Consider the following 121896-nt stretch of genomic DNA (forward strand, 5'->3'; position numbering starts at 1 on the left):
AAGAACACTAAATAATGAATTTTTCGACTCCCAGGCGTGGACCGCTGGAAAGATTCGAGGCTCTAGCTTTTAAAGCAGGCCAGGACGACATCATTAAAACTGAGAGGGAAAAGTGTGCACCTTCACTACATTGCGTTGCTTTGAGCCATTGGCTAACAGGAAATAATTTTTCATTTCTTTACATTTGCTGTGTGACTTCATGTCGGCGGAACGCTATGGCTGACTTTCCAAGTAGAACGCAGTCATTTTGTGTTTGTGTGTGTGTGGCGCATGTCGCCTAGCGAGTGGCTGTGTGTGTTGTTGCCATTGTCATTGTCACTGTCACTGGTGCCACAGCCACTGAACCCCCATTCTGTCCTAAAAAATACACTTCATCACCCTTGTACATTCAGTTGGCAGCTGCCTGACTTCCCGCGCGCCTTAAGCATTTGTAATCAGTCAATCTAAAATAAAACTGTCTACCCTTTGTGAAGCCTTACTGTGGGCTAGATTCAAATCATTCACGTTTAATAGACTTTAGTCCCCAGTTTACCTGGACCCCATGCATGTTTTCACAAGACAACAACAACACGATGTGAAACTTGACAGACAGCAGCCCAGTCGGACAGCTGCTTTCATGCAGCTTGAGACTGCTCTGGTAATCAAACGGCAACGAAAAGCGACAGCCTCCTTAACTGCAGTTTGTTTTTAATACACACAATGACATGAGCTAACATGTTCAAAGATGCACTGCGCCTTGATAGGAAAAGTCCTTGCAGACTAGGACTGAGGCCTGAGCTGTTATCATCAGTCCCATTCATCAAAATGAATGCAGAATCCAAATGAACCCATTAAGGGGTTCTAAGACGCTTGTGTAACTCATTGCTAAACATACTTAATCTTCAAAATTGGCTGGCTGACTCGACCACCCTCAACTGTTACAGTGCATGATTGAAATTTGCAAGTGAAGTGAAAGGGCAAGATATGAAGTGGGAAATTGGACTTCGCTTTAAAATCCTTTCTTGATAAGACAAATTTAAGTGCCGTCTCCAACCCTGTGTCCTCTCTGTCGACCACAATTGATGATCAACTCTTCAATTCTATGGCTGGAAATTTAATACATGGTCATCATGTATGATAGTTGATGGTTCACTGTGCACAAACAGCTTGCAAAGTGCATTCAACTTTAAAGCCAAATTCTGCTCCTCCTGTGGAGAGTGAGGCATGAAATTGAAACAGGCTGTCGCTAAAACTGGAGCGGTATTTGTCATGCTCTGTGACTTTTTAGCGAAGAGCTTTAGGTTGAAAAGAAAATTTGCCATAATGGTGTTATGCTCTTAAACAGGATTACCACACCGAGAGAATCCTATCCCTTTTCTCATGTAAATCTTGGAGGCAGCTAAATGCTTGTCTGTCAGCTCGTTTATGCACCTTCATTTCCACTCATGCAATTAAGAGGGTGCAGTGCATGATGCATTGAGGACAAGTCTGTAAATTAGAGACTACGCAGTAAAAGTCTGGTAACTAGGTGCAAACACTTTTGAAAAACCTATGTATCTGCCCAGCCTGCACGTACACACATGCACTGTGTATTAAGACCCCCTGTTGTAAATAATTATATTTCACCTGTAATTCAAATGGATTCAATATATATAAAACAAATCATCCAATTGATTTTTTTATTGTACTGAAAGCTAAAGTATTAAGGCCACCAATTCAATTATTAAAGAAATAACTTGATATTTGCAAAACAAGCTTCTTTTTTTTCACACTGTGAGTTAGATAAGAAAATAGCAACCGTTACAGTCAGCAGCTGGTTAGCTTAGCCTGTCAGAACGGCCAGAACAGGGGAAAACCCATGGCTTAAAGTAACAACATCTGCCGAGCGGCACCTCTACGGCTCACTAATTAACACGTCGCATCTTTTTTGTTTAATCTGCTCAAAAACCAAAGTATGAAAAACGGCACCATCTGGGAAGTCGTCCATTGAAACTGTTTGGACAAGGGGGGAGGCACTTTCAAAAAAATACTCAGCAGGTGATTGGATGAGCCATCTGTCTGTCACTGTCTATCACAGGCTAACTTCAACCAATCAGATAAACGAACCATGTGATGGGGGACTGGACAAAGGCCTCCAGTGTCCTTCTTTGCTCTTTTTCCAATGAAGAAATACTCTCTAGTTCTGCTATAAGTGTTGCAGCAGCATCTACGCTAACCTCCAACATACAGTCGCTTCTCACATTATCGCCACACTTAATCACGCCTGTAACTGCCTGCCGTCTTCGTAGGATGACTGTGGTTTGACAAAAAGCGCATTCCTCGAAGCCTGGCGAGATGGATTCTCAGCTCGTGTGATCTGTGTGAGAGCATGATGACAAGATGAGTGACTTTCTGAAGTCATGTCATCACTGTAGGCGAAACTGTTTTTACAACACATGTTAATTAGTGAGCTTTGAAGGCGCTGCTAGGTGGATTTTTGTCACCTTTGGCCAGAGCCGTGCTAGCTTTCCCCCTCTCCAATGTGTTTATGCTTAGCTAAACTAACAGGCTGCTGGCTGTAGCTTTATGTCCAAAGACAAACTGCAGCTATCAATCTTCTCATCTAACTCTCACCAAGAAATGTAATGAACATATTTCAGAAGATATTGAACATAAAACATTTATTCTGAAATTATGTGCTCAATTTTTCCACTTGACTCTATTTCATATTTTCTGCATCTACAGCCAGACAAACTCTTGAGGCATAAGAAAGAACATAATTTATAACCTAATGTGTTGTGGTACATATTCTATGTGCATTTTCCCCCTCAGAGTCTTATTATCTTGACATTACATTTGTCAACCAGCTGGTGTTGAGCTTTGCCAGATGGAGCCATTATGGTCATCGTTCTTATACAAAGAACATAATTAAAATTGAGGGCATAACCTGATCTTTAGTTTGTGCATCGATCACGTCTACAAGCACAACAGAAGTACACAAAAGGAGTTCAAGGATGGGTAGAGGATTGTGTCATGTGAGAGTATTAGGCTCAGTAATAAGTTGGAGATATGCTGCAGCTTTTGAAGAAGAAGCTTGAGATCAAAGCCTGGTAATATCCTGTCCCCTGTCCTCCTGTCTGCCATTCCTTTTAAAGGAATTTACAAAATGAGCTAAATGTAAGACGCTGTTGAGAACTCACAGGTGAAGGAGACTTGTGCACACTAGCAACAGCATGTGTTGGAACATTTTATCATGAGCTGTCATTGAAGGTCAGTCAGCTAATAACTAATATATACTTCGCATACATGAATTTGTTCAGAGTAATTCTTTCACATATGTCATCCTATCAGACAAATTACTGCTTCGTGTTGGATAAAGAGCCGAGGTGGTGACAGGCAGCTTTAAGGCACGAGGAACTGAGCTCAGGATAGACGTAATTCACTGAAACGTTATGGTCCTCAAACTCCATACTTCCATCTATGAACATGTCTTTTTTTGGCAGACAGATTAATGCCAAATAAGACCCGAGGTTTAATTTGTACATATGGAGTAGTTTTAACTGAGGAAAGGCTCAGAGTTTCATTAATATGAAAGCCGACACTGAGTCCCCCAAACCAGTCAACCACCACAGCTTCCATACACGAGATAAAACAAAATGACGTGAATCAAAATTAAAAGTCATGTAATTTAAAGGTCTTGTGATAAGACACCACAACTTTAAAGGGTAGTGTGCTCTCAGCGTGGTTAATGTGAGTCAACGCTCCTTCTCCATTTTTATTCATTGTCAACGTCTTTAATTGTAATTCCAATTCTGATAATTTAATGATACAATATGCGATGCCATGATTTATTTTCAATCATTTTTTCCGTCATTTTGTACTTCCTTTGCCAACAACCTCCTGAATCAGAAAAACATACTTTCTTCTGAAGAGATTGTATATTTTTGCTGCCCACCCAAGAAGTAAGTAATGCACATTGCTACTGAGCATCAAACACCACTAAAATGAAATAGTGAAAAACAGTGAAATAGTGACATTTCCAAAATCACACTGCAGAAGGACACAAAATCTCTGCTTCACTGCTCTCTACTTTAACTTTAAGCATTTCGGGCGACACCCCAGTTGCTGATTTTGCCTATCTTTGGCAACTGATGGAAAGATATTTGTTTTCACCTCACTGGCTGAGCTTTAATGCATCATTCATGATGGTTTCAACACAAGGTGCCATACAGCTCAGGCTTCCACTTTCAACTGGCAACATTTTTGTTGACCTTTCTCCATCACGTCTTTGTTGCATCAGCTCCTTTTGAAACAACATCAAAACTGTGATTGGTCGACCCGCTTACTCACAGCTCTGACTCTGTACAGGATGCAGATATTATAAATAAATAACAAATCACAGCTAACCTGCACATGGTCTTTTCATAGGTTACCTTTGGGTAACTTCAAATAGGTGCAGTTTAAAGGACCAATACAGATACTGGTCTAACTAACATTTTCAGAGTCTTCAATAAAGAGGAAAATGTCTGCACCAGTATTACCTCCAGGCTTTTAGCATACTTACTCGCAGTTAACTGAACCCACAGAAAAGGCACAGCTTTGTTCTCCATCATCCATGTCATGGGAAACCATAGCCATTCTTTTCACTTCACCACAGGACCTCAAGCTGTTTCTAAATCTGCTGCTGGGGGTCTCTATGGAAACGGCTACCGCACGAAGAGTTTCATTAAAATGTGCATGGTCGTAGATCTCTCCCCTCATCTTATGCTCTCTTCCTTAATTTGTCAGGTAACAGCAGATCCCAGTCCCCTCCTGTCTCCTCCTGGGCTCCTGCAGAGGTTCTTAATAGAGAATGCTGCAAAAAAAAGGGCCCTCAAGTGGGCAGGACATTAAATTTGAGCTGTTGAATCCATGACTCATATTTGTGCGGCCAATGGACATTTGGGTCATGACTCCGTAAATCTTTTGGGAAATTTTAACACATTCTCATACCTGAACAAACAAATAGGATAATTACTCTCAAAACAACATACATGACCAGTGGAGAGTACCAGCAACACATTAACAGTACCATTAACGTTGTGACAGTAGCGGCTTGCTTCTATTTAAGCATGGTTAGGTTTAGGAAAATATCATGTTTAGGGTTAAAATATGCACTTTACTGTTATGTACATAATGTAACTTAAAGTATAATCTCACCGTAAAGTCTATTGAGTACCTGTTCTAGAACATTTGACAATCTTCATTCATGGCAACGTATCATTAGCTCACATGACAGAAAAAAAACATGTGAAGGATAATTTTCACTTTTATCAAAATGATAAAATTCTCAGTTCCATGACACTGGCAAGTCCATCTCCTGATGCAAATAAGATATAATATCCAGCTACTAAATGGACATGGTGGTCATTCTCAATGGTTACCTCCAAGCTCAAGAAGGAGGTTTGGAGGTTGATGTAGACGTTATAGCCTTTTTTGATACGCAGTGCCCCCATTTTTGGACAATGCACCCGGACAATGATCTAAAACACACAGTTTTTGGCATGTGCATGCATTTGCAGGATCACAGGCAAACAATGACAGCACTGAATGTGCACCATCACTGTTTCTTATCGTCAGCCGCGCTAACCAGCTTCACATGCCCAGGCCTGATTCTTGAAAGAAACAGATTTGAGTTGTGGTTTTAGGCTACATATTTTAAGCAGAGCTACTCTTTTCTCAGATAATATGAAAAGTCAGACTCTGCAGCCTCTAGGCCAGCTTTATTTCCAATCTGCTATGCAAGCTGTCACTGCATTACAGAGTAACAGCATTTCACTGCCAATGTTTTGTGCATTCAATTTGTTTCATTTGTAGTCCTAATGCATACTTGTACATATTGAAAGCTTTAGTTGGTATGGCATCGAGTGTTTGGATGAAATGTGAGGATCTCTGAGGTGATTTCCAGCAGTTCTTCTGATGCTTGAACTCATGTGTGAAGTGTGCACCAGTGGAATTATATGCTATCATGCATCATGATACAGCCATCTCCTGACGGTTCTTATCTGTCCAGACAGAGACAGACGGACAGAAGGCGAGAGCCAGAGTTTAATGCTCAGCAAACATTTTGTATTTAAAGAGCTCATATTATAGCTTGTGGTGACATTGAACAGCTACACTTGACAAAATGTGCACAGTCGTTCACATCAGCACCGTCTTGAGGTGTTAACCGCTTTATGAACTATGCAAATGTAATGCATTGTTACGACTTTGTGCTTCCTTGGGCTGACGTCAGACCTGCGACTTGGAGGACTTGCTTCATAGCTGAATTTAAAAGACAACATTCATCTTTTAATTTCCTGTTATGAGCAGCTTTTCATAATTTTAGTCTGAGTCATGCATGTATTGTGACCTATCTATCTAAAATATACATTAATAATCATAATACATAGAGATAATTATTCTTTAAATTGAATCACACTGTCAAACTTGACTGTAAGAACATATTTTCATATGAATTAATGTCTTCATTGCAGCACGTTTTGTAATTAAACCAGTAATGATTCGTCCTATGGCCAGGTATTGAAAGCTTTTGATTGTAAGCTCTGGGTATGTGTCAGGTTTTCCTGAGTGGGAAAAGATCAGAAAAACACAATGACAACACAATAACTGCAGTTACACAACCATATACTGTATGTTTTTCACATGTGTTTCTGTGTTGGCGCCCACATCATCCACACTCAGCAGTGAGCTGGAGTTCTTTTATCAAGCTGCATCCACTGTTCTTATCACTTTACTGCTGTGCTTTCTACTGATAAACAGCACACCTACAGTTCATAATCAAGAGAAAGCCAGCGGCTGCAACCAACATTCATAATGATATTACAAAATAGAATATAATAGAATAATAAGTCTTAATTCCCTTTATACTATTTTAACATTGTTAAAATCAAATTCCACACTGGGGGTATCATGCATATTCTCTCAACCTCTGCAAACATTTCAAACCCACAACTTGCAAACACAGATGCTTCCCAGGGCCAATTCCAAACCATTTATTACCATTAATGGCCCTTAGTATTAGCATGCATCAGACGAAGGCCACTTGCAGAGCAGAGTGAGAGTGGGTGTGGGTGGGGGGCATTTACTGCGCCTACCTAGGGATGTAATGATATATCGAATTTTGTGATATCATGATAGAAATATGGCTCAATGCTGTCGTGGGACTGTCACACTATCTACCGTCATGTCACATCACTATTTACTATATCTCTTTGTCAAAAATGGAATGAACCCAACGAGGAAATGACAAGTGAATGTGCCAATAATGACAGAGATTGATCATGCTCCATCGGCTTTTAGGGCTTATGTGTGGCAGCATTTCTGTTGTCCCCTTTCAAGAACTGACAATGATGAAAAGGAGGCTGACAAACCCAAAACAGTTTGCAAATACTATGAAAATACGATGGTCAACTACACTACGGGAAACACATCAAACATGAGAAGCCATTTGGCAGATCGCCACCCGGAAAAGCTCAAATCACAACAACAACAAAACTCCAGCCAGGCCAACAGCGCCTGAAAGAAGCATTTAGAGCAGTCTGAGAGCTGAAGAAATAACACGATGCATCTGTAAATATATAGCCAAACACTTACGGTCGTTTCCTGTGGTCGACAACAATGGATTTCGGCGGTTAGTTGCTGGAACCAAAGTATACAATTCACTTCTGTACCAAGAGACAAAGCTGAAGAGGCACAAAGCCTGAAAGAAGCAGAGTGCATCTCACTACCCGCAGATGAGTGGACTTCACCAGCTCCTCAGAGCTAAATTACTTAACTAATTAATAAAGGGTATTTTTCAAGTCATTTTTCTATCTTTCTTTTAAAAATCCCAATAAATATCATATTGTAGACTTTAAATTAGGAGAGTTTTTGGTATCGTTACATCCCGAGTGCCTTCACTTCACTTCAGACTTGCACTGCCTTTAAACGAGGTGCTTCTTCTCTTCTTCTGACCCTTGAATACAATAATGACATACACAATCACCTACTGTGTGGCCCACAGACACAACTATACTGTGGAATGGTGTGCAAAGCAGCATCATACAGTAAGACGCTACCTCTAAATGCAAATAACGGGGAATTGTAACATTCTGTTGAAGTAATTGCATGAAGTAAATTCCACCCTATGACAAACATGTCATCTCAACATGATTACTCCGATTATGTGATTATGTTGTGCAGACTGTTTTCTCAGACCTTGTTTGTGTTTGTTCCAAGCAAGACCAGACAGCAAGAAATGTAAAGAAACGCCAACGCACAGTGTTTGATCTGCAGAGCCGAATGGCCACTGTTAATGACCCTCAGCCCTCGAAGGAATGCAATGGAAATTCCATTTTCATGGAATGAGACTTGTCATAGGCGAGTTCAACAAGTGCATGTTGATGATTGCAGCTCAAGACAAGAATAACGAGAAGACATGTTCGCCTGTTGTTGCTGTCAGACACTGCTCCAACAACCTGACCGTCACATAAATTCTGAAATAGGTTTTAAAATTGACATTTTTGTATCTTGTGGAAAATTGAATTGGACACTCTGGCCCCTATTGGACTCTGTCGTCACTTGTTTTTCATATGGGTAGTGATGAAATTCTCACTCTATTCATTTATTTTATAGCTCTGCTCTCTGCGTCATGACTCCACCGAGACAGACATCTATACAGCACCACAGTTCACACTTAAACGATGCAAACATGAACATCATCACAGTACACTATGAAGGGTGTTTGTCCGAAACCGATGACACACATGGGTGTTTATCACAAGAAAAAGTGTGATTTGGTTGAGCAGCTGGACATCCTTGTTTGGGTATCCTAAAGTTATTTGGAAACTACCATCCAGGTCCAGGCATCCTTTCTGAACTGAGCTCTCCCATGTTTCTCCTCTCAGCCTGCTGCAGATGCAGTGCCACTCTCCTTAATGACGCCCATGCTCTACTCTTACATACGGGTGAAAATTTGAGTGGATCAATGTGAATGTATTTTTCAATGTATTTGAAACGCTGCAAAAATGGTGGATAAAACATGATAAAGTGCAGCACTTTAACTGAACAGTTTAAGTGCTGCCTGCAAGCTGCTGGTCTCAGACCTTTTGTGAGGAAAAGCCTTCACTCTGGAATGATGTCCCTGATGTTTTTTACTTCTTAATTCCTACAGCATGTCAGTCATGTTTGGCAGATGTGATCCCTCTTTCACCTGCTGGAATGTCCTTGATTAAAAGGCTCCTAGCTCTGGCACTCCTATAAAGCAGAGAGAAAGTTACCACTTTATGAGGTACAACAACAGTCCAATACAACAGCCCTGAGGTTGCAAGTATTTGGAGGTTATAGTTTGTGCTGTTGTTGAATTATTATATACTGAGAGGCATTTTTTTTCATTGGTATAAATGGGGTGGATGAAATATAAGACACATTTGTCAGCATAAAGGAATGTAAGTCGACAGCACCACAAACTACAGCGCTATCACGCTAACATTTAACACATTTATACTGCACTAGTTTTTTACCGAAGTACACCCCAAAAATGTTCTTCTGGCATGTTTACTTTGAAAACTACCCCTATTAGCACAAAAATGCAGTAGGGCCATGTTGTTATAGCAAAACAACTGCTGGGCAAACTTAGCATCAACATAGCCACCACAGTTATAAAATCACAGAGTACCTTCCAAGTATGTTATTACACTGTGCAGCAGCCAGATTACATTCATTCACACTGCACTGCTGAGCGTTCAAATTCAAGCAAACACATAAATTAAGGGTTGAATATGCAAACGCACACTAGCAGAAGTTCTTCCTTAGCGCCGAGTAAAGTGTGAGATTGGTTTATTACACAAGGAAAGCATTTGATTCCCTCAGCATGCAGCACAGTTTGAACAGTCTAATGAAATATTTTTATGCAGTTTCTGTTTTCTTATATTCAAAATGTGATATTTCACCTTGGTAGCAGTACTAGTAGCTGGTGCATTGAGCTCTTTTTATTCATCATTAAGAGCTGTCTCCTTTAACAGCCTATGGGTGAGCATCTGAAGAGCCACTGCAGAGGCTGAAAGGACTAGAATGCAGGGATCTTCCATGATTTATGCAGCAGGATTTTTAAGGACCCTCGTCTGCTCCAGGTTCTTTTGTTTCTGACATCTTTCCCCCATTGCTGTTGCCAAAGCCTCGCTGCATGTGTAATTTGGTTATTTGAATGTAAAAGATCCAATGTGTTTCAGCTTTAAAACTTCTCAGGGTAATTTCACACGTTGGTGACTTCAAAAGGCAAGGATGAAATGTCTGAATTTTGAAGACGACATTATCAAGAAATCTTTTAAAGCAAAACCATAAACTGTGCAGTCGTTGATGGCCTGCTGGTGTGGATGGAGCTGCTGTGAGTTTTCTATTTCACTCTCAAGATGCCCTTCATTGCCTGCTGTGCAACAAGTGGGTTCCTCATCAATGACCGCATGCAACAACAAATTTGGGTAGCATATGCTGCACATAAAGCAGGTCCATCACTTGAGATGGGATTCACAATACACATGCAATCCCAGTTTTATATCCACATACATCTGCAAATCATTTTTCTGCCCTCGTTTTTGAGCTGGCAGCCCAAAAATTATTGTGTGATGGTTACACATTTTTTCTCTGTCTGTGACATCAAAGTTTGGTATTGTCAGAAATACTGAAAGCTGAATATTTCTGTATTCTGCTGCTCTCATGGAAATGTCCAGCTATACAGTCAGTTCTTATGAGACCTAACTTTTGTCAAGTGGGGGAACCCTAAGATCCAGTGCAGCAGTGCAGCGGGGGAACATGGCCTTCTCCAAAATAACTCCCTAATTGGTTCATACTGAGAGCTCTGTGCTCGCACTATGGATTTGTTTTCTTCATGCTTTGTGTGCTATGTGATCAGCAGAACCCCTCCTAGACATGTTTTTTCTGTATCCCACTGGTCCTGCTGCAGTGGCTCTAAAGTTTACTGCTCTTTGAGGATTCAGCCAACATATTCTGCAATATATGAGCACATGTTACATGGGCTATCAAACTCTCATGGCTGCTTGCCAAACCCCGATCATGGTATTGAATGTCAACACGGATTTAAAAATAAGGTGAATTTTCGAGTGAGGCAGTATAAATGCAGTCACTGATGGAGCATGTTTCTGCCGTTCTTGGCCGTGCTTATACGTATGTAACATATGTCACTTTTCCCTCTGTGTGATACACTAAAATTAGTGTTGCATATTATACAAAAAGCATGACCGACGTTGCTCCTCATTAAGCATGGATAAGCCTTCGCCCATTTGGTGAGATACTTGCACAAACTTTTAGCCTTTTGGCTTCTGCTCCATCCTTCTCACGTTCATCCTTCTCCTTCTCCTTGTTTTAATGACTTGTCACTTCTATTATTCTACATACTGCCACCTGCTGTCCTGGAGGGGAATGTAGCAAACACATCAAATAGGGGGTTATGTCTCCCATCAACGTTGCTTCCAATTTTTTTTAAAGAAAGCTTAAAAATGCAGGACATAGCTGGAAAATATTTAAGGACAGCGGGAGAGACGGGTAAAAATATGGGAGAATCCTGGGAAAAAAACAGGAGGATTGACAGGTCCGATCCACTGTCTGAATAAAAATGAATACTAAAATGAAAAACACTACTTATGCAAGCTTTAAATGTCTTCCAGTTTATCAAATGTCATTTGCTGAGCAGTTTTTACCCTTGAAAATAATCTGTCATCTTCCTCTTCTTCAGCCAAAGTACCATATGGGCAGCTAACAAGACAGATAGCCGAGTTGCACATAAAAGCTTGTGTAATTGGTGATATTTGTTGAGCTCTGGTCCACTTTAACCCCAGTTTGTTCACATTTGGAGGTGAGTTATTTTCACAAAGACTGTGAAAGAAACGGAAACCAGCTGGCGTGATTTTTTATCATTGGTTTTTATTACTTAACCCTATAATGCCTGACCCAAGAAATAATGGACATTTTTTTTAATTTGAAGACTTTATTTGGCCCTTTAACAATTAAAAAAAAAAAATTATGATGATGATTTATGAATTGATGATGAGAAATGCATGTATCAAATATGATACCCACGGCATTATTTAAGCCTCTGCAAATCATGACTCTTGGATTAGCATTTGTAGCAACGTGTTTTGCTGAGTCTCAATGCCAACAAGATCCACTAACATCGAGCATCCATTTGACAGCGTGCACAGCAGCCTCAGTGAAAAGCTTCCCGACTCTGCGTTGTAGGTTTTCTTCAGTCCATCAGTAACTCCACTACAATGTCACTGACAGCTCTTTAATGAGACACAGGGCAAACTATTACCTGACACATCAGTCATTTCTATAGCCACTTAAAGGCAACTTTCTGTCCTGTAAGTGACAGAAAACCATTTAAATGTTCGGGCATGTTTATCAACCTGTTTATCATTTATATATACTGTATATCTGGCATATAGACATGAATATAGACATGAATGTAGACATTTCTCTTTTAGCTCTGGTGAAGGACAGGGGTTCAATCACATTCAACAAGTACAGTGATAGTACAAGTTTGTACAGTTCAGCATATTGTCATGACATGCTCATATCTAATTAAAAATTCTAAAGAACTGTTTCCACTTCTTCATCTTCTACACCGTAGTTTACAGTTTATGCAGGCTTATAATTCAATTGTTCATTATCCTCAATAGATAAATTTAAATGCCTCCTCAAATGCTGTGCTGGCCCTGAGCTGTACTGTTACCCATGTGTTCATTTATTAACCATCTGTTCAGTGGTTTTGACCTGAGTCCTCTCACTCACCGTGTATGAAAGCAGATGGAAAAATATTGAAAATTGTAAGATGTTTCTTAAGTGCAACATAACAACATTATATAACTACATTTTCCAGTGAAGCAGATGTTAACAGAAGAAATCTCAACTGGATATGACCAGAAATGTAAAATATTCTTCAAGTATTATCTGAGCCCTCCAGTGAAGGTCCATCAAAAGCTATGCTATGCGAAGCCAGATTCAAGGGAATATCTATAATATGAGCAAGTGTTTGCAGGCAGTCGCTGCATGTTGTTGACAGCATATATTTATTAAATAAATCATACATCCAATGCAAAGAGGTTGACAGCTACAGAGTGGAAGTAAACATTAACAGATAGAATTGGAGATGATGAAAATGGATGTGAAATTAAGAACTGAGAATCTCCATTCTACTGTCATGTCTTATTTGCTTCCCAAATAACATCAACACCATCTGAAACAAGCAGCTACATATTTCACACATTTTTCACCACTATGTTGACTCCTTGAACTTTATCCTCAACAAAGAGACGGCAAGTTCAACTTTAGTCCAAAATCCCAGCTCATCAAGGTTTTCTCATCGCGGGTGGACACAGGCGGCGAGGGATCAGATAAAGAGCAGCAAGAGAGAAATGGGTGGACCATCCAATCTAAATAATCACAGAGAAAAAGCTTGAAAGGATGGGCCTCGGTACAAGATGGAATAAGATCTGTCCACTTCAGTTTGAATAAATTTAATCCTCTGCGGACATGAAATAATCACTAACTGCTGTCAGCCCTGTGAAGAAAAGCTCAAAGGAGTTAGATTTGCATATTGAGTTCCAGAGGATTATCCTTTATACAAAAACATATACTCAATCAAAGAGGGAGGCGAGATACAGTAGACAGATGATCAGTTATTAATGCGCGTCACACGTGTTTGATGCATCTTATTTATAATACAACTAACTGAATGACATTTGGCCTGTGGTGAAACGCTGTGAGTTTAGAGCATCATGTGTGTTTATATTTATTATTTATCTGTTTTGTAACATTATTTTAATTTCCACTACATTTTTAATCAGCAGAACAGAGCTGTGAAGTCCAAATGAAGTTACCAATCATGTGCTTTTCAAACATCAATTGGAATTCTTAAAAAAAAAAATATGCATGTCACATGGCTTTATTATATATTGTTTATTACTATTATCATTAATTCACTTGCACTAGACCCCAGTGTTAAGCACCTTGTAAGATAATGAGCTTTTCATGTTGCTGACTGTAGCTCACTTGCTCAAAATGATAGATTGCACTCTACAGGTTGTGTGTGTGTGTGTGTGTGTGTGTGTGTGTGTGTGTGTGTGTCTCTGTCTGTGTCTGTGTGTGTGTGTGTGTGTTGGTAGCCACATTGTCTGACAACGCTCATGACACAACTGTCTGTCAGGTTTTAATCTGTTTTGACAGACACAAAGTTCAGCACATTTGAGCTTCTGCTGGGTGAAAAACTCGACACCAGGTGCTCAGAGCAATTCCTGACTTAATTTTAAAGCTGTGAACAAACAGGCAGTGCAGCTTAGCGGCGTTACCGGGGGACAACAAGAGGAGGCACAACTTTTATCATAAAATGAGTTTAAAAGATGTGGTTGACCAAATAGTTGGCATTGCAGTACTGGGTATCTTACTATATTTTAATGATATCGAACCTGAAAACAGCAAAAGCTGAACAATATGACAACTTTTTAAATCTCAAACTGAAATCAGCTCAAGAGATTCAAGATTCACATCTATTCTCATTTATCTCATGGAAGAATGAGTATAAAACTGGTCAAGTCTCGTGAAAAAGGAAATTACTGGAGATTCACACTAGAGTCTGGCTAATGTCAGCCGATAAATGACAAACAAAGACCGAGTGCATGTTTTAAAACAGTGTCACCATTTAACACTTTTGCCACCAAAGAGTTAGTGAGAAATAATGTATTTCAGGGATGACGTATCCATTCACTGTCTCTCTCACTCATCTGCTGCTGAATATTTCAATATTTTATACATGAAAATAGGCTGAAACAGTGAGAACAAAGTCCACATGTTCATGTGTAGACCTTGATGTGGTGACTCATGGCTCCGATATCAAACTTTTAAATTATGGCACAGCCTTACTGAGGCCTAATTTGGCAAATGGCAACGTAAGAAGATTATTTTTCCTCCAGGCGGGAAAAAGAAATGCTATCTGCTTTTTCTGGTTTGGCAAAATCGCAAAGAGGAAGTCATTTAAATGAATCTAATTAGAGAAAAAAAAGTTCTTCTTGATTGTTGTGACTCAAATTGACACACGAGAGAGTAGAAAGTCTGCAGCCAAGATTCTTCTGTAGTTTTCACTTGTAAAATGTTTTGGGGTTATTCTGTCTGCACCCAATGCATTTCTGGTAAACAACAACAAATTGAATTTAATGTATATAGCACTTTTCAAAACAAACAGCAAAAAACTGTTGGATTAACATCAAAAAAATGTTTTGCATATGTCAAAATCATAATTACTGAAAACGATGTATTCATGATCAAAACACTAAATTCTTCTTTGTTAAACTAACAGAAGAAGAAGATCTCACACTGTTCAGTCATAAAGCTCTGATGATGTACAAGAATTATAATTTATATCATCTGATTCCTGAAGTAACATTATTTACGCAGTTGAATGCAGTTAGGAGCTCTTAATAAAAAAGGCTGCAGTTTTATCAAAGGCACTTTGGGTGCAAGAGACACATAAAATGTGCCAAAAACTGTCACTAAAGCAGAACAAGATCACAACATATCACAAGAGCAAAATTAACATCCACCAAGTTAGAAGCTAAGTGTTAGAGTCTGCCATCATTCCTCCCTGTCTAGTGTGTCCTGTTAGTCTCTCTCTCTTGGTGTGTATGAGTGTGTCTGTTTCTTTCAGGGTGTGGTCACCTAGTCTCCTTGTCCCGCCTCCTCACCTGCACACCTGTTGCCAATCCACTCATCACCTACACCTGTAGTCGTTCACTCTGCTCTTCACCAGATCGATCTGTGTGTCATTGTGGATTTTCCTGCGACGCCCTGATCCTCATCAGCCTTCAGTGTTCTTCCTATAGATTGCAGCCACTGCCTGCCCTCCTCTGCCGTTCGCCTCTGATTCACAACACACAATCCGGCTCCGGATTTCCAGCGCTAACTAAAAGATGTTACTGATTCTGCAGCCTCAGATGTTCAGGCAGGAAGCTGCAGAGCAGACGGCCCTGAATATAAAGGCCTGGTCACCTTTTGTCTTGAGCTGCGACTTAAGAACAGCCAGCTGAGCCCTCAGATGAAAGGTCACTGTCGAATATGTATTATATTATAATTTCTGGCTGCAAGTCTGACATTCGTAGACAGGGAATCTAAAATTGGGAGAAAAATAACTATTTCAGATTTGTTTTCATTTTACTGGAGAAAGTTTTGACTCATCCAGCACTTTATTTCTGAGAGACAGTAACTGAAAATTGCCGTCTTCACTGGTTTTTAAATGGGCATAAATTTGCATGTCATCTGGAACAAAAATGGTTTTGAATAATGTGTTTAAGCATGATATGCATGTATATCAGCGTGTATGCACAGAACAGCAAGGGGCCGAGGATGGAGCCTTGGGTTTACTGGGCAGCTGGTGCACTGCTGTGCAGTCAAAGCTGGTGGGAACACAGTCAGTGGACAGAGAGTTATTTACAGTGGATAAAATAGCTGGAAAGTAGTGCAGACTGTGCACGTTTAAAATGTACTTATGAAAAACAAGTCGCATCACTGCTATTCACTGCTATTCACATCACTCTTTCTCGACACGACTCATGGCAGCACAACGCGAAATATGCTTAGAACGTATGCACAAACAAAGATTAAGATTCCCTTCATGCAATTTTTACATTCTCAGACACACCATCACAAAATGAAAGTGTCAGTGTCTTATGTTCAGCTATGAGATAATCTCATCGATGAGCCCTTTCACAGTGTTGTTCATTAATTAAAAAGCTCTGGGTACACATGTTGAAATTCCGAGCTCAAGTGAAGGACACATCTGTTCGATATGTATATAATATGTATAAGGTTTTTATTATTATTATTTCAATTTTACCTCATAAAAACATTATGTTAGAGAACTATTTCAGTTATATACTAGTCATTTCTCAGTCCAGACTTTTTTACTTTTTAATAGGGGAAATAAAGCAATGATAAAATTCAGTGGGCATTTTCCATTTTTGGTACCGGCATGCCACAGTACCTTTAAAAAGCAGCAAACAGCATTTTACATACCACAGAAAAATCTTTCAACAAATAATGTCTTTAGTATTCCCTCGCCGCTCCTCTGCTGGCTGTTCTGACCACAGCAGCCTCATTGAAGCCTCCTCGCTGGCTGCTGTTTACTCTCACGGAGCCTCGTACTGTCAGCTATCTTTTGAGACATCTTTTATCATCTCAGAGCAGAATCGTATGTAAGCAGATGAGGTGCATTTGTGATTTGTAGGGTTTTCCCTGCCTGTTGAAGTCTGTTGCCAGATGGGACTAAGCACCTTTTATCGTACGGTTTGTATTCAAAATGATTCTCTCATTTGCCGCAACTAATTCCGTGTCTCAGCTCCTTGAGTCCAAATGTGCTCTCCATGTGAGTTTAATTAAACTGCTGCTGTCTGCTGTGTTTACGGAGTATCACTGCAACCCACACTGACACTTCAAAAGGACTGAGTAGCTCTTGAGACACTGGTGATGTGGCTGGATGTTTAGACAATAGAGGCATATCAGATCATCTATTATTCGTCCATGTGTGTCCAATAACGGCATCTTTTCCTCAGAGGAAGAACATGGACGCTAAATCAGATGCTTGATTGCTGAGTGAAAGACAAAAGCAAAACACCAGAGAGACAAATTTTGATCAGCTGATTGTATCAGAGAATGTCATTACATAAAAGCTCATGATATGGCAGGGTTGCACAACCTCCATAAACTGCCAGCGTGACAGCTAATCCAAACCCGCGACCTCAACAGTAAGACATCCTTAAATCAGTATTTAGTATAAGAAAAGATAAGACTTTATTCATCCTCAGCAGGGGGAATTTGATTGTTGCAGCAGCACAAGAACAGAAATCAATGCAGATAAATAGAGAAAGCAAAGAATCTATAATGGGAGGTTCATACAGCTTAAATAAGAATAGCCTGTTTTTATGCAGCTTTGTACTAAAAACCTGAGTATAAACAGTGTGTAGTATTGATCTGACACACAGCGGCTGTGTTACTCCAGCGAAGTGCAGTGGGCAGTGATGCACCAGCGGACTCTGGCAGGTTTCTAGGCCAAACCGTTTTCAGCCATTTAGAGGAAGTAGTTGGACCTCTAAGGAAAATTTTATGAAACGTGTTACTGTGTGCCAGCAAAGCAAAGCATAATGTATGTGCGACCAGGGTCGGCTCGCTCCGTGGCGATCACCTCAATGCTGCCTCACAGGGGGAATAAAACAGAGTGCTGCAGGAGAACCGGGTTCATTAAAGACTATTTCCTTGCTTGCAAACAGTACTTACTTACTTCATAAAATACAGAAGGTAATAAGAAGGTGGTATAATTTAATCCCGTGTGAAATGAAATGTCTAAGATGGTTTTATATTGGGCTTTAGTTATTCATCCATCATTCAACATACATCCTGCTTCTTTTTTCTCTATGTGTAGATTTCTGTCATTATTGACCTTGTCTCCATTCAAATTACATATACAACTAAATTGTATTAGCAATCATGTTTTTTAGCAAATATAATGCAGATCAGATGTTCTCTGCCAACAAGTTGAATTTTTTCATATTTAGCCAAAAACAATTAACATTAATGAAGTGGTTTGGTCCCCATAAACCTAACACATGTGAGCTACGGGACTCCAACCTCAGGCTCCGGTGTCAAAATCAAACATCTATCTTTACTTCCACTTTGTGATTTCTCGATATTTCTTGGGTTGCCAGTGAATCTAATGTGAGCAACAATTAAGTTTTTCCTAAAGCGTGTCTGGCAAAGCAAATTAGAAGAATATAAACATATTTTGAAGGATTTCCTCGCAGCACAAATTGTCATTTGTTGAAAAACGAGTCAATCCTTGTAGAAATGTGTGCTTTCTTGAATTTGAATTTGAATTGGAAATATCCTGTTTGGTATAATTACCTATTTTCAAACAGCTGGTTCTACATGTTAACGGTTATGTTAACATAGAATAACACCACCAAGTATTATCATTTCCCTTTTGCAGTTTAATGGACGTCACACAGCAAACAGCTTTGATACAGCTGTAACTTCTGAATCAACGACAACATGATCGTACGTGAAATCCCGTTTCATGTTAGACCGTAGACCAGAGCACTTTGCTTCACACCGTGATGCATTTTGTCAAGTGTTGGTTCTGCAGGTGCATGTTGGCAGAAAAACTGTTACAGTCCGATTAAAAACATAATGCATGAAACTTTTATCCACTGTATCTATTTAAGTCCCTCAATTGTGATAAATCTGAAATGCTGACAGAGTTCTTTAAGCTGGTTTGGGAGGTGATTCATGATTCATGCTGAAAGAAAAAAATTCCATAATTCATCATCATCATCTGCCTCTTTGCACTTTTGAATGTGTCAAATGAACAGTGAAGATGCAGTGCATGTCAGGACTTTTTAGTCTCTTTATCTTTCTCTTTGCATAAATCACTTTTTCTCATTTATGCAACAGTTTTACTTGAATGTGAAAATCATTTGACATGATGTATTTATTTGAAAGGTTTTATTTCAAAATGCCATGTAGCAGAATTAATTAGCTCATTATCTCAGTAGTTGTTCCACAGCTGCAGTCTCCTCAAATACTGTATGACTAATTTTGGACAAAAACTCTTGATCTACATAATTTATATGCACGGATCCAGGATTTTCCCATTCTTTTATGTTGATATGTTTCATCTGAAATATCCACAATCACATAGTTGCAGCAAAGTTTGTCCCAGATCCAAAAAACTTCAGCAGTCCTGATAATAGACCACATTCTGTATCAGCCTTGATGAACTTTCGTAGCAAAAGAGCTTAATTCTATTAAAGTAATCTTGTCAGTCAGCCCTGCTTCGATACTACAGATCACTGCATAAGGATAATAGTACAACGGAAAAGGTTAAGGTTGTTTCACTAATCACGTGAAACAACCTTCAGTATCTCTGCAGCATTTGCAGAGAAACTGTTAAAACATTCACCTTCAAGCTTTGCTCGCGCTCCAGAGAGATCTGATTACATTTGTGTGTGCATAGAAATGAGCAGAGCACAACAACAGATGCAAAACCATCATGACTAAAACATGTAAGTTAGGCATCTGTGTTCTGGCCTTCAGGCATGTGATACATTTTGAAGAAGCCACAATACACCTACCATTTTAATTCACCCCAATACACACACTGAACACCTGCTTTCAAAAGAAAAATCTCATCTGCTGCTAATTACCAGTTACATTACATATGTATTAGCATTGTTTTCACCGGGTTCTCCGGCTTCCTCCCACAGTCCAAAAACATGCTGAGGTTAATTGATAATTCTAAATTGTCCTTAGGAGTGAATGAGTGGTGTGCGTGGTTGTCTGTCTATATGTGTAGCCCTGTGGTAGGTTGGCGACCTGCCCTGGGTGTCCCCTGCCTTCACCCGAGAGATGGCTTTGATAGGCTCCAGCCCCCCCCGTGACCCTGCAAAGGATTCAGCGGTGTATAGATAATGGATGGATGGATGGATGTATTGGCATTACTTAATAGGTCTACAGGTCATAATTATTACTGTAAAAAATTAAAGGGTGAATGAGAGAGGTCTAAACAGGACGATGGCAAAGCAAATTAATAAGTAGTTAACTCACAAATCTGATGAGGAGTAAACCTCGAGTAAGAGTGGGAACAAGATTAACTTGAAATATAATATTGCTCATTATGTTTCATGTTTCTGCCCATTCTAAATGCTCAATGTTCAATCTTGCATGGGTTTGGTTATCATTTTGACTCTGAGGCCTTTATAACCTTTGCATGAGTGGATTCACTCAGTTCTACAAATCTTGGTCCTTTGTTCTGCAAGATAATGAATCTCAAGACTTTTGCGAAAACATTTCAATGTGTTCTGTGAGCGGAAATTGTGTGAATGCGGTGAAGGTGAACAATTTTTTCCCGAACCCTGCATATGAGATAATACTGTTTTGTCAGACACGCTTTGTTCCACTGTTGTGAGTGAAGAAAAGTGGAATCAAACAGAAACAAGTTCTCCATATTGAATGACTGTGTGCTGTCTCCTGTGTTGCTGCTGCCCTCCGTAACATCACATAAAAGCTTTCTGACCTGACACCACAGTGGTTAAACATCAGTTAGGTGGAGGCACAAAACCAATCTGGTCTGAGGTTCTGTCAGATGTTTGTTGATCCATCTGGTAACTTCCTGCACTGTGGACTTGGTGGTTCTCTAACAAAGTCACAGAAGAGTCTTAACTCGTATGGCCACTGGAAGGCCTCAACGAACACATATGTTGTTTTGTGGCATTTGCTGAAACAACTGCTGCTTTTGTTTTTCAAGTTTTAACAGAAAGTCCTGGAAACAGTGCTCAGTAAGAGCAAGACAGGCAGAATCAGGCGGACAAATGATTACTGTGGATTAGAAGGCAAACATGGCTGGAAAGCATAGCAACATAGACCATGTAGCAATGCTACTGGTGGAAAGTGTCTTCTAATTTTAGAGGACATGCAATCACTTTTTCACTTGATACCATCCCTCGATCCACAACTGAATGACAAAGCAAACTAACTGGCTCTTCCTAGAGAAGAGAGCACTTAGAGAAAAATAGCATCTTGAAAAACTAAATGGCATCAGAAATAACAATGGAGGGCATGATGCTGAGCGCTGTTCGAGGTTAGTGGGTGCTGTTCCTGGAGCATTTATGCAGAGTACAGTTTGTACCTCAATACAAAGGAAGTAACATCACACTGAACAAAACCTGCACTCAAACCCGATGCCATTTTATTTGACAGTAGTCTTGTTTCCATCAATGTATTTTAAGGCACATTTTTAAGAATTCTACGAGAAAAAGTTGATGGAAACAACAAAGCTTCCTCAATTTAGCAAAAACCTTTTTATGTTTGCTTGAGTTTTCTGCCTTTTTCAGAAACACTTAATGCACCGAATGGGAGAGAGAAAACCCCTTTTCCAAAGAAGTTCTGATGAAAAAATCTGAGGACCTCTCTCCATTCTTCTCCTGGAGATGTCCAAGGCACCTGGTTTTATATCTTCTTTTTCTTCGTCTTCTTTGAGGTTTATTGGCGGTTGGCAAACAGCTGGTTTTGTTTTCGGTTCGCAACCTCTACTTGTTCTATTCTGTTTATTACAGCCATGCATAGCATAGCCTGTACTTCAGCTTCGATGAAGCTACACCTTGCACAGCCTGGTTTATTAGCACCAAACCAATTGTTGTAAATGCATCTGAGACATTTTAAAAAGTTTGCTTCAAGTGTGCTTGCCAGTTTGTGGATTGTTTGTTAACTTTGCACGGCCTCTCAGAAAGTAGTGCATGAGGTAGAGTTTCTTGTCTTCTTTAAAAGTGTGTAAGCACTTCACAGTTTTACATATGTTTTCTTGGGTTAGGCAGGTTTCCTATCAGCTGTGTATGACAGGTGTATGACTTATTCTAACTGCAACGCTGCAACTAAGGAGGAAAAATGTTTGGACTTGTAAACACACCCTGAACGAGCCAAGAAGAGCTCTGGAAGAAAAATGAGAGCAGAAGAATAAAGGAAAGAAGCATAAGCCTTAATGAAGAAACAGCCGCTTGAAAAGGTACTTTAATGTTTTTTTAATGACTTCAGCTATAATGTTACAGCCATTGTTGGTGTTGTGTTTTTCCTGTTCCCACGAATACAGGAGAACACTGCAGTAATGATGAAATTATTAATATTGCAGTAGTGTTGTTTTCAGCAGCCTGAACCTTTTACAGTCCCAATCAATGCATTGATTCCCACTAAAGGGGCATTGCCATCTCTTAAAAGACACATAAGATTCATCAATGTTTCCTTACTCCTCACTTATGACTCCTCAGAAATGCATTTAAGGGATTGGAGCTTCCGAAATGATGGTGGACTGTGATCGATGTCCAGGTAACCAGCTGGAGAACAAAGAACACAAAGCACCCATACAATTACAACAAAGGGGTTTGATCCAACTCTTCCGTTACGACCTTGAGGCTGTAGTTTGAGGTAAAAGGAGGAAAACTGTGGTATGTGAGGATGATGAAACTACAAAACAAACACAAAGTGGTCTTGCTATGTGGATCAATATTTTTTTCTGGACAATCAATATACCGTATGTGCCAGAGAAAAATCAATTTTGTGATGCAAGCAATACATCAACTGGGTAAAATACAACCATGACCCAGTCTTTTTAGTGTTTACCCTGTCCATCTCTGATACATGCCAGCTGAAAATATGCTGCGTCAAATCCTCAAACAATTGTTTGTTTTGTTTTGTTTGGCCACTTTGGAGCAGCACAACGAGCCGTGAATTACACATTGACATATTATCACCTTAAATTAAATATGGCAAACTTGTTAGCAAACATTTTCCTCATTCAGCAGCTATGGAACAACGTTAGCATTGAATTGGAGTCTTGTTTGTGACCACCTGATAAAAGCAAGTCCAATATCCATTCTCCTTTTACCCTGGTTTTGGTCTCCACCAATTCGAGAGGGACATCTCTTTAGCTGTTATAGGTTCCAGTGCGCTAATTAAAGCATTTTAACTTTGACACTGATGAGAGCTGTGAGATAACCAAAACAGTGAAGTTGTGGGACAAAAATTTGGATGATAGAAAATGTATTTGCGATGAACAGAGATTGTCCTTGGGACGCTTCCAGGACAACGACATCGACTGTATTACTTACAGTTACTATTATTGCTGGCTGGCGAGACCTAAGAAAAATATGGCCCTTTAAAATCCGAAGGATGCAGTAAACTGATAATCCCTGATAATGCTAGAGGAGGGCCAGTTAGCTGTTAACAGCTAATGTGCATCATGGCATGATCACATAATGATGGACACAGAACAGTAATTGTCTGACTTCTTTATTAAATCGACAAAAGCTTCTGTTAACAGGAACGTGATCCACTTAACAATGAACTGCGGTTTAATGTGACAAAACAACAACAAGAAAGAAATATGAAAAAATATCTCTGCCTAAAGCTAATTATCGAAACTACGGAAGGGAAGAAATATGAGCCAGAGCGACCATCAGTGTACATACCATGTAAATACAATGCAGTTGTCATGACCCGTGCCATGCAAGTTGGTTTTTTGTTAAGTTTCCCATTGTGTGTTGTCTTTGCCTGGTTTTTGTTACATCCTGTCTTATTTTGAAGGTTCATGTTATGTGTCTTTGTGTTGCTTTACTTCCTGTGTTTTCCCTCCCGTGTGATTGTCTGATTGTTTCCACCTGTGTGTCATTAGTGTTCCTGCCTTGTGTATTTAAGTCCGTGTCTTCCCCCCAGTCTTTGTCAGGTCGTTGTCTGTGTCACCTAGATGTCTGCGCTACCTTGTCTTTGATTCCTTGTCCCATGTTACCTTGCCACAGTCATAGCCATAGCCTTAGTCCTGTAAGTGAGTGTTCTTTGTTGCGTTTTCTTAGTTCATGTCCGTGTCGTGTTTCATGTGTATGTCTCCTTGGTTTGTCTTTGTCTTTTGTTTGCCACAGTTCCTGTAAGTTTGTTTTTTGTCTTGTTCTTGTCTTTGTTCATGTCCATTCCCTGTTTTATGTTAGTGTTCCACCGTCTTTAGTGTTGTCTGTGTTACCTTTCCTACCCTGTGAGTCTTTATCCTGGTATTGTCTGGTCCAAGTACGTGTTGTCAAGTCTTGTCTTTGTCTCTGTCATACCTCAGCCTATGTTAGAGTTTCCTTGCTGTTAACCATGCCACAGTTCATGTATTTCATGCCATGTCATTGTCCATGTTAGTGTGTGTTTCTCTTTAGTCATGCTCCAGCCCTAGTGTGTTCTAGTATCGTCTTGTCTAGCCACCTCACATTCTTTGTCAGTGTTTGTTCTGAGTTTTGTTCATTCAAAGTTTCCCTGTGTTGTCTTCTCTGTGTAACCCTTTGCCCTGGTGTTTGTTTTGTCTAGTAGCCAGAGTTTTTGGTTTTCCTTGGTTTTTGTCCTTGAGTTAAATAAATGTGTCAAAATTATATCTGCGCCCCGAGTGTCTGCATCTGGGTTCAATCCATAGATCCCCCTAAGTCCCCACTTTCTGACAGCAGTTTTTTTTTTTCAGATGAGGAGGCACAAGCATGTGATGACTCCATCTCTTAATCGAGCCCCATTTACCTCAAGTTCCCTGCAGTTTGACAAAAGATCACCACAAGAAATAATCGACTGTACATGAGGACAATTTAAAACGCAGCGTCAGCAGTATTCGTTCTAGCTGATTTGTGTCTTTCTTTTCACTTTCCCTGCTGTGTGGTGGTCAAGAATCCAAATAAAAAGGAGCGACACAGGAGGACCCTGCTCACAACAAGGCTCTCAAAAATTGAACAGTGCCGTCCTAGATAGCAGGTCTGTTATAGTCAGCACATTGAATACTGGAAATGATGTCAAGAGAACGCTCCCATTACTCTGCAGGTGTATCTGAATATTCATCATAACATGACGTCCTCAGTGGTAGAAACTAGGCTTCTACACGAACGACATTATCTGTACACCACACACACCGCACAGTCTACTTATGAAACGGCAGATGACATTTTTGTTCCTTACTTTAGTGACAGACCTTCCTCTTTTTTGCTCTCTCTCCAGCTTGTTTATCCCAATGATATTTTCCTCCATGATTACAGAACAGATGTAAGCTCCCAATTTTATAGTTTTTGTTGAAATTTAATGTAATTGTTTGAGCAAAAGGATACACATTTGTCCCGTTTACGTGTTTGAAGTCTGTGTCATGCACATGCAAAATTGGCTACACAGTAAGAAAATGTTAAATCACAAATCTGTTCATTTTTTCTGTTTAATGTCGTTTAAGATCTTGTGAAACTAAACCTGCAGATTTCACTTGATGAGATTATTTCTACAGACAGAGCTGCCGCCGCTCTGAGGAATGAAGTAAGAAATGTAAAATGCAATTATCAGCCTTGTTCATGTGGATGAGAAACCCGTCTTCAAATGAAAAAAGCAGATGACAAACAGCCTCTTGACTTTGGTGTGTGTGTGTGTGTGTGCGTGTGTGTATTACTGATGTTGTGGGGACACAAATCTGTTTACACAGTCACATTGTGGGGACTCGTCTTCCTTAAGGGCACAACATAAATCATTCAATTTTAGGGTGAAGACTTGGGTTAAGGTAGGTTTAGGTATGGGTAAGGCTTAGGTCGTAGTTATGGTCAGGGTAAGTCTCCAGAAAATGAACATATGTCTATGTAATGTCTCCAAAAGTAATGGAAATACAACTCTGTGTGTGTGTGTTTCTTGGTGTGAGTGGGAGCCAGTTATAACCTTCATAACCTACGTACATTATCAACAACCTTGCAGGAAAAAAATCCCCCCTATAACAACACAGCACTACCAACTGCAACCAGCTGTTTGTTCTGGGTCTGGTGCCATTTTCGGTGATGACAATATATTAAAGACCAGTGCGTAGTTAGTGGCATCTAGTAGTGAGGTTGCACCTTTCCAAGCCTTCACATGTACGCAAAAACATGAAAGTCCCTCTCTAGAGCCAGTGTTTGGTGTTTTTAACAAAAAAATAGCTGTGAATGTGATATTCCATCTCTGCCAATAGATCTTCACAAATCTGACACGCTTGTCATTTAAGGTACTCCCAAACACTTAACTTCAGCTTTAATGTCCAATGATAATGGCAATAGAGGGGAAAAATCAAACACAGAAGAAGATGCCCTGGGAATAGCCCTGGGATCAAAAACAATGCAGCTACTATTTTTCACTTTGAGTGAAGGACAAACGACACAAACAAGTTCACACCTGCTGGTTTCTTTAAAAGTATTAACACAATAGCGTACTGATGTACAAGTTATTGAGGAAGTTTATAGTGATAATCTCAACTAGTCTGATAAGTCACTATCTCTGAATGAAGTTACACATTTGTGATTGAAGCTATGGCTCACTGATGACAGTATTGCAGCATTCCTGTATTTGCAGCATTAAGAGCTGGGTCTCTGCGGCCACATTCCCTTGATAAATGCTTTATTAAGTTGTAAGCCGTAGTAAGCAGCTTCACGTTAAAAACATTTAACTGGTGAAACATGAATTGGAAATGCAATGCGTTTGTCACAGAGCTTTGCACGTACCGCTATCCTTACTCAAAAATGCATTTGCAAAACAAGACAATGGTCATTTGCGTCATTTTGGACAGTGGATCATTTTGAAATAATGCGGGGAACAAGAACCAGCAGTTTCAGTGAGCTGTTTGATGAAGAGCTGCAGGCGACAGGCTGCATACCACCAACTCATGATGCTGTGTGCTTCATGGCATGATCACACAATGATGGAAACAGAACAGTAATTGTCTGACTTCTTTATTAAATCAACAATAATTTGTTTTGAATTCTGTGACCCTTAAACCAAATTTGCTTACAAAAATAAGCATTCCGTCTTTTGACGGCAAGCGAGCAGTGTGGTTGGTTATGTCAGAACAGAACTCTAAGTGCATGATGTGCTGACTTGACAGCCTAATCATGGGGTTGACCGCTGTGCACTTCATTGCTTTCAGCGTGATCTACATTGCTGCCGTGTCCGCGAGGTGTATCTGCCTTTTGTGTCTGATTCTTTTTTTAAAAAGGACACGGCTGAACCAAAATCACTCATGCTGATTATTCTATTCGACTGTCACATGTGAAGTCAGGTGGAAAAGCAGGTGTCAAAGATTACAACCAATGAGCAGAGACACACAGAGAAAAGAAGAGACAGGGGAGAGAGTGATAGAAACATAAAAAAAAAGAAGAGAGAGGTCTGCACATCAAAGGCTGCTGTCTTGGATATCAGCCACACGGCACTTGGCATGTTGACACTGATTATCATAATAAAGTAATGATTTGTTTTTCAAAGTTCCCTAACCATTTCAAAGCTGGGCATGCAACTTCATATTCAAAGCTTCTTTGGCGTTGCACGCACGTAATACCAAAATCATTTCAGAAACCTGAAAAAACTGAAAGCAGCGTGTGTCACCCATGCCCACTTATGGGATGCACTTATTGGCTGCGACCAGCAGCTCTATAGCTCGCTCCGTCGGTTGGTCGGTCCACTAAAATGTCCACACCCTTTGGCAAACACGGTTTTCGCATTAGGAGGCAATTTGGCAAAGAGGTCAGGTGTGAGTGTCTGTGTGAAGATATGTGTCTGTGTTCATGCTGATTGGCTAAAAGGGCGATGGGAGAGGCTTATTGGTTTTCACATACTTGCCCGAGATTTTGTGTAGAGGTGGATACATGCATGTCCGTGGTGGCAGCTACTTCAGATTTGTGCTTGTTTTAGTTTGGTAAATATTGAAAGACTAAAAAAAAAATCCCTCACGTGCACTTGCATTCTCCTTATTTGTGATTTTCTGGTCCTCAGACCTCTGAGAGAGAAGTGGCCAGCGTTGTTGTTCAGTTATTTCGTTCTTTCACAGAGTGAGTTTTTGATCTGACACTTCTGTTTGTAACGGTGCTTTCACACCTAACCTGACCGCCCCAGTTAAGTTGAGATCTGATGCATTCGGCCATGGTGGTTCAGTTTGAACTTAACAGCCAGATTCAGAATGCCTGGAGGGAGGAAAACCACAGCATTCTGTGATAGTAGATATGTGATCTCAGCAGGTAAAACTTTGGTGTGTACTTTTGTATGTGTGCAATGAAGAGTAAATAGCAGATATATAAACGCAAAAAGGTGCAGTTAAGTGCAGCATGACTTGCTGTCAGTCACCTCAATTTGATCTGCTCTAATGGATCAATGTAGCAGTGATGATAATGATCAGCAAAACTCTCCAGTAAATGGGTTTCCTGTCAGCCCTTCATTGTTGCTGTATAATGAAAGAAGTGAGGTTGAATACAAAGCGGACCAGAGCTAAAAGGCTTGTGTGAAAGCCCACTTTAGATGCAAGAAAGAGTAGTTATTGTAACCTTTAGTTTGATAGTTGAAATGTAATTTAATGAAGGGGTTTTACAAATGTTTTACAATCACACTTATTCCATGTGGATAATCGTGCACAAATTTAAAAGTAATAAAGGCAATTTCTACAGTATTGTGCTCAAGCAAACAGGGAAGCAGTCAGCGTTTAGTTCATTTGCATAAACAGAACCAGTTCGCTTTCATGGATGAGGAATAATTTGCTGTCGAGCCTTTTGCTCATCAGTAGAGTTTGCACTTTTCCTTTTGTCACTGCCAACGTCAATTCCCTCTCACAGCCTGTTACGTAAGGACAAATGCATTGTACCCTGTTGTGATAGTAGTCAGTGCCTTCTCTAGCTGCGAAGCACTGCAGTTGCAGATTAAAATGGGCAGATTTGGTTTAGTAATTCATGACATTGGTCCTGTTCAATAGTCAGACTCTCCATTTTTGCACGCTAATGTTTCCGTTCTTCAAATTATACTAGTTAGGAAAACATGCTAAAAGTATCCTGCCAATTACAGTGCAGAGCGCTTTTGCAGAGCTTGCACAGATTAGTAGATATAAATCTGGAGCTTTATGCATAGTGCCACCCAAAATGCTCAGAGAATGTATCCCTACACCCCCACCAGCTAACTGTCAGCTGAGTCTGCATCTGCATCGTTGGTGACCTTCGTTGTATGTGCCGGGGTGGTCTTAATGGGACTGTTCAGTAGTATTAGTGTCAGTATTGATCCAGGCGAGACCACCAAGCAAACATGAGAGAGTGTGCAGGGCTTGATCATTACCTGTGATGGGTTTTCCCCCCCTTTTGTTAGCAGGTTATCACTAGTCAAATGATTAGAGTTGACAGCCAGCTGGAGCCCTTTCAAGGCTCATTTCAGAAGATGACTGAATGTTTTTTTCATATCTTGTTTTCTCTTCTTGTCCTCTTACATAATGTAAACCTGTGGCATTAAGCTATTATGCACTTGTTATTGATTTTTTGCCACAAAAAGATTAATTGATTGATTAGATTTTTATGGAAAATAGAACATTTTATATAGAAGGGACACTTTGACTTGCTGGCTACTATAGAGGAGAGATCAGCAGCAGATGCAGCCAACCTACGTTGTACTGTTTTTTCAGTTCCTACATGCTGCATCTCTTGCATTTTAAATGTCAGTATTTCATCGAAACATTTCAACATTAACAGAAGTGCACATATTAAATTATGTGTCAGTCACATGTCAGTTAAAAGTCAGTTTCAAGGCTAATGTTAGCTATCAATTGACATGTTAAGCTCTGTAAAATGTTACATATAAACAAATATATGCATATATAAAAATTTAAATAAACTACATTTTAGTCGTCGTAGTGTAAAAATGGCTCCACAAATTTGACTTCTAGCAGTTTCTCCCTCATTTCAGTGGCATTGCAAGTGTGACATTAGTCATATTTGACTAATGCTGATTAAATTTATATAGCGTATGAAAGTACATGGCCAAAAGTCGCACAAACTGTAAGTTTTCAGTCAATAAATTCAGCTTAGTTTTAGCCTGCGTTAGATGCCTTTTCCTCATATCGGTGTGCTTGTGTCCTTGCTATGAGTTTAGATTGTGCGAAATTGAGCTGAGTACCATCAAATAAACAAACTCAGAATTCTGACTGTTTCTGTATTTTAAGGATCTCCAAGACTACAATACCTCTTATTTAACAGCAAAGCATCAGACCTAAAATGGTATTTCCAGCTATTTCATTGACCTTTTATTTGCATTCAGTGTGTCCAGGAACACTTGTCTAGAGACTGAACAAAAGCAACAAGAAGACAAAGAATGGCAGCAAATACTGCACAAAACATGCATTCAAATGCAGAGCTGCATGTTCTATATCATAAATGAAACAAGGAAGATGTTATATTGTCTGTGTAGCTCACACTGAAAGAGAAGAAACATACAGAAATCAACCTCAGAAGCTTGTGATGACAGTATATTTGTCAGTTGTCAGGGTTACTGATAAATTATACATTTTGTGTGACAGCTAACTGAAAGCCCACGAATTGAAATGATCAATAATTCAGAGATGTAAAGATAAGACTGGTGTAGAGTGAGAGTAAAACATATTTGTTTGTAGGTGTTAAATGAGAGCAGCAGTGCCGATGCACGTGGGAGATTGTTATGATATGATAGGAGCAGCAAAGCTTGTCGGTTTTATTAGTCTCTTTAACATTTTATTTTGTCATTTTTAATTATGGTCAAGAACTTTACCCCCTTCAACAATCCTGCAGTTGGTCTTGCGATCAGTAATTTCATTTTGGTCCTTATAAGCACCTCATTCTCCTGCAGTGTATATATGCAGCAAACTGGTGAAACAACTTCAGTAACTAAATTCACAGCGAGAATGGCAGCTTCAGCCTGCCGGCCTGCCTTTTATCAGCACAAAAACTGCCCTCGTTCATATTCTATAGTTGTCATTAGATATAAGATGCTTGTGGGTTCAAATAACCATATTCTTATCTTTGACTGCAGGATACTGTCATTTTCATGCACATTTTGCAGGCTTTTGAATATTCCATATCCATATCCTTAATAGCTTTTGAAATGGGAAAATCAAGAAGTCTTTTCAGCTGATGTGACAGTGCGTTTTAATTTAGCATCAGAGTCACATTCTCAGTGTAGCCTTTTCATGTTAAACTTTTTGTATTAAATGATAACATTAATCACTTTCATTTTTACCTTCAAGAAAACCTTATATAAAAGGCCATGAGTTCAAGTCTCACTCTCACACCCCCACCCTCCTGTATTCATTGAAATTCATTTAAAAATGAATTTCCCAACATTAAAGTTTTGTGCCAACACAATGTCAGGGGTTAGAGTTCTGAAACAGAAACAAAAGGGTTGTTTATAGAGGCCGGAGTCAAAGCTAAATACTGTTTCTAGGCTGAATGTGTACGTGGCATCAAAAAGCATCTGTCTGTGGAGGTTCTCATTCATCCAGGTCATGGTACTTCACACCAGGACCCACCCATTGTTAGTCTATTGACCCATTAACACCCTGTCCGTGCGACCTTAATGACTCACATGATAGCCAGACGGGTCCATGACCCTGCAAGAGGATAAATACCTGAGACTTCCCACCAGTCAGTTAGAACTGAAGAAGCCTTTTGGATGAGAGGCGATACATCTTCTAGAACTTTAAACAAGTCGAGTTTCCCTTTGGAAAAACCTTAGAAGGTCTGTGAAGGCCTCCCCATCAGCCGCGAGCAACAGTCTCAGGTGTGCTTTCATCATATTTGTGTATGATGTCAGGAGGTCCGTTTCCCTTTTCTCATAGAGAGCATAATTTCTCCCCACGAATATTGTTTGTCTGCTAGCAAGGTGTTTACCATATTGGCAGCTCCCTTATATTTCTCATTCAGTCCAAAAAGGAAATTCCAGTTCCACTCCACGTCCGCCATTTTGTCCAATCCACAATGTCTTTAGATCAGTGTGGATCCGAGCACACATGAGAAAGTTGTGCTCAGTATCCTCCTTCTCCATGTTACACAGTGCAAATCCTTGAGTAAACATTCGTATGTGTGTGATGGAGGACTGTTCCAGTGAAAACTCTTCTGTGTCTGACTGTCTGTAATCTGTGCTAAATATCTGCAGCTGGGTATTGGGTATGTCTATGTTCTGTTTGTCTTGATTTCAGCCCCTGGTTTAGATTTGTCACCCAGACACATGAGAAAACTCACCACACCATCCTCCATCCACCTACATTCTTTATTACTGTTTTCTCTCCATTCCGGCCTAATACAGGCCTCTACCTTCTCCCCCAGTTCCATATTCATATACATATTCATAAAATTACTAGTTAGTTGAGGATGAGAGACTTTCTTTGTCTTGGTTACACTATTAACCACTTGGTTAAGGTTAGGGAACAACTGTGTAAAGTAACAATGACCAAAGACATTCCAGGGCTGGAAATGACAACGAGACAACAGTCTCCCACATTAACGTCCAACATCTCATTGACTCATCCAGCTCCGACCTCCTTCCCCTGCAGAGTTTGTTGCACTTTATATCACCTGACGTTATCCTTTTGTAGGCCACTAGCGGCCTTTGTTTGTCATTTTGGGGCATTTTCTGAAACAACTGTGTCATTTTTCTACAGACGACAGTCTCCATAAACTGTCAACTATTGAAGCTGGTCTGGAATCCTGGATCAGATTCTCAGGCTTGTTCTTAGAGCAGATTTAAGTGAAAAGATCATGTTCTTGGTTTAATGTTGGAAAGGTAAAATTAAAACTTATTTACTTAATTAGCATTTAATCGAAACCACAGTCTTTCGAAACCTTAAACAGAGTGCTCTCATTGCCAACGTGTTACTACAGAACCCTGGTCTCTGGTTTCCTGTGCTAACGCAGTTCAACCAGCTCCCAAAGACCTCCAAAAACCTGCCTACACTGGACAAAATGTTGCCTGTAAACATAAACCCATCAAAACATAACTAGGGCTGCATCATATTTATATTCACCAAAGTAAAGTATTGTACTGGCATCGGTAGCAATACTCTAATGAGTCAAAATTTCATGACCTCTGTATCCTCAGTGGTTGCTACATCCCAGGTTAAAACACATATCTGATGTACACATTTCAGCCAGTAAGCAGGTGCGTTTAAGGCTTAAGTCAAGCCTAACATTGCTGACATGAATCAGGCAATATTCAGTCATCAAATCTCTGAGGAGCTCTACATGTCTAACCCCACATTGCCTGCTCATGCTTGTATTTTGTGCTTATTTTATCATCTGGATTTGAATTTGAATCAAAGCTCTGACACTCATCCATCAAAAACAACCGAGGCAAATTTTGCATACTAAAGCAGCAAAACCTAAAAATAAATATGCAATCCCCTTTTCCAAGAATAGAGAGATTTGAAGATGTGTTTCAGGACGCCTTGAGTGGTGCAATTCAAGTAACTTATAGACTGAAACACTAAGCTGTGGGTCTTAAAACCAAATCAACAAGCTGAAGCTGTCATAATGCTGAGGGCATCTCTGTGGGCCCCTTCACATTACAAGTAATCATGTCATCTATTGGTACTCGAAAAATATTGATTGATGCAGCTTTAAACCTTAAAGTATTCTTTACTTTTATGCACCGGAGGACCGTGAATGAGGGATTCTGTATGACTGCACTTACTGTAGGCGGGCTTTCAAGGCATTGACAGAACAGATGTGCAGGGGTAAAAAGTAAGGAATCAGGAATCACCCTGCCTGTGAGTTAGCCTTTTATGAGAACGCATACATAAACAGTGACGGATGACAAAACCTGATTCACCTGCTCATCCCTTTGAAGATTTAAACTGTAGAGGAGAGAAATCATTCACTGCGCTTTGTTCATGAATCCAGGCGCATCCTTACCGTAGTGTGGGAGGTTGTTTGCAATGCTCTTGAACGCATCAGTCCGCTGACAACACATCAAAAACAATTGTGCACAACACGTGCAGCGTTTACACACTCCCATGAAGACTTGACGCTGACAATAGGCATCTAATGAGTACCAATCAGCAGCTCTTTCTTTTAGAGCCTGAATTTTTACGTTCTCCAGAGCCTCTGCTAGAGACCTCCCCCTTCTCCCTCTCTGTGTCACCCCCGCCCTCTGCGCGCTGCACCTGTGCCGCTGCTGCTGCTGCTCGTGCGTCAGATGGTGGCAGCGAAAGTCCTGAGACCTTTCTCTCGGTCGGACCGACTGCAGACCGACTCGACCTTGCGAGGAGCGCGCAGCTCGACATCCAGCAACCGCACGCGTAACTTTGGGTTGTTTTTACGCACAGGTTTTGAACCAGCAGCCGAGAATATCGCTGCTCCCTCGCTGCCATGACCACCCACGCGATTTTCCCAATAACTTCAAGAGGTGCCGTGCAAGTTTGTGTGGCTGTGATATTCGCTTATGGAGTGTCGGGTAAGTTCAGCTGTTTCTCTTTTCGACGAATTTACTAAATCGTTGACGCTCAATCTGAAGCTTTTGAGAGCCTTTGCGCGCAATCTGTTAGTCAAAGACAGATGATCGGGCTCCACCGACGACTAAAGCAAAGTCTTTTAAAATGATTTTACGCCTAAAAGACATTTCAGATTTTTCTTGGGGATCGGGGGATGACAGGGGATGAAGCTATAACAGCAGGACATTTCTAATATTATCTCTGTATTCCATGTATTGGTTTTAAAAACACCAGGGAGTTGTGTGGACGTTTTGAAGGCAATATGCCATACAAACATATTCTAATATCTGATTATTGTTGCATTTTCTGGAAGTGAGGGGGCAGGATGCTGAGTCCTTCTGTCATGACATATTCTCAGTTAAAGACCAGTTTCACACTACAGGGCTGAAAAGCTTTGTGTTTTTATCTTGTGTATTTTGCTTAGGAGTGCTGAGGATCTTGTTATGCTTCTACGCATTCTTTGCCTTCTTGAAGCTTTTGTAAGTGTTGCATGAGCAGTGTAACGCTGCAACCATCACACTGTGACAGTAAATGTGAGGGCTGATATCAGGCACTGTCCAGTAGCTCTGTGTGCATCCTGGTAGAGCGTGGGGTTACAAGTGCACATAAACACTGGCGGAGTAAAGGCGCACTGAATTCAAGCTGACAGTGTTGTATTGAATTCGGTTCTTTGCTGGGTCAGAATACCTTACCAAGAACCGGCCAGGTCAAAATACTGCTTTTAGTCCATAGAGCATAGGAGCCTTAATCCAGTGAGTGTATTTTTTCTTCATGAAACCAGCTTTCGCAGCTTTTGCTCAACAGTTTCCTCCATAGCAATGTATCCTATCAAGGACATAGTTTTAAATCCTTAGCAGAACCACTGCAAAGCTAAATTCCCAATCGACCAGAGAATGTTTGGAGTTTTGGACTCTGATGCCTACTTTAGACTTTTGAAGTAATATTTGTGGTTTTTTTTGTTTGGCTGTAGACCAGTTTAGCTCAGCGCATTGGAGGTTTCTCAGAGTTTAGAGTTGTTTTTTTAATGAGACGGCGCTGGTCCTGTTTCTGCAGTTATGATCCTATAAGGTGCTGTCAGGATAAGAATCTGCTGCATAACTTGTTTGCTTCAGAATCATAACTGGCCCTACTGTGCACTGCCTTGTGAAAAATGGATCTTCTGCAGCAGGAAGGAACCAATAATGACTGTATTTTTTATGTTGTCAGAGTCAACAGATAATAGGCTACGCTTCAGAAGCTCACAGAGTAGTGGCCTGTTGGCAGTCAGGCTGCAGGTGTCTGCGGTTAACCATCACTCATGGTTTTGTCCCTGCCGGCTCTAGTTGGTCCTTACCAGCTTCAGTTTGACTGGCCTCGCATTGAAGGAGCGATGGAGGCAGTCAGTCAGAGCTATCTGAGTGGCTGTCCAGTCATTCAACTATCTGGTGGGTCTTGTCTTGTATTTTCCTTCTCTCTCCACAAGCACAAGGCAATGGACTGACAATCTCTGCCAACTTTACAGTCCCAGTTTCAGCTGTCAGACATATTCTTGTTTCATGTTGCCAGTAAGACAGAAAACCAGTGCTGTAAAAATTCACATTCAGGGCCGATCTTCTGTGATGAAGGCCAAGAAGGTTTCCCCATGAGGACAATAAAGTGTACTGGAATCGTTTCTTTTATTTATCTTTTCACAATGTTTTTGGGAGTATGAATACAGATAGCTCGTAGATATTTCCTCTTACGCAGGTGTACAGCATGCATGCATATCTGCATATCATATAAATATGAAGCCGGTGGTCCAATAGTGCCTGACGGGGCGCAGAGCAAATGTATGCTTGCAAGTTTAGTGTTTTTTAAATAGAACTTTAGGGATGAACAGATCCACTTTTGTCAGTTCTGATCCAATTCTGATACTTGAATTTGGATATCTGCCAATACTGAGTGCTGATCCGACAACAGTGTTAATTAATAAGTTGTATGCCTCACTGTGTGCAAGAGACTGGGGGCACTGTTTTTATGCATTTACTTAAACACTACTTTCCTAACTTTGTAAAAAAAAAAAAATGTAACAAATAAATAGATAGATATAGATATGAATTTACTGAAGTGTTATTTATTATTAATATGGTTCCAATGTGAACCTTTTAAATGCCATCACAAATCAATCAGGAATTAAAATCCCAGTTTAAAACAATACAGCAGCATCAAATGAGAACAAAACTTAAACATTAAATCATAATTAGGTTAATCACTAGTTAAATTAAATCACATTTTCCCAACACCAGTATCGGATATCTGAGCATCCGTATATAAATTACACATTTGCTGTCTCAGGTAGACTGAATATTTTTCTCAGTCTTGTCTTTCTTGCATCTATAAGATTATGATTGAACTGCAGTGCTACAAATTGTTTATCTACGGCGGGTGTGTTGTACCATGTGTGGTGCGTGTTATATGGTAATGTTCTGTACACTAACACAGCATCAGTAAAGAAGGGAAATTACAGACACAGCACAAGATGTGAGAGAAAGGAACAACCAAAGTCCGCTGCTGCACAGCAATCCCCAGTGATTTCTGGTCTTATAGCTTTACAGCCTTTTCAGCTCCCATTAACTCGGACAATGCGCAGCAGCTGGCTGTGAGTGGAGACTTTCCTGCTGAAAAGGTTTCACTTTGACTGACAGGCTCTCTAGGGGACGTCAACTATGACCCACAGCCATGGAAATGATTCATACCACATATGCAGTCTTAACTAAAGAGAAGAATGATCACCTGCTTACTTCTTGCATGACGCACCCGCCTGTTGCATCGTCCTACTGCTTGTGTCCTTTTCGTCACTAATCATAATGATATCAGCTTTCCTTGCGTTTCCTTGCTCTTGTGTGTTCTGTGATCCCAGAACTAACATCTGCTATGGTGGAGTAATAATTTGGCTTTGTGATACGGTGGCAGGCATCTTGTATCCCACACATTAGAGGATGTCTGGTGCTAAAAAAAAAAAATTCATATTTGCCAAGAACTTCTAAATTTATACTCCAGGGAATGGTTTATTTGGCATTTGCTTTGAAAAAGGCAGACGTCTTTAAACATTCCTCGGAGACAAAACTGCCACAGTGTGATTTATCACTGCTGCTACTGTCAGGTGGGAAGTTCACGGTTAAGTGCCAGCACTTAAATGTAACATCACCGTGCAAATGATGCATGTCTAAAGCAAAACAAAGCCAATGATGGATTTCTCTTGTGCTTTAATTTAACACCAGATTAGTGCTCATATGTGCAAATAGTCTCGGTTTGGTAGCAAAATAAAAACGTGATCAGAATAGACGTAGACGACTCAGACTTTTTTGGATTTTGTGACAAATTTGAAAAGGTGTAACACATTTCACTAATCTTACCTCTTTTTCCTGCTTCAGTTAGTGATTCTCTATGTTTCACAGAATGTCTTTCAACAAGAGTTTTTTTTAGCTTTGGTTTATACTGTTTTTTTCTTTGAAAGTTTGTGTTACGTGACCTTAAATTCTTACAGAAGCTGAGAACAAAACATCCATTCTGTTGTTACAGTTGCCATGAAGTCGAATTCGATGATTAAGTACACTACTTGTGTGTACACATGGTTCATACATTTAGCCCCTGGGGTCAGATCACAGATATTTGACCTGTTATTATCAGGGATAACAAAATGTGCCCAGGAACACGAGGCATATCACCAAAAGCTCTTCTTAAAATAACTGTGAGAGTGAAATTATTTTTGCTCTAAGCAGAATGTTTGGACCAAAGGAGATTTGAAATACTGAGGTAGATTTGGAGGTTTCAGATGGTGGAAGCACCCAGTCGGTTTGCTTAAAATCTGTGATATTTCTTTGAATCTGTATGTACGTATGCCAACATGAGCAAGACGCACTATTGAGGAAATGTTAAAATACATGTTTCTGACATACATGTGTACTACGTCATATATATAGGGACCCTGAACTCTTCCAAAAAGAGGCAGCAATGAGATGTATGTAGCCAGAAACAGGTCATGCAGCCTTTCAGGGCGCAGCAGGATGACGATCATTTATCAGCTTTGAATAAATGTTGTACATGAGTCATTTATATTTATTTTACATGACACTGAGACCCAAATTATAAACTACACTTAAATTTTACAAATTCATCTGGTTTGTTATAGACCGAAAATTATACCTTCTATTCAGAGACTAATTGTACCCCCTGAGGCAGTACATTGAAATTACCAATGTATTGTTATCATCTTGTTAAATGCATTATTAACCAGCTTTGTATCTACTGAAGCATCCCAAGCTGTTTATTTCCCACAAAGTAATATTTATTCATATTGAACTTATCAAACCTGTGGTTAGAAAGTACGGAGATGTAGGATCCATTTTAAAAAGTAGGGATGACTGTAAGAGAGACGTTTACCTTTGGGAGAGTCTGAGAGTCTTGTTGGGACATAATGACATGATAAATTAGTTTGGTACGAAGGCAGACTGTTAAGTTCCCCAGTAAATGATGGGGACAGTTCTGTTCTGTTATTAACTGGGAGCCAGTGCAATGATGCCAATAAAGGTCTAATGTGTAATCTGCAGCAGGCTTGTCTTTGACCTGTCTGATGTATGATGTATGGTGGCAGGATGAGATGAGATAATGAATAATTTTCTCTACCATCTGTTTCACATTTACATCTATCAATGTGTACTGTTTGTTCTATGTCTCTCTATAGTGTAGTGAAGTCAAGTATAATAGTAGCCATAGATGACTGTCATTTAAAAAAAAAACAGCAACTCAACATGGATTAAACAAACACCAGCTCCTTGAAGCACTGATGGATCCCATTGGTGTGGGTTTGGACAAACTCATGCAAAAGCTAATGAGATGTCCAGACTCCATGTGTTTACTGGGATTTTTGAGGGCTCTCAATATGTCTCAGATATAAGTGTTTTGCATTAATAATCACATCCTTGGGTTTTTCTACCTTATTTACAGCACTCAATATCACGGAGGAGAAGGCATCGTGCCCCCTTGGATATTTCCCCTGTGGCAACCTGACCGTGTGCCTCCCTCAGCTCATGCACTGCAACGGCATCAATGACTGTGGAAATCAAGCTGATGAGGAGAACTGCGGTAAGTCATTTTTTCCACTTCAACATTTGCTCTGCAACCTCATGCCTACATGTGTATCTATCAGCTGTGTGGTGCACTTAGATAATAGTAGACACGTACACTGAACAAATCAAAATTTCCTAATGGTCTCTTCACAAATATCTTTCCATTGAGCAAGTGCATTACTGTAAATGTCCAGTCCCTTTATTATACTATCAATTGACTCTGGTTCCTGTCTAAAGGGTTCATTCCTATAGTAGCTAGTCACCCTTTTCCAGAATAAATTAAGTTATGACAACCTGTAGACCAACAAAGTGAAGTTTCTTGTAAAATAGTACAAAGTAGTTGGCTTACTAGTGCTGGTAGTAGTAGTACAGTAGTGTTACTGTATGCCTTGCTATGCTCCTGGCCTTCTGTGAAGGGGCACTTTGGAATGAGGATCAGGGACTGAGGATGAATGAGGACCAGGGATGGAGGGATGGAATTTGGTAGAACACAAAGGGATGAGCAGAAACCCAGGGAGTGAGACTCAAGGTGGGGGAATGTCTAGATGAGGGAGGTTTTGCGGCTACGTCATCCCTCTATGGTTCCTGGAATTACAGAGTAGAGCAAGAGTAAGCAGAAAAAGGGGCTTTTGGAGGAAGGGATTGCAAGAACCTACTCAAACTTCTGGACAAGTAGGTTACTACGAGCCATATTTACGTTACATTAATTGTTAGGCGACGACCTCTAGTGGCTGTAGTAATTATAACAGGAGCAAAGGAGGAAGTCAGGTGATACAGGTAGTATACAGAGCAAGAAAGTCCGCATTTGGAGGAAGGTGGAGTGGATGGGTGGTTCAAACACACACAGGACTTTCAACCAGGTGACCGCTGTTTATGTCCTGTGTGAGACCCAAAGTCAACAATCACTTATTTTAATTTACGTCATGTACTTATGTAACATGATGTGACATGTAACGTTTGGAGTCAGTGGCACTGGAACTGGTCAGTCGTTTAGGTATGAGGACATTGGTCCTGTGTCTTTTATGCCCACCTGGCACAGTGCAGATACCTTTATTAATTATTTAACACCAAGATTTTACAGCAGCAGGCCTTTTCTACTTTTCTACAATTAGTATTTAGTTAATGTATATGATTCATTTAAGTTTTTAAAGATGAAATATATAAAAGAGTGCAAGACTGTATGTTATTTTGATTTCTGTATCAGTTTTCTGTTTTTTTTTTTTTTTATCCATACCCAAAGTTGGCTACATTTTTTACCTGCTACAAACACTTTTTGTGGGTTTCCCAGTGTCCAACCAGGTGCAGGAACCGAGAGTACCTCTCAAGACGTGTCGAATTGTTGAAAGAACTTCTTCAGTATAGATACAGAATAAATGTATTAAGGGTGTTCAAACATACATCAAAGACAGTTATTAACATGGAATTATTAACAAAACTGAACACAGTTACGATGTTGCCGTTTAATGTTTAAGCCTCACCGCCTCTGCTGAGCCTCAGCTCCACTTTGTGAAAACAGGCTTCTGCATGACTGATTTCCTGAATTTATCTTCAGCCAGACGATCATTAATCATGACTCTTGTCCTGGAACAGGTGCAGCTTATAAAACAGCTGTCAAATTAAAATAAATGACAGTTATGAATTCTGACTTCTGTCCATGCCCCTGGCTGGATTTAGACATCCCACAGGAAGGGTGGTGATCTGATGTCAGCTTGGTGTCCAGGGAGTGCTGGAGGTTTGTGAAGTCTTATTAACATTAGAACTATTTCAGTTTTCCTGTCCTCAGCATACACGGTTTAGAATTTGTGCAAAATTACAGAAACACTTACTCAACAGTCAATGGCTCTCTTGTCCGTTACGATGTGCACATAGTGGACTGGGAGCTGCATTGTTGCATTGCTGTTGATTTTCTCGCTAAAACACTCTTCTTAAATCCAATTTCAGGCAAAGCTGTAGTGACGCTCCCATGCAGAGAGAGGAGAAAAGCCAACACTTCATGTCGTTCCAATATCATCCAGTGATGCAACTACATCCTGTAGCGTGAACATTAACCTGCATGACACTCTCCAAATTACAATCCTTGCCGTCTAGAGAAAAAAGCTGCCCAGCGACACAATTGACACTGAATGGCAGCAACTCCTTTGTAGAAAAATATAGGAGAAAGAGTGAATTGCATGGGAAGAAGGCTGAAATCTGTCCTCATCTTTAACTGTATGTGATCTCTGACCTCGCGTTGGTGTTTTCTGTTGAAATCACAACAAATCCACAATATGTGCTCCCCTCTCACATACCTTAACAACCTTTGAAGCTGCACTAATTCATATTTTTATATTCACAATGGCTGTAATTACTCTGTAGAGTAGCTGTGCAGCTGGGTGCAGAGCTTTTTAGCACCTTTCAGCTCATTGTTTGTGGTTGTAGGGGATTTAGCCTCGTGGAACAGGAGCTCGACAACACACTGTAACCAGCTGATGAACTAGCGAAGCATTTAGCGGCTAAAGAGGCAGATATTTTTCTCAGGAGGTGGTGGGGAACAAAACAGAGCAAAAGGGGAGTGAACATTGGTCATTGGGGGGGCATTAACATGATGTACAATGAATATAGTGATGTTTCGTATCTATATGTGTAAAAAGCCCACTGTTTTGGTGACACATTTGCCATATTAAGGTTGATAGAAAAGCTGCGTTTGTAGTCTGGAAAAGCTGCAGACGCATTAAAGTCACACCTTCGTACAGCTCAACTTTATCCATCTCATCACCCACTGTTCATTCACTCATCAGCAAAATTAAAGACTTTTTTCAAATCCTGAAGTGCTGAACAAGACTGCAACTTGTTTTTTTAAATGTTTATCTGGTAAAAACGCATGTTGATTGATTTAAATCTGAGGATTGGGTCGATCACATATCAACAAACATTCCTCCCTCTAACTCCAGACCTTTCAGATAACACTCCTGTCGGGACGAACATGTTGCTCCTTACAGTTTGAGCGTCACTGATAAACACTGATATTTGGGCAGTTGGACTGAATCCTAACTCATCCTTTTTCTTTTTGACTTGTTTTTATTCAGGCAGACAGATCCATCAAGCTGTATTTTGGTGTCTGATTGAGGCAGCAGATTTCAGGAACAGGGAGAGCACTGTTCAGTCGTTAGGGGCTTTTCAGTGGTCTCATGATTCCATCATCATCCTCCTGAAAATAGCAGCCTACCTCAGGGGTGTGAGGAGCGCTAAACACTTGTCCCAATCGAAGACTCAGTGATCAGCTGCCTGCAGAAAAACGTGGTGGGTGCGATGGGATAGTCTGATGTTCAGACTAATTTGTCACTTTTTCACTATTCAGTCTGACGTGCCTGCTTGCTAGCCGAGGAAAATTTGACATCCAGCTGGTCTGATGTCAGTTGCAGTCAACACTGAGGATGTGTGCTGCAGCACAGTTAGCATACCAAGTTTACAGAGAACAGCAGTCAAACTTTATTCAAGAGCCGAAGTCCTGATAACAGCTTCAAGGGGGGCTGAATTGCAAGTTTTTATTGAGGGTCTATTTAAGCTTCACTATAATGACTATAAATCTATACAATGTCTGAGACAGGAAACAATTTCCTGAAGCCCAAAAGGACAGTCCTTAATTGCTTTTTTTGCCTGCCGAACAATCCAAAAATTTTGCTTTCACAGTTATGTTTCGATAATGATAACATTATATATAATAAATTTAATTTTATTCACTTTATTAATCCCAAACTGGGAAATTATTCTCTGAATTTCACCCATCACTGATTCACTGAAACACACACATGCACATGCAACATGCAGTGAGACACACAGGAACAGTGGGCTGCTGTATCAGGCGCCTGGGGAGCTTATTGGGGGGGGTGAAGTGCCTTGCTCAAGGGCACATCGGGGGGGGGGGGGGGGGGGGGGGGGACTCTGCCAGTCCGGTGGGGGGAATCGAACCGGCGACAAGCCACTTCTCCAACCACGGCTGCTCCTTTTTTTCATACTTTAGGAGCAATAGCATCTAATTCTTTCTTACTTCTACTTCATGACATTTTGAATGAAGGATTTTAAATTGTAATGGACAGTTTCTGTAGTGTGGTATTTCTTCCTCTGCTGAATTAAAAGATCTCAGCAGTCCCTCCTCGACTATCTAACGTCACCTCCCCGACTTTTCAGTTGTAATTTGCACTGTCTCAGCATCATGCTGCACTAAACTGCTATATGGCCTCAGTTTGTCAAATAGGAGGCTTTTAAATGGTGTAAACCAAATGATAAAGTGTTGGGTAGGGTAATGTTCCATGGCTGGATATGTAGTCATTTGCATGATTGTAAAGGTGAAGAATGAGAATAAGTGCTCAGTTAAATGTCTTGTATGTATTTTGACAGGAATGTTGGCAGTTTCAGGACTTAGTGAATCTCCTGTCGCTGTGGTCAGAGCCTTGCCTTAAAAGCCTCCAGTGTTAGCTTCCACTCAAAGACCAGGTGTCATGGTTTTTGTGATTTAGTATTTGTCCACAGCAGTGAAAATAAGCTTGAAAGGGGAGGTTGAAGAGGTAGTCACAGTAACAAGAAATTTCTTTACAGTGTGAAACAATTCAGCACGGTGGCCCAGAAAAACATTTTGACACCACTGTCACGCTACACCAGCAGTGGCTGATTTCTGGTATCTAACCCGTTCAAGGTATTTTGCCTGAAATTCGTAAAACTAGACCCTGAGATATAATACCAAGCATGTCAGCCTGTTTGCAAAAGTATGTATAGGTATAGGACGCTATAGGCTCTGTAACTTAAAACCTGATTCATGGCCTGCCACTGGGGCTGACAAGATACTGAGTCAAATGTGCAGTCTGGGCTTCCTACCTACAACTTCACAAAACAAGCTGAAATAGTGACTCATCTACTTTAATTCACTCCCACTCATCTGCGTCAAATCTAAATACCTTCTTCCTTATTCTTTAAATGACTATTCATAGAAGCAAACAAGCTGTTAGATAATAGGCTGATCTAAGAGGCGAGGAGCCCATTTAAAGGCACACCAGTTATTAATGTCCACTTCCTCACCAACGACGCTCCTTACCTTTTTAACGAGTTCAGAGGATCATTAACCCTCCTGTTATGCTGCGGTAAATAACAAAAATCTAAAAAATATGGCTTAATAAGTGTAATCAACATGTAAAATCAAAATGCCCCCCCCCCCCCTTAGTATTACAAAATGAGCAGGATGTGTGTGGAGATGAAGACCATCTTGAGGTCAATTCTGAGTCTGATGATTCGGATTATGAATCAGAACTGCCATTCATATTCCTCCACACAAGAAATTCATATCAAAAAATGGTGAAATACAGTGGTCGTCATCCCCAAATATACGCCAGGCAAAACTGTCTGCAGAATACATAATAAAGACAGTGCCAGGGCCCCACTAGGATGGCACTTACTCATGTGACAGACATCAGATCAGCTTTGGAGCCCAACTCAATACAGAAAATCATTCTCAAAATGACTAATCAAGAAGGAAGGCGTGTTCTGAGGGAGAAGTGGGAGGAGCTGGGGTCTTCATCCTGGCTGGGGTCTATAAGTCAAAGGATGAATCAACAGCCAGTCAGTGGGATGCAGAGACAGGCAGCGTGCCACAATGTCTCTGGAGACTTTTCATATTTTCTCAGGAGCTGTCCGATTTGATGATCGAGAGACAAGGCTGTCGGACGGGAGAGAGACAAGCTGGCAGCTGTTAGGATGCTGGGGGACAAGTGGGTAGAGCAGCTTCCACTGCTCTATAATCCAGGCCCTGATGTCACAGTGGATGGAAGGCCAGTGGCATTCAGAGGTCGCTACGCATTGAGGCAATGCCAGCTTGATACGCCATAACAATCTGGATAGCATGCGATGCAAACACCAGCTATGTGTTGAACATGGCGGTTTACACTGGCAACACTATTTTAATAATTTCTGGTTCAAAAACAAATCCTCATAACTCATTTGTCTTGATTTTAAGTCAGCGGGTCAATTTGACCCTGAACAGAAGAGGTGAAAAAGTAAGAAGTGAAATATGATTTTTTAAAAATCAGCATCATGTAAAACTATTGTATTTTATATGTAGGTCTTTCCAATTTATATTTTAAAAAAAAGTTTTGACATGCATTTTTTATTAAAAACGAGAGATTTGTCTTCATTGAGCCATGATCTGTTAGATGTAAAGAGCACCCTTGCACTAAGTATTGATTGAAATGATAAGTAATGGAGTAAAGAATGACATACTGTAGTGTCAATCTGGGGGTATAGCGACTACTGAAAAAGAGGTGTAAACATATATCCCTCTTTCAAGGCATATCTCTGCCTAGAGGCCAGATCTCTGTTTAGTTGCCCTCCTGTTTGCTCTGTGTTTTTAAAAAAAATAACCTGGGGAATTCCCAGACGCCAACAGAACCACGAAAAGAAAGGTGGCTTATACACCAGGGGTGTTTTGGGAGTCATCAGATCCCAGTAAATACAAGGACAGAAACATTAGGGGGAAACCGACAGCAGACGAGACGCCAGTGTAAACGAGACCAAAAAAGGTAAAAAAAAGATTGTGGGGACGTGGCAAAACATGTATCCACGCCCCTGATAATAGAAAAAAAAGTGATGTTTCGACAAAGATAATCAGTCTGTTCTGCAGAACATACTCAAGCTTTGTGATCTGTAAAGAGACTAAAGCTCTCAGGACTCAACTCTTCCTCTGTGCATTTCCTGAAGAAGAGCTGACCTCTTCCTATACTTAGAACCTACAGCTTAAGTGATACAGCTAAGACCTGAAATAAGGCAGTAAAACTTAATTTGAATCTCTTCCAGCCAGAAGCTGGTCCGTGACGAGGCATCAGAAAATCCACGTCAGAAAAAACAATATTCCTGACACTTTGGATAATTAAAAAGTCAAACTGACCCAGGAACATCACAGCTGTTCCTGATGACAGGAGGCTTAAATAAAACCGGTTCTTTGAAAATATGTGAGTCATCAGCGTAGCTTGATATTTTCTAATGGAAATTTCTCTGTTCAAGAAGCACAGCGATTCCTTGCTCTGCATTTTGTTTATGCCATTACTTAGTCACTAATGGCAGCTGCTGTCCTGATACAGTGCGATGATATTCAGCACACATCATCACAGAACATGATAAAAAAGTAGTTATTTATAGCCGTGAAGTCCAGATAAAAACTGCACCTTGAATTACCCATTTTGCTGTATGGTGTTATCTATTTCTCCTGCGAAAAGCCATTCATCAACAGGAAACCTCCTGTCCGGCAGGCGTGACGCTGCTCCACTGGAGTTTGATAACAGAATAAATTTAAGCCTTCTAAAATATCAACCTGTGTTTGCCGGGAACATCCCTCCTCTGTGACTTGGTGAGCGCTTCTGGTAACTCCCCAGAAAACTGTCTATCTACAGATCTGACCATTTTAAGTAAAAACTGCAGCATCTCAAATTATGATTGTGTCTTTCCACTGAGCTTTGTGAAATAGATAACAGGTGGCCCAGAACTTAAGGGAAAACACTGTTTTATTCTCAGTTTGCAAAGCTTCATCTGAATCCCTCCAAATCTGTGTGCACGGGTTGCAAAACCAAGCAATCATTATCCGGGCAACAGGAATGATAAACTGCAGGCCAGCAGATGTAGTTTGAGTTCTGTAAGTGCAAACATGCTGTGCCCTGCATGTCATCAGTATATTGGTATATGGGAAAATAGAGTATTTCTCACTGTTTTTCTGACACCAGTTTTGTGCTTTTATTCAGCTGCTATGACAAATACTACATTATATTACTGTGAATTTCAAATGTATGATCCACACGTAACTAAGCCGAGTACATGGTTTATCAGTCAATTCACATTGTTTGTACTGTGTTTGCTCGGTTTTATCGTTCTTTTCTGTTTTCTTCTTTATGCTTCCGCACTAAGTTTTTGCAAAATGCTGCAACTGTCCATCACTGACTGACACGTCTGACAGAACATTTCCTGCCCTGCACATCCTTCCCACAATGTGTGGAACTGTAATATGTGACTGTCTTTGGGTTGCTCTTCCTCCTCTGCCCGCCTGACTTCCACAGCCTGACTTCCACAGCCTGACTTCCTGTCAGCGTGGCTTTGACTGCACTGAGGTCAGTGAGCGCCACACTGACAGCGAGCATCTTCTCGTGCACACATGAGAGGAGTTTCCATCTTTTCTTTCTCACAGCTTCTAAGTGTAAGTGGTTTCCTCAGGATACTCATTAGCAAGGTGAGGAGAGGTGGAAAAGTTGCCCTCGTTACATGTGTGCTTCTTCCTGTTCAAGGTTTCCAACAGGGCGGCACTCTCTTGTGTGCTGTTGCCAGTTGATTGGTGTCTTTCACAGGGTTGGCTCTGGTCTCTTCCCCTGCTGCCAGCCAAGCTTCCTTTCCAAATGATCACGTTTTTTTTGTGTCGTATTGGGTGAAAGGGTACCATGATTTAAAGGGTAGCAGCTGCTCACTAGTCATTATGGTGTTCGCATCCGTTGGAAGAAATTACTTTTCATCCTGTTCCATGAATATCAGTGCAGAGCTTTGTTCGATTCACGTGCAGGCCTCGAGCTTTCTTATTTACGAAGAGAGAATTTCATCATGACTTAGATAAAACATTTATCCTCATCACAGAAACTCTAAAAAATCAGCGATCCTGCACATTCCTGCTTGGAAATAGATCAGAATGAAGATTAAAGCCTTGGTTCTCTCATGCTCCAGCTGTTGCCTCCCATTGGGTGGTGGAATCAGCAGCCGTAGCGTGATCGGACTCAGTGGACTATGCCGTGGGGATGCCTGAGTCCTCACCTCTTGAGGGTAGCAGAAATAGGACAGATTGGTTGCACTGCCAAAACGATACCAACTGAAATGGATCAGCTAAATACAGGACACTGTATGACTGCAGGGTGAGACGTGAACTTTTACTGACAAACACATTTAACATTATATTAAAAGGGTTAGTCTGGCTGAGAGCAGTTCGGCCTGCATTCCACATGTAGACACAGCTTTTTCCTCACTTCAGAGGAATCTTCAATACAACGTAACAGCTGAAATACTTAAACGCTATCTGACGCACTCTCTCCCATATGCACCATTATCTGGTCAATAAGCCATTGATCCTTGCTCATGTCTCAGTTTTTTGTCGTCATGCAAGACAAAAGCAAACAAAAACCACAGAAGAATTCTATGATGTATTTTAGAAAAAAGCTAAACCGTTCCTGAAAGTAAGACACTAGTGACACTGCTCACAAACAATTACTGTACTCTGGAAAAATATCGCAATTGAACACCATTTATCTTTGTATGAGGGATGGAAGCAACGACAACAGACTGATAAAATTGGAAACAGAAGGGTGAAAATAGCTGTGACATGAAAAATAGAGTCAAAAGATATCGAGTGATTTGATTAATTTAAGGCCAGTTTTATTAAAATATTCATGATATGAGGAAAACAGATGTTTCATCATTTTCCCCTTCATCCCCTTCATGTTCATCAGTCGTCTTTCGCAAACGAAATAAACGGTGCTGGAAAATGGAGTGATAGATTGTCAACTGATTTGAGAGCCTTGACTGACATGACATTCAGCTACTGTCTACCAGTCATCACTCATAATTCCCAACTGCAACATTTACAGGAAGCAAGAATGTCTCCTTGAAACGCCGTGCATCCAGTGCATTTTACCTCCTGGCATAAATTTTAAAAAAGACGTGCATTGATATTTCAGAATTAATTTACACATGTCCCATTGGTAATGGTAATCCTAGGAAGTGGTTGAATGCCAACGTCACCTCTCTGGTAGATAAGATGGTAGATAATAGCTTACCAAAGGCTTTGCACTTAATATTTTAGTGATATTTAATATTTTAGTAAAAACTGCACAGGGTACCTTTAATTTGCTCTGCAAGTGTAGCGCACTCCTCCCGACGCTGCAAACTAATTTGTATGAATGTGTTTTTGTGCCACAGCCCTGATTTATGCTGCTTCTGCAGGAAACGTCCCCAACCACATCAATGAGAACACAGTCAATGGGCACGTAGACCCTAAAGAAATTGCTTTTAGAAAAAATGAATTAATCAAACAAGCACTGACAAACATGGAATGACTGCAATGTGTGGTGGGTGGATTTCATGTCTGTTTGAATGTGCTCAGAATTTCAAATGCATGATTTCATGGCTCTGTTACAATAGCTTTGTTAATAATATCACTGATATCAGAGACTTAGGAGAGATGTTTGCTTCCATTGTCACTGAACAATGCCGATGGCAGCTGTGTTGACAACATATTTCCATTTTGGCCCAGGATTGGAGGGCTTTTTTCAACACAGCATCAACATGGGTTGTTTTTCAGGGTTCGCTGGACATCAAAGCCGAAAGATTCCGACATCTGAAAGATGAAATGTTGTTTGTAGCTGGAGAATTGCTGAGAAAAGACTACTGCATGTAGGTTCAGTAAAGTGAGGATGATCATTTCATACGTTGTCGCAGAGCGGGAAGCATTGTTAAAAGAATAGCTAAGAGGCTCCATGTGTGATCGCATAACATATTGTTCCCTGTTCAAGTGTTGATGAATCTTCAAACCTCAAATCTCTTTGAAGTCACACACAGAGGACACAGTCAAGGATTTCGTGCTTGCTTTAAGCGCCTCCATTCTCTCCGAGTCGAGTCAAGTTGCAGCGTGGCCTCGCACTTCTGAAGAATGGTGCACATCAGGCACCAAAACAGTGGCGGTCTTGCATTTTCGGAGTCCGAGGTGATGGAAACAAAAATTTTAAAATGATCACATGACTTGAGGAAGCCATGTCATATTTTCAAACTCTGCAGTTAAGCCGCTGAGTTCACTTGATTTGTTGCTGTCAGCATCGGCATTAGAGACAGTGTGTGTTTGTGGCCCTCACCACCAAGCAAGTGTGTGGACTGTCCAGTGGTCACCATGAGTTCATCTTTATATGATGGTCAACTTTTTCTATTCAAAAATGTATTCTATAAAATCCGTTGTGTTCTTCAAAATGTTGCCAATGTCAAGCACGTTGACAACAGAGCCATTAAATGTCTCACAGGAAGGTGACAGTAACCTTGCAATCAGCTGATTTCGTGCAGTGCACAGAACATGCACGAGGGAATTGATGACTGCAGCCAGTTGCCATAGTTTTGTTAAAATGCCGTTGTAGGTACAGACATTGACAGAAGCCCCATCTGTGCACACGACGACCAAGTCTGTCGTCAAGTCATCCGAAGCATGCATGTTGTTGCTTAATTGCACGATTTTGTTCTAACATTGCAAAACAATGATGCAAACGAAGACAGCCGCTGAATTTGGTCTTTGATTTTCATGAATCACTCATTACCCCATGGTAATAAGATTCGACTGCAATTGCACTTGATGGGACCCTTATACAGCCAGTCTCTAATTAATGATTGTGTCCCCAGTGTGATCTAATGTGCTGTTGATATGAGATGCTGTTGCATTACCAAATGAGGAATGCACTAATTGATAAATGGTAAAATGTTTAATTCCAAAATTAAACATCCTGAAAACATAAAACAAGCTCCCTCTTAGTCATTTCTGCCATAAAACACACGCCTCTAACAGTGTGTTGCTGTTACTGTTATGAGTTATTTAAAGGTCTTTGTCTAAAAGAGTATACTGAATTTACTTGTAAACAAATAAAAGTTTACATTTTGCGTCATAAAGCATTTGCAAAAGCCTTTTTTTTTTTTAAATCCAGCATTCTTTTCATCCATGTTTGCAATTTTTGGACCATTACGGTTACCTGTGGCTCAGTGGCGAACCATTGTGTATCCCATGTGTGCATGTGTGTCTTTGTGCACGTGAACAAGATAAACAAATGTGAAGCTTTCATGGAAATGGTAGTATTGCAGTGTATACAATGTGCATGAATTCTAACACTGGCCTGACAGCTGCATTAATATTTTGTCTTTCTCTGTCTGTCTGTCTCACACAGTCATATCAAATTGATTTTACTTATATATCCCAAAAGCACAAAGTTGTCTCCTTACAAACTGTACAACTTACAAACAGCCTCCATACTTTGATCTTCAGGTGGAAGAAGCTCCTGATCAGCATGTAGCGTTCGTTTATCGTACGTTTCTCTCATCGGCTAAATCCTCAATGATCATCTCCTCCAGAATGAGACAAATTGGTGGCTGCAAAAAGTTCTGTGATACGTCTGGTCAGACACACAATCACACCTGAAAATACCTGTCCATTACAGTACAGTGAGCAGTGATTACTGGGGTGGCAATCACCCCTCAATCAGTTCGTGGCTCCTTCCAGAGATCAATCCTCAAGCCCTCAAGTCACCTTCCTGCTCGTGTCGACAGCTCTGTTAGTTACTTACTTAGGACACATCTTTAGTGCTCAGCGCTCCATAATTTCTTTTGTATTTTCATGATTCAAAATTCAAGATTCAAGATCGTCTTTATTATCACTGAGCATAGCATGCCAATGAAATTTGTATTGCAACCCCCATGTTAGAAATAATAAGAAATATAAGAAAGTAATAAAATAAAATAAAGATACTAGAACAAACTAAACTAACATGCAGATAAAAATATGTATAAATGCAATAAAAGTATACCTGAGATGAAAATATACTAAGGCAATGAGAAAATACTAGAACAATAAACAGTAAAATATACCACAGCATATAATATACCAACAGCATAAATATATACCAGCGGCATAAAAATATACCAACAGCATAAGATATACCAGTAGCATAAAATATACTATACTCAACAGCAGCTGAAAAAATATACTAAAATGTATATAGTGCAAAATGGCTGACATTTAGTTTAGCATGTGTGTACCTAAAAGTTAAGTACACAGAAGGTGAAGGTGTGAAAGTGCAGTGTGCAGTGGTTCACAGTTCTCACAGTCTCTCACTCCAGTGAGGGGCTGCTGGGGGTGATAGCTCTGACAACTCTGGGGAAGAAGTTGTCCCTCAGTCTGTTAGTGGTGGTGCGGATGTTCCTGTACCGCTTTCCTGATGGTAGCGATACAAACAGTCTGTGGCCCGGATGGCTGGGGTCCGAGGCGATGGATCTTGCCCTCTTCCTGACCCGGCCTTCATATGTAGACTCTAGGTCAGGAAGGGGGCAGCCCACGATGCCTTGTGCAGTTTTAACCACCCGTGCCAGTTGTTTCCTCTCCTGTGCCGTGCAGCTGCCATACCACACTGTCACACTGAGGCAGAGGATGCTTTCAATTGTGGCCCTGTAGAAATTAACGAGCAACCGAGAGGAGAGTCCAGCCCGTTTCAGTTTCCTGAGGAAGAAGAGCCTTTGTTGTGCCTTCTTCACCAGGCGGGAGGTGTTCATGGACCAGGAGAGGTCAGATGTGATGTGACCAGGAACATGATGTTGTCCACACGCTCCACCGTCCATGAGCATTTCTCCGTCCATGAGGAGGGGGGAGTGATCCGTCTTTCTGGACCTCCTGAAATCCACAGTGACCTCCTTGGTCTTCCCCGTTGCTGGCTGAACACCACTGGGTGAGCTGGTGTATCTCTTCTCTGTAGTGGGTCTCGATGTTATTTTAGTTATGAGAGTATGTAACCCAGGTGAACAAATATTATACTTAAATTATACTTTTTGAAGAATGTTCTAAGTGCACTTTGTGCTATCTTTGTCACTTTCAAGTATACTTAATTGCACTCATGCAGTCTGTGAGTACCACTTCAGGAATACTTGAGATACTTGAAGTGTAAATAGTTGCTAAATTGGCACAACTTTTCACAAACTTCAAGTGAACTGAATTTTATCAACAGTGTGTTGGAAATATACTTAAATGTACTTCAAAATGAAGTGAAATTAAAGTACACTTTAACTAAACATGCTAATAGTGTATTAAAATATATAGTGCACTATATATTATTATGAAAATAATTTGTAATTTTATACTTAAAAGTACACTTAAGTACAATTTATATCGCACTTACAATAAAGTACACTTATTATAATACCACTTCACGTATTGCAGATCTAGTATATTCATTATTAATGCACACAATACACCTACACATACAGTACTTTTTAAAAGTTTACATCAGACGTACTTTAAGCCTGAAAAGTAGAAGTGTACTTCTAATGACTTTTCTGCACTTTGATTATATTTCTATGACACTTACGTGTACTACTTTTTGACCTGGGAAGTAAGTAAGTTAGCAATGAGAAGGGAAGAAGGGTTATTAAATGGGACCTCCCTGGCTAAAGTCTGTTTCTCTTCCTCATTTAAAACCCATCATTGCCAAGTGAATGCTTTTCAGCTGTCCTGTTGGTTTCTTTTTACTCTGTTAGCTGCAAACCAGCGTAGATTGGTGGAGGACCATACTCTCTTTTTCAGGACAGACCTGCTGCACACTCACACAGTCAGCCACATTTACTCCTGGAAGCTGGACGATAGAACCACAGTCTGATTTGTTGTCCACTGAGTGGTAAGATTTCTGTTTCGAACGTGCTCACTCATGACACGGCAGTCTTGAACAGGTGAGCCGAGGACAGGTTTTGTCCATTTGTCCATTGTCTCTTATTTTCCTCTAATAATTTCATTCTCTGCTCGGATGGCCAGCGGGTCCGTTATCATTGAGGCTGTCAGCTTTACAGACATTTTGAAAAGGATAGTACTCAGTTTTCAGACTTTTGTTCGTTGCGCTCCAGACTAACGCCGTGCCGAAAGGAATTTGCCACTCCACATTTGAGTGCCAGTACTTTCAGTGCTTTTTGTGTGTGTTCTGCTGGAGCATTTTTGTGGCGTATCAGCTCCGGAGTAAAAGTGACCCCGACGTGGATAATTTCAGCAAGATTTCTGGATGAAGCTTAATGTGTGAAAAGAGCTTAAGTGCAAAATCTGAGCATGTGAAGCCAGTCTTTAAATACACCTGCTGTTCTTTGTTCCAGACCCAAAATTAATTTCACTCCTTTTTGAACCAAACCTTTGCCGGTGTGACACTGGTCTTAACAGGTTAATCCTCCTGGAGAAGATCCGGTTCAGTGATGTATGTGGCGAGCCATACGAGGTCGACTGCATCATCTACCATTTCAGTTTCTGCGGTTAAACACTGTTGCATCATTTCATTCTCACCGTGCAGCGGTGATCATCTCGAAAATGAAAATCAAAGGTCTCAAAGCGGAATTGATCCATCTACCTCTTTCAGGTCACTTTGTTCCAGTATGGCATTCGCAAATGTTTTCTCCTGCAGTAAAAAAAAAGAATATGCATGTAATAGAGCAGAGCATGGAGAAGTGAAAGCTATTCCCAGATAAGGTTGGAGTGTCTTAAGTTATTAAGTGCTCCCAGTCGCTCCTGGCAGACAGGAGTTGTTCAAATCCCTGTGCAATTCACTCTAAGTTACATTCTGTAAGGTCTGCCAGCGACAGAGCATTAAGCATATAGAATAGCCTCCTGTCCAATCTGACTTGACACATTTCTCTTTTAAAGCCGGATATCGTCTTTTTGTGCCGCAGCCGCGTCCCTTGTTAAAAAACAGAACCCTTCTCTGAATCCTAAAACTGTTAAGACTGTGCAATTATGATAAGAAACTGTCACACACAGGGCTGCTGTCGTTCTGTCCTACCCAAACACCTGATTGCATTCACTTGGTGTCTCAGATGGTACCTGATCAGATGACTAGAATGAGCACCAGCAGGGACTCCAGACTGAGACTCACCGCTTTACTGTGTAATTGTGACTCAGGGCTGATGCTTTTTTTAGGGTGCTGTCAGAAGCAGTGTAGGTCAGAATAGCTGTTTGAGGTCATATTTCTGTACTCTTCTCATACACCAGGTTCATTTTTACACATTCACTACTGGTGTTTCAGTCGACGTAGGAGCCTGTAGCCTAATTCTACCTTGTTTAAGGCGCTGACAGATGGTTGAAGGGGGGTTGATGTCGGATAGAAATGAAAATATTTTTTTCTTTAAGCCCTGTGTGTGTATCTGCAGGCATGTCACAAGTCTTTTTGAGTTTGTCTTCAAATGGAGATCAGCCTCACCCTCTTCCGCCTTTTGTATAACCGTGGCTGTTGGTCTCTGAACCGCAGTGACGCCGTCCGTTTTTCAATTATTGGTTTGATTGAGCATCAGTCTGTTGGTGCGATTTAACTTCTGTCTGTCATCCCAATAATGTGCTCTGAGTCACAAATTAATCTGCCTTTGAAGACAAAGTTCAAAGTGACTGAGTGAAAGTCTCATTATTTCACTTCCATGGTTTATCAAACCGTGGAATCGCATCTATGGTTTACTTCCCCTATAATTAGACTGTTGACTGAAAAATATTTAAACCAAATATAATATTGCACTGGATGCCACTGACTAATTTAAAAAAAAAACTAAATCTCTTGCATGTAGCGAGTTTTAATAAGTGTGGGGGTCTTGATCATGTTGATAAATGACTTATTCCCAACAACTTTGCAGATTCACAAATGGATGGAAAAACAACCCAAAAAAATGTATTAAAATTTAATTTGTCTCTTACTTTTTCTGATGCAGTTCACCGTGATGATGCCTTAGCCACAGTCTTTTAGCATGATATCATGTGTGTAACCATCACGTGCTAATTTAAGACCCTACAGGTCTCTCATTTTATAACAAGTCGTTTGGAAACAAAAAGCCAGCAAGGAGCTGACTTTAGCTCAAATAGCTACATAGCTACAGCTGAAAAAGTCTGCCACAGGCAACAGCCGTTTCAGTAGGCGAAATCCACTAGAAATAAGAAGACTGCCTTCATCAAATCAAATCAAAGAACCTTTGTTTCATTGCTTCTCAGTGGTACATTTGCCACCATTGTCATAAGCAAACAGTCCGTTTTCAGCTTGACGGCTAAGCTACGCTCATCATCCTCATGCAGTGTCAAAAAGCATCATATCGTGAGGAATATAGTGTGAATTTCATTCTATGCTAAATATACTGTAGGCTACCTGCGGTGTAGATGCACTTGTGCAGCAGTTGTATTGTTGGACTCAAGTAACTCAATGTTGGTTGTGAGTCATATCCCTTGATTGCCAGGCATCCATTCCTTTGGAGTGCTCCTCAGAAAACCGCTCTATTGTCTTTTACATCGACTTGTATAAAATTGATGTTAGCGTCCTAGTGGACTGGACTAGGTTTGTTTGCGATCAAGGTTTCATTCGAATACCTGCATTGGTCATGCGGCCTGAAAAGGGAGCGACCATGCAGTGTGAACCGTGAGTACCATGAAATGCCCACTTGAACTTCTTGGAACATTGTCACTTCCTGGAAAACAGCTCATCTTCAGTGAAGACCTGATGCTGCTTTACAGGGTGGAAATACTCCAACCAATGAGATCAGGCCCTCCCCTCTGCCTGCCATATTAAATCAAGGCACCATTTTCTTCAGCATTAAACCTTGGCTTATGCTCTTCAGATGATGCCTCGTTGACCTGTTTCAACAGGAAATATATCACATTAAGGCGGTAATGATACCATGTCATGGGGGGTTTAACGGCTCACCGGTGATCTTAGTGACTCCTCAAGGTGTAAACAACACACTGGTGATTAGATGGAACCCCTCTGGCAGTCTGCTCTGGATAGCACTTATAAACATGGCAGAAAATCCTCATGGACACGGAATCCTAATTGTATTTTTCAGGTTCAGACACCCAGGATAAAAGAGACAAAACATAAGGGGATGACTGATGTATTTTCAGTGATGACAAACTCAGTAGGGGCAACAAGGGGAAGCTTACAGACTGTTCGTGTATCACACGCCCCTTAGCTCTTAACCCAGTGCTCCTTCCTTTCAGGATGTTACTGCAACGACTGCCATTGTAACTGAAAATAAAAAAGATGACAAAAGCACCACTCCTATAATCTGAGGTGAGTATATTTTGAAAAAGAAAACGGATACCTTCACACATTTGCACATCCAGCAGCTATGCACCAAAATTAATTTGAAGTGGTGTTTTTGGCCACCTGGCAAATCTAAGTCCAGTATTCACTCTGGCTCCTTGGATCTGGATCCACTGTGATCACCAGCTAATTGTGTCTGCCTGCTGATTGGTGCTGAGCAGGTAGTGTGGAGTGTTTTCTTTGCTGAAAACAGCTGCCTGCTGTGGCTGAAAACCACACGTTTAGAGTGGTGAGAGTGAACCAGAACAGTAAAGTTGCCAGACAGCTACACAATGAGCTGAAAACTCAGCATAAATCTTTATAAAGCTGAGGAGAATTTCAGGTACTACAAGCAATTGTCATGATCCGTGTTTGTCACGCCTGTTTTAAGTTGAAGTTTCTCCTTTTGTGTTTTCATAGTCTGGTTTTGTTCACGTCCTGTTTTATTTTAAAGTTTCAAGTTATGTTTCTTTGTTTGCTTTACTTCCTGTGTTTTCCTGCCCTTGTGTTTGTCTAATCTTTTTCACCTGTGTGTCATTAGTTGTCCCCCCAGTCTTTGTCAGGACGTTGTCTACGTAGCCTCCATAGCCTAAGAACCCTTGCCTTTGCCCATGCCCTTAGTAAGTGTTGTTCCATGTGTCGTCTTTGTTCATGTCCATGCCTGGCTTCAAGTGAGTGTTTGTCCATTGTCTTTAATGTTTGTTTGTGCCAAGTTTCATGTCAGTGTTTGTCCACCATGTTCTTTCCTCGCTATGCCACGTTCTATGTAAGTGAGTCCTTGTGTTATTTTTGTTCATGTCCATGCCGTGTTTCATGTGAGTAGTTTCCTTGGTTTGTCTTTGTTCTTGTCTTTGCTGCATTCTTGCAAATCTTTGTCCTGCGTCTTTAGTATTGTCTGTGTTCCCTAGCCTTCCCACAGTCCATGTAAGTTTGTTTCTAGTCTTGTCTTTGTCTTTAACCACGCCACAGCCCATGTAAGTGTTTCTTGTATTGTCTTTGTCCATAACCATGCCGCAGCTCATGTAAGTGTGTTTCTCGCCATGCCATAGTCCATGTAAGTGTGTCTTTGTCTTCAGCTATGTCACAGTCCTAGTAAGTGTGTTCTAGTATTGTCTTTGTCTAGCCACGCCACGTTCTTTGTCAGTGTTCGTTATGTGTTGTCTTCATTCCCTGTCTTATGCTTGTTTGCTTTTTCTGAGTGTTGTTTCATACTTGAGTTTTGGTTTTCTTGGTTTTCTCTTTCTTAATAAATTTGTTAATTTGAACCTGCGCCCCCTCGCGTCTGCATCTGGGTTCAACCCATAGCTCCCTTAAATCCTCACCTCCCTGACAGCAATGACACTCATACTCTGTCATTTGATACATTATTAATATAAAAATATCAATATAGGTGCACACAGAAAACACAGAAAAATCTATTTACTGTAACCCTTCGCTGGAGTATAGTAAGGCATTTTATTTTTGGACAAAATAAAAATCGCTGCTTCAGTCAAAACAAGACAAACAGAATCCAGAAAGAAAGCAAGTTTTGAAATAAACCAGCACGTAATTGGTTACAAGATCTTACCTGTTTGGTTGAGTGAGACCAAACACTCGCTTGAATAATGCATACTGCTCTCACCACAGAGAGATATGTGTTGCAGCATCTGGGTCCATTTGTGTCGTAGCTTTTCATTAATGCTTTATAACTGAGAACCAAAAATGAATGAAGAGTCGTTAATGACACCACCGGTAAGTATGAAAATCAAAAGTAGGTCCAGGGAGGGTCACATCGTGATCAAACAAGAGCTGATCATTAAAGACAGAGGGTCTTCAAAGACTCATCTATCAGGAAATAGGTGAGCCCAATTAGCCATGGTATAAAATCCTACATGATCCAAAGCGAAGCCAGCGGGGGGGAAGGGGGAGGCGGTGCAGAGTAACAAGACATCACCAGTGAATAGCAAACTCAATCACAAATCCCGAGCTGTTCCTCATTCCAAGCTTGTGGTTTCAGAGGCAAGTCGGACGGATCTTATCACAAATTCCATGCTCGCTCCTTTGGAGAGGGTGCAGCCGTCACCTTTCAGCCGCTGATATTTCCGATAGTGATAGGGAGTGACAACAGAGAAATCCATTAGGAAACCGTCTCTGCAAGGCACGTTGACCTCCAGCGATGACTCATGATCATTGGCAATGTTATTTCTAAAAGTTTCACACTCAGTATTCAACTTTTGGACACAGCTGAATGTTCTGGCCTAGACCCGCATCTGAACGTGACGTTTCTGCATTTTAATGCCTATTCACGCTGCGTGATTAACTATGCAGATTGCTCTCGCTTTGCTCAGTGTTTAAAACTCGTGTGTCCGATACCCAAACACACTTGCTATCCTGGAAAGCTTATCAATTAGTGCCAGGCACGGAGTCTTTGTGGCTCAGCAGCTTTTATCACAGCTGATGGAATTACAGCGTCTGCGCTTTGTGGGATTTGCATTTCGTACTTAAACTCTGGCGAATGTGTGAGAGGCCACGCGCTGCCTTTGAAGTACTGCCACCCACAGAAATGTGAAAGGCAAAATGTAACATCTACAGTAAATTACATAGGGAGGGTACTGTTTCACTGCCCTGCACTGGCTTTGATCAAAAACCTCTGCAAATTATTTAGCGCTGCTGCATGTTATGTGTTTCTATGGTGAATTCTGTGCACAACAGGTTCACAGATTTGCTGTATGAAGGGAGTTTTAGACAATGATCAGCAGTTACAAGCATTTTTTAAAAATCAGTTATATTAAAACAACCCACACAACGGCCACAACCTTTTCCCTCTCCTGCTGTCTGGACGATGCTATACTGTGTGTGCACCAGGACCCACACTGCCAGGCTGAGGGGCAGTTTTTACCCCAGAGCAATAAATCTCCTGAACCAATCTTCCAAAACACCACAGATTGTACTACATATCAGCAGCCATGTAAAGCTACTGCCTGCATTGTACTGATGCGTCTGTGCTAACTGCACTCTATATACTGCATTTCTGCTTATGTTCCACACAACACTGCCACTTTAAAGTCAGTCACACTTCAAAGTCTTCTCACGTCCAGAGACAGCTAAGACCATGACCCATGCATGCACGTGTTGCCTTACTTCCTCGTCTTTTAATCCCTTTTATCTACATGCATATTTGATATTTTCACATTCCACATCTGTATTCTACATTGATGTTCAATTTCTCTGATGTATCAGACTCGCCTTGTGCAATGAAAAGAAAGCTGTGCTCAGGCACAAACACCTTCTGAGAGTGTCATTAGTTTCACATGTATTCTGTCACAAACTTAAAAGTATTGTGCAAGCTGAAATTATGACCTGATGATGGTGCTCGACTTAAGGTCAGGGGATTTAAAGGGCCAGTGTGTTTAATAGAGTTAGAGGGATCTATTGTCAGAAGTGGAATATAAAATTCAATAAAAGTATGTTTTCATTAGTGTATAATCATCTGAAATTAAGAATCGTTGTGTTTTTGTTACCTTAGAATGAGCTCTATAGATGAGGGAGCGGGTCCTCATCCACGGGCTCCACCATGTTGCACCCCGATGTTTCTAGAATGGACGAACCAAACACCGGCTGTAGAGTGTTTCAATGCACACACTTGGTAAAAAAAATGTCAACCTCATGGTGGCGCTACAGAAAAGCAAGGTGATTAACAAAGTCAGCAGGATTCATCCTGAGGGAAACATGAATATCATGTCAATCCATCCAGTCGATGTTGAGTTATTTCACAGAGGAAGTGAAAACCAGAGTTTAAGTCCAGGGGTCACTGAAGCCTGTAGACTTGATCTTGTAGAGGCCTTGACTATTGTTAACTGTATTTTCATTTTTCATCACAATTTCATGATGCTCTATCTCAATATTTATAGCAATAATAATTATATCAATAGCTGATAAGACATTTTGCTACAAGTCTCATGGTGGCACCAGAGGAAAAGTCAGGGGATCTGTGGAAATTTTCACGGCAATCTATCTAGCTGTTGAGATGCTAAAGTGGTGCACTGACACCACCAGGACACAATATTACAGCTACTAAATAACACAATGAACTAGGATGCAGGTTACAGCTGAAATATGTGGGGCACTGACGCAACAGCAGGTCTTACCTGCTACACAGACTCAGCCCATGTGGTAACCTACTAGATTCACTGTGTGCATAATCACCAAGTGATAGTAATGCAGGTGATTATACGGGGTTGGAAGCGTGGGTTGTATTAACTGAAATTAACTGAATCATTTTCAGTACAGGACCGTGGCTACACAATGATTTGATTTAATGTGAAATGTTAAAACACTGTAGGATTAGGTTGCTCATTTTTACACAGCTGTGTGTAGTTGTAACCTGTTGGAGGGTCACAAAGCTGCAAATAGAAAAAGAAAAATAGACCAACCTTATAAAAGTGGAGCTGAGCAGCACGATGCCTGCGTGGGTGAACTGTAGCAGCTTCCACTGATTGATTGAATTGAATAGATCCAATCTGCTACACCCGTCACCCACGCCCACGTATTTCAGGTGTTATGCTGCTAAAAATAGATGGTCTGTTCTTGTTGTGGCTGTTGTTTGTGTGCTGATCCAGATTCCCAACCCAACATTATATGCCTGCACATGCTTTAAAGTACCCTGTGGAGGCTTCATTATAAATAAAAACAGCTTGATTTTCATTCAGCTTTTACCACCAAACACACTGAGTGTATCGTGAAGACCAGACTAACACACTATATGTATTTTGTATCCGATTAAACACTCGAAAAGCCTGTTTGGGAAATTAAACCTGCTTTGTTTACAACAGCGGTGATTTTTTTATTATCCCTTTTATTGGCGGACTGCTTCCACCCTTCTTGACATGAGCTTGTGACTCACATGTGCATCCTTGTTTGTGCTCATAGAAGACGTGGCAAAACCAAAACATAACAAAAAATCGACCAACACATCAAAACATTGCTCTAACTGTGTGACACAGCCTAATTTAGCCCTAATTACTAGACCAGTATTCCTAGTATTTTCTCAGCTCTTCCTGTGGTTTGTAATCATCACAGTGGTATCTCTGTTGTTAATCCTCTGCAAATTTGCCTTATCCACTCTCTGTTTAATGGAAATTCATTACATTAGGCAAAGACAAAGAGGGAATCTGATAAGTTATTCCAGTGTGAATCAACATCTCACTAATTTGGGGGCTTTTTTTGTACTTTTTATCAGGCCACAGTGTAAATGATTAAACGCTTCAATAATATTTTGGTGACAAAATCAAGAGGCTCGTGCAGCGACTGAGCATGGAGACCCATTTGGACAAAGACCAGTTTCCAATTCATCAGGACATTTTTACTGAAACAGATTTGATTTATTTCTTACAAATACAGCACTTGCAGCAAAGTTTTAGGGGATAAATCCAAAAACCACCTGAGATCCGCAGGTTATTCAACGTCATTGCAAATTTGGCTTTAGATAGAGCCATGCAACGTCATTGTTAATGCGACTACAAATACCTGTGACTCTGCAGCTAAACATGACAAATCACATTGTAAGACTATACAGTCAGTAGCTGCACAAAAGTTGTAAAGATGTGCTTATTCAACACATTTTATTTATTTTACTACGGATGTATTCAGGTTAGATCACATAGTCGTACTATGTGATCTATGACAAAACTGCAGCATGATTTTAATGTCATATGTACATGCACAAACCAAAAACTGACCCTGTTTAGAGACTCCTCTCGTGACTTGAGTTATACATGTAATTCAGGTCAATGACGTCATGTTAGGTCCTGTCCCAAATGTCTTGCCTTCACTAACATTAAGCTGTGTGTCTGAATCTATCCTTCATTCCTTCATCACGTTAGTAGTTAGCTCAGTACAGCCTCACAAAACTGCTAGCATGTCTGTGTTGAAGAGATATTACATTATAGATTAAGTATCACTAAACCCCTCTTATGCAGCATGTTGAATGCGTCATGGTGTTTGCTTATTTCCTGTTTCATGTTGAAAGAGGTTATCCTCATGTGTCGTGTTTTGTGTTTCTTCCTCCTTTTGTCTCCTTCCCGCCCTTGTGATTGCAGATTCATGTCACCTGTCCCTCCCTAGCCATCCCTCTCGTGTTTTCACTGAGCTTTCCTCTTTCCACTTGTCAGCTCGTCTGCATTCGTGGTCGCAGGATTTCATGTCGGCTTTCCGGCCTGTTGTCAGTTCGATAATCTGTGCTCCTCTTGTGTTTTTTCTGATTACTCCTCAGACGGCTCCCGCAGTTTTTGTTCCCGCCTGTTGTGCCATTAAAAACCCTCCTTTTGTTTCATCAGCTGCATGAGAGTCCTGCTTTGGGGTCCTGTTGAACTGCCAAAGCTTAAGAGAATATCAATGCGAAAAAAATGTGTTGTCAGTTAGCCAGTGTTGATTTTAAGGCACAGTCCTTAATTGGTGTAGAGAACACTTTTCACTCCACAGTCATTTAATTGAGTCCACTTGATCTGAATTCCAACTATACCTCGTGTAGGTTACTGCAAAGAGAAGCATTGAATGTGGACCAGGGGAACTTCACCGTGGGCACATTTGGCATGCAGATCATGTGCAGTGGGATTGAGCTTTGTTCAAGGTCTGGCTTTTCTATCAATATGTGCTCATGTGCACCGAATCTGAATGTTTCATGTATCTGACAGACATAATGACTGTAAGAATTCAAGTTATAATGGTAAAATAATGATTACACGTATCTCCAGTATGGAGATAGTGATGACGATTAGTGGTGTGATTATGGCCATTATCATTGAGGTGGTAAATGCTAGTCAAGGAAACGTCTTCTTTATTAAAAATATTCAGATAAAGATCTCTTTTTTTTCGCTCACACATTGATTTCCACCATATGTGTGTGATAGTGGTAGATATATAGAAATAGCAGCGGTTATAGATTTATGAAGAATGAAATAACGGTTACCTGAGAATCAGCACCAGCACGGTGCCTCTAGGATTCGTTTCTGGCTGAAGTTCAAAGTTTCTGGAAAGCACTCAGGTTTTAGATGATGGATTCTTGGAAAAACACTTATGAGGCGTCTTTGCTGGAATCTGGACGTGTGGCGCATGAGTCTGTCAGAGCAGGATAAGGGGTTTTTATCCTGTTTTTGTCTGACCACCAAACTCTGCACCAGAGCTTCAGAAGGATTAAGATGGACGTGGATGTCTTTACTGTCCTGTGAGGAGCACACCTCAAATTTAAAATGATTTCCCTGCAGGATGCTGTCATTAAGCTTGCATGGTTCTTGTACAGTTGGGATCAAGGGGTCTGACATTTTGAGGAAAGAAATGATGAGATTTGAGTAAACATTTAAGTCATTTTCCAGTCAAAAACTCCTGTCTGGACAAAACAAGACATTTAAAGTTGAGTGTGAAGGTCCATCCTTGACCACAGAAACAGAAAAAGAGCTCAACTCAATCGAATGCATTCATCCACATCTCACAGTCCTCCTCAGCGGATGGCGCTCACTAACAGAGCGTGAGCAGCCCGTTCAGCTTCAGTGCTCTGTGTCTACATAGGATGCCTTCAGGCACAGTGTTGAGTGTAGGACACTCGCATTTTAGCAGCAGTGAGAACCCAAAAACAAAATAAGATAAAGTGCGTTACAGGTGTGTGTGTGTGCTCTGTGTGTATAGAGCCGTTACGTGGACTGTGCCGACATCTGGACTGATTCCAATAGGAGCTTTTCTCAGTCAGATGTGGATGAAACACACCTGTGTAGACACACCCTAAGGCAGACTTTAAATGTATTTGAAAACTGGAAAAAGCTTGTCTGTAAACACTGAGTTTCCCTTTTTTGTTTTTGCCCTTGGTAAACCATTTCCCGATATTTCATAAACCCGTCAATTAATCGAGAAAGCAATTGGCAGAATAATTGACAATGAAAATAATCATTGGCAGCCCTAAACTTGCTTGATTAATTGCATTAAAATCGTGTCGTTCCTGGCTTTATAATGTCATAAAATGCAGCTAAAACAGAGGCTTTCAGAAGTTGCAATTGAACAACACAGAAGTTGTTTACTGACAACAGTTTTATAAAGTGCTCCTGAATCCATGTAGTAACACCCTTTATCCAATCATGTGTTCACAAAGTGGTGAACCTCGCTCTATCCTTGCTTGTGAACGACTGAGCCTTTCCAGGATGCTCCTTTCATAACCAATCATGATGCTATCACCTGTTGCCAATCCACCTGTTTACCTGTGGAATGATTCAAACTGAGAATGAAACTAGGAGATGAATTGGATTGAGTGCAACAGGTAGAAAAGCTAAAATATGGAAGCATGGACAGAGGAGGGAGGAGGAAGGGATAACAGAGACTGAACGAGGGCTAGCAGTGATCAGGACAATAAAGATGGAAATACAGCAGAGCAGAATAAGGAAGCGACCAGATTTTAAGTTGAGAAAGTAAGTGAGATGCAATTGAGGCACATTTCAGTAAGTTCCCATGACTGGAGTTTTGAGGGGTTTTGGAGCAGTTTGAAAGAGTCTGAGATGAACGGATACAGCAGCACTCTTTCAAAGTCATTTGTTATTTGTTTTTGAGAGATTGTGCTTTATCTTCCAGTCGATACAGGCAGGAAATATGGTGGAACAAGAGACAAGAGTTTGGTGCTAAAGGTCAAACCTGCTGTCTTGCAAATACCACCCCAGTATGTGGCCCAGCAGAGAGTACTGTGGATATAGTCGATCTGTCGCTCTTTGTTCTGTGTTGGTGTGCATTTGTAGGTGAGGTGTCAGTGACTACAACTGCTCAATTTTTGCCCATAAATCCATTTATGATGGTAGTTCAGTTTAACTTCTCCTTCGTTAGTGACCTTTTTTTTATTTATAACACATTTAAAATGATGTTAAAATGCAGTTTTTAATGCAAGAAAAGCACAGTCTGCACTGCATTCAACTCCAGAATCTACAATTCTGACAAATATTGTCATCTACGACTGCTCGCACTGTGCACAGGGCCAAATCCTTTGTGTACGTTGACCTATAGTCATCATACAGTAATGACCTTCATCAGACTTACAGCAGATCTTTGTGTCTCAGGACAGGAGGAACTGACAGACTGGAACACCTGAATTACCTCAAATTATGCAGAACTGTAAAAGCTGTTCTGACAGACAACTGATGGGTCGTAATCTCTGTCTTCGTCTGTCTCATTTTCTCTTCCAGGAGATAACAATGGATGGCCCCATCTTCTCGACAAGTATTTTGGAATGCCGAGCTATAACGCTAGGACCAAGTCCAATGTATGCTGTAAGTACTTACATTGATATGTCTAAAGATACAGTATATTTGGGTTGTTTTGTGCTCATACATAGGTACTTCATTTTTTACCCTTCTTGAAAATAATTAATGGCCATCATTGTTTCTGCAGTGTTGGAATTTTTTTCTGGATTTTCTTCCTTTTTTTTTGTTGTCCTTTAGTGCAGCACATATAAAGCTGTACATTGTTGAATTGCTGCTGTGTTACAGAATTATTCTATAAAGTGAAACTGGATTGCGAAGCCTAAAAACACTCCACATAGCAACCAGTCGGGGTTCAGCCGGTTGCATAATTGCAGACAGTTGTGGGACAGTTTGCATCAAAGATACATCACAGTAACGTCAGACCAGCAGGCTGAGAAACTCAACACTGCATACAGCAGTCAGGCTATATAATGACACTACTTAGACTGAAAAAAGAAAAAATAATAATAATATAGCATGGCCACCATGACTGCTAACTGTCTTTGTTCACTGCCCTGATATATTCCAGAAATATTTCACTTATTTATGTTTCTTAATTTTGAAATTGTTGTGTAATTTCTTTTTCCAATGTTTTTCTTGTAAAGTTCTGCATTTTTTCAGTGGAGCCATGGCTCCACTGCAAGCATGAATTAATAAAACCAAACCAAACCAAACCAAACGCCGTGTGTGTGGAAGGCAAGAAGGCAACATTTCAGCCTCACTGCTTGTGAAATTTGTCTTTTTCTTCTGCAAGATTAAAAGGCTTAAGTCAGCGGAAGTGTTGTTAATTAAAGCCCAACTTCTGGCAGTCACAGCCAATCCATAATGGCCGGCAAAAACGGTAGAAAAGAGCTAGCTGGTGTGTGTCTGAAGCCGTTTGACCATCCCGCATGCAGCTCTGATGAAGCACACTGGTAGCTTAGCAGCATCTACTCTGTAACCAAGACAGGAGCAAAACAGCAAACAGTGAATTATCCACAGTGATATTAAAATGTAAGAGAGCAGAGCAAAAAAAAAAAAAAAAAAAAAAGGAGGAAATTGGTAAAACCCTCAGTCATGCTCGCCGTGACTTGGTGAGAGCTCAGCAAACACAGTCCTTCACACCAGAGAGCACAACAGAGGCAATGAAGCGCTACTCATCTCTGAAGATAAAACGGTTCGGAAGCTCAAAAACAGAGACCAGAAATATAATACAGGGTGGCATGAGGATGAATATAATGAATTTAATTACAGCTGCTAAAAAATGCATTGCTTGCAGACTATGCATTGAACGCTTCCCCTCTGGAGAAATTGTTTTTTTAAAGAAGCATTGCAACATTTGGATGTTATACCTTGCACAATATGTATATACAGGATAACTACAAGTTTTTGGTTTTTTTTTTTTTGATTTCACCCTTCTGTACTCTTTTTTTATTGCATTCAAATTCAGCTTTCCCATCTTTCCCAACAGGTCTTCCTCTCAGCATGTTTGAAAAGTTAAATGTGTCTCAAATTAAAAGTGTAATTACTATCACTTTGTCAGATACTTTCAAAGTAGATGCATTGTATTTTGACAGCCGTATATTTAGCTGTCCATCAGTGTCAGACGTGATATACAAGAAGATGAATAATGCATGCATGGCCTGATTGTCGACACGATTTTACTTTTAATTTTCAATCTGCAGTCAATTACGAAGCTTCAAATATGAAAAGGCAAACGAGTCAGATGGAATCAAATTGTCAGGCTTTCTTTCACAGCAACGACATCAAGTTTTGTTTTTGGTGAAGTTTTAATTTTTTCTCTCACTCTCTCAGCATCTCAATGCGGTGAAGTTCTTCATTCAATGTGAATTCAAGCTTTTTACCTAAATATGTCATATATATGTAACCCAGCCTGCACCCGGAGACTCTGCGTTGTGTTGGTGTGTGTCGTGTCGGTGCGTAGTGGAGGGACGAGTCGGACACAGGTGGTTGCTTATTCGTGGCCGGGACCACGCCGTTTATTACTCACGAAGCTGGCGGCTTCACCCTTAGGAGGATAAGCGAACACTGAACATAGGTCTTACAAAAGTTTTTTTAAAAAAGGAAGGCTCACAGACTAAACGAAATACATGAGAGCCACTACTTTCCAAATAGCAAATTAGCCCAAGTATCGGCCGACTTCCTCATATAAAATAAAAAAATATTAAATCTTCTAACAAATACCAAACCCCGTCAGACAGCACAGAATTATTATTATTGTTATTATTTTTAACTCAGCGCTTAACAGGGTGTATCAACAGCTACTTATATACCGTGATATCTTACATTTAGGCAGAGTGCCATTCATAGTGCTTACCTTATGGAGGATAAGCGAACACTGAGCCAAAATGGCACTTGCACACCCGCAAGGGACAAACAACAAAAAATCGCTTAAGAGCCTTGGGGCCCATACAGTGCAACAGTGCCACCTCTCGACATATTCAAGTCACTACCCTACATATATTTAATTAAAAATGTAGTAATTTGAAATTATCTGCTCAGTCCATGTCATGGACAGTCACTAGATGAAGGTAGTCAGCCTCTGTTCAACTGCCACATTGAACTAATTAGGAATCATTCACTAATTAATGATCTGAATACTCAAACTCTATCATTTCTTGCATTGTAAGTGGAATTTTTGGCCAGGAAATATATATAATATAGGACCAAGCTAGAGAGAGAAATGCAGATCAGTCGGTGTGTAGTGGTTCCTGGTTTGCCCTTTGTGGGTTTGCCACTTAGAGTGCAGCTTGTGGCTTCTCCGTTTTTGTCCAAAGAAAAGACATCTAGCTGTCTGTCAAAATTGGACTTTTTACATATCTTGATTTTATTTTAATGTAATGGCTTTATTGTCAGGTTCTGCACGATTTCCTGTTCAGATTTCTTTGCAAAAGACCTTAAAAAGGGGAAATCCTCTACGTGTGATCGATGCAATATGCAGGTTTACCAGCGAGTTGCCGCTGCAGCTTGTTTACCTCCACCTAAAACCCTGATTCATCTTCAGGTCCAGGCCTGGTTTCAAGAGGGAATGCAGGTTCGCCCTTCTTTGGGAAAACCGTCATCAAAGCTTATTTACAGTGCAGTGGCCTTTAAGTCACACGCAGTCCCGTCACACAAGGATCGCTGTGGGAGACTCTACCAGGAGCTTTTGTCCATAACAGTGCAAACCTCTGCACAGCGACTGTGTAGGTCTTCAGGGAGGAGATTTCTGAGTCAGTTTCTGTTTAGTTATTTTAAAATCTCGAGAAGGCTCAAACTGTCCCTTAACTGAAACAGAGTCAGAACGCATTAACAGTGATCACCATGAACCCCCAAGGGTTGAAAAAATCTATTAACAAGAAACAGCGTAGATGTCACACTTTGGGCCTGCTGATTGCCAAACTGCAAACCCCGCTTATGTATGTTTCCCCTCTTCTCTGTTTATTAAAGATGGCAGATAAACACTGCAGAGTTATAATTTTATGACAGCACGATTTGTAAGAAAAAGACAAATGCATGTTGTTATTAACCTGCTTTCCCTACCTTCTCCTACTGCCATTGATGTACATTGCTGTAATTAAATCCGTGATTAATTCGCTGTCTGTCAATGAGTTCGAAACTGACAATGCAACATCATTTACTCAAGGGGCATCACTTTTCTTATTATTGTCTGAATGCTGCTGGAGTTTTCATGTGGTCCTGAAATACATTAGTCGCCAGAATACATACAGTATGATGTTTATTTCCACTGGGGTTGGGTCTACATATAAAAACATAATGTTGATAGAATTAAGTGTTGCCTCAAAGCATACACGTTTTAACGTAGCAAAAAAATAATGCAGGACTCTCTTGTTCTTGCTGACCTCAAACCCCCAAAAGTAAATGTCCTCTCTGTTAAAAGGATCCTGTCCGAAATCATAATAGCAGAGCATAATGGGAAGTGCAGTGTAGACAGAATATGATCAGACATCATGAAGGACATGATGTTATTAAGCAGTGACTGAAAAGAACATCCTGTTGCATGTATGAAAATAAATGAATCATGCTACTTCCACTTCTGACGTCTCCTCTTCTTTCCAGTATGAACAAAATATATATCTACAGTTTTCAGCCAGCAGCACCTTAAACACACTTGAGAGGTGTGGTGCACTTACATCTCTTCCAGTGTTTTAATGAAGTGCAAATTAGCTGCATTTGAAAACTCCTGAATCCCTCCTGTTCTATCCAAACCTGTGCATTTGTTTACAGCATCCCTGATGCATTCATTAACTGCCCCTTGTGGCAAATTCTGATGTGTCCTCAAACAGAAGGGCCTGGTTAAACAATCCTATCTGCTCTGTTCCATCACGTCGTGCATATCTAAACCAGGGTTTAAAAGATAATCACAGGATAATCCAGGAATATTTATTAAACAGTCTGGATGGCTGCGGTTCTGTTATTAACTGTCAATGTGTGTTTATCCTACAAGCCACTCTCGGTAAATTCTGCTTTCATTTTTCCCCCCGAAGTCCTTTAAAGGATAACTTTCGTTTTTTACAACCTGGACTTTATTTGTAGCATTAAATGCGACCATATAGACACCCAGACAACTTTGGTGGCATTTGGAGTCGTTTTGAAGAAATTAGCCACAGAAGAGCGGCGCATATATCCGTATAATGCGAGTAATTGGGGCACCCGTGCGTAGCCTCTATAAACGCATAATCTGCGGCGAAACTCGTTCATATTCCAATATTTTGTTATGATATGCTGGCGCTATTCCCCTCTGAGCCCGTGGTGGCATTTTATCAACATCCAGTGTCTCTAGACAACTACTTCTGACGTGGATGACGTCATTTTCGAGCGCCGCGCACTGCAAGCAACCAGCCACAACACGGCTAACTCTACGGCAGTCGGCTAGTTTAGCTGTAGTTTGCGACTGTTATTTTTCACAAAATGGATGAATATTTTTCCGACTCTGAGATGATGACAATTTTATCGATGAACATATCCTCCTCTGTTGTCATCGATGAACATTGTCCACAAGAACACCACCAGTTACCGTCTACTCGTGGACGCGCAGCCGTTTGTTGTTGTTTGACCAGCTGTTCCTCTCTCTGCCTCCGCGTCCTCCTTTCAACAAGCTCCTCGTCCGTGCACTCTGGCTCAAACGGTAAGGACGTCCATCGTAAACAAAGTCATCGTCCACCACCTCAGAGTCGGAAAAATATTCATCCATTTGTGAAAAATAACAGTCGCAAACTACAGCTAAACTAGCCGACCGCCGCAGAGTTAGCCGTGTTGTGGCTGGTTGCTCGCAGCGCGCGGCGCTCGAAAATGACGTCATCCACGTCAGAAGTAGTCTAGTAGACCAACATCCACGTCTAGAGACGCTGGATGTTGATAACATGCCACCACGGGCTCAGAGGGGAATATCACCAGCATATCATAACAAAATATTGGAATATGAACGAGTTTCGCCGCAGATTATGCGTTTATAGAGGCTACGCACAGGTGCCCCAATTACTCGCATTATACGGATATACGCGCCGCTCTTCTGTGGCTTATTTCTTCAAAACGACTCCAAATGCCACCAAAGTTGTCTGGGTGTCTAAATGGTCGTATTTAATGCTACAAATAAAGTCCAGGTTGTAAAAAACGAAAGTTATCCTTTAATGTCAGGAGTTGCATTAAGTCTTGACACTTTGGCCCTCCGATGGACTGACTGACGTATCCTCTGATGTCCCTCCCCTCCCCCCCTCACCTCTCAGTGCTGGGCGTCGTTCCTGAGCTCTGCCAGTGCCGAGACCTGGAGCTGGACTGTGACGGCACACGGCTTCAAGATATCCCAGTGGTGGCGGTGAATGTCACCATGATGTGAGTGGAACATGTCCCCTTATATTTTAAGCACCCTAAAGCTCGAGCGGTCCCCAGGAAGCCTTCATCCTGGGCTGTCACAGCATGTTGCAGCAGACCCCCCCCCCCCCCCACACACTCACACACACACACACACACACACACCTGTCATTGCCAACAGATGAGTGTGGTACTCACTTGAAGCCAGAGCCTCTGGTGAAAGTGACCCCTTCACATCCAGTTGATGATTCATGTATGTCCTCAAAAGTGCTTTTTATCAAGACTGTGCAATTCAGGCTTAAATTCTGGTGTTTGTCTTCTTAGTGTGGACATATGAACTTGTAGTTACTACATAGATTGTCAGTGTTTGATCAAAGCACATTTTACCTCTTTTCAGTCTTTATGTACCATTTTAGGCTTTTTTTTATGTGACCTGGAGCATGAACACAGTTACCGGACAGATTGGCCTGTCCTCATTCTCTTTAACAAAGAATCTGCTTTGTCACAGAGACATTTTCTGGCTGGATTTGGCTGGTTTTGTGATGTTTTGTAGTCGCCCCACTTTTTTCTCCTCTCTGAACCACACTGCCTAGAAACTTGCAAAGAGCCTGTCCCTCTTAAAGGGCAAAGCCCAACTCCAAAAAGGGTCGCTTTGTAAAATAAACTGTTTACTGACATCAGTTTTACAGCGTTCTCAAGCTCAGAATTAGCAGATATTTACAAAAAATCAATGAAGCTGATGAGGTCAAACATTATATATACTGCTTTTGTACTGTTTTCAATTGAGTACATGTCTAAAAGGATGAGCAAGTTACTACATTATGTTTTGCAAATTTCTCTTTGGATTGCAAATTTCTCTTTGGAGATGAATAAAGTATCTATCTATCTATCTGTCTATCTATCTATCTATCTATCTATCTATCTGTCTATCTATCTATCTATCTATCTATCTATCTATCTATCTATTTGTGTTTTACACAGCGTCCCAAATTTTTGGAATCAGAATTGCTCAGCTGACCAAAGCCAGAGAAATCCATCTAAATTTAGATTTCAAACAAAAGAGAAAAATAGTTCAGACTTCCCTCAGGGGCTGGCAGAATACAGCTCTGGGTCAGTGAGAAAACAACTAGAACACACACGACAAATGTGATGTCTGTGGTTGCCGGTGGACGAGTTTGTTCCTTTCAGAAGCATAAAGGTCCACACTGGATTTGACGCCGGTCCACTAAACTTTTTTACATTTTTAAATTTCAAAATTTCCACAACTTTGGTTCAGATTAAAATTTTTCTACAACTGTTTAAATGGGTTTGCCATGAACTTCAGTCACTGGTAGAAAAAGTAGTTCTTTGAGTTAGCGCTCCCATTACGGTGACATGTTTCTCCTTTTGTTGTTCTGTTAGTGAAGCATGACTTTGTGTAGGTGGCACTTTCTACTGTCAGTTGACCTGCTGTGCTTTTATTCTGTTTGCACAAAAGGATAACTTCAAGGCTACTCACGATAGAAACGGCTCTGTTTGTCTGGAGCAGGTCGAGGATGCAGAGTGAGCCTGTTGCTTACAGTGTTGTGTTGTGGATTGTCTGTAGCCTTAATGTCGCTAAATGATGCACTAACTGTCTACAGGCTTGACGGTTTTTTGGGATTTTGTTGGCAAAGCAGCTCAGGAGTTCAGGAGTTGTTGGGAGATGTCTCTCACTCTGACAGCTGCCTCGGGGCTCTTTATGTCCAGTATCGTCCTCTGTTACAGCAGACAGTGTAACACCACCTGCTGCAGGCAGTTATAGACGCCTGCAGGAATGAGCCCAAAAGCCCTCGTCTAGAAGTCAAAATAGGTATTTGGTCGGATGTCTGAAATAAAGTCTGTGGTTAACACAAGTTTAAGAGATTTTCATGTTTGGTTGCATGACCTCGAATGCATCAGTAAATATAAGATGAAACAGTGGCCCAGTCATCACTGCTCTACCTGTGCTGAGAGCTTTCGAGTGTGGCGCCAGTAGCAGACATAATGAACCTTACTTCTTCTGTGGTTTCCTTGGTTGGCCAACAAAACGTCCCCGCAGCACTCTGTATTGTCTTCTTTTGCTTTTCCAGACAACTCAGAACTTGAAAATTTCCGACCTTCTGCTAGAAAAAGTACATTGAGACGCTGCTCAGAGTCTGAGTTCCTACTTGAGAACTTGAAGCAAAAGCTTTTTCCCCAACTTCATGAAGAAGCACTTGTCTGATTTTGTCTGTCTTAATTTATTTCATTTTACATTTATATTTTCTTTTCAGTGTCGTGCATTCATTCCTCACTTGTGCATTCCAGTCATTAGGGGAGGAGGTTAGGGTGTATTAATAGACTGCAGTATTTGTATAAGATAGCGAATACGTTACCAAGTATAAAAGTGCTGTAAATGTATAATGGCGTCTTTTGTGCCACGTATCGTTTTTCCTCCTCACTGCTGTGCGATGAATCTTCACTTTGTCACGTCAGCCATGTTTTTTGTTTACTTTTGGCGTCGCGCACCTGCAACATTTGGAGGTCATAACATGGAACTTTCACCTGGGATATTCCAACCTCTGACTTTGACTGGCAGCATAAGTCACATGACTGCCTCTCATGCGAGTCATGGGCGCTCTTTTTCAGCATGATGTTATTTAGTTTAGGTAAACCACTTACTCTTTTATTTCTGTGACAGCACAACACCGCTCTGATGACACGTCGTCAGCAGCTGTGTGATTAACACCTTCTCATCGTTTTGCGTTTTGCTTCCTCCTATATGATTTCTGACACTGCTAAACCTTTGCTTATTCCCAAAAGCAGGATTTTAAGCTTCTTTTTGCTCCTTGGTAACGTGTTTGTGAATGAAACTTGCCCACGTTGAAGTGGAACAGGAAGCCCATCTAACGAATGCACATCTACTCACAAACAGGTGTGTTTGTTTACGGGAATACTCCTCAGTGTACCTTCAGTGTTGCCACAGGAGTGGAGCTGCGTCATCTCATCGTCACAGAGCATAGTGTAGTCCAATGAGACAGTGTTAACAGCAGGAAAATCGTACATTGTTTCAAACGCGGCTTCTGAGTGCTTGACATGACGTTGAGTGAGTGGATGAGCCTTTAATCAGCCTTTAATCCATTAAAAGCTTTGGAATAGGCTGGACACTCAGCGTCTCTGGATGATAAAACAGAATTAAAAAGGCTGGTCTGTCATGTTTACAGATTAGATTTTCTGGTAATTGAGTGTAAAAAGGTGATTGTTGCTGTTTTTAATTGCTTTGTTGTTTTTTTGAAGATCATCATAAAAACTAAGGCATTGTTGGTATTTTAAATAATTAAAAATATGAGAGCCACACTGACATTTTAAATTGAGACTGAGGAATGCAGTCTTTTAGGCTCGTTGCAATCAGACATTAAGTTTTAAATAGTAATAACATTCACTTAGGCTTGTAAACCCCATTAGTGAGACATTATACCTCTTTATAATTTAAACCCACATTTTAAAATTATTATAATGACAACATGAAGGGGTGACAGTGCTTGTTAATGGTGTCAGCCTCGTTCTATGTTCTCACTTTGAGCCTCTTCCCGTCCTTCAGGTCCCTGCAGAGGAACCAGCTTCAGAAACTGAGAGCAAACACGTTCTTTAAGTACCAGAGCCTACAGAAACTGTGAGTTTCACATTAAGTATGGATTGATTTATGTATTTATATCACAAACTGTCTGTGCATGATTTTCTTTGTTTTCATTTTTACATTATTCACATTTCAATTAATTAAACTAATTGCTCTTTTTTATTTACATTTATTCAGTCTCGTTCAGATCAGCATTCAGTAGAGTATTATTAGCATGCACGAGAGCCTGCACCATCCGTTCAGTAAAGCATAAATCATTCATGATACCACAGAGCCGAGACGATGACGAGCCTTTTGAGTGACAAACACCAGATAGGAGTTTTGAAGCTACAAAGCTGATCCGTGTGAGAGTAAGACGACTACCTGACAGGAGTGATTGTTCTGTCCTGCGCACAGATTAATTCATTGCAGACTTACATTGTTTATCAAGCTCACACAGTGCCACTGAGTGTGGCAGCGGGAGGATAGGTCTGATCCTCCGCCAGGAGCCGTTTGGCTGTGTCAGACTGTCAGCGGCTGTTCGGTGGCTGCTCTGACGGTTTGACCAGATTGAAAACTTCCCTGTGGTCTGCATAAATAAACATCAGAATGAACTGGCAAAATGCACAAAGAAAAAACGCTGCTGTCAGTTGAGGTTTGTTGAAGTCACAGTATAAGCTATAAAAGAAGATTGCCAGGTATTAAACAGATCCATATTTTTTATATCAAATACTAATTTCTCCCTGCTGGGGTAGTGTCCATATTTAAAAATCTTTCTTCATGTAAACAAGTTCTATTTCTTACTCACACAACCAAGTGTAAGCACTGTGTGTTCGTGTGTGTGTTTCAATAAACCAGCAGGCCCAAGAGGTATTTATTTTTTTGTGCATTGTTCATGTTTAATTCAAATGATTCACCAACTGTCTTGTGCTTTTCTTTTGTTTTACATAGATATCTCCAGTACAATATGATCCGAGATGTGAGTCCTGATGCATTCAGGGGCCTGTATAATTTAACAAGGCTGTAAGTTTGTTCTTTTTTCTAATGCTTACCATTCAGAGATAAAGCAAACAGTTGCATAGGCTGCACAACAAATGAAGCAGTTAGTTCAGGCAGACTGCTGAAGTTGAGCTGCCATCAGCTGTTTTGCTCATGCTTCATAATCACTGACTTATTTTCTCATGAGTGTCCTACTCAGACAGAAAACCTTTAATTCCTGATATACTTTCTTTAACATTCAATTATTTTCTGCACACTAGACGTCCATAATTTGTGAACTGCATATTCGTAAACGGGATATTATTGCACAAACATATCTTTTTCTTCGCAGATGAACAGAATCAGACAAAAATAAAAAAGTTGCTTGTTGTGGAGCTTCTTTTTTAAACAAGTCGGAGAAAAGCTGACTTCTATATAAACCTTCCTAGATTTCTATAACCAGCTCAGTCCACAATTATTGAAATGACATTAGTGGTAGTCCTTTTTTTAGCTGATTACTTTAAGCAGCAGCAGTTTTCATGACAGCTGTTGAAATCAGCAGCTGCCTGCTCAGCTTTCACATACTTGTTAAGACACTGTTAATGAGGTTATGACTGAAACTGTAGTGCACTCTTGTAAATCGCAATGATCAGCTGTGCAACCCTGGCTCCACCTCATTCAACATTCAGCTTTGGGATGATGTCAAAATGGGACGAATTGGGATGATTTTTATTGCCTGACAACTGAGGAGGCTTTTCTACACATACTGTAGTGTATAGTGTCCACATACTTTTGGCAATTTAGTGAATCCAGTTTCTTGACATTCTCAAAGCTCGGTTATGTGCACAGAGATTGTAAGAGGGTGGAGTGCATATAGTGTTCAGAAATGAACAGACTGTAGACAATAACTATGAACTCTGAAATGCAGCCAGAACACTTGCTTGAAACTATCAGCAGTGCTCAGCAGTGCAGCACGTTCAGAGAGCATCCTCTTCAGGTAACCTCCCAAACTCTCTTCCCTCTCTTAGGTATCTGAGCTATAACAAGATATCTGTCCTGAAGCCGGGGGTGTTCCAGGACCTGCACAAGCTGGAGTGGTTGTATGTTTAGTCTCCACTGAAAGAAAATTCTGCACCAAAGGAATATAAAATGCTCCATGCATAGTATATTAGGATATTTTACTTTATGTAAATATCAGTTCGCCAAACGCAGAGACGTCCAGTTTGTCATAAATAATTCCAACTGATTAAACAAAGTTTTATTATCTTTTTCTTGCATTATTTTCTTTTTATTGCATGTAGGTGACACATCACGCATATCTCAATGCATGCCATCTCTTCTCAAACAATATTGTGAAAATAAGACTGAAACTATTTCCTGTGTTTTTTGTTGTAGGATCCTAGAACATAACAACATCCATCAAATATCCTCCATGACCTTTTCAGGGCTGAACTCCCTTGTTTTACTGTGAGTTTTTATTTAATATAATATGCTACAGCTGTCAGAGACTTGTTTCTGTGCTGCGTTGTTGTGCTGTTCTGTCAAATCATCAAATGGTCAGGTATTCATTTGTTAGTTATTGGCTTTGTTGATTAGTTTATACTGAATTATTGTTCCTCCTGGAGGAAGATGCAGTACAACTCCTTACATTGCGTCTCACTGATTGTCAGGGTTTTGTTGAACAACTCTTTGGCAAAGCTGGATGACATCTGCCGGGAAATGCCAAGACTCAACTGGCTGTAAGTAGGATGGCAACAAATCAAAAGCTGTCCTGTCATAAAAGACATTTTTTTGATGAATGTATTCTCTGTCTGTCTGTGTGTCCTCTGTGTATGTACGTTTCATACCGTGCTCTTGCAGGGATTTGGAGGGAAATCTCATTGAAACCATTGGAAATGTCTCATTACACTCATGCAGCAAGCTGACAGTTCTGTGAGTATACATTTACATAATTCAGTCCATGGCAAATGCAAAGTTTTTGCTTTTAATTAATTTGGCTTCTGCTTGGATTTTTGTGAGAGGCTTGCAAATCAGCCTCAGTTTCTCTAATTCTGAATTACTGCTACTAGTGTGAGCATGGACTCAATGCTGCAAGTGTTTCATTAAATGGGATTAAGCAGGTCGGACAGTAGTAAAATGATTTCCTGTATCTTTTTCTGTTTTATTGCCAGGGTTTTACAGCAGAACAGGATCAGCCATATACACGAACAGGCTTTCTCAGTCCTCCAAAAGCTTGGAGAATTGTAAGTAATTTTGTGTGATCGTGCAATCAAAGCTGTATGTGAGCAATTTCACAACTTTTAGGATTGTGCCAAACAGAAGCTGAAGTGACAACACTAGCAGAAGAGAAGAAGGAGGGAAAAAAGCATGGAAAAATACTGCTGAGAGAAAACTGTGAAGCCTTTGAAATGTCCTTAATTCTTTTAATGCCTCTGAACCTCTGAACTCATCAGATCAAAATTTCCCCTTGACCGACCCTACATCGAAAAAGAAAAACAAATTATTAGCCTAGTTCTTATACATATACAGCATATATTTTCCCTTTCTCTTCAGTGTTTTTCTGGAGTCATAGCACAAGCAACTGGTTAAGAGTTGCAAGAGACACCTGCAGATCTGTACTTTTACTTTGCGCCTTTACCTTTTGCAGGTATTTGTTGCACCGTTTTATGGGCCGTATTGTTGGCTGACACTTCTGTAGCTGTTAAAGGCCTCTTGGGTCTTAATAATTCTTGTTCTAATGTCCCCTAAAATCTTTATCGATTTAGATTTTTTTTTTTTTTTTTGCCTCAGTGGATCTTTTAACACAAAGAGGACAAAGAGTTTGTGGAGATCTTTAGGCCAAACAACATGTCTTGTCTCTTAATTGCTTGACATCAGTCGATATCTAAGAGGCTCACATACCTTAAAAGGAAAGACTGAATGCTTACGCTGCCCGTAGAAAACCCAGCTCTGCACTGGCTGACATGTTCCTTCATTACCATGGACACACACACTATCATTTGAGTCAACCTTACATACACAACACGATGTGTATTTCATTTTTGAAACCACGGCCACATCCGTAGAACAGAAGCCTCAACGGCACATGACAGCTACAGTAGCTTGGAAAATAGCAATTAGGACGCTGAACATGATGGATTTACTCTTTTTCAGACCGCAATCGAGATAAGAATTAGTTTGGAAAAACAATAGACGCCGCCAGAACCGATGCTAATCCAACAGGGCTTTTAAATTGTTTATTTAGCAGAAAGAGAAGTAGGATAATTTTCTCAAACCACTTAATTCATCAGTTTATCAGAAGGTTTCTAATTAAAAACGCCACATGTGGAGATACGTGGCTTTCACTGGACAGTAGAGTATGAATAATTACAATCTGAAATGTAGCTAAAGCTGTCAGACAGATGTAGTGGAGCAGAAGAATAAAGTTGCTTGAAATGGAAGAACTCAAGTACAAATACGTTGAATTTGTATAGAAGTGCAGTACTTGAGTAAACTTAATTAGTTTCAGTCCACCACTGAATAAGTCTGGCGTCGATACAGGTGAAGTAGCCCCAGCACAAACTTACACCCAATAGGAGATCACTAAAGTTTATGATGCAGCAAAGTCACAGCAGACATGATAACTTAAATTCTCTTCTTGCTGTAACTGTTGTTGCTGATAAGTAAGTGTAACCATGCTCAGTCACTCTCTGTCACTGGCTGGTTCAAAACCCCTCGACTCTGCGTTGTGTATATTTTGTTTATAAAGAAGTCGGGAAGCTGAAGTGTCTTTTTTCGAGCCGTTTATTAGCCAACCTGGCAAACAGGAGAACAATCTGGTCAGTGGACTCTGGTGTCTCGTGCAGAGCACACTCAAGCAAGCCTCTCTGGAACAGACAGCATATTTTATACTATAATGCAAGATTAAAACATTGCAATAATACAAAATATGTACCTGGCAAACAGGAGAAGAATCTGGTCAGTGGGCTCTGAGGTCTCGTGCACAGCACACTGTAAAAGGAGCAGCACATTCATTTATGCTAATGCTTGCTGGATAGCTATCTTACAGAGTATCTCAAACTGCTCGATAACATCCTTAATTGAGTAGTATGAAATATCCCTCACACACTCTACATCCAAGTAGTTCATACTGCATATAGATTTATAAAATAGACAAGGGTTCATCATACCAATAACCATTTACCTGCCCGTGCTATGCACCACAACCTACCTCAAGCACGCCTCTCGGGAAGTGACAGCGCCACACCAATCCAGGGGCACACTATAGCTCCCGAGGGGGCACTATTGAGCCAATAACAATAAAATAAATAAAAACCAAATTACAGCAAGTGGAATTATTTACCATTTATACTCTGTTACATAAGATTCAGATTTAAAAAACAAATAGGTGAGCAGATGGGGTCACAGAGAAATGAGGGTGTATGAAAGGAAAGAAGGAAGCATTTAAACTTAATCTGACTCATGTCCTTACCCGTGCACAGCAGACAGTGATGTTCGCCCCGTTAACACATCACCTCAGAGGTGATGAACTGTGCATTGCATGCATCATCAGCAGACCTCGATGTCCTGTAGCCACAGTACATTTTGTGAGGGCCGAGACTCTCCCATTTTTATCGACTGTAAAAACTCACACTTTCCTTCTGCTGCGTCACCATAACTGTTTCCTTTCACACATGTAACCGACAGCTGAGTTCATGCACAGGCCGTCGGGATTCGTGAAAACCGTGGATGCATCAAAAAGGCGAAATACATTCTAAGATCACAGAGATGGTATTGGAGGGCTGTTTTCGGCGTGCATGTTATGCTGTGGGTTGCAGGAGTTACAGTGGGTGGATTTCTTTTAAAGATCTGTATGCATCCGTCAGATACTCAGTGTTGTACATCAATTTGTCTGTTGTTTTGTGATTCTGGGGAACTGCTGTGGATTTGTCTTGGCATGCAGGGATCTATCCAACAACAGGCTGATGGCGATCCCTCACAATCTTTTTGTCTTACTGGGGGATTTGCTCCAACTGTGAGTTCTGTTTCCACAAATACACTGGGATAAACAGTTCTGTGTGCAAGCATGCCAATTCCATGAATATTTATAGCATTTTGATTTTGTCAGGGATTGACAAAGTCTTTTAAAGCTGTAATCCTTAAAATGTTTTGTTATCTTGCTGATTTTGTTCAATTGCAGTCAGTACTAACCACGCTGACAGACACATTGCATTTCCTGCAGCTGCTTCACAATAAAAGCCACTCCATGTTTCCCCAGTTGAATGCTCTTAATGTGAAGCAGCAGTTGGACACTCTGATTGCATTAGCAGGAACTTAATATAGCTCTGACACGGTGCAAAGAGAATGAACACTTAACAGTAAGGCTGCATCGTTTTCCGCTAAGTCCCTCGTCGTTATGTCGGCAATCTGAATCCAGCACAGGAATGGCGAACTCCGCCACTAACAATAAAAACGACCATAGAGAGCTCATTACCAGTTGTAAATACGTTGAATGGCTGATTTTCAGTACTGAGTTTCTGTCTCTTTTCAAGGAATATATCATACAATCCCATCGTGGAGCTCCAAGTGGACCACTTTGACAAACTGCATAAACTGAAGTCATTGTAAGTGCACACTGCTGCATCCTGGGAAACACAAGCACGACTTCACACCATAGACAAAAATCTAAAATTGTTCATTTAGTCCTTGAGAAGCTGTTGCAAAGACCATTTTGTGCTTTTGAAGACTCTTAGTGTACTTCACTGTAATAGTGTATGGTTATAAATCAATACTGTATTGTGTGTCTGTGTGTGTGTGTGTGTCGCATCTAGCTAAGACAAAATCAATATGTTTTGTATCTTCTAGGAGCATAGAAGGAATAGAAATTGAAAACATACAACGGAGGATGTTTGAACCTCTCAAACACTTGACTCATATGTAAGTACTCCATTGTCATGTAATGTTAAGACACCTCAGGCCTTTCACACGTATTTCTTGTGGCGAGTCCTTGGCCAGCCTTATCGAGAATGTCAGGCTTTTCTTCCAACTGGGAGAGTCAGGCTTAATTTAATCCATCTTCTCTCTGGGTAAACAGCTCGAGATGCACCCATGCAGACTGGAAAGGATGCAACAGAGAGAAAATAAGCACCCTTGCTTTAGCCCTGTGTACGCTCACAGCAGCTCTTCAAGCCTCTTTGTTCTGTAGGGTTCCATTCAAGCTCCAGGAAGATACAGCGAGATGCAGAAAGTGTGTTTTGCACAAAACGTCTCTAATCTTAAATGGGTAGTTCACCCAAATGACAAAAGAGATAATTTCTCACTCAACCTGGAGCCTAACTCTATCCAGACGTGCAGATTTTAGGCTTTATTTCTCCAGATGTTGAGATATTTGTCTCACAGATTTCTGCCTCTGCACTAATGCGACAGAGGTGAATGGAAATTCATTTGTTCTGCTCACAGCATTGAATAATAACATTTGCATTTTTCAAAAGCAGTTTCCATTACTCTGGATTATCCTGTTCTCATAGGGACTATTATGGAAACTGTTCCTGGAAAGACATATCACTGTGGTGGTTTTAATCATGGCTCCAGGGAAGGAAATGTCAGCCTGCTGGTCAGTTGTTTCACCACTTTAGTCAATGCTGAAATATCTCTTCAGCTTTTGGATGGATTTATGGTCCCCAGCGGATGAGGCCTACTGACCTCCATGAGGTTGACATTTGTGGTTTAGAGTGAAATGTCTCCACGGCAACTGGATGGATTGCCATAAAGTTTGGTACCGACATTGATGTTCACCCACAGGATAAAGTGATCCTGACTTTTCAGCTGTGCTGTTGGCATTAATTAGCACGTGTTAACATGCTGACATGCTAACATTACCTGCACAACATTAGCATGTTAACACTGGCATTTTCTCTTTTGGCATGGTAATGTTAGCATTTAGCTCAAAGTGTCACTGAGCTGTTAGCATGGCTGTAGACTTTTAGTGTTGTTTAAATGTAACTGTTAAATGCTTTGAGAACCACAAATGGTATTTTGTTCACCTTTGCTGGGTTGAAGCATAAATATTTGACATTTCAGAACAATGGTCAAATAAACCCAATTCTGTCTATGTGGCTAAATACCACTGGAGTTAAATGAGATTTTTTCTTATCTCCTCTTTTTGTAAATGGAGTTGAACCTTTAATTTTATCTTTGCCTGAATGGTCACTGTTGAATCTTTGTTAAATTAATCCTTCAGATAATTCAAGCAGGTATAGAAAAGGAAGGAAAAGAGGAAAAGCTTCAATTTCAGTTCAGATAGATTTCCTCTAAGTTTGTTACCTCTAAGTTACCCTTAGTTCAAACCCCCAGTCAGAATTACTGCACTTTTTCCTTTCATAACTGTTTCTGCTCTCCAACTGTCTCCACTGACAAAAAGAAAGACCCTGTGGAAGCATGCAGGCTGCACACTTGAGGATAAAACCCCCAAACCTTGCAGCTGCAAATCCTCTTCTTCTTTAATCTATTGCACGCAGCTACTTCAAGAAATTCCAGTACTGCGGCTACGCTCCTCATGTGCGCAGCTGCAAACCCAACACCGACGGCATCTCGTCCTTCGAGGACCTGCTGGCCAACATCGTGCTGAGGGTCTTCGTCTGGGTGGTCTCCGCCACCACCTGCTTCGGCAACATCTTCGTCATCTGCATGCGCTCGTACATCCGATCCGAGAACAAACTCCACGCCATGTGCATCATCTCCCTCTGCTGTAAGTCACACTGCATTTAAAGGGGGGATGAAGAGGAAACTAGCTTTTTACTTTTAGAATGTTTTTCACTGCATGTCAGTCACGCAGGGATAGCACATTTGATAAATTGGTGGTTTTTGAACACAGAACACAGTCTAGACACATTCATATTTACAACTTAATTATGTTTAGAGACCTAACTGTCTTTAATTATGCCAGATATAATTACAGAAGTGGAAGAGACAAATTCTGCAAAATACTTCCTCCAGACTCTCTGTAGGAAATGTGAAATTAGTTCCCAGTGTGCTTATCAGTGTGTTTCATCAACACCAATTTCACAATATATGAATAATAATGCTGAATATAAACATAGTGAAATCTCATATCAAAATGTGATATCTGCCATGTGAATAAAAAATAAAGTACTCACAGCACAAAACCGGCACAAACTGCTCAACAATAACAGTCCAGCGAAGGACTTCAGATAATTCATGAATACACACTATCTTTATTTCACTTTGACACAGCAGCATTTTCCCAAAGTTTATATATAGCTTTTGGATTTATTTTTGTGCAGTATGTGCAAAACCAAGTTGCTAAAACTGCTTCGCATGAATGCATTGACTGATAGTAAAAACGCATCAATGTAGTGTTTCGATATGCAGCCTTATCTGCTGCTTCGATATGTGGTGACATTCAGATAGGGGCTGTGAGAGTTTGTTGAAGAGCTTCTTCTTCTACGGGAAGACTGACACTGCACAGATAGAGGTCTGATACACACTGCGGCCGCTTATGCTAAAAATCATGTGCTGCCTTTTCCTTTCCTTTTTGGCATGCTAGCTTTCAGTAGACATTCAGTGAGGGTCCCACATGATAAGCCACAGGAGGAAAATGAGTTCATAACAGTATGTTGTTGATGACAAGATAAAGCAAACAAATCCACTTTTAATGGAACTGGAAGTGGTGTAAGAAGCCACCAAATGCAGGTATGAAACCACACAGTGTACACAAGCTTTATGGTCTCATTCCCAAGAGAGAATTTTATTTGACTAGTAACTGCACAGAGAGAAAAGACATAAAAGCATGAAATATGTGGGAAATGTCACATTACTGTATGCATTACTATACGTCATATGCTGGCATTTCACGTCTTCTGGTCAGACATAAAGGATCTCATATGGACTACGAGTCTGGGAGCAGCTGAGATCAATGTGCTCAGAATATCCAGAGCAGAAAATTCTATGTTGTAGCTGATATCTGCTCTTTCCTGCTACATCCACCGTGAAAGCCAGAGGATGCGGAGGGTGGCACTTATTAGTCATTATCTGATTTTTGGGGCTGGCTTAATGCGTCGACCTTTAAAAGTTTATTACTAGAATGTCAGGGAGGACTGTTTTTGGCAGCACACTAATTTCTGGTGGATAGAAACAGAGCTTGAGGTAATTAACACATGGGAAATAGTCTGGATATTGTTCACTCTTTGCTTCGTATTCAACAACAATGGATTATGTCTGCTCATGAAGGCAGGGCATGTCACAATGTTGCTTTTAATCTAGTTATTAACGAGAAACAGAGTTGAGTCTGAGAAGAAAGAACTTGGAAAGATTAGGGACATGAAGCTGGAGGTTGAGTCTCATATGTGGTCATTTCATATATTTTCATCCCTTGATGTTACCTCCCTGTGGCTCCTCACACATTTATCCCCCATTATTCTCTCTCTGCCCCTGTGTATCTAACCTTTTCTTTCCTGACATGTTTGTTATTTCTCAGAACACCTTTTTCTTTTTAAAGTAAATCAATGAAACTGAGCACTGGTCTTCTGAACCATCTCTGCTCTGTGTTTGAGCCCAGTTGAGTCAGCCAGAGGTCAGCTTTCATCTTTAACACTTTGATGTACTCGTGGGAAATTGAAAGCGTACTGCATCGCTGCATGTATATCTCATGATTTTAAAAAGTCAGTAACAATTAAAAGCTTCTAGACAGGCAAAAATATAGAGTGGAATGTCGTGTAAAGGTTTGTGTCAGCTCTGAAGGTTGTCTGAGAATCCTTCAGGTTGTGCAAAACTTTACCTTCACCTCAGCTGTTCCTTTCAATTTTACTGTCAGGACGGTTTGAGTAATGGATTAACTGTCTCAGCAAGAACCTAAACATTAACTAGTGACTGATGATGAAGCAATGGCGAGTTCCTTGGCGAATGGAAGTTGTGAATTACATTTCTGCTCTGACAAGCAAGACCTTGTGATGGATTTGCGGAGGGCAGAGAAAGTAGGCGTGAAAGAAAATAACATTTTAAAAGCCAACAGTCAAAGTACAACACATGGATTTCCAGTCTGTTCACTAGATGTACAGTACTGTAAAACTTAACATACAGTAAGTGCTGTTCCTTGTCATCGTGTACGTCATGTGAAGTGCACATCATCACTGCCTAGTCCACAATTATCTATAAAAATCCGTGGATAGATGTTGACAGCCCCCTTTTAACCTTTGTAGCCAAAGCCAATCTTTTCTGGCAGCTTCCTCAAACAGCGACAATCAGCCTTTGATTGATGGCTCTTAGCACAGTGGGTCAAAGCTATTATCAAAGGTGATCTTTGCCATGTTACTGTATGAGGTATGCAGTGTGTAATAGTTCAACTTTTCTGGATAATAAGGTTTATTCGGTTCTTGCCGAGAGTTAGATCAAGATCAATGCTACTTTCAAGCTTATCTGTTAACTATGAAGGTACAGCCAGCAGCCAATTATCTTATCTCATCTTATTATAAAGACTTGAAAAAGCTTAAATATAAATGTAAATTGAAAAAAAAAATGTAAAAACAGCAGGTGCTGGAAGTTAGCTAAGATAACTGGCTGCTAGGTCCAGCTACATATTTACACATTTACTCAGATCTGGTAGTGGTATCAATATTGTCTTGTAACTCTTGGTAAGAACGCGAAAAAGATTGTGGCCTTAAACATCAAACAATTTCTTTAATGCACATATTCTATAAATTATATATTATATTTTACATGTATATTGTCACCAGGGGTTTGGATTATCATGGTTGAGCTGTTCTGCAGGGTTGAGATCAAACACCGTTTGATTTCTGAATGTATGCTACACAGTTTCTGAGCATCTGGAATCTTTATATTCAGCTTGTGAAATAGGCAGCCTGGCACAGAATTATTTTTAGAACTTGTACATTGAGTTTCTTTCTAAACAACAAAGTGAATGCTGTCCTTGCTCTCTGTCATTAACCTCCTGTACTGAACATAACAGCATGTAATGACTTGTCTTTTGTTCACGTTCATAGGAACTAAAGTAAACTAAAGAAAGGATGTTTAAGCTGCTCATAGTACGCTGGATCTGAATCCAAGTTCTTTAATTGTATCACCCATCTGCACTTAAAATACATCTCCTGAGGTATGTTTTAAATTGGAGCTCTCCTTCCTTGCAGGTGCAGACGGGCTGATGGGAATCTACCTTTTCATGATTGGTGCGTATGACCTGAAATTCCGCGGCGAGTACAACCGGCACGCTCAGGCCTGGATGGACAGCAACCAGTGTCAGGTCATCGGTTCTTTGGCCATGCTGTCCACTGAGGTGTCAGTCCTGCTCCTCACTTACCTCACTTTGGAGAAATACATCTGCATCGTCTACCCTTTCCAGTACTTGACACCTGGCTGGCGACGAACTGTCACCATCCTTCTCGGGATATGGGTGTTCGGCTTTATTGTTGCCTTCCTGCCCCTGGCCTGCACGAGGCTATTTCGTAACTTCTACGGGACGAATGGAGTTTGCTTCCCACTGCACTCTGAGCAGCCAGAGACGCTTTGGGCTCACGTTTACTCCATCGTCATTTTCCTGGGTGGGGATTTCTTCTTGCAATAGTCCTTTGGGCTTTTTTGCTTTGTTTACATGTTTTGTTTTGTTTTTTAACTTACTCTCTAAATCTATTTGTAAAAGCACAGTCTCATCCGTGGCCATCCAGAAACTAACCAGGTATCTCTCTGCAGGTCTGAACTTGGTGGCATTCCTCATCATTGTCTTCTCCTATGCAAGCATGTTCTATAACATCCAGAGAACAGGGACTCAGACCACTAAATACAGCAACCACATCAAGAAAGAGGTGACCATCGCCAAAAGGTTCTTCTCTATCGTCATTACTGACTCCCTTTGCTGGATCCCCATTTTCATCCTCAAGATCCTGTCACTGCTGCAGGTGGAGATTCCCGGTACAGTAGAAGTGCTATAACCATGCAAAGAAATGCACCACTGAAAGTCTATGTTTTGAGAATCAAATATGGCCCCTCACTGGGCTTGCCATGTGGCTCTGAAAAGTTTGTGTCCTGGCTGTAGCGTTCTTTAATTCAAAACAAATGGCGTAAATCTTGGTCACCTAAAAATAAGCAGCAAAATGGCTTTAGAAATTTCTTGACAATCCACTTCAAAATCCGCTCCTCCACAGTTGATTCCTGTGTTTGGTTTGTTCCAAATAATTGTTGCTTTGCCAATAAATCACCAAATTTGCCACTTTGGCCGAATTTCAGAGCCATGACACAACAGCATGGCACAGAGAAACTATGAGTGGAGCGTAGTGATCATACAAATGATTCAAAGAGGTGGATTACAGCGTAAATTTGAATTGGCCAGTTTTAATGGATGTTTCACTGTGTTTTGACATGTTTTTTTGACTTTCAATTGGAATCAGTTGTAACCTCTGTCGCTGCAGCTGCCCTCTGTGAAGCTACTAACTTTTCAGATTCACATGGAGATGAGCACTCAAAAGAGGCTTGTTTGGTGGAGTATTTCTTTAAAGTATTGCATTTTCCATATATTTTTTGCAAGTAGAGTAACAAGTGTTTTTATAGGGCTTCTCATAAGATACTTATCACTTAATAAAGAGCATTCAACTGCTGCCACGTTAGTGTTTTTAGTTCACACTGTATACCCAAAAGACCATTCAGTGATGTGCAGAATCCATTACATACATAACCTGGTGAGCTGTGACTCCCGAATGAGGTCCCCTGTAGGGACAAAAAGGATTTTCATTAATTACATAAAAGGCTTTAATACAAGGATTTTATGTTTAAGTACTCTCCCACTCATAACCACATTGAACTTAATCTCTTTGACCACAGACCATACACCAACTCTGTTGCTTTACTTCTTCCTCTCTGTGTCTCTTCTTTCTCGGCAGGTACCATCAGCTCCTGGGTGGTCATATTTATTCTCCCCATCAACAGCGCCCTTAATCCCATCCTTTACACTCTGACCACACGGCCTTTCAAAGAGACCATTCTGCAGGTATGGGCTAACTACAGACAGAGGAGGCCTCTGCTCAGCGGTCACCCAGCTCATCATCCGTCACTCACCTGGCAGGAAATGTGGCCTCTGCAGGACAACAGCCACGGCCTCACCACGGGGCACCCGGTGGAAGCAGCAGGCACGCTAGCCAAGCTCACCCCTGTTGAAAACACCAATGAGGGATACAATGACATTCCCACGTGCACACAACAACAACGCAAGCAACATACAGTGCTGTCAGTATGCTCCCAGAAACAAACAATGCCACACACACTCACACACACCCACATATACACACCAACAAGTAAACTTATCTAGGTGCATCAAAGAGTCACCTCAACAAATGTGATTCAGGGTCATTCATCTCATCAGTCAAGAGTGTTTGACCTGTTAACACTACACCTTTTAACGGGACAGTCTTTGATTTGTTCCCAGATTTCTCATTTGTGGCTAAAAATCATCAGTATTCATTCGTGCTTTTGGAAATCCCACTGTGTGTGTGTCTTGCCCAAGCAGCAGCCATCACAGCAATGGGTGAAGTCAGTGTGGAGCTGCCTTATGCAGCAGTACAGATCCTTTAATGAAGACATATTGGCTTTAAAAATATGTCTATCAATACAGAAGTCCTTCCGCACTTCTGGTTTGGCTTTTGTTCCACTGGGTTGTCCATGTTCATTTTAATTTCTGTCAAAATCTGTATTTTATTATTCTTTCTGAAAGCTGAAACAGGTTTTTCTGAGCTGAATATTATTCTCTGACTGTGCTGCCAACTAAAATATCGACAACTTATTTCCGACAGTGATAAAAGACAGAACATTTTGCTCCAATCCAATAACTACAGCTCCCATTAACTATTTGACTGCACTTCTGTGGCTTGGACTTAATTGAAAACAAGATAACTGTTGAGTGTAGAAGTTCACTCTTGACTTGGGAAAGTAGTAGTTGCCAGTAAGTAGTTTAACAAAAGAAAAAAAAAAAACTTGACCAGTGTGTAAGATTTAGGGGTATCTATTGGCAGAATATGTCAGAAATTAAATATCATATTCATAATAATGTTTTCATGGTGTATAACCGCCTTTTCTGTACCTTAGAAAAAGCTCTTTATATCTGCAGAGGGAGAGGGTCCTCTTCCATGGAGTCTGCCATGTTGCACTGCCATGTTTCTACAGTGGCCCAGAAGCTCTAGACTAGAGAGCACTTTACATGTTTTTATCAAGTTTCATGACCAGTGTAGGTTCTCCTCCATGCTGAGGCGTGTGAGGGGTATTCATTTGGTTGCAGTCTACAACCTCACCACTAGGTGTCACTAAATCCTATACACTGATCCTTTTGCTCAAGATTCAATGACTGCTTTTTTCCTGACCTTTCAAGCACATCTTGCAGTCTTCGATTTAAAATGATGAGCCGCTTAAATTTTATGATTTGGACCAAAACACCCATTTAATGTTAGCAAAATATTTGCAGCAATAATTTGCAGCTGTGAATCCACCCATGCTGGTGTGACACATGATGACAGTGACATTAGAGTACCGTGCTGGTGTATTGATGCATGGGGGGGGGGTAATTGTGGATTTTCAGTGCAAATGTTGAAAACAGGGACCACTAAGACATACAACACATCAGGAAGTAAAAAAAATCTTTACCATTTGTAGCTCATGATTTATCTAAATTACATAAAACACAATAAATAAACCTTTGAACAGTGCACTGACAAAGAACACAACTTAAATGTAGCTCTTGATGCCTTTCTCCAGGCCCTCAGTGAGGATGTCTTATGTCTGATGAGGTTCTGTGACAGGAAAAACTGCACAGTTTACAGCTAAAAGCTCTGAACTGTAAGGATCCGGGTAATCAATACATTCCACTTTCTTTTCTTGTACAGTCATTCATCAGGCAGTTCTCCTTAAGAACTCTGAAGTGTGGACAAACCCTCTTTTATGCCTTTCTCATTGCAAGGGTGAAAGGGCACACATGAGTACATTTCATGCAACTCACTTACAGTGAGAACATTTTAAGCCATCAAAAGTGTCTTTTTCTTGTTGTTGTTGTTGTTGTTTTTGTGTTTTCTCTGTCACCAGTAAGTATTTCAGGGGAATATTGAATGTAATGTATGAGATATGGACAATATGTTAAAAAAAAAGAATGTCCTTAATTTGGACAGGTATAAACAGAAAATGTGGCGAGCGGGTTGCAGCTGCACAGGCAGCAATTTTAAACAGTCTTTTAAACATCCTGTCTAGGAATTCTCCAGCTGGTCTGGGGGCTTGAACTTGGACTCGCCCTCGCCTCACCAACCACTACACCTCACTACACATTTTTTCACACTGTGGCCTGTATGGTGAAGACATTTGTACAATGATCATAAAAGACTTTTTCAGACATTGTAAATGTATGGAAATATAGCAAACATGCTATATTCCAGAGGAGAATAAATTATTGAAACAATAATTCGTGAATACGTTGTATGTGCCGTTTGTGTTTGCATTGCAGTCCTATACATATAGAGAAGCCAGCAGTTTATTTGAGATATGTTGATAATGTCTGCAGGCTTACATTTCATATTGATGGGTACAGTTGTTTTTAAATTAGTTATTTGATTTGTTGTATTGACTTTTGTCCGACAATAAATGACTTTCAAATGTGTTTTTTGTATTTTCGTTTTTCTTCAGTGAAATGTAATCATAATAATGAAATTATTTTATGTATGCCTCTTATCTGCTTGTTCCAGATGTGGTTACACATCCACACCATGTTCAACAGAAAACAGCTGCTTGCAGAACAATACAGAGCATTCAGGTGCACAGCTTATGCATTTTTAGAAATTTATCATTTAGAGTAAAAAGCTTAATTTAGTATTAATTGGCATGAAATTTATATTAAATCTCAAAATTGTACTGGAGGACAGTGCTTGCACAGTACTTAAATGTACTTAGTTACACTCAACCACTGGTAAACAGAATTCAGTTCTTTGTCCCTTAATTAGCATTTGTCAAACTCTTATCAATAAGTAATATATTAAAAAACTATTTTATTAAAAAGGTCACGTTGGTAGCCTAAACTCCAAATGTCTGGTCTCTGGATTTGACCACGTCCACACTGTCTGCGTGAGACCCTTTAATCAATGCATTAAATGATTCCTACACATGACCCCCTCAGGTCTACCACAGCTCGGGCACAAAGTGAAACACGCAGCTCCACATCTGCGCAGTTACCTCTGTTCGGCCGTGTGAATGCTGCCGCAGCAACGCAGCTTTTGACGCTCTCCAATGTCTGTGTTATGAGACGTACTTTGTAAGGCATCTCGGCCCAACATTTGTCTGCCGAGCGGCCGGGTTGCATAACCTTTCCATTGGCAGTGAAGTGACAACACCACAACTTCACTTCGGGTCCGGCTGATTCTAAAAGAAAAAAAAATCCGCTGTCCGCTAGTGAGCTCACGCTAGCTGACACATAATGTTTCCAGCTAGCAGATATTCAAGTAAAGGTACGTTCGCTAATGGTTGGTTAGCTAACATGTTGCGAGCTTGCTGTTTTGAACTTGGATGAAACTACTATAGTTCATTTCATTCTACCGTCAATTTTGTCAGATGTCGCCAAACGATTTATATGCTCACTACAGCCTGTTTTTTCTTTGTGCCTAACTTTGTTTTTGGGATTTCTACAAATGCTAGCGTTAGCGTTAGCCGAGACAGTCCGGCAAGCTTATTTATGTTAGCAGCAAGCTAAAATGTAGGTTAAAGTTGAACCAAGATATAGGTCACCTGGATAGTGTCCTTGTCCCGGCTTACACACCCAGTTTACGGTTTTTGAGAAATGTACTAGTGTTGTTAGTAACTTGCCATTGTTTTGAAGGTTATCACAAAGTGTTTTGCCATCTAAGAAGGATGTTAATTAGCAGCCTCCGACTTTGAATTAAGCTTAGCTGTTAGCATGGTGCCTCTGCTGCAAGAAAGGAATGTGACAACTGCATAGCATTTTCACTATGTTAGCTAATAAAGGTTTTTGTTAGTCTCTGTTCTGTGTTTGTTGAGGTGTTATGTTTCACAAGTCTATGTTATGACAGGCTATACTATGTCACCTATCTAGATTGGTATAGTTTTATTTGTTGTCATTTTATTGTATTTCATGAATGTTTTATCATTTGAGAACCAGTTTAGGCTTATCTAAACCAGTGAGAACACTGTTTACATAGTATGCAGCCACATACCCACCAGTTTGAACTGGTCATAACTGGGAGCTGCTCTCTCTCTTGCAGCCCACAGGTGTATCAGGGCATTGAAGACAGTACAAACAGAGTATGCCGCCCCTCAGCTGTACACAGCACTAAACAGAAGGACTTGCTCCTCGGTGCCAACACCCCGAATCACAACACACTACACCATCCATTCCCGAGATAAAGACTCAAGATGGGAAGGTAAGACACTGTTATCCAAAAATCAGCATTGTAAGTGCTCACACTCAAGATTGCTTCTTCAGTGTTTGGATGGCTCTACTTCAACTACCACCCTGCCTTATCCTGTCAGTTTGATGCAAGGCTTTGGCAAGTGTGAGACACAGGGCTGCACTTGTCCTTCTAAAATATTGCAAACTGAATCAGAACATAGTTCCTCTCAAGTTCCACAATATTTCTTGTTTATGGTTCTTCGTCAGGGATCGAGATGGAGAGATTTGCCGATGAGGCAGATGTGGTGATAGTAGGTGGGGGTCCTGCCGGTCTTTCAGCAGCCATTCGTCTGAAGCAGCTAGCCAACGAACATGGGAAGGAGTTGCGAGTGTGCCTTGTGGAGAAGGCCTCTCAGATTGGAGCACACACCCTGTCAGGGGCCTGTCTGGAGCCCACTGCCCTCACTGAGCTCTTTCCTGACTGGAAGGAACGAGGGGTCAGTGTCTTATTCAGCATGTCTTCTTTGTGGATTTGGTGCATAGATTGGTGTCTACAAAGATTCCTTTATACCATAAACAATGGTCACATCAGGTACTTCATGTTGTTGTATGTTGCGTAATATGTTATGTGACTTTTGCCAGCAATGCTAAATATAACATAGGTACACGTACTGGTATGCAGTAGAGTTTACTCATCAACATTTGCATACACCTGCATTGTTTTTTGCATATGAATACGTATGGATTTGTTAATGTTAGAAAATGTAGATCTGAATGTTTATACACTGTGTTACTTAATTGTAGGATTATTTATTTATACACACAAATCCCAATGAGGTCAAACACTTAACAACACACATTTGTTTGGTTGTTATTATTTCAGGCACCCCTGAACACTGAAGTGACTGAAGATGTGTTCAACATTTTAACAGAGAAACACAGAATCCCTGTCCCCATGCTGCCAGGTAAAAGCCTGTTTTAGTCCAAAATTCTCAATTCTAATGGGATAATGCTCTCTCACTTTGTAAGCTCACTATTAGTCTGATGTGGCATGAACAAGTTCTGCCCCACAGAGAGGGTGTTTCATTTATATTTCACTGGTTTCAGAGATCAGAATTGTATTCAATTATGTTAGATATATATGTGTTCAAAACTCACAGAACGTTCATTTAAATGTGTTTATATTTGCATTACACTTGTATTACATTTTTTGCAACAGTTACTGTTGTATTGTGTTTTTTTAATAATGGAAAACTGTTGCCTACAGATTATGATGTAAATACTGATTTTTAAGTTAAGCTGTTAAATGTTTTGGGAACCAAGTATCTTGACAAAAAGGTGGAAAAATTACCACTTGGTATCATACTGGTATGTGGCTTTGTACTGAGGTCGTTCAGTTGATGGATGGTCTCTCAAACCCGTAGGCCGGCTTGTTATGACTTAATAAAACATCGGACCCTCATTAGTGCTAATTTTGTGTGTGTGTGTGATTTTTCTGGCTGTCTCCAGGTCTGCCCATGAGGAACCATGGTAACTACATTGTGAGGCTGGGAAACTTTGTGCGCTGGCTGGGGGAGCAGGCAGAGGAGCTTGGAGTGGAGCTGTACCCTGGTTATGCAGCATCTGAGGTGAGACACATTTTTCTTAAATACATTTTTTCTGCCATATTTTCCCCCTCTTTCCTGTCTTACTGTCATTGGGTAGGTTGACTATAACTGTAGATCATTTGTCCATGAAACACAGTATCTCAAAACCTGCTCCAATTCTTACAAAATCTGGTGAGACCATTTTTAGGCTCTAATAATAATCTAATAAAGATCAGACTTAAAACTTTGAAAACCTACTGAAAGTGCTTACACTGCTGGTCTGAGTGTGATGATTCATGGAAGAATGATGGGATGTTGCTTTAAACCTTTATTTCTGTCTTACTTTGTAAAGCAATATAGTCACATAGTTTACAGCTTAATCAATTAATTAGAGAATATTATTAGCAGGGTTCTAGTTTAACCTGTAGGACAAAACTGATATAATCAGAAGTGCCACTGTTTGTGCTTGTTCTGCCATTTTTATCAAACATGTTTCCTGTCCCCTCTCAGGTCAAGGTGTTAACCTTTGTTTTTTTTGTCAAGGTTTTGTTTCATGAAGATGGAAGTGTAAAGGGAATTGCCACCAATGATGTAGGCATTGCCAAGGATGGTTCGCCGAAGGTATTGTGCACTAAAACAATGTCATTTAATAATCCTTCTGAAAATTACAAAGCAGGCCATTATTTTCAAAGTGCAATATACACATGAACAGCTTGGATACGACAGGCGCTTTGAAAATATATAAAGGCAAAAAAAACCAACAGGAGCACAGGCGCTTATTCTAAGGCATCAGGCATAGACATTTCCATTAACTGGCCTCTTTTATCCATTATGGATAAAAAAAATGAGTTTGTGCTTTGCTTCAAAGAAATGAGATTATTCCTGATACACCTTTTGAAAAGATGCGCTTTTTAATCATACCACGAACAGCAGAGCATTATTCACTAACCTGTTATACGACACATTCTGCACTTATAGTGTATATCAGGGCAATATTGTGTAGGCAGTATTAAGGCTACACCAATTTTAGCACATCTTTTCTTCTCACAGATAGGATATCTGTTTGATAATACCGAATGTTATTGTCCTGTACATGAAAAGCAATTCAATGATAGTTACCCTCCCAACCTAGCCATTCTCTGTATTATATTCAATTTCTTCTCACTCATGAAATATATTCATGCGTCCTGTACCTTTCCTGTTTCAGGATGTTTTTGAGAGAGGAATGGAGCTCCATGCTAAAGTCACGTTGTTTGGCGAGGGCTGTCACGGCCACTTGGCCAAGCAGCTTTACAAGCAATTCAACCTGCGTGAGAACTGTGAGCCCCAGACCTACGCCATTGGCCTGAAGGAGGTAAATAACATGTACCGCCCACATCAAACTAATGCTGGTATGTGTATCAGTCACTCTGTTTGTGGCCTAAATTTCCCCGTAATCTGGTTTGACTGATCATTCTTCATGAGAATAGTCCATCCTGAGGAGACTGATAAAAGTGGTTGTTGTAGTGCTGTTTCTACACTGGGATTCAACACTGTCTCCACAATCTGGTGTAAATTCACTATTTTATTTCAGCTACACAGAAAACATAACTGCAGCAGCTTGGTCTCCACAAACATGTTAATCTTGGAGATTGAGAAAAACATGGCTGGAGGTCTGAAACCCTCTTAATAACCCTTTCATTGCGAAACCCAACATAGTTGTCAGTCAGAAAGGAGTCTGACTGGATAGATTTAATTAAATTCTCTTCTTGTTGATATCGTTTTCCTTTTTCTTGAAGCTGTGGACAATCGATGAGAAGAAATGGAGGCCAGGCAGGGTGGAGCATTCTGTGGGCTGGCCTCTGAACAGGAACACATATGGAGGATCCTTCCTGTATCACCTGAATGAGGGAGAGCCACTCGTGGCCTTGGGCTTTGTGGTGAGTGCTTTTGTATCTATGTGTATTCATTCGGTTTGACTCGACCTCCTCAGTTTAGTTTGCTCTTTGACCCAAACAGGCGCTGTCAAAATACTCAATTTATGTTTATGTGACATTTTAACCGAAGCTCATGTTGTGTTGCTGCCATTCAAAAGGCAAGCACAAATGAGAGACCAGAGCAGACCTTTAGATCCACTGTGTGGGAGCATTACAGTTTCCCTGATAATTTATAGCAAAAATGGACGAAGAGTAGTGTTAAACTGCAGGCAGCCTCTCTTATACTTACTGTATATTATCATCCTGCAGGAAAATAAATAGTGTTGTTTGCATTTCACGGTGATATTTATTGTGAAAATATACTGTCAATGATCACAACAAAGAAAAGACATGATTTTTAGAAATGTTTTAAATAAAGTAAAAGAAAGACATCTTATTTACATAAATTGAGAAGCACCACTGATCTTAAGCTACAATCTTCTTACTTTTTACCTCCACCATTCTGCACAGATGGACTGGGACAGTTGCAGGTCATCTGGATCTCTCTCAGACTATATGAGGGAACATTGTTAAATGCTGCTTCCACTGATCATTAATTGAGTTTGGCTCTAAAACTTTAGCTCTGCGGGAAATTCAGCTGTTTGACTGAAGGCTACTCCAGTTCTGTCCTGAATGTGTCCTTGGGTTGTTATGACAAAGTGTGAATTCCAGTTTTTAGGCACATGCACTCTGGAGCTGGGTGGTTTTTTTTAAGACCTCTTTTCTCAGCTATGTTGTAGTATTCTCTCACCACTAAAAAGCATCCCCATAGCTTGATCCTGCTACTTCCATTTCACCAGACATATGATATTCGCCAGGCATTTGACCTTTAATTCGGGCCAAACATAATTTTTTTTGTGTCACAAGACTAATCTATTTAGAGGTATCAAGTGGCACCTCACAGATCCTGGCATCTTTTGCTGCATTTGGCCAGACAGCAATCTCAGAAGTGGTTCCAAATTTCTGTTTTCATCACAAGCCAACCTAAGGGGACGAAAGAAGTCCTTGACCTGGTCTGGTTATTTCCTCTGACAAGCACTGTGAACTTCGGTATCTATGTTAATGCCTCTCTAAATTATGTGTAAATTAAGTCCTTGAATGTCAGTTTGCTGTAGGTGTTATTCATGCAAGTTATAGAGACATAAAGAACAATAAAATCTTGATTTGTAGTGTCAATACCAAGAGTGTTAGTACAAAATAAATAATTTAAATGATGTATAAAAATGCAACACTAACTCAAGAAGAGAGTAAAATGAATTAGATTTGGATTCTTCTATAAGCCACAATAGCATCAGAAGCACACCCTACCTTTTTCCACTTTCTATTTGTCTAATAGGTTTATTGTATTTGTTTTGTTTTTTTAAATGACTCAGATTAAACAGGGACATTTTTTTCCCACTCCAGGTTGGTTTAGACTACACCAACCCTTACCTGAGCCCCTTCAGGGAGTTCCAGCGCTGGAAACATCATCCCTTCATAGCTTCCACACTGGAGGGAGGCAGCAGGATTGCATATGGAGCCAGGGCGCTGAACGAGGGGGGATTACAGGTATGTGTTTGTTTCATATTGTTTGCCATAACAGTTGTTTTATGAGCTAAAACTAAGAGTTGTGAAACAAGCCTGCCACTCGCTACTTCATATTAAATAAATCAAACCATAAAACTGACCTAATCTAAATGTCATAAGATGGAGTGAAGCTGTGTAAAAGGAGAAGTAGAGTCAGTTTCCCTGCGAGGAATGTTTAAATTTACTTTCATATTTAATTAGAGCCGTAAGCAGAACACTAATTTTAGAATCTAATTTCCTCAGCAAATATAATCAATGTTGTTACAGCTGAATGACAACAAACAAGCTACTAATTTAATCTGTTTATTAAACATTTTTACTATTACTGATACATCACTGTGGGTTTGGTTTATTTATTGTATACAGCAAATGCATCTATGAGTCTTTTGAAATAGTTTGATTTGTCTAATCTTTGTTGCTTTCTGGTTCTTCCTCAGTCAGCCATAATTAGTGCATTTTAATATTGAAAATGCAAACACAAAGACAGATAACATCCTTTATCTGCCAGATATGCAACATTGCTGTAATTGGGCAAAGGTCACAGATCCAAACATTATTATAAATATAATTAGGTTATTGGACTAAGATGTTGTTATAATATATGGCACCTCTGATTTGATTTCTCCCTGTGGACATGTCCAAATGGGAGGAGACCCTGAAGCAGACCCAAAACAGGTTTTAGGGATTATATATCCCACCTGGCCTGGGAACACCTCTAGGATGAGCTGGAGGACACCACCAAGAAAAGACTGAATCATATGTTTTTCATTTAAAGCTGTTTACTTATATAACGTGTCGCATGATTTGTTATAGTTGCTTTGTGGCTGATAATATCCAGTAGAATTATGAAGTGTATTTACTTGTGCACTTACTCTGTTTTTAATCAGACCACAAACCTGGATGAGGTGTGAACAACAGTATCCTGGTTTCTACCAGAGAACACCAGAGACCACATCCTGGTTTCTCAAAACTGGGATAAGGTCTTATCCAGGTGTCTGAAACCAGGATAAGATGTTTATATGCGCACATCAAAACCCGGATACTCCAAAAGCCTGATCCTAACCAGGACAGTGTGCATGCAAACGCCTGACATACTGATGCTGTATTTGCTCAGGACACATCACGCTGAGCTGCAGCCAAATTCTTGAAATCTGGTTTGAAGTTAAAAGTCTCAGAAAGAAATGCAAGAATGTTTAAAAATGGGCATCAACTCCTTCTTCTTCCTCTCCAGTCTGTCCCAAAGCTGACTTTCCCTGGAGGGCTGCTGATTGGCTGCAGCCCCGGTTTTATGAACGTCCCAAAGATCAAAGGCACCCACACGGCGATGAAGAGTGGCATGCTGGCTGCTGAGGCCATTTTCCCCAAAGTCACCGCAGAGAGCTTGGATTCAGAGACAGCAGGTACAAGAAGACCTGTTAATAATACTGATGGTTCATAGCTTGTTAGAGTGTAGACAAAATAATGTTAACAGCTCTTGGGAGAAATGATTTTAACTCTGAATTTAAAAAATCAGAAAAACTGCAACAAGGTTGAATTTCATCAGGTTGAATGTCAGGCAGAAACATTTGTCAGCTATAAAAGCTCAAGCAGTAAACTCTGAATATGAGTTATCAAACAACCTGAGAAAACTTAACGGAGGTCCAAAGAAAACAAATTGTGTGTCAATCAAAGTCAAGTCAAAGTCAAAGTCAGCTTTATTGTCAATTCTGCAGTATGTACAGGATAAACAGAGAATCGAAATTGCATTACTCTTCAACCTTTTGTGACAGGACATATATTAAAAAAGAGATAAATAAAAACTGTACAATCTAAATAGAAACTGTACAAACTAAGTAAAAACTGTACAATCTAAACAATGAAACATTGAGAATGTAATAGTGCAAATGTAAAAATGTAAACCTGGAGTGTCAATGAAAATGTCAGCGGGAACAGCCCGAAGAATCAAGAAATCAATCAATACAAGAATATGATTTGCAGCACTGCTGACGTCTTTACTTGCTGGTTGATTTTCAATAGCATTGTGACAAAATAAGAGTGGATTTTGTGAATACAAACTGTCTGTGGTCTGGAGAAGAACAACAACAAATATTATATTGTTCAGGGGTGAGTTCACCCAAATTACATCATTACCCCTCATGCTGTTGTGCTGTGCATATAGTTTTGGTTTAATGTGCCAGGGTTTGAAGTGATCTGCCTCTGAAACTTCTGCCACCACTCTAATTTAATTGAGACGAATGCATTTTAATTTGTGCTGCTCAAATTGAATAATTAGAGTCGAAAACTCAACAGCAGAGTGTTTTACCAGAAACTGTCCAAGCTGATTAAGTGTGTTACGGGGATGATTTCCATAGGGATTTGTCATTCGTACATAAATCTTTGGAGTAAGGTCGGAATTAATCAAGGCTTTGTGCTACAAATGTGCAGAAACAGCAGAGCATGAATGAAATTACAGTTTAAATTAAATGTATGTATATTTTAATCCTCCCAGGACTCCATATACCTGAGTACTCTGAGAACTTGAAGAACTCGTGGGTGTGGAAAGAGTTGTATGCAGTTAGAAACATCAGGCCGTCCTTCCACAATTACTTTGGCCTGTATGGTGGTATGGTTTACACTGGACTTTTCTACTGGATCCTCAGAGGAAAAGAGCCATGGACCCTCAAACACTGTGGTGAGCACAATCATTGTACATCTTGGCAGTAACTCGAACATTTGTATTGCTTTTTATGCATTTAGCTGATATCTCTATAGCAACATGGTGCTTAGTTTAACAGAGTTAAGGATTTTCAGTTGTAAATAAAAAGAATGATCGTGTGTTACCAGACAGGTCACATGTGGGAGAGTTACCGTAATGAAGAGAAATGGGCAGCAGTGAACTGTGAGAACGCAAGAACAGTTTTTATCCTGAAGAGTGCGATTTTATATTTTCTACAGCTACATTGTGAAGAACCTGATTTCACTTATGTACAATGTTAATTCTAAGAAAACCATGTATAAAAAGAATATAGCATTAGCAGAAATCAGTCCACGAGCTTAGTTAGACCTGCATATATAAAGAATATTACATATAGAGTGCAGCAGTACTGTTTTTCAGTGTGGTTAGTTGCAGCACATGCCAGTGGTTCTGTGTAGGTGAGGGATGAGGTCATCTTATCTCTGCAGAGAAAATCAACATTTCGTAACCAGCCGTGCTCGCTCTGTCTCAGGCCTTGATGCCAACCAGCTGAAACCAGCTAAAGATTGTACGCCGATTGAATACCCCAAGCCCGACGGCAAGATAAGCTTTGACCTGCTCTCGTCTGTGGCCCTGAGCGGCACCAACCACGAGGGCGACCAGCCACCCCACCTGACCCTGAAGGATGACAGCGTCCCGGTCGCCAGGAACCTGGCCATATATGATGGGCCTGAACAACGCTTCTGCCCCGCAGGTAACACCATCATGGCCTCTGAAGAGCACAACTCACACAGTCTGTCAGGGCGCTGATAACAGCAAATCTTTTCCACATACTACAGTGAGAAAGCCAATTGTTTGTTTTGTAGCGTTTTCCAGCAAGTTCCAGCAATCAAGACTTGTAAACACAGGTTACATGCACTCTTAAGTAGTATATTTAGGCAGGGAGTTAACTTTTATCCTGCAATATTCAATCTTTCTGTAGCTTGAAAGTTAATGTAATCAGAGGTGAAACAATTAGTCGATGGACAGAAAACAAATCTGCAGCCGCTTTCATAATGAATTTGTCTTTTTTAAAGTCATTTTTCAAGCATAAATGCTAATCATTCTCCAGTTCCAGCTTCTCCAGTGTGACTTTATTTGGTTTTTGACTAAAAAAACAACCTTTTATTATTTTGTGATATCTTATCTATTAAACAGTGAATCAAGGAAATTATCAGCAGATTAATCGATAATGAAAAATATCATTAGTCGCAGCCATGAATCTAATCCAGTCCTTATTAAAATTCATATTGTGTTGTTCAAACCAGTTACGTAACGCACGTAAGTAAGTGTATTCAGTGTACTATGATAAAAAAAACGGAGAACAGAAGCAGTTTGAGAAGCTGGAACCAGCGGCTGTTTGATATTTTCACTTGATGAGAGACTTAAATGATTAATCCATAATCAGGGGCTACTTTTCTGTTGACCCACTAATCATTCACGAATTATTTCAGCTACTGCAGTTAAGAACAAATTAAGAAATACCTGGCAATGAGCACCACTCCAACAGTTTGGAGTGGTGCTCCTGTTTTTGGCTCAGTTTGCCTCTTAGATTTTCGATCATGGCTGCAGGCTGTCGGCTGTCTCTGCTTAACTCGTCAAACCTTGTGCTTAAAATATAGATTTAGGTATAGATAAATAGATGGTCCAAGTTGTGTTCTCATTCCAAGCACTGTTTGATTTCTGAGACTAGAGTTTCAAACTTCAGTAAAGAAGTAAACACTCCAACTTTTGAATAAACAACAAGCACAATGGTGGGAACGTGCAGGACTTTGATGAAAAATGCTCCAGGGTCCTGTAGATTCTTCAGTGAAAGACAGCACAGTGTAACTGGAGCAGTATTAATTTCCATTTTGAATGATTTGTTTAGTAAGGAACAGAAAGCATTGCAATACCTCACCTGTATTCTGAAATTACTAAACTGGAACACCTGCAGACTCTAAAAGCTAAAAAACCAAGTCTTAAAACTGTGAAGAGGGAAAAAAATGGGTTTAGAAATGAGTTGTGATGATGTGCTTACACAAGGTCTCCAGATAAATACAAGCCCACCTGAATTACTGCCACAGCCTTTGTTGGAAACTAACATTTTTCATTCAAGTCTGCAACCAAAGTGTGTTTTGTTTTTAATCAGTACTGTGAGGCCAGCAGAGTGTGTGTTTGTTAAGCCAGCCAGCCTCAGGTTATTGGTTATGTCCTTTCCAGTGCAGCACTTGTGATTGAAAAGCTGAACTCGATATTCAATCTCAGGACCCGGCTGCCTTTGAAATCTCTGGAAACTTTGAAACATAATGAAGTGCCCACGTGGACACAGAGCGAGACTGTTTTTTTTCTTTGTGGCCCACAGAGGTGAGCCTTGATAAAGAGCAGGGGAGAATGGATAACGCAGAGCAGCAATTACTGTGCACACAGCAGCTTTGGGTTAGCAAGGTTAATAATTTTAAAATGAGTTGTGGCTCAGCAGTTTTGCAGTAAATTGTAAATGGTGGCAAAAGGCAGCAGAGAACTGACAGCTGAACACTGTTACATCCTCTAAACTTTGAAATCTAAAGAGTGGGTTCATTACATCATTAGAATCACATACTGCGGAGTATGTCACTGACAGGTTGCTGTGGCACCTCACACGGTAACACTGTACTGCATGTCAAGGCTTTTACTTTTTAACTTCAACTTTAAAAACTTAAACCCAACCCCACTTTTTAGAGACAGCAATATATCCTTTACCTGCACTTCACATCAAACTATCAGGCTGCAACAATAAACTTCAGCTTTCTCCCAAAGCCAGTGTCACTGTCAGTGTGAGAGACCAAATCCAATCCACATTCATAAAGCTCACTTACCTTCATCTGTGAACAGCCAACCCTGATCCCGGTCTTTGCACGTCAAACAAAAAAGGGCCAGTGAAGCTGCATTTTCCCATTTTGCTGTCAATGGCTGATTCAGACAGTGGAGCTTTCTGAAGCCTTCCACCGTCTGCATCGCTATCTTTCATGTAGACCTTCTGCTGGTGCTGTGGGCATTAAGGCAGTCATTTAAAACACAATGGAACTTCTTAAAACCAGGGGGCTCAGATCACTTTTCACTGCTGCTGAAGACTTTTCAGACCTGTTTTATCGCTGTTACCTCTCCTTGGTGACACTCTTATAAGAAAAGTTTTGCAAAATAAAATCAGTGAAACCGCACAGAAAGCATGGTTCATGATCCTTCGTTTGGTAAAATAGTTGAGACGTATTAGACTATACTGTGAGCCTTCACACTTTTACCACAGGGCAATACCATTAGAAATTCTAAAGCATCGCACCGTATTATCAAGATGTGTCACTCAAGATAAAGACAGTGTAACAATACAAGCAGTTCTGCAATACAGCACAAAAACAAATCTGATGCAACATGATATCTCTATCTTAAATTAATCTGCCTTGTTCATCTTTTCTAAAAAAAAAAAAAAAAATCAATCCTGATCAGAACATAAGGTCAAACACATTGTTAATGACCTAGTTCCCATGTGTCTGGTTTTTAACTAGTTCACTTTGTCTCCGCTAACTCTCCAGGTGTGTACGAGTATGTTCCCATGGAAACCGGAGATGGGATGAGATTGCAGATAAACGCTCAAAACTGTGTCCACTGTAAGACCTGTGATATCAAGGACCCGAGCCAGAACATCAACTGGGTTGTGCCTGAAGGCGGCGGTGGACCAGCCTACAATGGAATGTGAACGTGTCTTTTTTTTTTTTTACCTTTTGTCTTGAAAGAAAACTGTAAAGTACAATACATTCAGGGTTACAGTACTTGCTGGCAAATGTGCCTAAAACATGGAACAGAAAATAACTACATAGCTGTTTTGAGGGTGTAATAATAAAAACTGCAAAAAGGAAGTACTTTAGGAATGAAACTGTGTTGTCATAGAAATTAAGCCTTTATTTATACAGTGGTGTATATGGTGGGGTGAGTCATTCTGGTGAAAAGATAGCAGATATTTGAAGTCAACAGCCAAACAAATTCACCCCTCCTTTCAGTGCTCCTTCAGAAGCTACACCCCCAAAACTCATGCAGCTAACATGCAGAGAGGAGGAGGCGGTTTCCCAGAGGCAGCGGACCAGCTCCAGGCAGCGATACTCGCAAACATCACAACAACAACACATCACTACAAAGTAAGCCGAGTGTCTGTGGGCGAAGAAATTTAACCTGACACACAAATCACAAACATTATGTTAGCACAACATGGCAGTGCTAATGTTACCCACCTATCAGGCAGAAACTCCACATCCATCTTCATGTCTTTCAGCTCTCAGGTCTCTCCGCTGTGTGAAAGCCTCACCAACTTAAACAGGTTTTGTTAACATGTCCTATGCACAAGCGCCACCTGTTGCTGATTGGCTGGATTAGTTTTGTGTGGCTTGGTCCAAGCCACTTTGTTTCCCATTTACTGAGCCAGGGTTGTGTTCAAACACTATCTACTTTTTCCACACAGGACAGAAGGCTAGTTGAGTGTGAGGAGATGTTGGCTGAATTTGACAAAAAAGTTTGTTGGATTAAAATGACTGACCCCACCTGTAGTTTAAAATGTTGTACAGACATTATGAAACCTATGCAAAACACACGACCATTTAAAGCAGAAGGTACTCTTAGCAGTTGTGTAGTTTCACTCCATTAAAATCCACAATATGGGCATTTTGAACAGTGGCTCTTATTTTTGTGTCATTCTAAGTACTTTATCAGCTGTAATAGTTAATATATTTCCTTCAAAAATGTAATTGAACAAGCAAACAAGCTGCTCTCAAATGAAGCTTTATTTCAGTATTATTGCAGGTATAATTTAACAGCATCTGATCCACACAGTATTGTACATACAATGATGGTATCACAGTAATGAATAAAGAACACTTAACTGTTTTCCCTTTGATTGACCTCTGGAGGAAACAAATAAAAACAATTGTGTGTGGCACTGAACCATAATCTCTACCATGAAAAACACACAGAGCTTTGCTTTGCTGGACCACTTCAAAACTCCAGAACAAACCCCATGTTAACCCAGTTTTTCAGAGCAGTGGGGTCAGCCATGCATCAGACAAACGCTGAAACTATTCATTACAGTGAAGACGCCTGTCAGAATTAAGACAGGTCAAAGCTTACAACAGTTAAAAAAAACCATGAACGGACCTGCCAACTGAAAATACTGTACACTTTCACCTTGTTACAGACTCCTCAGCTGAGTGTGCAGCTTCCCAAGAAGAGATGAATTCCTGTCAATAACATTGATCAATATTTGATGTCAATGCATCGTTACGTGTTCACGCAAACATTTTGGCATAGATTTTCTTTTCTTTCTCCTTCTCCTCCTGGATTTTAAGTTGGACTCGCTTCATCTCGTTACTGATAGCTGTCAAAAAAAAGAACACTTTGAATTAGCTCAGCAGTCAATGAATCAAATGCAGTTATGTCTATTTGTGCTGGATATTGTTTCGCCAACACTTACATTTCAAACACTGTTTCTGATGCCCACTTTGACACATTTTGTAGCTCTCTCTCTGCACACTAAAATTTCACTTTAAAAAGACATTTTGCTCCTGAAGGCACCATGGAGAGCAGGAAGCACACTGATAGCTCTTATCTCCTCGCCCAGCAGCCATTAAACTGTTGCTTAGAATATCAAAAGAGCACTATCAAAAAGAGGAGCTCGAGATTTACAGAGAGCCCTGTGCCACCCAGTATACTCAAGCCTTTACATATTGGGGGTCCCGTAAACGTCCAATGGAGGCAATGACAAAACACACGTCATGTAAATTACATCCTTTGCAGCTCTTTAAACCAGTTTTAGGAGGGTATATATCTGCTAATGGCAAATGCTTCTTAAAGGATGTCCCACTGTGTGCTTTGATCATTATGAATTAGCTGTTTTTTTAAAGACTTACATGCTTGAATGCACTAGATAGCGTGTGGCTGTGAATAATTTTCTCACTGGTCACACAAAAAGTAGCTAGATAAAAGTGTCCGCTCTTTGAAAAACTGGGACAGAGTAACCAAGAAGAAAAGAGTCATCAAACTAATCGAATCATTACTGTCCTGCAACGGACCTATCATGAATAACAGATAGCTACTAAATTCCCCCTATAAAGTTCAATTAGGAGGAACAACAAACATGGGGGAAAAACAACTTGTTCCTGCAGTCCTGGACTGTTTTTCCTTCCTGAGCTTGCATGCCAAGTTTGAATAATGCATGTGAATATGCACGCAATGTTAAATAAACTTAATATGCAAATGTGGGAGATGAAGGAAAATATCTGCTGCGTATCTTCGCATTGGGTTAAGGCTGAGCAAACAAACATTACCCACCTTTGTCTTCTGGGGCTACTCCCTGAGCTTTCTTCAGATCAATCTGAAAAATGACCAATGCGGAAAAACAATTTGGTGAGTCAAACAGACATTACCAAGCATCTCCAAATCCAATGCACCTGGATTTTATCTGGTATAAACTCGGATGTATATGCATGAATGAATAAGCACAGTTACTTCCATCCGCCAAATGCTTAACAACAATACATCATTTGATTCTCATACATCCAAACTATTCAGTCCTGCAGACAAAGCTAAACTGGAGAGTCCAGTGCTGCTAATGCTGCATAACACCAGAAGATATTTCACATATACAGACAATAACACATATATACATTTTGAACTGTTGTCCAGTAAAGGCTCTCAGTCTTTTAGATTTCCATTTTCCAGCAGCTACTTTAAAGAGAAAGGTGACATTACCATAGCTTTGCTGTATTCTTTTAACCCCTGCCAGGCCTGGGCCCTCCGGAAAAGTGCTTTAGTGTTCGCTTGGTTGAGCTCTAGAGCCTGTTAGACACAACAGAAACACACATTAGAAATGGAATTCAGCTTTATTAGTCGTCCGTATTTGTGATTTGTATTCCCCCTCACCACTTATTAACAGGCTGCTGAACGTTCATATTTACTGTACAGAGATGACAGTGGTACAGATGTCCTCATGTAACTCACAACAATGAAGCTTAGCTCAGATTCTTAGCATGGGCAATGGGCTGCAAAACAGTTCCATGTCATACAGGACCAGCACAAAGGCAGCATTCACCTCATTGCAGCTGTCCAGAGCGTCCTGCCACAGCTGCATCTTCAGCTTACATGCTGCTGTGTTGAGGAAGCAGCTGAGGGCCGTGGGCTCCAGCTTCTTCTGCACCTCCTCCTCCAGCTGCTCTCCACCCACCTCCAAATACCTGCAGGAACAAAGGGCTGATGATTCCGGATAGAACTGGATCATGATGAGCAATGACTGGTGTCGCTGAAAAAAATGTGGGCGAGTGCTGTCAGGACTGAACTGAATCACGGGTGAAACTGCAGTGGGAGCGTTCGGTCTTCAAAGTGGACGGATGCTCCTGAGCCTCAAGTCACAAAATACTGTAAGTACTAACTCATCACTTACAAAACCTGCAGTTTGTCATCACTGCCTGTTCACCAACACTGTCGACTTTATTTTTGAGTATAATCTGGTTTCTGCATATATATTTTTCTTATTGTCTACAAATCACATGAAATACCAAAACCAACACTGAATTCATCCAGCCAATAAGTACTTTCTCTTTCTCGCTGAAGCCTAATACACCCTCATCCTCTCTACCATAGACCTCCACTGTTAACTAAAATAAGAACAACAGCATAAAGGAGCCACTGTTGCCCTGGGTGATAATGCTCTTTTATTACTATGAACATGAGCACTGTAGGTTTCTTGACTCAGTCCCACATACACCTCATCCTGCTGCTATATATATACACTGACACAAATTAATACGCATTTTCATGGGATTTCTAACCTTAAGAAAAGCATAAAAATTATAATATGCTTATCACTTCAATGTTGTTACTATTTTAGCAGTGAAGAATGATTTTTATTGTTGAGCAGTAAATCTCCATGTAGTGTCCCAATAATAAACCTTTTGAAGAGTGCATGTCTGAAGATTAGGGTTATACACCACAGCAGGTGGACTATTATACGAGCCAAAAATTCTCACTAGTATTAAATGAGGGCGACTGTGACTGAAAGAAACCCACACTGACCTTAGAGCTTTGCTATATTTGTTGACTGCAGCTTGCCAGTCTTGATTCTTAAAAAGACTGTTTCCAATATTCTTCATGTCCTCAGCAACAGATAGAACTTTGTCAACCTGAAAGCAAATACAGATGGAAATGAGTAAGTCTGCAAATCCATTTCCTTCAAACACAACAGCTGGCATGAAAAATACAACCCCGGTTCCAAAACAGCTGCGTCAAACCTGAATAAAAACAGAATGCAATCATTTTCAAATTAGCTGTGTTTAATGACTGTGTTCCAGAGTCCATGTAGTAACATCCTTTATACAATCATGTGTTCACAAAGTGATGAACCTCGCCCCATCCTTGACTTTGAATGACGGAGCCTTTCGTCAGTGCCCCTTTCATACTCAATCATGATGCTATCACCTGTTACCAATCAACCAGTTTACCTGTGGAATGTTTTGGAGCGTTCCACAACTTTCCCAGTCTTTTGTTTCTGGCATCAAAATTAACTGTTAAACAGTCAGAACGGTTGTAAACAAAAAGTTCAGCCAGGCTATCTAAAGCATTTTATTTCAAGGTCCAATCAAAATGAGTGCACTCAAAGTATTGGTAATAATCCATCATTCCTCATTTTGGTGGCAAGCCCTTGAAATTGTTTAGTAGCTGTTTTACCCTGCTTCCATGTTGGCTAAACACAGCCTGGATCTTGATATTGAAATTGTTATTGATCTCATCTGACTTTGAATAATTCGACAGACGGGCACACTTCCAGAAAAGCCAGAGTGGCCCTTTAACAAAGGCCCACAGAGCAATGACACTTACATCTTTGAAGTCGACGTCGGAGTCCTCGGGGAAGTCTGGGTGGGTGTCCCCTGATCCATCGCTTGGTGCAACGCCCCAGCTGTCCCCGTCCTTATGCTCACCACAGTCTGCTACGACACATGGCTGCAAAGGTAGACATAAGCAGAAATTTAAGACAGGAAAATATCGTTTATAACTCGTGAAATTCCCACAGGTCAGATTCTTTGGTTGTCCATGAATTTGTCCCATCTACTAACGCATGTAGATAAACAAGCCATGCTTGGGAGCCAGGTTTTAAATTACTGATCATTGTTTTAAAGGTTAACGCTTGACTAGCTGCAAAAAGCAAAAATAAACAATTAACATACAACTACAGGCCCTTTTATAATCCCATTATGTAAAACACTAGCACATAATAATCATTTCTGGGAGAATTTGAGTATTGTGATTTTGTATCCAATTGACTGCAGGTTTTGAATTTCCTCCACAAAGATGTTTTTGTCTTCACATGGAAGAAAATTTCAAACAAAAAGGACAACAAACCACCTGGAAGCAATACTGTACTCACCATAACGGTACAAGCATCATGAGAGGCTACACTTGCAAGGGTCGGTGCCACCTTTGAAAAACTGTAAATGTATTATTTTGGAATGAACTGTACAAACTTCAAACATTTACCTTTACAGGGGTGTCATCCTTGGTGTCAATGGACTCCAGCATTTTTACCACTCCCATCCCTTTTAACACCTGTCCGAAGACCACATGCTTGCCATCTAAGTGTGGCGTGGGGACAGTAGTGATGAAGAACTGCGAGCCATTGGTGTTGGGCCCGGCGTTGGCCATGCTTAGCAGACCCACTCTGTCGTGCTACATGGAGAGGGAGGTAAATTAGCCACAGACAAAAGATGGCACTACTGTCACACAGAAACAGGAAAAATATGTTAATGTAGACATGAGAATAGGTCAACGTTATTTAGTTTATATTTTTTGCCTTTTTAAAAAAAACACAAAAGAGACTGAGAGTATTGGGAGAGAGAAATTAGTCACTGGGACATCCTGGAGGAATATGTCCACTGTTTGACATAATGTATGTAAAATAAGTCTCATTTCAAGTCAAGAAGGCCAATTTAGCTAAAAAAAATGACTACAAACAGTGGGGGGTAACTGATGGCCGAAGAAACCCCTTTAACCCAGATAATGAGGATTCTAGTTGAATAGTTTACCATGTAGTGGAAGTTTTCATCCTCAAACTTCTCCCCGTAGATGCTCTCACCCCCGGTGCCATTATGGTTGGAGAAATCACCTCCTTGGATCATGAACTTCTTGATGACTGCCAAAAACAAATGTACAACCAAATTACTTTGTGAATCAACCAGACTGAATGTCAATACTGCTTTAGGCTCCCTAATTTACTTTACATTTTTAATACTTTTAACAGTTCAGTATCCAAGCACCTACAAATGTCTCACTGTCCTTTCAGCTACTTCTACACATGTGTGCGCACTAAAACTTCAGTGTGTCCTTCCAAACTCAAAAGTCACAATATATGCAGATGTGAAGGCTGTTTACTTCTGTGAAACGGGCATCCTTTGAAGTGCAGTGGTTTCCCGGTCGATTTGCCGGTGCCTTTCTCTCCAGTGCAGAGTGCCCGGAAGTTTTCGGCAGTCTTGGGGGTGATATCAGCAAACAGCTCCAAAACTATTCGGCCAGCTGTGGACAGAAAGCAATTCAGTGTTACATTACTGCACATGTTTAGTCGCATATTCTGAGCCTACTGACAGTGTGATCTGCTTGTGAATAGTCTGGAACTAGTTACTACATACTTTCAATACATTATTTTGGTTATCTTTACTACAGTTAAGTGGAGCAGGATGTTGAGGTATTTATGACGCATTACAATTATAATGGCAAAACTATATCTATTCGACAAAATAGGCCTCATCAGGCTGCAGTAAAATATCATGTCTTTAATTTGTTAGCTGAAGCCAGTTAATAGTGAGTTAATCAAGACTATTAAATTACCTACACATGTGAATGACAATTACTAGCTGCTATGAACTATATTACTATTGTGTGACAGCAAAGCTCAGGCTGAGGCTGAGGTCTTACTGGACAACACAACCACACGTGGTTCATGCACAACAGGACGATAGACAAGCTCCCTAGATAAACATTTATCGGACACAAAGCTAGCTCACATTAAACATTACTGAGCTCCTAATGTCGTTGTGTTACCAATTGGCTTATCTGATAACAGTAACGGTTCTGGCAACTGCTATGTTAAATGAATTAGTCTCTAGAAGTGACTAGAGGGAGCCAAGACTATGCTAAGCTAACAAAGCTAACGTTTAACCTGGCCCTTAAAAGGATGTTATCTGACATTAAAATCAAAATGTCCTGACCTCTTTCACCACCAATGTCTACATCGAAGAAAACGCGTGGGTTTTCAGGGTTTGAAGGCTTGTCAGACGATGTTGGGTGAGACATTTTGAGGACAAGGCGGTTTAAGACACTTGGTTGGGCTAACCTCGCTAAACCCGGCCGGTATGCTGGAGCAGATTTTACGAAGAAGAAAGAACTCAATAACTTCCGTTCGCGAAATTTCAAAATAAAACTATTCCATTAGAATGTGCTGTAGAATTTCTGAGTGTTTCGAGGTAGCCAAATTAAAAACGGATGAATCGCGTGTTTTAATTTCAAATCTAAGAAGACAAGAACATGTATAATTTATAATTATCCCCAAAATATCCTTTTTACGACACATATCCTGCGTAATTTTAAATGTACGATTGTGCGCCTCAATAATACTTCCGGTCATGCAAAAGAAAATTGACACGTACAAAAAGCAATTTATCTTTTCATGGCGCTCCCTCACTGTCACTAGTGTAAGTATTAATGCGCAAAATGAATACAATCCATTACACTAGACCATTTAATTTTTTATTATAATATGAATATACATATAAAGATCACTATACAGTGCATTTTCTAGAAAATCAGTAAAGTAACTGTGGATTACAAAACCAGGCAGAAAAGTAATCACACTGATTATCTTAATCTTAAATGAAACCTTGATGAATTTGTTGCTCTAAAAACGTTCATGCATTCTGTAGATGGTTCATTTGAAATAGGAACTTGGAAAGAAAATTGTCCCATGCCCTCTTGTGAGATGTCGAAATGCTTCTTTGTGTTGGTCGAGGGTAAACATTTAGACAAGTGGCGCAACATAAATCTAAGGGCTTGTGAAATGATTGATGGGTTAGAAAAGCATATCAAAGCTGCACAAAATGTATTTTCTTTTTTCTAATATTTCCTTTTTTACTTGTAAATAGTTTATTCTATTCTATAGTATATTCTACCTCTTACACCTCAGATAAGGAAGAAAATAACAATCCTTCACTTGACCAAGTCCTAATGTATAAATGCTGTATATTCAACAACAATGGGCTACAAGAGGACATTGCTTTGTTTTGGGGGCCTCAAGACTAAAAGGTTGGAAACCACGGAGTTAGACCGGGGGAGAAACAGATTAAGCTTTTCTTAACTGGGGATTCAAAGATCTCTGAGTTAACAGCAACACCCATGGATCCAATGCTGGTGCATGAAGCCTCTGACTTTTGCACTCAGACAGTCTTGTAAACACATACAGTGTTCTGTCTCTGCAATACTCAACCACATAATGCCTTCAGGTGGGTGTCAGATTGAGGGCAGCGTGTTGTAGTGGTGGTATTACCAGAAAATTGCAGCTGACCTCAAGAAATTGATGTCTGTGTGGCTCATTATATGAAAATTGGTGGTTTGTTTCGCGGTATACAATCTGTACAGTTATCTACACCAGACATAAGTGGATGTGATTGCTATCGCCATGGGGATGGATTACCAGGCGTTTTTCATACAGGAATCAAAAGTCCATACCTGTAATGGCGTGAGAGGGGAGATGGATGTCTGATAAACAATAGCAACCGGGTTATTTTTGGAGACAATCCTCAGTTTGAGGAATCAGTGCCATATCTGACTTGTTACATTGCTTCGGGCAGATTGTGAAAACCGCGTGAAGACAATTCATTTCCAGATGTATTTAAGTTCAGAGTTACATTCTCAGTTGCAGTAATTACAACTGATGGCCATGAACTTTCACAGGTATGTAGAATTGTGCAAGAATTCTACATACCTGAATCATTCTGGCTGGAGAGTGTGAAGAAATGAAACCCGCTAAACAGTCACCATGTTACAGGGATTACACAGTGTTTAATCAAACGTGACACATCTCGTTAACTGTCAGGTCCGCTCAGCCGCCGTGGGTAGTAGAATGCCATCTGCTGTTAGCTCTGACTGCCTCTGTGAAACTTGGTGTTGACTTGCAGTGAGTCATCCATCAAGTTCTTTCTGAGAAGAAACAAAAAGGCAGCCGTCAGAGGTGGTGAAAGAAATGAATCAGGCAATTAACTTCACTGCCGTACATGTTTACCTACAGGGTGTGTTGTCTTTAATTGGTTTAATGTTCTCTCACATATTGAAGAGTCACTTCTCATACAGTCATGTGCTACCTTCATTATGTCTCACACACCCCACTGCTTTAAACAACCTATTGATTAGTTTTGAGAATTATTGGGAGTTAATGAGTTTCAACTTGCTCTTCAAATGCAATTACCTTGACGAAATGAAGCTTCCATATTGTTAGTTTTCATGATGACAATCAGGAAAATCTGTTTTACAAAACAGACATTGTTTGCATGAATTTGCAGACTTAAGATCTCAAAGGCATAACAGTTACTGTGTAATTCTTAACTCTGACTGACTAGTAAAGGTTTAGAAACTTCATTCTGTGTGATAAATTAATGCCAAATTAACAACTTAAATATTCCATTATATAAAATGAAATCAACGAATATCTGTCATCTGTAACTCTGAACAGCGTACGGCCAATGCACCCGGACTGAAAGAGGTTGTTTTCTGTCTCTTTGTGGTAATTTTGCATGTCTTTATAGCCGTTTGACTGCTTTCCATCAAGAAATGTGATCAGTGACAGGGGCTCCTGAGCCTGTACCTGGTCGGTCTGTACAGTAATCCATCTGTTACACTTATAAACCAATCACCTCTCACCTTCAGCAGGGGGGCATTCAGATTTCTGGGGGGATTTATGCCAACTCTCTGGCCCTGCCCCTGATTCCAGTATAAAGATTATCAAATAAGTCAATAATGTTGTTTCCTGAAGACTTATTTACTGTACATGGAATGGCTGGGAGGCTTGAGAGCCTGGGAATTCAGGAAAAGGTCACCCGCAGTATTTCCTGTATTATTTGCGACCCAGCTGATGGGTCTGTGTCAACACTGAAGTGCTCCAACTTCCCAGAACACCAGTCTTAAGAAAATCATTGTTCTTTTTAAGTTCTGACCACAGTGGCTTGTTGTATAACAAGTATAACAGCTCTCGGTGCTGCTGCGCACTTTCAGTTTAGTGCTACAGTGAAGCCGTCTGTGTCCCATGTGCTACTGATAATGCATCCTCACGCAACCATCTACAAAACTTTGATGCTCTGCTCCGTTTGCAGGAGAGATGCTACAGAGAAGGCTTTAAGAGCTGCCTCACCTGGGGTCGGTTGCCTTGAATCACTCTTCCTCTGCTGTGTTTTGCACTAGGCATTTTAATATGTTGTTTGCTGCATTTGCAATTAATGTGGGACATCATCAAATCGTTGAAAGTAGATTTTCTCCTTGTTGTCTTGTTCTCTGAGCCTCATTAGTACTTCCTAACATGTGCTACCTTTGTATTATCTATGTATTGTTTTGGATATATTAAAGCTCTACAATATAAACTGCTTTTTTAAACACTTCCTTGATGCTACATACAGGTCAAACATTTTCTACCCATGGAAAGATTTTGTATGCCTTTCTGTTCTCTTGAGTGCATGTGAGAGAGTCTCATTTTGTCCTTGGACAGATGCTATAGACACTCTTCACCTACTGTTGTATGCTGGTCTATTGCTCTTGTTGCCTGACATTTAACACCTCTGATAGATTGTGGGTCTAATAACCAACCAGTTCAACAAATGTACCGCTTTCAAAACCTTGATGACAAATTCGCACTTGCATCACTGTCTCGTCCTCTCTGGCTCCTGTCCTGCATGTGTCCTTGTGTGCTTTACCATTTGGTTTGCTTTCTATACTGTATTTTTCCTGGTGTTCTTGTTTTTGTCATGCAGACTCTAACAGGAACAACTGGCTGTTTGGCTGACACTCAGCCACAGCGACATTGATTAATGTGCCCCTATATCTATTGAGTCCCATGAGGCTGGAATACTGATTAGATACCGGAAAACAAATGGATAAATGGAAAATGTGGAAACATGCATTACAAGTTATAGGAAAAAGCACCATAAAATGTCAATATGTTGTTTGGCTGTCACAAGACCACCAGATCAGCTTCAGTGTACCTTAGCTTAGATTCTTCAAGTCTCTACGGACAGGCGCACCAAAGGCTAATGCAACTTTGAGGGCACAGGCCATACATTTGGGAATTTGGGGGGTTAAAGCCATGAAGAGGAGTCAAAAAAATAAGTTCAAATAAAATGGTTCGAGTGGCTGATCAAAAATGCCTTCAATGTGTTCTGTTGGGGAAATTTGGACTTGCAACCTTAATATTTGTCAAATTCTGGCTACATGCAATATTATTTTTGCAAAAGATATTCTCTCTTTTGGTGTTTTGACGACCTCAAACAAATCAGTGACTCTGCATTTGTCAAGTTTTTCCACTCATCTGTTCATTTTTTCACTTAAACTTTTCACTCATCTGTAGCTGCTGTTGTCAACATCCTAACCACCAGTGGTGCCAGAAGAACAGCCATGTCAGTGCAGACATGAAAAAGGCTTTATTCTTTGTATGGTGGCCTTTTTAGGACATCTCAAACTCCGCTAGTCAGATCAGCTGTCGTGTCTCAGGCTCTGAGTCACAGTGTGCAGACAAAGCTAAGCAGAGCCACCAGAAAGATTCTTAAAGAGTTGTCTAACTAAATATAATGCACCGTGGGAGGGAAATATTAACTATTACATCTTGGACATTGTGTTATTTAAGGAAAATGTAAATAAGGTAGCAGATGACCCTTTCAGAGAGTTTAGGTGAGTGATAGTGTGACAGCGTCCACATCTGTCTGGCTGATTTCTTGTGTTCAGCTTGAGGCAGCGTGCGTTCTTGCAGAAGTGGAGGTGTTGCATTATGAATGGGGAAGCAGATAACCTGCAATGCAGTCACTCAACACTGTGCAAACCTGAGATGTCCTCACTTATTCTTTTCACACAGCACACACACGTAATGTGATTCTGAGGGATGGAAACCAAATACATTCAACATGTCCAGCGTGGGGCTTACAAATGCTGTTGCTTACTGTTCGTTCTGGAACCTGTGAGTCACTCTGTCCTCCAGCGCTGTCCGTAACTCAGTTTTCTGTCAGTAAAGGAGGACTGAGTTCAGTTAAATGCATCCCTGAAATGCCATATTTTGAAATGTGTACAGCATGATACATATCATAACTCAAGACGTCCTGAAAAGGAAAGTGAACATGAACATTCCTGGTTAAGAATGTGTGACGTTTTTTCTAATCCACAGCATGTAAAATCAGTATTTGTGACGGCATAAATCAACACTGTTTATCTATCAAATCCAATATCCAGCAAATTACACGTCATATGAAAAATTAAATGCATGTGCTGAGGAAACCATATCTGATCTAGATCTGATAAATTGTCCATTCTTTACTGCTGTGCTCCTCTTTATGCCTCTATAAACTCATTTGCATGAGGTGCACATGGTGGATTTTCACTGTACCTTAATTTGCATATTGCTGAGCAGCGTCCCATTGTTCAACAGCTGGTTATACTGCCAGCCCCAGCCAACCTCCCCCACATAGCTCTGTTTGGGCAAAGGAGGGGGGGCGTGTGGTGCAGCTCGCCACAAGTAACTGAGGTCACCTGTAGCCTCAGGTGATGAGGCGCCCACACCGATGTACCGGGTGAAATAATTTGATCTCGGCCTGTGGTCTCCAATTCCATCTGGGCCTTGTTAGAATCAGTGGACATGAGAAAAAATGAAAAAAACAATAAATTATATATGGATCCAGATGAAGCTGAATCCTTTTCAGTGTGGAGTATTGTCAGTGCTACTGAGATAAGCTGAGCAGAGCTTAATGATAATTAGACATGGGATGGAGAAAAGAGAAAAAGATTGTTTATTTAAAGGTAAATAATTAGCTTAGCTTTTGTCTTCAGGCGATTTGCTTCAACTAATTATCTTTCGAGAGGAATTACAGCAATGCATCAGTGTTTTTCTCTCTGACCTGTTCTTTAATTCAAGTGCTTATTCAGAGTAGTAGCAGTTACATCAAGAAAACATAAATTATGAATCTGTAGAAAATGTGCGATGTAATAATATAATACAGAGAAAGACAACAACACAAAAAGGGGACTATGTGTTTGCACATCACGCTCTAAGCGTAAGCACACATCTACATGAACATTGACTGAACGTTGCACTAATTCATACAAAAACAATACAGGTACACATTCAGTACGTCAACTGACTGTTGGCCTGGTGACAGTGCCATCATGTGTCCAAATAGTTATATTTACTTGGAGGGGAACATACAGTATGCTTATAGAATTGTTAGGTACTTTCCTTTTACTTTTTTGCTAGTGATAACAATAAGAGCATAATAGTAGATACAACACTAGAGACATTGCTTTTAACTCAAATTTTGAACCTTTCACAGCTACTTCCTACATTTGCACTCAGTTGCACTCACACACAACGCAAGCACATTGTCTCCATGCTTCTCCTACCTGTGAAGATCATCCTCTGTCCGGGCTGAGGCCCTCCTGCAACTGCTTCACTTTTTTGCATCACTTTTTCCACTGTTCTGTTTGGATTCGTTGCAGGCTGGATACACCTGTATAATGGACACCCCTGGGTGATAACTTGAGCCCAGCGGTCTGCTCTGTCCGTGGGGTTATGCTCGGTTGTCATGCAACCACTGGTTGTCATGGCGTCAGTGGTCGTGTCCCAGTTTTATTGTGAAAACAAGGGATGCTTCCTCTGTTGAAGCATGACCACTACATATCACTTTTATGCTTAAGTCATCCCAGATCACTTATTGGAGTTAATTAACATGAAAGCAGAAATGTTAAAATTCTTAGCATAGTGCTGAGGTAACACAGTAGTGTCCCGTTCTTTAACATGCTATAAACCAAGTAACAACTTCAACAGCTCAACATTTATATTGTCATATTATTTTCTAAATTGCACTAATTATTCATACCTATACTTATATACTTCAACTATGTGTATAGTTCACACATCATGGCTGCTGGACTTACTTTTGCTCAATTTTTATTTTTATTTTATTTTGTTTTTTTTTGCATAATTCACTTATATAGCCTAAGGTACTGTCTTTTATATGTTGTATCATATTAGATGTCACCTGTCTGATTTCTTTAATTTCTTATTTTATTTTCTAGTTATTTCATTTGTGAGTTCTGTATCTGTTTTCCTGCTTCTCTTTCCAGCTTCTCTCTGTGACACTGTAACATGTGAATTTCCCCTCAGGAATCAATAGAATATTATCTAATCTAATTATATTTTCTTCCATTTTAACACGCTGCACAGACACTGGATGTGTAAGTTAGTCTCTGCAGGATCCTGTGGAGATCTGTAAAGGTTATTGCAAGGCAAAATAAAAGAATTTGGAGAAGCTTTTCCTAAAAAAAAAAATCTGCCAGAATTGTGCATCTTTAGGGAACTGCACTGAAAAAGCCAATTCCTCAATCTGAAGATTGCTCATGAATTCGGTGCCACTACAAAGATGGTTGCATAATAAAGAATTTACATTAACTTTATTCTGCAATTACCTGTCATTCTGCATAACTTGTTAATGCAACAGGACATTAATATTTTCTATGTTTATTTCATCCTTTGCTGATCAAAAGTTTATGTACAACTTAATTCGACTTTGTAATATCCTACATGCTTGAGGCCACCTAACTGTTTAGTACCATATTAAGTCACTAGGTGGCCTCAAAGCATCACTTTGCCACATTGCACTCCTCCCTCCCTATTCCCACTTTTTTTTTGTTAAATGGACTCGCCCATGAGCCTCCCCTTGTGACTAAATCTCCGTCAAGCCAAACATAGAAAACGACAGTTAGACAGGAAATGCAATGTTTTTACCTTCGAAATAAGATAAAAATTGAAAAATTAAAAGCAACAAAAAAAAAAAGAAAAAAAAACTGAAAAAACCCTTACACTCAGGGGATTAAATATTATAATAAGTTAAAACAAGATTTTTAAATGGTTATGTTACGTCATAATGCGTGGTAGACTAGTGCACATTGCATTGCATTTCATTAGTCGATTGTATAATGC

At 40.4% G+C, this 121896-nt stretch overlaps 4 protein-coding genes across 4 annotated transcripts; 2 read left to right on the plus strand and 2 right to left on the minus strand.

The window, feature by feature from the left end:
* Window positions 1-34733: 34733 nt before the first annotated feature.
* On the plus strand, window positions 34734-90750 carry rxfp1 (relaxin family peptide receptor 1). The gene is made up of 18 exons (XM_041943696.1): window positions 34734-34818; window positions 39821-39958; window positions 67001-67084; window positions 72784-72889; window positions 76449-76520; window positions 77415-77486; window positions 78470-78541; window positions 78837-78908; window positions 79112-79180; window positions 79302-79373; window positions 79613-79684; window positions 82384-82455; window positions 82973-83044; window positions 83286-83357; window positions 84938-85167; window positions 88583-88993; window positions 89142-89360; window positions 90326-90750. The coding sequence occupies exons 1-18, from the start codon at window positions 34734-34736 to the stop codon at window positions 90748-90750; spliced, it is 2415 nt and encodes an 804-aa protein (XP_041799630.1).
* A 2955-nt stretch (window positions 90751-93705) lies between these two features.
* Window positions 93706-107544, plus strand: etfdh (electron transfer flavoprotein dehydrogenase). Its single transcript, XM_041943659.1, has 13 exons — window positions 93706-93916; window positions 94688-94846; window positions 95083-95312; window positions 95699-95780; window positions 96325-96443; window positions 96945-97022; window positions 97609-97755; window positions 98180-98320; window positions 99761-99904; window positions 101154-101322; window positions 102411-102593; window positions 103129-103350; window positions 106184-107544. The coding sequence occupies exons 1-13, from the start codon at window positions 93886-93888 to the stop codon at window positions 106345-106347; spliced, it is 1869 nt and encodes a 622-aa protein (XP_041799593.1). The 5' UTR covers window positions 93706-93885; the 3' UTR covers window positions 106348-107544.
* On the minus strand, window positions 107388-114039 carry ppid (peptidylprolyl isomerase D). Its single transcript, XM_041943660.1, has 10 exons — window positions 113888-114039; window positions 113055-113195; window positions 112709-112815; window positions 112164-112352; window positions 111507-111629; window positions 110706-110812; window positions 109726-109867; window positions 109386-109472; window positions 108966-109008; window positions 107388-108012 (listed from the first exon to the last, which is right to left on the minus strand). Exons 1-10 carry the CDS (start codon window positions 113970-113972, stop codon window positions 107924-107926), a joined length of 1113 nt encoding a protein of 370 aa, XP_041799594.1. The 5' UTR covers window positions 113973-114039; the 3' UTR covers window positions 107388-107923.
* A 4824-nt stretch (window positions 114040-118863) lies between these two features.
* On the minus strand, window positions 118864-120519 carry LOC121611257 (uncharacterized protein C4orf45). The gene is made up of 3 exons (XM_041943697.1): window positions 120318-120519; window positions 119308-119537; window positions 118864-118926 (listed from the first exon to the last, which is right to left on the minus strand). The coding sequence occupies exons 1-3, from the start codon at window positions 120517-120519 to the stop codon at window positions 118864-118866; spliced, it is 495 nt and encodes a 164-aa protein (XP_041799631.1).
* Between the last annotated feature and the right edge of the window lie 1377 nt (window positions 120520-121896).

This window comes from Chelmon rostratus, chromosome 9, assembly GCF_017976325.1.
Source record: "Chelmon rostratus isolate fCheRos1 chromosome 9, fCheRos1.pri, whole genome shotgun sequence".
NCBI classification, from domain to species: Eukaryota; Metazoa; Chordata; class Actinopteri; order Chaetodontiformes; family Chaetodontidae; genus Chelmon; species Chelmon rostratus.

Bases quoted from the DNA above. Each gene is read 5' to 3' on its own strand.
- rxfp1 (XM_041943696.1), top strand. From the start codon at position 34,734: ATGACCACCCACGCGATTTTCCCAATAACTTCAAGAGGTGCCGTGCAA. The intron at 34,819-39,820 runs GTAAGTTCAGCT...CCTTATTTACAG, and splicing joins ATTCGCTTATGGAGTGTCGG to CACTCAATATCACGGAGGAG. The intron at 67,085-72,783 runs GTAAGTACTTAC...CTCACCTCTCAG, and splicing joins GACCAAGTCCAATGTATGCT to TGCTGGGCGTCGTTCCTGAG.
- etfdh (XM_041943659.1), top strand. From the start codon at position 93,886: ATGTTTCCAGCTAGCAGATATTCAAGTAAAG. The intron at 95,781-96,324 runs GTAAAAGCCTGT...GGCTGTCTCCAG, and splicing joins CCCTGTCCCCATGCTGCCAG to GTCTGCCCATGAGGAACCAT. The intron at 101,323-102,410 runs GTACAAGAAGAC...TAATCCTCCCAG, and splicing joins CTTGGATTCAGAGACAGCAG to GACTCCATATACCTGAGTAC.
- ppid (XM_041943660.1), bottom strand. From the start codon at position 113,972: ATGTCTCACCCAACATCGTCTGACAAGCCTTCAAACCCTGAAAACCCA. The intron at 112,816-113,054 runs GTAAACAGCCTT...TGTTTTTGGCAG, and splicing joins AGGATGCCCGTTTCACAGAA to TCATCAAGAAGTTCATGATC. The intron at 109,009-109,385 runs GTAATGTCACCT...GTCATTTTTCAG, and splicing joins AAGAATACAGCAAAGCTATG to ATTGATCTGAAGAAAGCTCA.
- LOC121611257 (XM_041943697.1), bottom strand. From the start codon at position 120,519: ATGACAACCAGTGGTTGCATGACAACCGAGCATAACCCCACGGACAGA. The intron at 119,538-120,317 runs GTAGGAGAAGCA...GATTCTAACAAG, and splicing joins ACAGAGGATGATCTTCACAG to GCCCAGATGGAATTGGAGAC. The intron at 118,927-119,307 runs GTACAGTGAAAA...CTTTACTGACAG, and splicing joins TCAGCAATATGCAAATTAAG to AAAACTGAGTTACGGACAGC.